Consider the following 144,179-nt stretch of genomic DNA (forward strand, 5'->3'; position numbering starts at 1 on the left):
CAAAAGAAACGGATGTTATCTTCAATATTCTTCGCTTCATACTTATAAAATAGGGTATACCTAAAATGTGTTATAACCTCATTTTTAAAACTTTTTTTCTTTTCTTTCTTTTTAAATTCACAGTCTCAATTTTTCCAGAAACACTACATGGGATCTGACAACACATTGTGATCAAATGGAATTGAATGACCGCCTGCCCTTTTGCCAACCCCTCCCATGGCCAGTAAATTCTACAGTATTTTGAGGCAAATATTTTGAGTTTTCCACGGTCTCAAATTTCCTGAAAGCAACACTTGGGACCTCAATAGTATATTGTGATCAAATTTAAACCGAAAAACTGAGAGCACGTTTATTTAGGCCACCCACATATGCAGGGGCCCCCGAGGAAAATTTTCAAGAGGGTGCCCATCTCCATGGTTGCTATATTATGCTGGAGGCCTACGTAGTTTGCTATATTACGTATACATTTTCGTGAGCCAGAGGGGGACCCGGGCCCCACCCTGCCCTCCCCTTCGGGCACCCATGCATAAATGGTAAATTTCATCGTAATCTTGATCAACTTCTTGAGATTTCCGCGGCTTCAAAATTTTTGAAAACGTTATTTGGGACTTCAGGAACACATTGTGGTCAAATTTGAACCAGAAACCTGAGAGATCTATCTACCTTGCCCATAACTGGTAAATCCCATTGTAACTTTGGTCAACTTCTTGAGGTTTCTGTGATGTAACACTTTCTGAAAGTACGATATGGGATCTCAGGAACATTGCGATGAAATTTACACCAAAAGCTGCGAACCCTTTTATCTACCCTGTCCATAGACGATAAATTCCATCGCAATTTTGAGCAACTTTTTAAGGATTCCACGGCCTGAAATTATCTGAAAACACTCTATGAAACCTCACGAACGCACTGTGATTAAATTTGATCTAAAATCCATGAGCCCTTTTATCTACCCTGCCTAAATATGTCAAATTTCATAGTAATTTTGGGCAACTTTTTGAGGTTTCCGCGGTCTGAAATTTTCTGAAAGCACTATTTGGGATCTCAGAAACACATTATGATCTAATTTGAACCGAAAAGGCACGAGTGCTTTTATTACATACCTATTCATTAAACTATTTTCATGTTAATATTTTTAATTTGTTTTTCGTTCTAGTCAGCTAATTTCTTTCATTTTTTTCCATATCCACATTTCGAATTCTTTTAGTGATTTTTATTGCTTCTTAAGGATACACATATTTCTGCTCTTTAGAGTACCCGAAATAATTAGTCTAATCAATGACTCACAAAATAGGCTTTCTTTTTGCTACAGTTTTCTATCACCATAGTTACCCTTGCTTTTTACTTCCCGTTCAGAGTTCAAATTTCAATAATAATAATAATAATAATAATAATAATAATAATAATAATAATAATAATAATAATAATAATAATAATAATAATAATAATAATAATAATAATAATAATAATACAGAGGTCCTGATTGATTGCTCAACGCATAGTGCACGACACACACAATTTGTGACCTAAGGTACCACTAAGAAAGCATTTTTTTTTCCTGAAATTCGACGTGGAAGGAAGGAAATGATGGTTGCAGTTATTATATGTCCATACCTCGGCATCAATTTAGTTTAGAGACAGAGGAATTAATAAGCAGTTTTAGATTTCTTTTACTTAGAAAGGAAGGAAAAGGGGATTGGAAATTTGATAAAGAAAGGGGAACTTAGAGTTTGCAATCAATACAGTCCATATCCATATCTCGAAATCCCTTGTTAAATCTCTTAATAAACTTGACAGAAACTTAAAATTACGGATAAGGAACATCTCAGGGATGCGTAAAGTAGAACGCAATTTCAGGCCTCTCGTAACAATTACGTAAACGCGAGATTTTTTAAAGTTACAGGTTCGCATCCAAGTGACATCTAAGAAACACAACACAATATTGTTGATTAAAAAAATATTTGGAGCTCAGGATGGAAGAGAAAGACTTGTTTTTGAAAAATCTCTACTTAGAAAAAAAAAAGCTTAAGACAGATGAGGATTGGTTAAACAAGGGATGGAAGACAGTAATTACAAAGTGCATACAACATTGACACCAAAACAAAGCTCCGACATAAGCTGGTAATCTTTCCTGCCCGAATCAAAGAAAGCACAAACTTAGCTCGCCATTTCACTGTATGCTTCACCACCATTCGACGGGGGACTAGAAGCCAAAACAAGATGTTAGAGATGATGTTAGACTTTTTGGTACAATATGTCCTCATATTCAATTTGAACCCCTCAAAAAGCTTTCGATCTCTGAAATAAATTCCTGCCTACGCCCCTGGAAAGCAGTGACGATGTTAGTGAGTGATCAAGGGGTAATGCCTCCCTGGAGCAACGACAATTTCTAGAAGTTATATCTCTGATAGTTTCCGATGTGATATTAGTATTTGTGCATTACCACTTTTAACTCTCATTGTATTGAAACTCACCCCAAAGGAACTGTTCTGAAATCTTCACTGGTTCTCCCCTCTGACACCCATGCCAATTGAGTCGACCTTGGGCATATACCATATCTGGAATATCACTATTTATGTCAGTGACTCCGAAAACTATAAATTCGACACAAATATAGAATGTTTAAGATTCTTTTTGCCTGTCACCCTCCGCTCTGGACCCCCATGGCAACCAAGGTTTAATTTGGACTTAAGCAGCATCGACTGTGTCACTATTCATCTTTGCGACCCTGGAAACTATGAATTCGACAAAAATATCGTTCGTATTTGACTACTTTTACACGTCATTTTCCCCTTCGTAGGGATGGTGTCAGTGTCTCGTCCCCACAACTATGGATGAATTGCAACCAACTTAGGTGTACCTACACCATCTGAAACGCAACCGTACGGGTGATCCTTTTTGGAGAAGAATTCGTTGACTATTTCAACATCAACATGGTGGCTTTCTTCACTTCCAGTGCTGAAGATTGTCAAAGAGCTCAACTTCATCTGCAACAGTGTGCCATAAATATAGGTTTTAATGGCTTTTAGTTCACTAAATGCTCGCTTAGGTGTTACTCTCGTCATAGGAAAAACCAAATACAGTTATAAAAGAGTAGGGTCTAAACAAGTACGGAACACTACTAGCAATGACAATTATCTAAGATTAAACATTTAGCTAATTCGTTAATACGTTGAAATTTCACTCAATCTTGTCCTTCGTTACTGTTACTGCTTATTCATACGCAGTCACTGAGTGACGCAACTCCGTAAACACAACTGCTTGTGAAGCATTCGGACCCGTCACCGGCCACTCTCACGCAACTGTCTCGAGCAACTCTCAGTGTCCGTCACTCGAGGAAAAGCATTGCTTTAAATTGTAGCTTACGCACGGAGACACTGCAGTGACCGTCACCGCACAAGGTTGCCAGTGTATGTTGATGTGAATGTATGTTAAAAAAATAAAAATAAAATTAAATTAAAAAAAAAAAAAATGATCAGACGAAACATGCACACTAGACCTTTCCGTCTTGCACTAGTCGCGGGTTTTCCACTCCTCCCCGATGAGAGAAATTTTTAACACAGAAAATAATAATAATGAAAACACTTATTTTATGCATACCTTTATTTCGTTTTTTCTATAAATTTTAATGAATTTTCGGTTTGCATATGGGTATGAAGAAAGACTTGAATTGCTGCAAATTCACGATCTGTTTTTGTTGTTTTAAATAAAGTTACAGAGAATGATGAGTTTGAGTTTTACAGTATGCATTGGTGCAATAATGAAAGAAATTCGATTTGAATTTTCGGCCGTAATAGTTTGGATATTCAAACACTAAGAACTTCATTAAAATAATTAAAATAATCGGTTTGTTGAAATTTATCTAGATTGTTATTGTGACAAAGTGTTGAGGAAAGAACATGCACAGGAGGGATGGAGGGGGGGAAATGACGTACACCATAATCACCGGTCTCTTCGTAACGTTAAAATTCCATTTAGCTTCGACGACCAATGATTGAAGCCGACATACTTGCTAAATCAATTACTATTTGAAAAGTGTTTAATTTGACTTCTATTATTATTATTATTATTATTATTATTATTATTATTATTATTATTATTATTATTATTATTATTATTATTATTATTATTATTATACTTTTGCATTTTTCTTTGTCTTGCTTATTAAATTTTCGTTCAAACTGCTTCCCTCAAAATGTTGCGCTCCTAGACCCGGGCCTAGTGGGCCTGGTGGTAATTCAACCCTGCCTAGTCGTCTGCTATGTTTTGTTCTTTGGGTATTAGCCATTTATATTAATCAAAAGATTTTCAGCCACCCCTAATGCCAAATGAATCATTTCTGGGTCTAGGTTTATTACTATTATTATTATTATCACGTAGCGGGACTAACAATATTGTACTGTTAGTACGTCCGTCCGTTACTCCCACGATAACTCTTGGATAAATGCTAAATTTTTATATTCTGTTTTTGCAATAGATATGTGGAGCGATTATGGTATCTCGTCCGAATTCGTCGTTCTTACCTTAAAGTTACAGCTAGCTTCTCTTCTGACGTAATACTTGTTCTCATCACCAGGGCCCGGATCTTGTTGACAAGTCAACTTTTTTCTGTTACGCATAGGACAAGGCAACTTCAAATAAAAACGTTATCCTTCAACTCAAGGTTCTAAAAGTATATTGTTTTAGGGTCAACTTTTGGTCACTTTTTGCCGTTTTGAAGTTTCAGGTCATGTTTTAATATTTTAAGGTAACTTTCAGGTCACTTTTGGTCATTTTTCTCTTTTCCTTCTACATAAGGAAGTCTTAAATTGACCACTGTTTACGGATTTGAAAAATACTAAGTCACCTCTTTTCCTGCTTCCTGACTATTGGGGTGGAAAAACAGCATTCCTAAAAAGTTAATGAGCTAAGTTAAGCTTTAGCTGGTTGAGTAGAGGTAGGAGTTTGTAGGTGGCCAAACAGATGGTTTTGGATTATTGACCACAGAGAATGTGATCACGTGAGTAACTAAAAATGGATTAGAACACGTACAAAGATTTTAAACGGGATTTTTGTCTATTATTCTCATGTATACAGTCTACACTTGCGAACACCTATTCTTTAAGTGTGCTTCCTAGTTTCAACTCGGGAGTGAATTGACGCTTTCAGTACGTAAAATGCCGTACAATGAACTGATCAATAGACTGCAACTAACTGAAACAAAACTTTTGAGAAAGAGAAATGGCAATTAAAATCTAATAGATATTCAAAAAATGACAATGTTTAACGAAATAAACCTTTTAAAAAACGGAAGTTTTAAGGTCAATTTTTGTGAATTTTAGGGTCATTTTTGAGGAATTTTAGTGTCATTTTATAGGTCATATTTTAGAAAATTTTAGGTCAACAAAATCCGGGCCCTGCTCATCACTGTGTCAATCCCTATAATATATGTCCGTATTAACTCCAGAAGTTCATCAAATGAAGGTTTCAACATACGGAAGTAGTTGAAGAACTTCATTTTGTCTGCACACAGACCACGATATAAAGTATGATACAGGCCAGTTTGCAATCTCGTTGATAGTATAGGATGCACATACATCCCCCCCCCCCTACGTTTCTTCTCTTTGAGCAGCAAATGAAGACGAAGCGCTTGCTTACTATTAACAGCCATTTCTCAAACTGGAATAATTTGAGACGGTAGAAATGATTCTACGAACCATATGAACTGGACAGACACTGCAATCTCGAACCATGAATGGCTATTGCTACCTTCTCACGTGGTCACTGAGTGACGTGACTTAGTTGCGTCCCTGCTTATATATATATATATATATATATATATATATATATATATATATATATATATATATATATATAACCCGGCAGCAGATACCGAGGCCTCTTGTCCTTTTCTGTTTTTCCCTCCCTTTTATTGTCCAAATTATGTATGGTGTTGGCAGGACACGTAGAAATACCGGAACACGTAGAAACACACATATAGCCATTCATGGTTCGAGATTGCAGTGTTCATTAGGCGACTGTCCAGTTCATATGGTTCGTAGAATCATTTCTACCGTCTCAAGTTATTCCAGTTTGAGAAAAGGAGCGGTCGACCAAAAATAGCAACTTCACCTGAAGTCGTGGAAATTGTTCAAAAATTGGTAATGTCCGATCGATGAAAAAAGACGAGAGAAATAGCGGAGGGAGTAAGGATTGATATTCATAGTGTTTGAGATATTCTACACTAACATCATCTGCTCACAAAGGTCTGTTCCAGATGGGTTCCTCACAATTTGAACGTTTTTCAGAAGCAAACTCGGGTGCAAATGTATCAGGAAATTTGGATTTTATGGAAGAAGATAACTACTTCTACCAACATGTAGTGACAGGAGATGAAACATAGGCTCATTGGTATGACTCAGAATCTAAACAAGAGTCCACACAGCGGAAGCATCAGGAGTCACCAACTCCAAAAAAATTCAAGGCAAAGAAATCGGCTGACAAGGTTATGTAACTGTTTTCTGGGACAGGGAAGGAATTCTTTTGCTTGAAGCTATACCAAATGGATATACCATCACAGGGACTACTAACAAACTTACAAAAAACATTTGAAGATTTACGCCGAGCAGTTCAAAATGAACGACGCGGAGGTGCAAATCGTCGAATTTTGCTTCTTCATGCAATGCGTCTGCATACACATTCAATCTTGAACATGCTGCTATCACAGAACAGGGAATGATTCAACTTTTCCACCCATCCCACAGTTCTAACCTAGCCCCAAGTGATTATTATCTGTTTCGTCATTTGAAAAAATACCTTAGGCGCCAGCGATAAGCAGGTAATGGATGCTGTGATTCAGTTCTTTGACTCCCAGGAGAAATCTTTTTATGTTGAAGGCATTAAGTCACTTGGAACAAAATGGAGACGATGTGTGGAACTGGAAAGTGATTACATTGAAAAATCGTAACTTTTTTTTTATCAGTTCATTTTTTGTTAGCCCGCCATAGACATTACTTTTCCAATACCCTTCGTAGTTATAGACACCTGTTCTTGAAAATCAAATATTTAAATGCCACCAGTAGAGTATAGGAAACTAATCCACTTAATGAGTGCTATTCTGCTTTTTTCAGTAGTTTGTGATTACTACTTAGAAGAATAGTTGCATTAAATTATCGAACGAAAGAGAATTTTAAAGCATAGAATTATGATTTCATACACATTATAGAGAGAAGAAGTTCTTTCAATGTTCTGTTCGACAACCTGACTGTGGAAAGATGTAAAAGTGGTTTCTTTTTGTAAACAGGACTCACTATGCGTCGTTGGATGGGGGAACATATTTGTTCACAATCATTTGTAAATAGTTTGGTAAACTCTTATCAGTGGCATTTAAAGTTTAAATTTTACACATTTAACTTTCAAGTTCAGAAAGCATCTACACGAGATACTACAAAAATTAAATGCTTCTCTGGTGATCTGTTGTAATATTTCAAGGAAGTCCTTTTCGAGCACGAATAAGTAAAGGAAGAAAAGCAGCAGGAATAACGTTATCACGGAATTCCCAGACAGCCGAAGTAATATAAGAAGAAACCACAGCATTGTTGGATACAAGGTTATGTATGTTATTTAATTAAGAGAAGAAACTTACCTAATGTTCTGATTCTTGTATAAAGATATAATTGGCTATAGGTCCAATACTTGTATTGAAATGAAATCTTTCAGTTTTACATTCCACAGATATGCCCTCTAGGCTAAAAGAGGCGATGATGATAAGCATGAATGAAAAGGTGGAATGAAGAAAGCGGGAGAGCCCCGAGGAAACCCATACACATTGTGTTTGTCCAACACAAAGCCCGCTTGGCGCTAGCTGGGACCGAACCATGAACCTTCCCAGCAAAGATGAACATTCTACCACTGAACAATTGCGGCTCTAATTTGTAATCTTGTTGGTAAGTTTTCTTTCATTAGTTTGAAGCAACAAGAGTTCTAACTTTTATCGATGGAGCTTCCCTCAAAAGCTGCCACTGCACTTATATATATGAGGAGTGTTCAACAATTGAGGAGTTTGATGTAATAAGGGCGTAAGCGAGGTTACACCCTTTTTATATCAAACGCATAAGTGGCTTTTACCATGCTTGTTTAGCCTCCTGTCAGAATTTCAACTCAATATCGGAATAAAATGCTGCATATTACATTATTTTATATATAAAACTACGTAAATTTTTAACATCGTTTTTCTCCAAATGGTGGTGTATTTCAGACTTACGCCTTTATTGCATCAAACTCCTCAATTAGTGTCCCTGACATAGGAGGAGTTGTAAAATAATGTGTTTGTAATATGTTGTATACTCTAAAGTTTTATAAGTACGTGTGTCAAAGTACAGGACAATGTTATTGATACTGGTAGTGTTCTCTATGTTTTGTAGATGGCGAATGTGTGCGGATTGTGAAAATGAGGAAATCTGAAGTGCGTGCCGTGATGAAATACTTCCAGATGAAAGGCTTAACACCGATGGAAAAGGATGCTATTATGGCTACTATGTTGGGTGATAGTGCACAGTGATACAAAGATATATATATATAAAACAAATTGGTTATGGGAAGAAATTTGAAATTGATGCGGTTGTTATACACGCTGTGAAACAATGGCTTCCTGACCAACTGCCATCTTTTTCTTTCCAAGGTGTAACAGCTCCAGAGCACAGGTGGACGAAGTGCATTTCTGAAATGGGTGACTGTGGAAAAATAAAATTTCCTATGTCAGTATTTCCTCTATTGTTAAAAAATCCCTCTTATAAATGTAAGCAAGAATTTAGAAAGACGTCCACCAAAATGTAAATAAGTGATTCCGATTTAAATGTAAGTTAAATAGCATATTTTTAGAAGCAGATTCGTTCAATTCAAAACTAGCAGTAGATAGCAACAGAATAGAGTTTTTTTAACAGGTCTGTACCAGCAATTACTTATATTACAGTAATGTTTCTTGTATATATTGAGAGATATATGTAACTTTCTTAGGGATTTTGTACTTCACATTTTGACCAACAGTGCCAACAATATACAGTAAGTACCTTCAGGAACATATTGTGTATCATGTAATTTTGGCGAGGCATTTGAAAAGCATCAAACATATACTGAAAGTATTTCTATCTATTTTTGTCCACATAAAGTTACATTTCAAATATTGTATTCAGCATCTGTAAATAAGGTTGCCAGATTTAACTGAAGATAAACATGGAGATCAGCGCATTTCTGTAATTTGATAGGCTGAAGAGCGTCTTACTGTATTACCACCGTTATTTCTTCTAACACTTATAACCACTATTACTAACTACTAGCATTGCCATTACTACTTACACTCTACCGAACTAAATGCAAACAAGAATTTTACGAATGATCAAAAAAGTGCATCAAAAGATTGCGATCTTGACCAAGAATTAGTTTTTGAATCAGGGGCCACAAAAGTTTGGAACGGCTTCTAATTCGAGTTTTCGTATTTTTTACGGAATATGCACATCATACTAACCTGACTGACAGTTTTAGTTTGGTTACACTATATGTAGTTCTCCACATATCAGTCGTACAAGAAAATGTTTGATTCAATGAAATATATTGAATTTTTTGGATCAGGGGCCACAAAATTTTTGAACCGTCCCTAAATCGAGTTTTTTTTTCTTTTTTTTTTTTTTTACACAGAATAGGCACATCATACTGAGTAAATTGTTTAGTTTTGGTTTGGCTACACTATATGTAGTTCTCCACATATAAGGCGTACAACAAAATGTTTGATTCAATGAAATATATTGAATTTTTTGGATCAGGGGCCACAAAATTTTTGAACAGCCTCTAAATCAAGTTTTCGTATTTTTTTTTTTTTTTACAGAATAAGTACATCATATTGAGTAAATTGTTAGTTTTGATTTGGCTACACTATATGTAGTTCTCCACATATAACGCACACAAGAAAAATTTTTGCCTGAAATATATTGGATCTTTTGATCCAATAAATTACTAATTATAGGCGCCTATCTTATTGTTCATATGTTTAGAGCTCCACCGAGCAAGAGGAATCCTATATTACAGACCATTTTATGGAAATCTTGACACGTTTTTCAACATAAACTGCGACCATTCTATCCCTATCATATGATCATAAAGCTTTCATTACACTAAACATGTTCGATATGCGCATCACTGACTGGAATAGCGAGAATATATTGCATTATTTTGTATAGGCTTGGTGCACTTGCCTTCTCGAAAACAGCATTCCATAATTTACGATTATTATGATAGTCTCTATGAAGTGTGGATACTAGAGACTTCACAACAGAAAACCTATTCTACAGTTCATTTCCATCGAAACTATAAGTTTTATCTCTACCTCTGTCAAAATAATACAGGCGCATCAATGAAAACAAAAATTTAAACCGTGTATTTGATTACAATAAAATATACTCGTAAACAGCTATCTACAACTGAGGTCTATATAGGCAAACAAACATCCTTATTTCATAAGACATAAATGTTATAGATCATTAATTATAGGTAATTTAATATTTAAGCCCATAGATTTAGTTCGTTAGCTCGTAGACTCGTATTTTGATCCCGGGGGCCAGAGATCTGGCAACCGTAAGCTGTAAGTAGTCCTGAACAGTGGGTTTTCGGTAACGCTGCTTGACGTATTTTAATATTTTTTTGAAATACGATTCAGAAAAATACTCAAAAGAGACAACAAATGAAATCGACGAATATCCTTAAGCTTACAGTGGCCAACGCAGTATTTACGTTTCACATTTTTTTCCTCGTGTGGTCTTAAAAGTGCCAGAAGCACTTTATTTCGTGCCACTCGTTGGACAATTAATTTGATTTAGCACTTAGTTTCCTTATTTTATTATTATTATTTTTACCTGATCATCTTCGCTCTCAACTCTGCTTGTGGCATTAAGGAATTGTTAGCTATTGACATGCGTATCTTAAGTTGGCTACTTGCAGATAATAATAATTGAATTTTTAGTCAAAGAATGAAAGGATATATCATTAAAAAACTGTAACACTATATAGAGAGAACGAATTATTTATTTCCACTGGAAAATGCTTAAAAATGTTCAGAAACAATAAAGATAAAAATTCCATTTCTTACAGTTACATACAAATTTAAATAATAAATGCAGCACCAAATTTATCGATAAAGAAAAAAAATATTAAAATGCATTCTAAAGTATTCTTTAACTTCCCATCTATCCATATGTATAAACAATATATATATATAACAAATAAAAATATTTTACTAAGGACGTCAAGAAAATGAAACAACCCTACGGACACTGGTGTTTCACATAAAAAATATATGAGATTCTAGGTGAAAATACTAAGAGATTCTACTATTATGAAACCTCTTTCCAACATATACATGAAAAACAAAAAAACAACGAATTATGTATATTGCTAACAGATCATTTGGTACTCGAGGAAAAACTTTTTAAGTTTCTTCTCTATGCATTGAAAACAGGAAAAATATGAGCTATAACAATATTAACAAACAGATACATGAATCATCCCTATATACCACATCACCTCAAGCACTACGCTTCCTGAAAATAACTTCACGACATACGACAAGGTATCGCTACAACAAACAGTTTGAGTGAATTATGTTTAAATAAATACAAACGGGAAGTTGCGATTATTTCATTAAGACGGCTAATTTGACATATATATACTAATTTTTATGGAATTACTCGTATTTTTGTCAGAACTGTCAAGAAAATAGACAGTGAGATGTGGATCATGCACATGTCTGGTTTATTCATAATGATCAATGTTTCTGGAACATAAAAACAAACAATCTGAGTTTAATTACAACAGTCGTAGATACTACCATGAGACCAAGAAGAGCTGCAGAGAAAGCTTTCTACAGAGAATGAGACAACTGCAAATTTTACTCAAACTTTTTATGCCAAAATGTTTGGGGACCATCTTCCAGACATCTCTATCCATGATTTGATGTTGTCTTCTACAAAAATAATTATTTAGTTTATTTTACACCTCAGATTACGTAACTGCGGAAATGTAATGTGTTTTGTTTCCAGAGTAATTTTAAGTAAAAGTCGCATGGAAAAAAAAAAGTTGTAAAACAAGATGCAGTATAAAAATTTGGAGAGCTTAAGTGCCCTACATCATAGAATGAAATAGAATAAAAAGGATTGGATACGTTCTTTTTTAACTGAGAGGCATGCGATCCTTTTTAGCACAAACTTTTTCATTCTGTTTCATCCTATGATCTAGGGCACTTTTATTTTTCAAACTTTTATACTGTCTCTTGTTTTAGTAATTTTGAAAACCGGAAAATATGCAAACTTGATTTTGAATGACTTAAATGACAATAATTATATTGCGTTATAGCAACTCTTTATTGCTCATCAAATCACTGGTGTGTGTGGGTTTACAATGAAAAGAGTCATGTCATGGTCTTTGGCCAGCAGCGTAGGCAAGACCAATGTTTAGAAGAGCCTGACATGAAAAATCTTTTTACATCTACCGAAATTTACTTCTACAACTTTACTTCTTAGACTTGGAAAGACAGTTACAGGGCCTGAACCTTTCGACTGCGCCACTGATTCTAGCTAACCAGCCTATTTATTAGCTTCTTGATGTATGAACAGCACAATTGCTATAAACTTTCTAAACAGAGTTTAGAACCTCATGGCTCAACACTGAATAGTTAAGTGTTCCACCGAAAATCGAATCCAGCAGCAAACGCATCAAAATGTGGCGTGGTTACAATTCACATACTTACCTTGGAAATAGTTAATGGTTCCACTTGGCTTTTTGAGAAGAATTTTTCACGTCATTTGCGAAAACTTTACCTAGCTTGCTTTTATAAGACAAGATTCGAATTTTTTTCCACTTTTGGGTGTTAAAGATACTATTTATGTGTCACCATTGCTAGCAACACTGCATAAACTGAAGAAGTGTAATTAGACTACTGCCCAGGGTGGTGTGCGACTAGAAGACACACTGAACATTATTAGGGTACATATAAAAATTAGTTTCCATTTCTCATTACGTATTTTATAAGCTCAATAAACAATTTGTAATAACTTTCATTACGATCCAGAGGAAGTGTGGGTTTACTTCACGAATTTCATTGCATAAGAAATCAGAAAGACTCATGCCTTCAGAAACAAAAACCTACTAACTGATCTTATCTTATTTTAAACCAATCCAGTCATGGATGTTATTGCACACCTTTCTACGATCCTGATTTATTCGAAATGTTCTCAAAACTCAGCCTCTGTGCGCCCTATCCGCTGATTTAATGGCTAGCACGTGCACCTGGTCCCGGGTTAGATTCCCGGTGAAAGAGCACACAACACAAAAATTAATTTCATAATCATCCGTCTCCTTTATCATAAAGGGCATAACCGTGGGACTTTAAACTAAAATAATTCAATTTGTTTTACAGCCTCCGTGCGAGTTACTACCCCTAGCTTCTTCTAGACAAGAATTAATACGGAATAGCAGCTGTATTTCCCGACGAAAATCATCTATCTTTTATTTCGTCGTTAATTTCACACACTTGTTACCACCACACTTAAGTATATATCATTATTATTATTTACTAAATCTCCGTTGCGCAAACGATATAATAAGGATTTGTTCACCACATTCTTCGTTTTATCTGCTTTTATCTCAGACCCACTTCTTCGCGAACTGGTGATTTCATGAACTAAGTATATTTCTAAATTTTCCTAATATATATCTAACGTAGGGTATTTGGTCCAATGTTGATACTGCGTCTGGTTAATGATCTCTTATTACTTCATTTACAAGGGGGTTAATTTAAACTCAATAAAAATAGTTTGTTTTCTATGATACCTTTTCGTATGATATTTGAAACAATTTAAAAAATTCATATTCATAAATTCTCTCTAACTAAAAGCACCACACTCACTCTGAGGTAGAAGGAACATCTTACACTTTCAGGTATTACAAGCGACAGACAAGAAGGAAAAATCAAGACTCCACCATATGTTCTCTTTCTAAAGATTACCACTATATCTTATTTACAGTACAATTTTATTCGTATTATAAAAATGTACCCTTATCTTATAACGAGATTATTAATAGCATTATGGCTGGGTACACTGAAACTTGTATATTATTTTTCCCTTATGAGGCAATTTGTACGTTAATAAACTTATAGGCATTACATGTACGATTTCCTTTCTTTGTATAAAATTAACTGGTCATGTCACATCGAGATCTTCGTATCAGTAAATTATAGCTAACACTTTGGACAACTACGTGTTAGTAAATGAAAGTCAATTTGAGATTCATTAGTTTCTATAATTTAGAATAGCACCAATTTTAATATAACAATGGCACTTTTCTTTAGGATAAGATTTTGGTATATCAAGATGAAAGGCACAGTGTGACAACATTAACACTAATCGACTTCTTATGATCTATTTATGAGGCATCGTATGGATGGCAGAAAAAACATTTACCTTAGCTCTACACTTTACCTTACGGAACGAGTACAAAACTATCTTTACTCATTTGAATCTTATATGCAGAAGCTTTTCAAATTATGCCTGTACATGCAATACTATTTCCATTCTTCTTTATATTGAGCTTTTGATTTATTTTCATTAGTATATACCAACAATATGGAGTAATAACCCAATTGGAACTTAATGTACGGAACCCAATTGGAATTTTTCAAACTCCTTAGTATTATTTCTAAGTCACCAAGTCTTTCGTACCGTACGAGGACTTCTTTTAATGTGTAGAGTAAGGATTAGAAATAAAGTTCTTTTTACAATTTATTTGTTTATTTTATTTTTTTAAAATTTAAGTATTTCCGAAACGACTACCGATAGAAACTGCTGAAGATTTGTAGTGAGATTCTTTTTTTTTTATCAAACAAGTATTTGCCTCATTGTGATATTTTATTTTTTAATCCTATTTTTATTGTGTATTTTAAATCCTATTTTTACTTCGACGTACTACATACAGTCCAAATTGCCTGGTAGCTTAAAAATAATACCATGGAATCTGAACGTGTATTTATTAAATATGATTTATAAACATACGTTTTTGTTTCTTAGAAATTCAACACTTAATGAAATTGGGTAACACACAACTCAAGTATAAACTGCTGGTAACTATCATGTTTACAAGTTTATTCACCGGCCTCAAATTAACTATATATTGTATTCACCTATTTTTCTCAATTATATAAAATTTCACCCCTAATTAAATATAGAAAGCTTCCAATTTTAAAATACTAGAACATAGGTCTCTTCTCCATACACAATACTTTATGTCCATAAAGCCGTGGGCATTACACCTTCCATAGTTCCTGCTGCAGGTGTCAGAATTTCGTTTCTTAAGAAATCAAGTGGCAATTCGACAAGGTGACCCTATAATAAATAAATAAAACAAAGCTTTCAATGACCACCTTCTTAGAGAATTTCAGCGTTATTATTCAAGCTTATCTAGTGTAAGAAATGCATATTAACAAAGGTAGATAATTATTGTGAGATGAACACATCAAAGAGAGAACATTTCTTCAATTAGTATATTATTATTCAACTAAAAGGAACATGACTTTTTCATTACTCTATTCTTATGTATGTTAATATCCAAACGGATTTTAAAACTGAGAAATAATTAACAATCACTATTCTTCTCTCCAAATGTCAGAAACTCCGCTGCTAACGATATCAAATAAATATATAATAAAGTGTTAAATGATTACATTCTCAGAGAATTAGAGTCAATAATCCGTTAACACTGCATTTTATTCATGGTCCATGTACATGCTGAAGTTTTAGCTGACTTTAGTCCTCAGCAGTCTCTATTTTCCTTTTCTTTGAATTCAAAAGAACTTTCCACTTTTCCAGTCCAGACCACACTAATACTCTCTGATCATTCTTATCATCTCGGAACAAATGAGTTGAGTTTTGAGTTTAACGTCCCTTTCAGCAGCGAGGCTATGAGACGCGACCTACTGATTAACGTGGAATTCGAACCACATGAGTTCCCGCCGGGAATCAAACCCGGGTCTCCCACGCCAAAGGCGCATACGCTAACCGCTTAGCCACGAAGGAGCTCTCGGCACAAATGAATATGCCACGCTGGGTTCATCACTTGGTACTCAGTATTAGATTGGAATAAGTGTACTCCACTATAACTATATCTGAGTGATGTGAAAAACAGCCACATTTTCTGGAAAGTTCAGAAACACTGTCTCTTTCTGTACTGGTAAAAGTGATTATTTCTTGTCCAATGAGTTTATATGTAGACCAGTTTTTAATACTACATTTCAAATGAAGTTTCTAACAGACAAGAACCATCCACCTTACATAAAATAAAGAATTTCGCTTTATTGTCACTTGTTCTAAGAGAAATACTTTTAATTAATTAATTAATTTTTTAATTAGTAGTCTCTCGTAGTGTTTACATAATAGAATCATAAATTAAGCTAACTTTTCTTAGCAGCAAACTGCTGGAAACGCATTACTGGTCACGCCCAGATAGTCAAAAAGTCTCATGCTGTTAACATTATGAAGAGTTACCCGCTGTTCATTGTCACCCGGAGGCACAAACAAAAGTGATCTGCTCTTCTCTTGCATTATGCTGTGCAGTTGTGTAGAGGCATAAAGGAAAGTGATCATGATCTTCGAGGAAAAAGTTTGTTTCTTTATTATGAAACTATTTTACGTTTTGTTTATGATTTTTCTCATATTTGATATTCCGCCAATCCTATTTACATCTTTTCTATTTATCACAATATTCTTTATAAGAAACAAGCACCGTCGGCGTAAACTAATCTTAACATCCTATGTATTGGCCTCACTTTATAAATAATAATAAAAGAAAAAAATCCACTACTGTTAGAATTCGCGCTAAAATATTTCCTAGTTGAACCTTTGGCATCCTTATTCAGCATATATGTATATTTTTATAATACTAGGAACTAAGCACCCTTTACCTTTCACAGTTTCAAACAATAAATAATCCCGTTTTACTAAGTATTTTACTTACCTGCAATTGTGATTCTTGAAAATACTTTGTTCTTCCTAGCTTTCGGCTCTCAACAGGAAGAAAAACAATAAAAACACCGGAAAAATAAAACGGAACGGACTCATCGGGGTAGAACAATGTGAAGAACACTTTGTCTTGGCTGCTAGTCACCCGTCGAAGCACACTGTGAAATGACTGGCTAAATTTGTACGTTCTTTTGTTTAGGTAGGGAAGATTGGAGGCTCATATCGTTGTTTTGTTTTGGTGTCAATGCTGTTTGTAATTTTTAGTTAGAGTCTTCCATTCTTTGCTTAACCAATTCTCATCTATGTTAAGCTTTGATTTTTTTTTAGAAAAAAATAAAGAAATTTTTACTTTTTAAAACCAAGTTCTTTATTTCATTCTTGGCTCCAAATAAAATTTCAGAATCAACAATATTGTGTTGTCTTTTCTTTTAAATGTTACGACAGACCTGAAATTACGTATTTTGCTTTACGCATCCCTGAGATGTTCCTTGAGCCATCATTTTGAATTTCTTTCTGTCAAGTCTACACAATCCTCAAGACAACAGCAATTTATCTTGTAAACTCCTCATTTATCATTGGGATTAAGTTAAGTGATATTCTTTTCCACGGTTTTATAGCGTGGTTTTTGCACAGCACTGAAACCTCCCAAAACGTTGGAAAAGACTATCACTTAATTTAAGAGCTACTACACAGATCCGAATAATAAATCAGAAGTCTACCAGATAAACTTGGTTGTCTTGAGGATTGTATAGGCACGACAAAAAGGAACTAAAAAGTAGAAGTCAAGGAATATCTCTGAGATGCTAAAGCAGAATACCCGGTTTTAGGCCGGTTTTAAAAACATTAAAAATAATAATACAATGTCGCTCACGAAAGAAGTCAAAAATGAAGCTGAAGAACTTGTTTTTTCAAAAGTTTCATTATTTTCTTAAAAATTCAAAGCTTAATATGGATAAGAATTGGTTAAACAAGGAATGGGAAACAGCAATTAAGAAGTACATACAACATTGGCACAAAAAAGCACTGACACGGGCTGGCAACCTTCCCTAACATGAAAAAAGAATGCACAAACTGAGTCCACCATTCCACAGTATGCTGCACAACCATTCGACAAGTGAGTAGCACTCAAGATAAGGTGTTCTTTGCAATGCTCTAGCCCGGTGACAATGTTTCTTTTTATTTTCCAGATGTTTTATTTTTCATCTTCCGAAAACTAGGAAGTAAAAAAGATTTTCAGGTATGTAAAAGATTCCACTAAGTATGTAAAATGATTGTGAAAATTCCTGAGTGTGTTACCATATTGTCAAATTTTTACTACTACCTATATCATGGCGCAAAATTTCTAAGTCAGTGTACTCGCCAATTCAAAAATGATGGTTGCCAGTATCTCACGTACAAATTATGACTCCCACCCACACGACCTTTGGTTTGACAAAGAATGAGATTACATCAGAGCATAAAATTTCAAAACCAGAATATTAAGATTAAGGGCAATCAATTTTGATACAATTCATACATATGTTCAAAAACATCTTACCTTAAGACTTCACATTTCGATTGAGGGTGGGAAAGGAAGGGCGAATTACAACTTTGTGAAAACTTCACTTTCCATGTCCGTTATGAGGACTTCATATTTTGTGTTTTCTCTCACTCAGAGATAATTATTTTCGTGCGAAACAGAAACTGCGGAGCCCGTGAGTTTAGGCAGAAACAATTTCTACTGAACCCTGCTCGCCAGCTCTAAACTTCTAGTCGCTAATGGCGACCTGGCGACCGGAAATTTTGCTCCCTGACCTATATTATATATTAATTTTCCCTAAGTATATTCTCTACCTGAACATTTTCAAGTTCAGCTTCAGCAGCAACAGGATTTGTACACGACAACGGTCTCTCCTCTTGGAATTTCTTTTTTAACTTGTAGAATGTTGTTACATCGTCTGCTGGAATGCACTGGAATACCTACAAAAAGAGAAAGACATCCCTTTTAGTAACGGTTGTCATCAGTAAGGTGATTGTAACCCTGATAATTCTGTAGGAAAGAATTCTACACCTCAGCAGGCAAAATTTAGCTCAGTTGGTATTATTTAAAATTACTATAATCACTTAAATGTACAATATATTCCTCGTAATTCATTCTCTTCACAGGAATGAAACTATGGAATGCATTACCTTCTCTTGTGTGTGAAATGATTTAAGAGCTCCATTCTTTTTTAAAGGAACGTAACGAAAAATCCTTTTTGTTCCTTTTGAGAAAAAGTTTTAACTATGTAAAAAAAACTCATTGCCAAAATTACATGAAAAACTATGTCAAAATTTTGTTATATGTCCAAGAACTAAAATATTATATCCAGTATTATGAGCATATTGTCTTTAAAACTATGTTGAGTTACCCAACTTCTTTGGATCAGTCGATAAGTCTCCAGCTTTGCAGTACTTTTTGTTGCATTATATATACATCATTACGACTTCATGTATATTGTGAAGTTCTATACCTTTACGTGTAACCAATTACCATAAACACAGGCTTCAAACACAAACACGTGTTATTGTATTCATACCATAATCATCAGCAAACGATGGAAAGAGAATACCAAGAAAGCACAAAGTTCGCATTGTGTGCTTTCGTGAGCTATACAAAATATGTTTAAAAAATAATCTTCAGATGTTTCAGATTTAACTTTGCCATGCATCTGTGATGAAGCAAAGAAGTCTTCAGGGAGGGAGGCCTATCTAAAACAACGTGAAGCTAACCACGTAACAGTAATACTATGGATGATCCTTTCCATAGCATGTACATAGCATGTGGAGAGGAAGATTTTAAGAACTAGTGAATAACAAAATTGGCATATGTTATAATTAATTTAAGACTTACGCACTCAATAACAAAATACAAACTAAACGACAGTCATAGCTGGATGAAACAGACGACAAGATTTTAGCAGTCCTAGTGTAATAAGTTAAAAGATAAGGTTTAGTTGATATTTATATTTTAGCATACATAGTGCATACTCTAAATTTTGTTGTAATATCATTTTTGACATTACGGATAATACTATCAATTCATTTGCAATAACGCTAGATGAAGAAACAGAGAGCAGGGAAAGGGGAGTCCGCAATCTGGCAATGCTGTGCTAAATATCGCGTACCACTTGCTAGTGCTCATGTCGTTTCTTATCTGCAAGGAGCTGTAGATGATTTTCATATGACAATGGCTTTTGAAAGGAATCACGAGAAATATGAAATATTTGTACACAAGAAACGAACTGAAAGCAGATTTCTATATCCACTTTTTAAAATTGGGATGTACGATGTACTGGATGAAATACTGATACTAAACTGACAAACATAACGTTATGTACTTCTTTTTTTTCTTTTCTTTCTTATTATTTAAAATAATAAACAAAATCAAAATAATAACTAAGAGAGGCGGATGATTAAGGCGTGTATGATGATTGAAGAATTGGTGGAATTAGGATTTAGATTTCTGGACTTTCGGCATCTAAGGCCATTTAGCCCGTCACGATTTGAGAGATGACGTCTCTCGGCGAGCACACAATCCGGGGAAAGGGAAAGAAGAAAGGATTGGGGAAGGAAGGAAGCGGCCTGGGACCTATACGTTAGGTACCACCCCGGTATTTGCCTGGTGTGAATGAGGAAAACCTCATTCAGAGTGGCTGACCTGAAAAAGCGTGTTACACTTTTTCGACTGAGTGACCCCATCGGGAATCGAACCCGGAGAATTGGTGGAAGGAAAAAATGAAAAATGAAATCTTTAAGTTTTACGCCCCACGGTTATGCCGGTTAGGCTAAAGGAGACGGTGATAAAGAGAGATGAGTGAAATGGTGGAATGAAGAAACTGGGAGGAAACGGGAGAACCCCGAGAAAACCGACGAGCACGATGTTTGCTCACCACAAAGTTCACTTGTCAGGGGCTGGGATCGAACCCGGGACCCCAAGCACCAGAGGTGAACGCTCTACCACTGAGCCACCGCGCCCCCCTTGGTGGAAGGAGAATGGAGGAAACGGGAGAACCCCGAGAAAACCCACGGACACAATGCTGTTCACTACAAACTTACTTGGCCGGGGATCGAACCAGGGACCGTAGAACTACGATTTCACTTAATTTCTTTTCTCTCTTAAGCAAGAAAAGAAGTATCCAGAATTTATCACTGGACAGTTTTGACGTCTTCTTATTGAATTGTACACACCTGTTCACAAAAAGCTGGAAACTCGTTCAGAAACTAAGTCCGTAAAAGTGAGCCTAGATCCGTCACAATTCCCGCAGATCTATACACAGGGAATTGCATTTTCCCTCCGTTCTTTATATAGACACTAGCTGCAAACCGTACTGTCATCCAAGCGATGTGAAAATGTAAAAACAAAATCAAACTACTTATTTCTGAGATTAATATTGATTGCACACTTCATGCACAGTTCCAATATGCAAAATCAACCATTATCTTAAGTAGAAATTGCTGAAAACGACAGAAAATGGATATTTAAACCTCCAAGTAGGAACCTGTACTTGGAGCGATTCTATTATCAATATTATAACACAATCTCTTGTAAGCTGCGTCTGTGGTCAAGCGGGTTTAGTACTTCTACTGACATTTCTGAAACGAAGGGCGACGGTTCGAGCCTCCGTGCGTAAAGTTAAAGTTTTTTTCTTTCTTTTTGTTTTTAAATATATGAGAACTTTTTTATAAATATAAATTTCTACTGTGAAGTGATTGGAAACACATTATCCTACGAACTGTCACTTTTCAAATCCCTGTCACATTTACTAGCCCGCCATGTCCATAATTCATATACGAAAACGCTAAAATGAGAAATGTGAACACAGTTGAATACCTAAAACCACACGTCCAACATGAAAATTATTCATATATATATTTCGGGGGCTTTGCTAACTTCATTCTTGGAAATGTGAACATTCTACAAGATATTCACTTTACAATATAAAATTTCGGGGGAGGGGGGGATCAAGCCCGGAAGTCACACCTATATATATATATATATATATATATATATATATATATATATATATATATCGTTGTTTTTTTTTTGTTTGTTTGTTTTTTGCATTACATATTCTTAAGTTACCTCATAATCTGGATTCTTATAAAGCAATTTGAGCACTTATTTAGAAAATATGTACTGCTTAAAATCGGATTAAATCGCAATGCCAGTAATCTGTAATATCTTACATTTGTATTTATTTACGTTGAATGTGTACTTGTTTTATACTGTAGAACATGAATATTAGCTGCTACATAAGAAACAATTATCTATAATTGAATTTAAGTAGGAAATCGATATAGTTATTATAAGAAGAAGCTTGTGAAAATGAAATGTATAATAATGGTTGTATCTGAAATGGATGTTGCATAATGGTGTAATTGGTTACCCCGCCAGCTTTGGAATACTGGGCTCTTCAAACTGATCATCTTTAGGGATGCGCAGAGTTGAGTCGAGACAAAATTTTCCTGACAAAATTCGAGTCAAGACACAGCTCTTCCAATAGAAAAATATACATTTGTCGAGTCGAGACGAGACTGCCTCAAATCTTGTCTCGTGCGCATCCCTATCCATCCTACCTAGATAAAATCAATTTTGGATGCGAATATTCAATTTCTTTTAACGATAATTGTAATCTACGATATAGATTGAAGTAAGATATTGGCTTGAACTGCTCTATTACCCACTTAACCTTCGTATACTGCAATTATATCTAATTGTGGCATAAATATTTATTATTATTAGAATGTAAACACTGAAGAATATATATTAACACACAATGAGGAAGAACTCAATGCTCGCAGTAATTAACAAATTGGTTGCAAGTTTATTTAAAATTAACTCTCTTGAAATCTAAATCATCATTATTAGAAAGAAAGCACGAGAACCGTTTTGTTAATTTGGACATATTACAAGAGATTGAGGAATGTGTATTTAATCGAACAGAATATATGAAACTAAATGGAATGGCATGTGGAACCGAACTTGAAAGAGGATAGGATGTGTAAATGAAAAATGAAAGAAAGCAATGGTTAACAGCAGTAGTCACTATTTACAGCAGATGAGTGAAATCTACCCCCCCCCCCCAAAAAAAAAAAGTTCAACAATTCTGAAACATAAGGGCGTCACATTTTCTTCGTTTCCTGACAAAACTGAAAAATGGATTTTGCATATTGTTCGTCTATATCCCTTCAATATAGTTAGCTAACAAAGCAAGTATGGTCGACTGACTAGACGTCAAGTGAGTGAAATTTATATAGGAAGTTCCGATACAGCGTTCACCGAAGTGACGCAGACGTGGTGTTGAAGCTTCTAGTAGGTCTTATTTCATAATGGACTTTAGGTCAGTGAGATTTCTTTATACGTATCAGAAAGCTCTTTAACTCCATACTAAAGGTGTGTCGTATGATTTATTCAAATCGTCAGGTATTCGGACATCCATGAGCCCAATTCGTTTTGCTTCACTGCTCACAAGTTTAACTTGAAATAAATTCTTACTTTTCCACGGAAACACAAACTGTTTTAATGCTCATTTTATTATAGATGAAATATATAATTCTGCAAGTAATAACAATTTACATGTCCATCTCCGAGATTCGATCCCTCGTCCTTTGGCTCAGCAGTTCGACACGTAGACAACTAGACTAATTATCGTTGTGTAACAGCTTGCAGGAAATCGGTTTGAACTGCACGAAGGAAATTGAGGGCATTGATTAAAGCTGGATTGAGGCAACTACCATGTGCTCCCATGTATACATAATTTCGAAATACTTTATCCTTAAGTATTACAATGATGAATTGTTTCTACAGTACAGTTTATAACGGATCAACATATCTTATTACACTTAAAAGAAGAAAATACAGATTTACAGAATGTTTTCGATTGTGAACGTTGGATTGTGGGTTCGAACCTATCATCTTTGGTTTACTGTTTCCCGAAGATACTCGAAGTTGAACTTAGGGAATGTTTGCCTCAAAAGACCAATATTACACAGTCCAAGTTCAAAAACTAGTTCTTATAGCAACTATAGTGATTTCCTAATTAAATTTAATTTAGAGTTACCCCGTGCCGTAAGCGTCGGTGGACCATCGATGGGTAACTAGCGACCTCTCGCCAAAAAATGATGGCCCCACTTCCGTTTTGAAAATTATACCACCAGTGGGCCACCGGTGGTAGAGACGCGACGAAATGCCAATGAATTACAAAATTACTCCACCAAAATATGTTAAATAGCCTATATGCATGATTCATTTACATTGAGATGAGTCTAAAAAGCACTTACAAAATATATATAAAGTTCTCCCGGAATGGCGCGAAACAGCAACCTTGTGATGTAGAAGCATGGGTTACTCTTGACCCCGGAGCTCACTTTAGGAACATCGTCAGGAAAAACAAATATATAATAATAAACGCATGCACATGACTGGCGATAAGTCGTTTCGGTCCCTTCGCCGATTCTCCCAGACGAATCGAAAGACGGACCGAAAAGAAGTCATCGCCGCTATGTGGTGGTAACTGCAACACCCCTACTCTAGATGTCCATTTCGACTCGACGAAACCCTGCCACTAGACACACACTAGCGGCAATCTTTTGATGCGTCGCTATATCGACGATCGACATTTACCGGCAAGTGGGCCACTAGATATTGGCGACGTTAACGACATGGGGTCAAGTTTCATCTCACAAATGTGAGATATTCTATTTTCGGCATAAAATTTTAACTCCTCTCCTCTATTAGGATACGCATCTTAATAAAAATGGCGTGACAAGCCAGTCCGCGCATGACACCCTAAAATGTTCTAGGAGGGGCTATCTTCATGGTTGCTATATATTATGTTTAGTATTTCCGTTTGTATACATTTCGTGAGTCAGAGGGCGGCCCATCCTGCCCCCTTCGGGTGCCCATGAGTCAGAGGTAGGTGAAAGTGTTAACTAATAAAAATAATTTCAAACGGTTAAGCCATTTTTTGTTCTGATAGACGACGTCTTTTTCATTTATATCCTATGTAGATAGATACAGATTAATAGCATTATTACTGTCTTATTATTTATTTCATTTTTACCATATACTTTTCTCAACGTTTAAGTCCATTAGGCTAACGAAGACGGGTGAACTAGAATTTATTGCTGCGACAAGGCATACGTCATGTTTTCGTAGTTCAGCATTTTTCACGAAAAAAGTGTTACAGAGTTGTGTGACATACAACACATACACACATACAGACATATATATATATATATATATATATATATATATATATATATATATATATATCAGGAACATGAATAATTTACATTTTTGACGTCTGTGTTAACGTTTTCATACATAAATTCTGGAAATGGCGGGCTGGTAAATGTAACAGAGATTTGAAAAGTGACAGTTCGTCTGATTGTTTTTCCAAGCACTTCAAAGTAGAAATTTATATTCATAACTATGTCCTCATATATTAAAAAAAAGGAAGAAATAAAAACGAACTCTCCGCACGGAGGCTCGAACCGTCGCTCTTCGCTTCAGAAATTTCAATCAGCATTACTAAACCCGCTTGGCTATGGAAGCACTTAGTAGGAAATGCGTTATAATAATGATAATTGTATCGCTCCATGCGAAGGTTGACACTTGAAGTTTTAAATAGTCATTTTCGGTCTTTTTCAGTAATTTCTACTTAAGATATTGATTGTTCTTGCATATTGGAACTGTGCATGAAGTGTGCAATCAATATTAATCTCAGAAATAAGTAGTTTGATTTTGTTTTTACATTTTCACATCGCTCGGATGACAGTACGGTTTGCAGCTAGTGTCTATATAAAGAACGGAGGGAAAATGCAATTCCCTGTGTATAGATCTGCGGGAATTGTGACGGATCTAGGCTCACTTTTACGGACTTAGTTTCTGAACGAGTTTCCAGCTTTTTGTAAACAGGTGTGTACCTAATTCATGCTCTGCACAGTAATGATGATAAGACTTTACCGACCATTCCGTACAAACGTTGCTTACTACTTTTTCTCCCTTAATTGGGCGTTGTTATGCAACAACCATTCAACCCACAACGAGTCAGTTTTGGGGAAATCGCAGTTATAGGTTTTTCAACCCAATAAGATATTACCGTGTGTGGGTTGACTTTTCTCTTCATAGATGTCAGACCGATCGCAGACGCGTTACCAGGATTTTTTAGTATGTTCCTTACATATGTTCGAACCCTCCAGCAGGGTGAACTCATTTTTTAAAATTTTGTGGGTTGACTGGTTGTTGCATAACACGGCCCAATTATAACCCAAAATTACTCATGATTTTGATCTGCTTTAACAACTTAAAAGTTATTCCTTACTTTCTCGAATATTTCGGTATTTGATCTGGCCACTTTTCTCCAAACATCGTTGTAAAAGGAATCAGCAACCGGGTCTTGAACATCAATCTCTGCTGTATTTGACTCTTCCAACAATCCTAGGTGCTCCTTGAACAACCTTTTTCTAAGGGAACCAGCAAATCTTCCGGCTTGATATTCTTCTTCATTCATTATAGAATCTTCGAATTCCTGATCCTGAAAAGGAAATCAAAGTGATGTCATTTATGTCCCGAATTTTGTTCTTTAATTATTAGGATATAAGTAAATAGGAGCAAAATTAAACTATTTCGTGAAATAAGACTATCAGATTTTTTTCTTAAATAAGCCGGGTGTATCAAAAGTCCGGAGCCATAGGCTATCTTTGTTATCAATACAAATACGAAAAATGGAAATAGAGAAAAGTTGTTTAAAATAGGTGGTTTTTAATCTAAAATGGTGGAATTTTTTCAATCGTACCAGGTATTTGGGCTTCACCTGGTAAGGCGCCTAATGTTAGATGAAAAAGTAACGTTTTCTGTTCAGTAGGTTGTTCGAACGGAACGTAAAGGTACGCAAAAACGACATGGGGAGCACATTATTGTGTGGGGAAATTTAGAACACCTCGAATCCGTTTCCCAACAACGTTCTACTGTAATGGTTAACCGCTAAAGCAGAAGGATAGAGCCTGATGAACTGGCAATGTTGCTTTTTCACTTATCATAAGACGCCTTACCAGTATGGAGCAAAACTTCTGGTACGATTAGAAAAATTCCACCATTTTAAATTGAAAACCACTTATTTCCAAAAATTTTCCTCTTTTTCTACTTTTTCGTATTTGTACTCATAAATGGATTAGCCTATGGCCCTGACTTTTCATACAGCCGGTATATTTAATTTAATCTTATGCCACACACACTAACACAACGTTATATATATACACTAGGGTTCTTCGCATGGGAAGAATAGGTTTATGGTAAATATTTGAATCCCCTTTCTCCTTTGAATATTTATTTCAATGAAAGCGTATTGATAAAAATACAGAAGATACTCTACTTTTGACATAAACATTGAAACACACGGCTTGAAGTGGGTGTTAACTATCTTTCAAATGTAATTTCAAACGGGTGAGACGTTTTCCCGACCTCAAAAACTATGAAGTCGACACAAATGTCAGTTATTTTTCACATTTTATTTTTCACTTCCCTCACCTTCTGTCGATGGGAATGAACCTGGACTTAAACGGCATTGAGAACGTCACTATTCGTTTCAGCGACTCCAAAAACTAGGGATTGCATACTAATTTTTAGTCGTTTGGCATTATTTTTACATGCCACTCATTCCAACTCCCATTGCTTGGGTGTCTTATCTCTACAGTATTCTTTCCCGATTGAAAGTCATATGTAAAATTGTTCCAGACGCTCCAGATTTACGCTGGAATATACATTCATACACATATGTCGAAATATATATAGATATGCGAGCAACGCTTTCGGCGTTGCCCCTATAAAATCCCAATTCATGCCTAAACTTGGGATTAAATGTCCGTGATTGTAACCTAATAGCTTGAGGAACTCAAACTATAGATTTGACACTAATCTCAGTTGTTTGAGATATTTTATTTTTCACTCGCTTCTTACCCTTCCATGTCGATGGAAGACGAACTTGGACTTTAACGCTACTGGGAGTGTAATTATTAATCACAGCACAGCAATGAAAACTATGGATTCGGCACTAATATCGATCGTTTTTGATTATTTTTACATGTCAACCCTTTCCCACAACCTAGGGATGATGATGGGGCTAAACGTAGACTTAAATGGTATATAGTGTCGCCAATCAACTTAAGGACCCAAAAAAACTATGGATTTCATGTCTGTTGTTTCTGATAATACTTTTCATTTCACTATTTCCCCTCTCTCCAGAGTACTAAACCGGAGCTGAAATGGACTCTACACTAATATCGATAGTTTTCAATAGTTTTTACATGTGAAAATTCCCTTCCCCTGGGTGCTAATGGGAGCTGAACTTGAAATTAAATGGCATCTGGAGTGTCACTCTTTATTTAAGCGACTCCGAAAATCACGAATTCGACAAATCATTCGTTTATTATCACTTTATGTATGTTCTCCCCCTTCCCTCCTAGAAGTGCTAAGGGTGTCTTGCTCTCACTGGGGGCTGAACTTGGACTTAAACGGCATCAGAATTGCTAACAATTAACTTAGCGACTCTGAAAACTAATGATTCGGCACTAATATCGGTCGTTTTCGATATTTTTTACATGCCATAATTTCACCTCTCCAGGTGTGCTAGGGGTTTTACCTTCTCTGAGGGGCAGAACTTAAGACTTAAAGGACACTGAAACTGTCACCAATCAGCTCATGGACCCCAAAAACTATAGGTTCGACACTAATATGGGTCATTTCCGAACATTTTTATGTCCCCCTACCACTCTCCCTAAGTATGCCAGGGGATTATTATCCAGACAGCAAGTAATATATGTACCAAGTTCGGTTAAAACTGCTCCAGGCGTTCTAGAGTTATGCTGGACAGCAGTTCAGAGTTAGTACTTTTTCAATCTCTGCTAATTCGGTTGCGTAAGTTACTATATAATGAACGATGTATAACTTTTACTTAAGAGTTCCCAGAGAGTTTCTTCTCATTACATATAGTTTCTGGGCTTTATGTTTCGAAACGCTCGTTCATGTGACTTTTGGACACTATATACAACAAATCATCTTTCTAATCGTTCGACGTGTTGAAAATGTTTATTTTGATTATCACACAATAAACAGAACGCCAAATTAAGTAAAGGAGAAAATTTGTGCTGCATTTTGATCATCAGCATTAGCATTATCTTAACTATTTTCTAGTCATTAGCTTAAGAAATTAGTCATTAGGCTAATTACGGAACTTAAGAAATTCCCATTTACAGCCACATAAATCTACATATGTAATATGTAAAATTGGAAGTGACTATATTTGTGACTTAATAACTCTTGAACCACCCGACCGGTCTCGATCAAATTTTCAACACAGATGAGGTCCGGGCCTGGAATGTTTTTTATCATTTCACTTTGACGGTGCAACTTAGGGGAGGGGGTGAAGGTATTTAAAAATTATCGAAAAATACCGATATTAGTGTTGAATCCATAGTTTTCGGGGTCGCTGAGATGAACAGTGACATTTCCGATGCCGTTTAAATCCAAATTCAGTTCCGCAATTTGGCACAGGGGAAAGGGGAAGATCAATAAAAATAATCAAAAATGACTGATATTAGTGTCGAATCCATAGTTTACTGGCTCGCTGAGATTAACAGTGACACTATCGATGCTGTTTAAATTCAAATTCGGCCCCGATTGCTCCTTATGTCTAAAATGAAACGTATTCTCCTCGTGCGAAGAACGGACAATCTGCTAGTAATAATAATAATAAAAAAATGCATTCATATATCTTTATAGAAGACAATATTCTCACAAATGTACGTAAATTAATGTAGTGCTTTAGTAGAAATAAGAAAAAGACACTCAACAAAAATTTATTTATATTTGATATATTTCACTTATAGTTACGAATACACGGCTTTTTGAAACAGATGTGGGTGGCTATAGAATTTTTTGAACATGACTGTACTATGCTACCCAGCTAACATCTTTAACAACATAGGAATTGACATAATCATTTACAACTATCATCAACCTTCTTCATTTTCTTTGTTTTGCAACCACACATTTCAGAAAACATTTCCTTCTCAAACTATATCTTAACCATTTTCTTTTCTACTTTTTAATTATCTGCAATATTGTTAACTTCCCCAGACTATTTAATCATTTCCTCACAATATTTCGATTCTATCAAGCTAGTGTTAGTGAACTACTTAAAATTCAACAGCCCTTACCTCTATTACAACTGCTATTTCTGAGTCTCTCTTTCCAATCATACTTCTATCGTTGATATTAGCTGAGCCACAGATGACAAGTTGATCATCAACAATCATCAGCTTAGAATGTACATAAATCAATTCTGTTACCTGCAATATTAGAAAGAATGGAAAAACAGCATTAATATAACGTTACGATATAATGATCTTTATTATGAACCAATTTTTAGAATATTCTTTTTATTTTATTCAATGGATTTCGAGAGGTGAAATGTATTTTCATTTCTGCATTTCATTTCATTTTACGTTACAATGAACTTTTTATTCACGTTTAAACCTCATCTGTGGAAACCGGAACAATAACATACTCTCATAGACTTTACTTATACGTCATGATAATGCTCCGGCCAATGAGAATGTATGTGCGGACGAAATTAATAAAAATTCGTATGAAATTAGGGTTTCGAGATTACTTTTTACGCCTGGGTTCTAGACCTGTGGGCGGTGCTTCGTGGGAGAATCGGGAAGAGCGACATGTTGTTGCAACAGATGGCCACTCGCTAGTAAAACCTACATAGAAGAAACTCAACTCAACTAGTTAGATTCTTTCCTTTTATTTGTTTTAACCTACACATATAAGAGGGTATGTAGAATATAATTCTCGAAGAATTAAATACAAGAAATTAGATCGCATGTGTATTTGATTCAGTATTTTCCCCAGTGATCGTTATGTGCATAATCCGACTATACTAGGTTTCATATTATATCAGTTATCGTGAAATCAAATTACTGAAATTACTCCTTTTAATATAACTCCTAATATTGCGATTTATTGCGGTTGTTTGTGGCGAGGCTGAAACAAAACTTTGTTTTGTTTGAATCACAATCACAACTTGCATTCAAACAGCATTTGTGTGCAGATAGCTTTGTATGCATTCAGGTTGCCATTAGTGAAGCTGTCAATGCATAGGTGCTGGATGGATTCCAAGTTTGATTCTCGGGCTTGGTTCTTTTGCCACCCGCAGTAATTACAATAACGATTGGAAAGGACTCCAATAATCTGCGTGCCCGTGTTCGCCAGAATTAAAGCCAAATGACCACATTTCCAGTTAATTTACATAAATATGTAAATGACTTAACAGAAGCGCAATCTGAAACACTTGTACAAAATCTGAGTCAAAACACATTACAAATAATATTAAAAATCGTGAATTCTAACCAATATTTATAAATTCGAAAATTCAAATTGTCAGAGAAATAACTATCTCAAATATTAGAATAATTTGCACAAACCTACATCGGATTAACTCACTCCAATACAGGTATATTGTCAATCAAAGAAGAATGCACTTTTCACCTGAAAGAGGAATTTTTATTACATTTTTAGAGGAGCGCCTTCATAAAACTATTTTCGGACTGAATGAAACAAACTTAACTACTAGCATATCAAAACTTCAGTATCTTCTTGCTGATCAATATATTCCGTTAGTTTTATATTCGTCCCCCTGGAAGTCCATCGCATGACTACATTCCAAGACAATATTTCGGACCTATTTTTCCGTTAATATTTTCTTCTCTTCCTAATTCTCCACTTCCTATCTTATATGTAATATATAAAGAAAATCTACAAACTGAACTACGATATCATCTTGAATATTGTGCCCCACAGATATTACCTATATTTTCTTGTGGCAAGAACTAAAGTAGTGTCTATAGAGAAGTAAAGGGAATGACCGATATTTTTGGTATCAAATAGTCTGTAGATACGGGCAACGACATTCATAAGAAATAACTACTGCCAAAAATTTACATATGAAATTTCACAGCCATTGATTATTAGATTTCATCACAATGTTCCATTTTTATATATATATGGTATAGTTTTTTGGTAAGTAAGGTACTTATTCAGTATTGCCTGTATAATTATAACAAATGTCGTAAACAAACTATATATACCGTTTGCTGGAACAATATGTAAATTCAAATAGAAAACAATCAAACGTATGTGAGTCGCTCCGAGCAGATGCGGAGTTTTATTATAAATTACACGATGAACTATACGACATAAAGACAAGAAATTTGGAATATGGTTACTGCTTGTCCAAGAGAATACGAATCTGTCATTTACTTTTATGAATGGAAATACAGATGATACAGGAGCAGGAACCGTACCATAGTCTGGGGTTTCATACTTGGATATTTGTTAGTATATGAGTATAAACGGAAAATATTGAAATGAAAAAAATGAAAATAATAATAATAATAATAATAATAAAGCGTATGTTAAGACGAACTCAAAAGAAGAAATGAGAATCATCAGGCCACTAACAATATTTCTCTAAGTAGAAAATCTCTTTGCAACACAGAGCTTCTTTACTTTCATCAAAAGCAGATCAATGTGTTCGTGTGTCATGTAAAATTATTTTCACATATTACTGATGTATGTAGAATTAAAAAGGGAGCAAAAGACTTAGAAATATTTGTTGTTGTTGAGAAATTGATGCCCAGGCTGTTGTTCATAAGAAAAATATCCCGCAGCTTGAAGGTTATTCCTTACTAGCTGTCACCAAGGAAAACTTAAGTAGCAATTAAATATTTTATGTAATAATATATATTGCAGACAAGCTGCAAGCCAGAGAAAGAATTTCAGAATTTATTCTTAAGAATGTTCATGGTAACGCACTCACAAAACTTGTACTTACATAAGCAGGAAGAAATTTGAATGAAATGCAACATCAAGATTACCCGTATATAGTTACATGTGGGAGTTGTTTAGTAAATCAGCAAATATTTCTAAAAGATCCACTTGATTACACTTGAAATGAATTTAAGTTAATAGCTAAAACATTAAAAAGACATCATCACAAAAAATATTAAATTTAAAAAACTAACCAGTTCTCCATTAAGAAAGGAATATTTTCGCAGACCGTAAAACGAAACATATTCAGTAGGGTCTGGTACTCCAGCTGCTTTTAGCCGCATCATAAGTGCATCTTTGCCTCTGTAAATAAAGAAATATAGATATATCAAAATAATAAATGAACAAAGGTTAGAACGACTAAAGTTAACGATGACGGATGACGACATATTTACGATTCTGACAGACAATATAAACACAAATTAATACTCTTGTACCTTTAATTTTCAAAATATTTTCCTTTTTTCTTGTTTCCATGGCATTATAATCCAAAAACTTTATTTAATTGTTTAAGTGCTTTCAGTGCATGCATTTCTCCAAGCAACCATAAAATTCCATTATCTGAATTTCTATAAGCAGGTTATGACAGAAATGTGTACAAACTTTGGTAATTTTTATAAGCTGAAAAATAATCCATAAGCGTTCACTCTCTCTGCTTACGAGGAAGGTCCATAAACCGTGAGAGTTGAATTTTGATGAAAATTAGTGACAAGATTCAGTTCGAGATACTAAGTAACATAGTAATAGTCACTTGATGCGCAAACGCTTTGTTGAGTTGCTACACCGACGCCATCTTGAAATCCAGTAGGTAATGTCCAAGAATACCCTTTTGGTACAAAAATGAAAAAGCTTTTAATAGATTTGATTTCAGTATTGTAAACGAAGGTAGATCATCTATATGTGGGAGTACTTCTAGTGCATGATCGCCAGTTTGAAAGGCGCCATATTGAATCGCCGTCAAATATGATAAATGGCAAGGGGGTCCTGTGGGGTATTAAATAGCACTGGAATTTTCTCCTGAATCCATTTCCGCAACCAAAGTTTACATATCTGTTTTCGCTTCAGAGTTAAGAGCTCTCTTACACACAGGAACATATAAAAACTGTGCGAGTTAGACTTGTGTTATGAAACACGGTCGTGCGAGCATTTGCAGGGGTTTAACTAATGCAGTAGTTAATGCAGTAAAATAGCCACTATACCAATCGGATCTTGATACTAGTAAGATAAATTGTTAATTAAATTGATATGCCTGTAGTGAAAAATGTAATAGCAGCATGCTACAAGTTATACCTATTTTAAAGTGCGATGGAATAGACTGCTTGTCGATGAAACACATGCGTAATAGTACTGACGAGTAGAGAATACCAAAGGGATTGTTCGGATATATATTAGAAAAATGATATAAACTGGTGCATATTAGTTGAACGACCAAAATGGTTCGGATTCCATGATAATCAGTAGGTCCACGTCTCCTTTAGCGTAGCAGACATAAGTGTGGGACGTTGAACTGTATCAAACCAAAAATCTATTTTAAGCAATTTTATATGGTCCATTATAGTGTGTTAAGTTTTCTTCCCCAATCTTGAAACCTAACGTAAAGACACTCATTGTTGCAAAATATTGCGTTTTTTTCCAATACTCATACTTGACTACCTATAATTTACCGTGTATATTACGAAATTAAAATACTTTAATGTATTTATTGTCAGTTTGTATAAATACAATCGATTTATTGCTGCCGCATTGAATAATGAAGGGTATTTAAATTATCAGTTCACAACCAATTTTTAGAAGAAGATACATCTGGAAACTTAGAATTCACTTTTCTTGTGACTGTTCTGCTATTAGTGATAATAGAATGCACACACACACCTGCTAAGAATAGATGGCAATAAAGATTATTACAAGATTCAATACCAAATTGCAATCCATAAAACAAGCCTCTCTGTTGTTTTTTCCTTCAATATTAAATAATTAAATATCTGCATCTTTCCACCTTTAACGATAAAACACTTGCTTATAATAAGGGCAAGACTAGTTTTCATATCAAAACTGTGATAAATAACTAATTGTAGCAGTGTTCACTTGTTCGGTGTACAAGTTATATGGCAAAATTTTCATAAAGAAAATGCATTCTGTTGTGTATCATCAATTTTGTGCGCCAGTCCCAAAGGACATGCTTGCATATACATGGCAGAAATGTGGGTATGTAACAGGAGCAATAATTGGTTCATTTACAAATGTTCTGGAGACTAGCAGAAAATAGTGTCTGTAGTCATGAAGATTGTGACGAAAGTGCATTTGTTAAGTATTTGCACTGCTCCATGATGCTGTGTGCTAATCACTTCGTTTTGGATCTCCATCATCACAGCCGAACAGCAAAAGGTTAGTAGGTTAATATTTGCTTATGTGCACAGTTTATATTATTTTTCTAATAATTTTTCTATTAATTTTCTAATAACTTCAAGACATATTCTTGTAAAGTCATATGTGCCATTGCACCTAACTTGTATTACAGCATTTAAATGCTATGCATAATCGCAACACACACAGACTCATATATATAGCGCACTTTGAAATAGGTATAATTTGTTACAGTGCTGCTATTCCATTTTTCACTACAGGCATTTCAATTTAATTAACGATTTCTCTCACTAGTCTCAAGATCTGATTGGTATAGTGGCTATTGCAATGCATTAACTACTGCATTAGTTAAAACCCTGCAAGTGTTCGCACGACCGCATTTCATAACACAAATTTTACTTGCTCAGTTTTTATATGTTCCTGTGAGCGAGAGAGCTCTTAACTCTGAAGCGAAAACAGATATGTAAACGTTGGTTACGGAAATGGATTCAGGAGTAAATTCCAGTGCTATTTAATACCCCACAGGACCCCCTTGCCATTTATCGTATTTGACGGCGATTCAATATGGCGCCTTTCAAACTGGCGATCATGCACTGAAAGTACTCCCACATATAGATGCTCTACCTTGGTTTACAATACTGAAGTCAGATCTATCAAAAGCTTTTTCATTTTTGTCCCACAAGGGTATTCTTGGACATTGCCTACTGGATTTCAAGATGGCGTCGGTGTAGCAGCTCAACGAAGCGTTTGCGCATCGAGTGACTATTACTACGTTACTTAGCAACTTGAACTGAATCTTGTCACAAATTTTCACCAAAATTCAATTCAACTCTCACGGTTTATGGACCTTCCTCGTTAGTTCGAAGAAATTCAATACTTCAAAGATACAAGCTGTCAAAAGTGTTCACTGAGAAATGCTGTGAACACAAGTTACACATATCAGATATACTTATATATGGTATGACATATATCAATATAGCTGTAACATGAATGCATGCATTCAGCAACTTGATCATTTCCGCAATACAGGTGCATCACAACAATTATACCTTCATGCACAATGACTTGTAACCCAATACTAGCCAACAAAAGACCAAATTCACACTTTGGGCAGCTTGTATTACCTAAACAAGTAAACTTACGGATACATGTTGTCTACCAAAAATTCAATTGGTAATAAACCCAGGTTGTTCGTAGCAAAAGCAAGCTTTCTATTATTGAGCCCTGTATTTATCTACTTATATGAAGCAATATTTCATCCCCATTTCTACTCTTTCATAAATTAAATTACTTGATTACCTACAAATGGAAGCATAATTCCAGTGAGTTATCGCATGCAGCGCAGCTCCCTTTGGAGTGCCAATTTCTCCTTCAAATCCAGGTAACAATGGCATTACTACGTAAACACGGAATTTTGTTTCCTCTCTGGAAAAATGAAAAACATTAATTATGTAACTACAATAAGCTTATGTTAGAATTAATAAAATTGGCAATATATACAGTTAGTCACAAAAGTCTCCGTACACCTGCAATTAATACATTCCTTAGAAGATAGTGTAGAAATCATGGCAAATAATGAACAACTAATGAACATGTTTTTTCTGTTGGACATCAGGTATCGTTATGCCAAACATAAAGAATATAGTACAGTTAAGTAATAAGTAACGAACTAAATACACTCAAATGAACACAACTGGAGGCAAAAAGTTTTCGTACACGTATAAAAAATGAATCACAGCAGGCCAGTTTGTGCACTCTAATGATCTGTGGGTCCGGTCCTCCGTTCGCCGGTAGTATTTCCCTCATTCAGTTTGGCATCGCAGTAACATATTTTGCTGTTATCGTAGGCTCTATCTTGCTTCACTCCCCTACTAGAGTGGCTTTCAGTTGTTCCTTACTTGCGATGCTGTATTTACGAACAGACCTATCCAAGTCAGTCCGCAGATGTTCAATCGGGTTGCAATCTAGCGATTGTGGAAGTAAGCAATTGCTTGGGCACATTATGTAACACCCTCTCCTGAAGTCTTCTGGCTTTGTACTTCGGGTCATTATCCTGTTGGAAAACAAACGAGGGTCTAAGCTATAATTTCTCTGCATTGACGTGAAGATTTGCTTTTAAAATGTTCATGTTGGTTCATCGTACCCTCGATGAACTGCAACTTCCCCACTCCAGCTGCACTCATCCACGCCCAGACAAGCACACTGTCATCGCCATGCTTCACCGTTGGACATAAGTTCTTAGGGCCCATGTGAGTATGAGTTTCCTCCACATTCTAACTCATCGCTCCGATTCAAAAACATGAATTTACTTTCATTGCTGAAGAACACCAAGTTCCAGACGGCTATTGGCTTGTCTACATGTATTCTTGCATACTCCCTACATTTCTCTCTGTTTATTCGTCTCAAAAAGGGATTTTTCCTAGCTGAACGACCATTATATACCGCTTTTCTGATAATCCTGCGAACACTTTTACACTATAGCCTGTTTCCAGCATGCTAGCAAGTTTAGGGGCACTCGTTTGTGGTTTACTCCTGCTCGTTCGTAGAATGGCACGTTGATAATGCACTTCCAATTTCGTTGGGCGGCCACTTCGATTTTCATAACATTTTGTCTTCTTATACCTCTTTATTACATCCTGCACCGTAGTGTGTGTTTTCTTAAAGTTTTTCACTATTTGTCGAAGAGAATGTTATTCTTTATGTAATTTTATTATCAGTTCGCGAATTGACCTCGGTACTTTCATTTTCTTATGCACAACTGCTTACCTGGTTGTCTTTGTTTTGCTTGTTCTGACTGACAACACTGCTACTGCCACACAGGATTGAATCCCCATGAAGCTATTCGTTCATACAGTAACACCGAAAGCACAAGGTTTGCTACTATTCCTGCTGTGTACGGAAACTTTTTTGACCTTCACTTCACTGTTTGTATTCTTTTGTGCTTAAACAGTCAAATACATCAGCACAGTATTGTGTACACTTTCCAACGAGGTGACTTCGACTACAAATAATTCCACTTCGCATTATTACCATCCACACTTTTCACATCCCATAGCTTTACTTTGGCTGCTACATGCAGTACGGAGACTTTTGTGACTAACTGTATATATTTAATTTAATTGTTTGAAAAAGCTGTATCCGAGATCAGGAATGGAAAAGAGACGAAGATAGATAACAATCGAATTCATTAAGAATACGGTAGACAAGAGCAAGAAAGAATGGTTCCGACTCTGCAATGAAGTACATGAGACAGGAGAATGGCTGAAAGATTTCCTGAAGATGATCATAATACTTGGCTAAGAAATCGAACCAAAAGAAATGTGAGGATTACGGAACTATTAGTATCATATCACATGCAGACAAATTATGCTTTTACGCTTTGGATACTGAACAGAAGATTGTATGGAAGAACAAACGAAGAAGTTGAGGAGAAACAGTTCGAGTTTACGAGACGTAAGGGAACAAAGAGACGCGAAAAGCTTATTAAGAGTAATCGGTTAAAAGTTTATAGAAAAGAGGTGTATGTTATATTTATTGATCTAGAAAAGGCTTCTGACCAGGTGAACTGGAAATTGTTGATGGGAGTTCTAAAGAAGGTTGAGTTGGAATGGAAAGATCGAAGACTCGTAAGGAACTTGAATACGAACCAACAAGTGATTGTTAGGTTACGGGAAGAAATGACAGAGGAGAGTGCAACTTGAAGAGAAGTTCGAAAGAAATGTTGGTGATGTAATTTAATATATATTTAGACGAGCCTACATAATGATGATGGTATTTTGGAGGAGGTAGAATGGTTAGGAATGCATGGTTAGGTTTGCAGATGATATGGCATTCCCTGCGGAATCTGAAAAAAAATTAGAAAGATGTTAGAAGACTTGAGAAAGGGCAGTGAAGAATACGGGATGAAAATAAACGTCATAGTGACTGGAACGACGCAGTTGGTGTCAAATATAGAAGTAGAAAAGAAAAATAGAACAGGTGACTAGTTTTTGATACCTGGGTAGACACATGAAGTGCGAACGCGAAATAAATGCAAGGATAGGAATAGGGAAAGAAGTATTCAGGAGGAAGAAAACTCTATTATGTGGGTCTTTGAACGAAGAGTTAGGAAAAAGACATATTAAATTTTTCCTGTGGAGTATTAAGTTTCATTGAAATTCGACTACTAAGTAGGGAGATTAAAAATATTTTAAAGAATATTTTGAAAAATAAAATAGTACATAAATAAATAAAACTAAAAACAAAAATTGCTTAGGAAGCTCCTATTTATATGATAATTATCTTTGGTCATGGTTTGTATGTCATTGTCTCTAGACTGAAGCAGGCTTTCGAATACCATACGCATGTGTCACGATCCATGAATGTGGAAAATTTTCCCAAAGTTTTCCTGAAAAAGGTTCTTCTTTTTCTTCTAAGGGTTCAGGTACTTGCACGAAAGGTATTTCAAAAAATACATATCTTAGGCTTTATTAAGTTTAATTGAAGTACCGTTAGTAGCTATGAAGATATAACAACTTTTCGAACCAAGGACAGCCATTTTTTACCTAGTATATATATATGTATACACAAGTGAGTGAGTGAGTTAGTTTCCACACATAAGTTGCAACACGGTCTTTTCTGAACAAAATTATGTGTAAAAACCTCCACGCAATGTAATTTAGTACCTTAAAAGACCAGATAAATGACAAAAATTGTCCACAACTTAAATGCTGATTAGAAGATGACGTAAACAAATTATACCTGAAGGCTCTAAGTATTCGCTTAAATAAAGCTTCTCCAATCTGATTCCTTACTTCTCCTTGATCCATAGACAAAGTGATGAAAAACTGATTTTCGATGTAGACATAGTGCTTAGCTTGCGTTATTGCATCAAGGTATGCAAGATGGATGCTTTCTTCACTAGTATCAGGATCACTAAATCCAATACTCCAATGACTTCCACTCCTCAGTACCTAAAAAAAAAATTACAAAACATAATTATTTCATTTACATAGATTGTTTTCAGTTCATATTCTTAACCATTTTATAGAAATCTCAATAACAGGAACGTAATGAAACCATACGAGTATAAATTATAGTGCAAGCATTCACCTTAATAATATCTAATTCGAAGACTGATTTCTGATATCGGTAATTTATACTGCTCTCCAAGTTTTCGACGGGCCAGTGACATCTTAACAAATAACAAAGGCTTGTTTCTTCAGCTTCTCATGAGAAATCAATTAGTTTAACACGTTACACTTACAGTAACAAACCCACGAATACAATTAAACACAAATAAAAGAAAGCGATGTTATAAATATCTTACAACTCATACCGTAAAGATAAAACTTTCAAGTTCAACGCGTTTTTCCAAAGTAATACACAGACATTCAGATATAACAGAAAATCAACAATTCTGGAGTCATTGTATGATGCGAAATTCCTATTATATATTATTAGTTTGTTAGATTCTAATTTACTTTAATGTTGCAAACAAAATATGGTCAGACATTACATTACGTAACACGTTACACCCTAACAACCTTATTTTTCCTAACAGAACTTTTCGCATACGGATAACAGACTTCCCATATTTTACAGGCTGTACGAGTCCTGCATACATAAACTACATTTAAGATTACTTTGATCTGCATTAAATAATTGTTATGATAAAATGATGACTAGGTATTTTACAACAATCTGATATCGACAAAATTTAGTATAATGTGAGTACTGTGAAAATATGGACACAAATTTTAATTACTAGTATTACTGAAATAGTTAAAAAAAAAAAAAAAAAAAAAAAAAAAAAAAAAAGCTACTATTGTTTGGAACTATAATTGTGCGTTTACAGATGAGCAGACACTACTACGGCAAGTATTGAATTAATTCGTTATAATCCTATATACATTAATCTATACTATCTGTACTTAATTCTCATTAGCCAATTAGCTACTCACAAACTACTCAGTTATATTACTGTATTGTACGGGTGCTATAATTCTGAAGTTTGGTCAGAAATACTGATAGTATCATGTAACAGAACGTATCTCCCCTTTTCTAATAATCTTTTTCGTTCCTTCTCTCCGCCACGAACCGTTCAAGGCTTAAAAGTTAAGTGTCTGTATTTAATTTGAATCAGCACCAAATAATTGTGACCTGTTCCTAAATAGAATTTCTAAAATTGCACCAAAATTATGCGAATAATCTTGTCATATTTTCTCAGAGAAGACAATTAATCATTAAGATATTCTTCTTTAAAGAATGATTACCTATTAAACAGAAAAAAAAAAGTTAAGGATAATACTATATAGTATTAAAGTTGTGGATTAGGAACAAACTGCTGACTTTTCCCTTAGAGGAAATAAGACTTAATACTTTTTTCCTAACAATTTTTAACGATATATATATCTCGCTTTTCAAAATTCTTGTATTAAAACTATGCTACAAATATTGTATTACTTATGAAAGTAGTTAAACAAACGTTAGAAGTGTACTTCTTCACATCACAAGAATATCTACATCTTACATCATGACTGATTTTTAGAAAAACAACGATTAATGTTTTTTAATGGAAATAAACATGTAAAAAAAAAAGTTTTTGTTTTGCACGTAACTGCAGCGAAATTCAGTTTAAACATATTTATTTCATAATTTAGAATTCGTTAGTTACGCGTGATTTCCGAGAACCATTGTAACGTATGATTACGTTTCAACCAAAAAAAGTGACTGAATTAAAGATATAGCCATTTTCGCAGTTCTTTTCAGAATTCAAAGAAAATTAATCAGCTCAGGGCAATATCTGTACTTCTTATGAACAAGTCATACCAACAAAACAAACTGCATGTTACGACAGGAACTGCATATATATATCCTTTTCAAAGGTTCATTTGGTTTTGAATATCTTAACTATCTTTTATAAGCCAGTGCAAACTAAGGTCTTACCGGAAATCGTATCTAAGATCATCAACGTAAAGATAATGTGATAACGCTACACACAACCACGAATGAAAATCTTCGTACATAGTTTTAGTCCATTAACACGATGGGGTACCCTGGGATCAAACTTGAGATCCCAGGTTACAGATAATTGTTGTTCTGCACTGAATCCAAATTCCCTTTACAGTTTCTTTTTCTTATTGTTGCTGTTTTACTAGACAATACGTACAGTACTTTAAAATAAATAAATAAATGAAAATGATCTACACTTTTTTTTTTATTATTTTAGATATCTACTGTGGAAATGCATAAGAATAATCTACATACAGTACTGATAAATTATTGTAAATATAAAATATGGGTAAGAATATAATAAGTCTCCTTTAGTTTTTTTTTTAAGTTAGTCCCTGCATCTTTGAGGACGAAATGAAATTATTTACGTATTTATAATTTAAAATACAATTTCTTATTTAAGATCAAGCCTATTTTAAAGTAAGTAAAATATGGTTATTACATTCTTACCTTCTACAAATATTTAAAAAAGTTACTAATCATATTAGGATGCCGTTAAATAATAATAATAAAAAAGCATAATAATACTTTACTCAAACGAGCTGCATTTGTAGATATGACAGCACAGATGTATTAGGCGACGACTGGTGCAGAAGGTGAAATTCGAAGTGATTGTACATGCACAAAATTTTTGTAAGAATAAAATACTTACTGTATAATGTATTGGACAGATATATATATTCCACAGGCAGCAACACAATACAAAATAAAAGGTACATTTTAAAACCTTTGAATGCCATTATTCTGATACTCAATTTTTGTGAAGCTTTTCAAAATGCAAGGCTTTCACTACATGCTTCAAGCATATTATTTCATTATCAATTTCACTCATTAGAAATAATATCGCTAATGGAAAAACTATGGAATAATGTACGTATAATTCATTCCCGGGTTCCAACTGATCTTTTCCCCCTACGTCAGAGTACACACATGTCAAGATCTACCTACCTATACATATACACTAAGATCATTGTAGCTGGTCAGCATTGGTTCCATACAAAACTATCCAACTGACTATTTTATTTTATTTATTTTATTTTTTCGCACAGTAATCATAAGTTAAGAAGGTCGGCAACGTGGCCCACTCAGAAATATGACAGTAAGTAGAGAAAAAGATTCGAAAGACATCCAGAGCTCCCTTGTGGCTATATGGTTATCGTACGCGACTTCAGTGCGGCGGACTCGGATTTGATTTCCGGTGTGAGCTCATGTGGTCCGTTCCCACATTAATCTATAGATCCACGTCTCATATGGGATTGGTACTGACAAGTGAGAGTGATACTAAAATCCAAATCAATCAAAAGAGAGCACGGTCTAAGCCCCTATGAGTACATCAAAGATCACAATAAAACAAATACTGTTGAGTATGAGCTTCCGGAGTGCACGCATAATTAAAGTGTCAATGTGAACCAACGATACCTTCACTTCGTATGCGACTACGGTAATTAAGCAATAAAGTTCTTTTTCTTTGATTCTTTTACTTCATAAATCGGACTAGTAACAATTTTAAGAAGATATCATGTGAGAGACAACACTCAGATATGCATGTTGGTCAAATACAAAAATTCGGTGGCAGTGTTATTGTTCCAGGCCTGTTTCCAAGTTATTGACATAAGAAACTGCATAGACGGGTACCCATTACTGCTAGTGAGTTTATCAATGGCAACATTTTGATCGTTACAGATTAAATGCATCCGCACATTATATTCTTCCAAACCGGTATTGTATTCTACCAACACACCAACGTTTCTTGCAATGTCCCTGGAAAGTTTAGTGGAGAGATTCAGCAACGAAAGAGCCTATTTCAACTATCACTTTGGCCAACAAAATCAGCCCACCTGATCTTAAACCCATCGAACATCTACGAAATCTGTTTGGATATACATACATGGTTAGAATGCTAACCACAATCACAATCTAGATGACTTGCGTGCTTTGTTATGATACGAATATATGTATGTTTCCAGCTAGTTTTTATGTCTCATAGAGTCCATGCCACGCTGTTCAGTTATTGTCGTCCGCGCTAGTGTGTTAACTCTCGTTAGTAAAAAGTGACCACTGTATTTATATCAACATAAGACAAATCATCTTATTTTTACAGTTCAGCAACGTTTATAGAAAATTACGAAACAGATATGGACAACATTACAAATACATATGGGATGGAGTATTTATTTTCATTTTAGTTTTTGAGAGGTCTTATTAACGTTTCTTTCTCCATTAACATAATAAATATAATAAATATCAACAGTCAGAGAACATCTATTTTTAATTTTTTTCTACAATAAACGTTATTTCTAGTTTATCCAAGCCCTTTATGTAACTATTCATACAAACAGTCAATTCAATAAGTTAGGAACAAAAGAAACAAGAATCATAATAATTTGACTATTGTATATTATCAGTTTTAATAACAGTGAGTCCTTTCAGACGATATACTAATGAACACTACAATAAAATTATCAACTGTGTCAATCATTTTCCTTTCCATAGTTGTTAGCATCAATACTACATATTTTGGAACAGATCGTACTCCTTAATATACACGCACGACCTCAGATACACAACTCTTGCTATTTAAACATATACGAAATCAAATGCAACTAGATCTAAAAATTTCCTACTAACCTTTCAATAAGATAGAAGTACACGAAGCATAGTTCTTTTTATACTGTAATTTACGAGTAATTCTGGTTATTTGAATTTAATAGTTTTTTTTTATTTATATTATTGGATGTTTAAACAATCTTACACAATGAATGTACAGTCCGCAGCAAAAAAACCTGCAACATGAGCATGTAAGTTTATTGTGAAACAACGAAGTCTTTTACTCCAAAATAAGTGTGCAGGGCGGATGCCGAGGTTTTTCTTGGCGTGACTTGTGCCACTTAGACATTATGTTGATTTTCTGGGCTGTTAGCCGTAGTTTCACAATAAACTTACATGCTCATGTTGCAGGTTTTTGCTGCGGACTGTACAAGTAGATGAAGAGAAATGAAATCATATAACAGTATGCTCTGTAAAATAACAAGACGATAGTAAATGTCAGCGACATAATCAATTGAATAATAAAGTGAATTCTGCGTTCTTTCAGGTAGAGGTCAGGCATTATGACGTTTTGTGTAATATTTCGTGTTTTACTTTCTACAAAACATACTTGACAATTTCTTCTTATATCAATAACATACAGTCGTGTTTTTTTAAAGCCACACAACTCTTTTTAGAGGGCTATTATCACAATTAAAAATGTACGACAACTTAATACTAGAATTTTCGATTGAAATAAAGATGTTCACCAGTCAAAGCAGATCCATACTTATTTGCTTCAAATTTTGATCTCTATACAATCTTTAGACTTTCAAGTTTTTTGCTTTCCGACAGAACTTTGTTCCAAAGGATAAAAGACAGGAATGAAACATAAAGGAATCACCGGGAAAAGGAAGTGCAGAAACACCTTGTCATGTGTCACAGCAACACATTGTTCTTTCCCGATGAGTTCGTTCGTTCTTATGTCCTTAATATTTTAATTCTTTTATACTTGTTTTTAAATCTTTCGTGAACAAGGTCAAACACTATTGGAGAGCATAAAGCTTGAAAGTTCAAGGATTACTTAGAAATCAAAATTTGAAGTAGGTGCATTAGAAATTAAGACTGGTCTTTACTCTGTCCCACTTCTTTCGATTTATTTTTGCTTACGGATCATAATACTGGGCTTTTTAAAGAGAGCTTGGTGGCAAAGATTTTTGTAATAAGACTCTACCTAGGTACAATCTTGCGAAAAACAAACCTGACGATCTTATTTTGCTTGAGAAATCTTCTTCATACGCATACATACATAAGTTGATTTGATAAATAGTTTCGTTATAAAGACTTCGTTACATTTATGTAATCTTACACAATTAATACACAAACTTCGAAAGAACATCGGGTAATCGCCTCTTTCCTTCATATAATTGACCTCTAGCCTTTTGAATTAAATATTCTATTATTTATTTAATTTTATAACATCGATGAGTTCTCTTGTCAAGATCTTCTATGCTCAAAATATTGACAGATTTTAGTAATTCCTACAAAAATTTGTTCATTTCTAATTTTTGGCCCTAAATTTTATTTGCAGACGAGGTATGAAGTTAATAAAAGTATTATAATTTACCACCATAATAACTGTATGCTAATAAGAGCAGTGCATAATAGAATATTTGTCCATTTACTTTCGCTCTTCAAAATTGTTCATTAAGTTACCACTGAAATGAAATGAAATTTCTAGTATTACGTTCCACGATTATGTCCTTTAGGTTAAAGGAGACGACTGATTAATGAAAGTGAATGATTATGAAATTAATGGTGGAATGAGAAAGTGTGAAGAAACGGAATAACATCGAGAAAATGCACGGACACGATGTTGTCCATCACAAACTTGCTTAGCAGGGGATCAAACACTGACCCCTCGCACCAAAGATGCACACTCGAACACTGAGCTATCGTTCCCCCTTCATTCTGTATTAACCGAAAGAACAAACGCTACTTGGTTTGCTATGCTTTTGTTAGTCACTATGAGATTATCACGAATTTTCAATTATTTTTGTTAACAGCTATAATACTATATCGAACTTTTCATGAGAAATCCAAACCGGAAATTAACAAACGGCTGTGCTGCAACTGTAATGTGACGCGAAATTTGCAATCCCGGATAGTTTCTATATACAATTTAACTGGAAAAACAATAAACTAAAAGTATTTAATAAAGAGAACACTCTGCTATCAATCTTCATTCACCAAAGCAAAACTTGATCTACTTATTTCACACATTCTATTCTATTATCCATTAATAAAATGCATCTAAAGAAAACAGGCAGCCCTCATCGCATCAATAGCTATCTATATGCAAAGTACACTACTTCGCATTGCACTCATAAAATACATACTGGTTATTGAGCATGTCACTTACCTGACAATTGACGCAAAACGGTATTTCGGCTAGATTACCTTGCAGCAATTCGAGACTATCGTAGGATTTAGGTAACAAAAATGGATACGCAGCATTCATTTTTGCTTTCTCCAACTGCCAACATAAAGAAACAAAATAATTTTATTGGAGAAACGTGTATCATAAATCCAAAATACTTTTAACTGAAAATACTCCAATAACATTACAGAGAATTACGATAATGAGAATTTTCAAAATATAAATCAGGTACTGCAAGAGCACGAATAAAAGGAAAGTATCTGTTTAAGATAAAGATCTGAAGATAGCAAAAATATTTGCAATGACAGAAAAGAAGTACCTCAAATGTATTATCTTGATAGATTTTATTACATTATACAAGGATCCCATGTTGACGGAACTAATTTCACTTTTTAATTTACGTGAACATGAAGAATCTTTTCTAATTATATTTTAGAGTATTTGAAAGTCAATGTGTGGAATTTTATTTTGATGTTATTTGTTGTAGGTGAGTAGTCCTTCATGACGTCATGGACTTCAAGTGAAATTGCATATGTTCTAGAGGCATATTTCGCTAGTTAAGGGTGATCAGCATTAGCAAGATTCAGAGAACATTTCAGGGAACATGATCATCACTACGCAAAGTGATTCTTTGTGCAGTTCGGAACTTCCGTGAGACAGGAAATGTCAACAAAAGAACATCCTCTGGACGACTTGGACAGTCTCTTTGCAGACAATCCAATGTATTGCAAACGCCATGGAACTACGTTCCCTCAAGTCCACCCATCGACTGTCGAATATATATTGAAGAATATACGAATGTTACTCGTAGAACTCTCCACAGGATTCTGAGACAAGATCTGCAATTGTTTCCAAATAAGACACAAGTAGCGCGGCAATTGCTCCCAGCAAATAGGCTAAGTTGCAGGGTTGGCAAAAACCATGGTTTTTATTGAAAAACAAAAAAAAACAAAAAAAGTTTTTTTTGTTTAAACCTGTTTTTTTTTTTGGGGGGGGTTAAACCAGTTTTTTTGGTTTAAATAATTTGCTCTATGTATTTATGTTACATATGGACAGAAATAAGCTTGCTACACCTTGCTGTTATTATGCAACAACAGGGTTATGCTGGAAGGGGTCTTATAAGCTTAAAGTGGGATCCAAACAGCTTCCCGGCTTATATCCGAGAGAAACTGTTCTCCATTTGGACTCGAAACCGGAACTAATTGGCCACAAATGCAATGAGTCTACCGACTCACTCACGGACTCCTGATAAAAATACGTTGTACTGATCTTTACATACTTTTTACTATAATTGTCAAGAGTCATTTCAGGACAAAAAGATAAATAGTTGCACAAGTGAAACCATTATACAGAATTACATATAAATCGGTTAGCCATTGGGAAAATCCTATTATTACTTTAAATACAAAGCAAATCCTGTTATCGCTTTGCATGTAAAATCTAAGGTCAACGTATCATAATCAGTACGCTAAAACTGAGGTATTAAATTCCAAATTCAGTACGTAGATATCATACAATAAAATTACAACAAAGTCCAATCCAAGCTAATGTTGGAAGCTACGTAGGCAGTCGATAAATTTTGCCAATGTCTATCAATATATTTAGGCAACCTTTACTTCTTTATAAAACAACAAGCATTCAGGCAAGCAAAAATATACAATTTGGCTTCGTTTCGTATGTTTAGGCTTAACATCTTTATGTAATACCGAGGTTATCAAGAAGACTTTTGCTTTAAAGTGACTTCCAAACCGCTACTTGGATTACACATGAAAGAAGGGTTGTGGTTCGACCGAGAATTGAATGGGACACCTTGATTAAAAGGTGAAAAGGAGATAAAACTAATGCAGATGGTTTGATATGTGTACAGAGGCTGTTCAGTCTACATTTGGTCAATTTCGATTTACCTAAAAATTTAGAAGAATCCATGGCGCCAGGTCCGTAAGTGCTCGATGTGTTTCTCTTGGTTCCTAGCAATAGCCCGACAGCGTAATTTCCACTGTAATAGGCTTCTCTGAAGGACTGGGAGGGGAATCTTGTCCCATTCCCTTTGCACAACTTTCCAAAGTCCCTCCACAGTTGTCACACGCCGTTTTCCCAAAGTCCACTTCAGCAATCCAAATCCACAATAGTCCATAGGACTTGCATCCGGAGATTTAACAGGTACCTCATTGAAAGGTATCACCTGTATACCACTTTTCCCTCCACCTCCCTGTAGAATGCGGGGGACGATCGTGAGGTATATGATGAGGCCTTGTCCATGTAAATGCGCACCAGATTGACGTCATTTCCGTACATTGTTGGAATCTCATACTCGTAGATCGGCCGCACGATCTACTCCTGAAAATACTGCGAATTTATTTTGCAGTTCTTCGCCACCCTACGAATCTTCAGTTTACCTCGGTAACAGTAGCCAGTAACGACCATGAACCCTTTTGGGAAGGATTCTTTACAGACACGGACCCACCTTCTGAAGTTCTTGGCGCCTTTCCCTCGGTACATGATGGCTCTCGATTTGCCGCAGTTGGAAAGGTAAATCCATGCTTCATCGAGCGTTACGACGTACATCCACCTTTGTTTTGCCAGATGCCGTTCGTACAGCTTCCGGGCGTTACACTTTCGTTCCTTTTGGTGGGAATCCGTGAGAAGATGGCCGCGAGCTTTCATGACTTTTTCCAGCTTGAGTTGATGGTGTAATGTCCGGCTCACAGTCCCCAAAGACACGTCAAGACGATTAGCCATACACCTTTGTGTTGGCGGATTTTCTTGCATTGCCATTTTGCGAAATTTCCTCTGCATGGTGGAGGTGGCCTTGGTGCATTCCCGCTTCCTAGACAACTTCGTTGGTGATCCAAATGATGGAGCTTCGTTGCTCTTGTACTTTTTAATAACATTTTTTATTCCACTTAAACTGATATTGCAACCATTCTTCTTGCACTGTTTTCTAATGACAGAAACATTAAAGTGGGCGTCATAAAGAGCCGCAACATAGCCTTCCCAAAACCAGCTTAGTTTGGGCGGCATTTTGGTTACAGAGCGGAAACCCACACACTTGGAAACAAATTTAACACAACACTCACAACAGTCCTGTTTTGTGCGTTATTGTCGTCCGCGCGGAAAAACAACTCCATTCCCAGGAAGCCACTGCAGAACGCCACAAGCCAAGTCGGGTGAGTCCATTCTGCCCGGGAAGGAGAAGGAACGAAATCGGCCAAACGTACGCTGAACAACCTCTGTAAACGTCACCATGAAGTTCACACGATTTAAAGCATTTTTCGTTCTTTTTTCTTTTTCTTTTTGGTTTAAACCAGTTGGTTTTTTTGAAAAAAAAAAAAAGCTGGTTTAAACCAGCCAACGCTGCTAAGTTGACAGGCTAATATGTTAGTAATATGTTCCGGGATAAGTACAACGAAGACGAGATTTCTTCTGCATCTGACCACGTCAGATGGGGCTAATTATCACTTGTTTTTTGGATATGTTAACAAGCAAAATTATACGTTTGGGATAGACAAAACACCTGTAATATGCATGTAAACCCATTGCACAGTGTCGAAGTGACTAATGGTTGGAGTGAATCATGTGTGTGTGATGATATTTTTTAACTTTATAAAGATAGAACATGATTTTGCCGTTAGTTATTGCCGAGCGGTTTAACTACATACTTAACACGTTTTTCATTCGAGATGAAACGCCCTGGTCTGTTACGTATGTGAATGCAACAGGACGGCGCCACTTGTCACATATCATGACAGTTCATGGCAACCATTCGCGAACAATTCCAAAGACGTCTAATTTAGAGATTCAATGACACCTACTGGCCATCAATATCACCGGATATAACACAAGCAGAGAACATTCTTTGGGGTTAGAAGGAGAGTATACACTACTCAAAAAAATCCCGAACAGCTGATGAACTGAAAGGAAGCAATTGGTGAAAGGAAAGTGCACCCAGTCCAGCTGATATACTGCATCGCATTATGTGAGGGCGAGAGAAACAGAGTTCAGGAATATTCTCGTCGTAGAGGTTTCCATCTCAAGGACGTGATATTCAAACTTAATATGGTATGTAAAACTCCTGTATCCCAGCTATGTATTAACAAAGTTTATAGTAAATTGGATTATTACAACCAAAAATATGTGTATTTAAGATGTATTCCATCAATATGGGACACTTTGTATATAGTATCATTATATATGAAATATATCTTTTTTTTTTTTTTGTATCGCTGTTTTTTATTTTTACTTATTTTTTTACATTGATAAAATATGCAGGTGAGGAAGATGAAAATATTTTAGTTTCAATATCGAGTACCATTAATATCCGAATGCATACACTACTTATTACACTTTACTCAGAATTTACCATAAAAAATGCTATGGAATACCTTAACAGCATTCCATCTTTGGATAAAATGTCTCGCAACATCTCGAGCTGCTGTTCCTGTAACCAACACACCAATATCGTGCCAAGGCATACGTGGAGTTGTTGTTCTGTCTACCAGATCTGAAAATTACAAAATTAGTTATTGATAACTTGAAAAATTACAAACAGCTGATATAGATGACATCATTTTCTTTTAATGTACAGTAAAGATTCTAATAGTTAGAAACGCTAGCATACAAGGAAGAAAGAAAGTTGGTTATACATGTACATTTAACTGCATCTCTCTTTTCGTAAGGTGGAAATTAAAACAAGAAAAAACGAGTACATAAGTTAATGGAAGTAAATTAATCTTTTGTTTATGCTGTAACTTTAAATTTCTGCTGATAACAGTTGGTAACATTTAATTTGGTTTCACGATTTACCAACAACGAAAAATTAAAACGTCGTATTGTAAAGAAAATGGATAACTTTTGGTAGTGCTAATAATTATTTAACACAAAATCTGTTGGTGTTTATTTATTTAGAAAATGTACGGGCCTAGACGTATAGTAGATGTATATTTGGGAAGTATAACCAAAATTTGGTAGAAATGTTTCTTTTCTTTTCTTTTGATCAATCTAAAATTTCTTAACCCATCTAAATTGTATGCTCTTGCGAAGGCTGCAGCATATGTATTCGAAATAATCAGCAGAAACTTACAACTCAACACAAAAAGGATAGTTCATTTTCATTAATAAATAATATGCGTTCCTTGCAAACAATTACCAAGTGGTACGTAATTTTCATATAGAGGAAAGGGTACGAAAAAAAAGGAATCTTTAATATAACGTCCCACAGTTATGCTCTTTAGGTTAAAAGAAACTGATGATTAAATGAAACTTAATAATTGAGAGAATTAATGGAATGAGAATGTGGGACGAAACGGAAGAACCTTGAGGAAACCCACAGACACCATGTTGTCCGCAACAAGGAGAACACGAGAACCCAAGAATAAGTATAAATCTACTTATGAGATATTCGTGGTTTAGTTTAAAACATCTCAATCAATTATTTACATAGCCTTACTTCCAAAAACAACCTGAAATACGATTAGTCCTCGCGAGAACAGTTTAACTTTGTTGTGATAGCTGGTATCTCTACTATGGTTGAAAGTAATAATATTTTTTGCAATAAATTCATTATCGACTATTATGCGTTCCAGTGACACGTCGCCAATAAAATGCGATTTACTTCACAATATTGATTTTATTTACCCTGATCAGACATTCTTATGTCAAATGTTACTTTCCATAACTTCACGTTGGATTATAACGAAAATAAAACTTTGAACATCTTGCATTATAATATACCACCCCTTCTTGTTTCTACAAATAAATTATTTCTACTTTTTATAGTATTTTAACCTTATTCAGCAATTCTATCTTCGTATACATTGAGGAACTGAATATTCATTCAAATAAAACATTTTATGTATGTAAAAAAAAAAAAAAAAAAAAAAAATCTATGGTATTTAAATTTGATGTTTGTTCAGCAACTAAGCTTTGAATTAGTGAAATAGCTTTAGTTTCGACCCAACATAGTTATTCTACCACACAGTTTCAAATATAAAGAGGAAGTAAATATTCTCTCTCTTTACAAATTGATAATTGGTAATTTTAATATTTCCTACACAGGCTATATGAGCCTAGAAACTGATTTTTCTTTAAATATAACGAATATAAAATGAGTAATTTTAATATTAAATTATAACCTTTCTAACTGTATTCAAACCAACTTCTGCGTTTAAAGAAGTTCCCTAGATTTATATTTATTCATAGTATAAGGTAGAAAGTCGGATTCTAAAGGTATCAAAGCCGACATTTACTACGTCTGAAATACCGTCTTTGTATTTCTTAGAATACCACAAGAGCCATGACAATTCCACAGGGATACTTTTAAAATGCTGACAAATATTAAATGCACTTGATATTAATGAAAAGTATCAGCGATAATGCATTTTCGTAGAAAGTCTTTCCTGATGTGTATTTTGATTTATCAAAAACACTCTCCTCTCTCTCTCTCTCTCTCTCTCTTTAAGTCCTGCCTAATCAAATGTTTGTTTCATACATTTATTTCTAAGTGTATGCACTAGTTATTATTCTACTACACGAGTCTTACTAACTTAAAATTGTATCACTACTTTTGTTAAACACGAATATAAACAATTCTCAGGTAATCAATGAGTTTGTGATCTGGTTGCGAAAGAAAGAAAAAGTGAGTTTTGAGACAAGAAAAATTATAACAGCCCAACAAGGAAACAACACCCAATCACACTTAAACATGTGGATATTTGAAAAATACTGAAATTCTAGTTACCTCGGTATGGGTCATCCAAATTAGCAAAATCTTTCACAATGAAGTTGCAGTAATCTTTTCCTATCCAAAGTTTTGCTGATCCTGTTAGTTCGCCCACTGAAGGGTCCTCATCCTTCGCAAGATCTTCATCTTCAGCATCTGCTGCAGGAATATTTTCTAGCGGTGTTTCCTTTTCTTCTATGCTAAACAGAGAAGGACATATTTTAATATACATTTCAGTTATATCTCATCTCTTCATATTCTAGAAATAAACAAACAGACGAGTGTGTTCGTGTGTATATACAATAGTGTAATCGTTACTTACCACACTTAGGAGAGTAAAAACGGAATATTTCTTTCTTTTTCTTTTTTTTTCTTTCCTTTTTTTAAAAAAATCTTTAAAGAACTTTCAATATTGACAGATTATTTTCCTCTTTTTAAACTTAACTCTCTAGTGCTGAAAGGCCATATGCCTTTTGGTTCCGTGACGTATGGTCAGCACATTGATCCAAAAGTCGTTATTTCTGGCATTCTAAACCGGAGCTCGCCATCTCTTAATTACTATCAGAAACCAGACTTATTCATAAATAAAAAATAAAAATAACAAAGAACTTTTAGTTCAGATAGAGCTCATTATCTGCCCACGATGCTAAAACAACGCCAAAAGTTATGTACAATCACAGTGAATCAAATCAGACCATATACATCAACGCACTCGAATTAACCATCCAATATAGGGAACAGTTATATCTACATATACGAAAACTGTGTTTTATAGCCATCTCTTCTACATGTACTTCCCTATAGCTCTATAAAGGTAGTAGTGTCATGTGTACAACACGTGAAGAAGTTTGGTTTGCATGTATAATATTTTGTCAATATTGAAAACGGAAGTGGGAGCAGATTTCTATCACTTTCGTATTTAGTGGAGATGGTATGTTCTTGGGACACTTAATCGATTGCAGAAGACCACTTCTTGCCATCAATTACCGTTTTTACTCTATAGCGATGTTAAACCGGAAATGGTTCATTTCTGCCACTTCCGGTTAAAGAAAATCAAATCGAATGCTTCTCGCTATCTATTACCGTTTCTACTCTATAGCCGTCAACGTTAAAACCAGAAATGATTGATTTTTGCCTCTTTCAGTGTGATATAGGATTAAGAAACATGATATCTATTCTTAGAATGTTTAATCGATTCCAAGAAACCGCTTCTCGCTCTTTCTTATCGTTTTGAACTATTAAGATCAACATTGAAATCAAAAGTTGTAGTGGATTATTGTCGCTTCCACTACTTTTTAGTAGAGAGGAAGAATGGAGATAAAATTTATTTTTGGAACACTTAATCGATTGCAGAAAACCGCTTCTAGCTATCTATTAGTTTTTGGTCTATGATGATCAACGTTGAGACCGTAGATACTTCCATCAACGAACTTTTTTTTGACCTCTACATCCTGGCCAAAATTCATTCTGATTCATCAAGCAGTTCTCGAGATTTTTCGACTCCCGGATTGACAGACACAAGGTAAAGTAAATATAAAAAGGAATATATAAGGAAGTAATATATATTGAAGTAAAACTAAAAACTTCTTTATAAAAAAAAGCACCAATCTTTTCAATGGATCATGGTACAGAAAAGATGTTACATACAAATAATGATGTGAGGTGGAAAATTTTCCATTTCGGAACATTTTCCGCTATATTTTTCCAGAAAATTTTCCGTTCTTAACAAATATCAGTAATCAAGTAACAATTCCTCAGCAATCATAAAATTGGTTGAATTCATGTATAGAAATGTTAAAAAGTGAAAGATCGTTTAAAGAATCTGAAAATTTTCATGGCTCAGACAATTTTCAGTACTATGTAGGAACAAATGAAACAATTTTTCATGAATCGAAGTATTTTCTCTTATATGGAAAAATTAAACTTTTTATGAGTCGGAAAATTTTCATCATTTTGAAGCAAAAAGTAAAGCAACTTTTTGTGAATCGGAAAGTTTTATTGTTCTGTAGAAACAAGTGAAAAAAATTTTCACGAATCGGAAAATTTTCACCACGATGTAGAAACAAGTGGAAAAAAACTTTTTATAAGCCGGAGAATTTTGGATATTGATGTTAGGATTTTGTATAGTGATGTTAGGTAGAAAATTTTCCACTATATTTAACTGCACATAGAGCTACAAAATTGAATTTTTGTAGAGGAAAGTTAGTCAGCAACAAATTATAATTTTCCAATTAGCTTTCGAAAACCGGAAAATTTTCTGGTATTTCAAGTGGGGAATTAAAATTTTACAGTGTTTCTCTCTTTCTCTGCGAGCTCCTTCGTTACTAAGCGGTTAGCATACGCGCTTTTGGCATGGAAGACCTGGCTTCGATTTCCAGCGGGAGCTCATGTAGTTCGGATTCCACGTTAATCAGTTGGTCCCGTCTTATATAGTCTCGCTGCTGAAAGGGACGTTAAACTCAAAATCAACTCAATTCAACTCCTCTCTCTCTCTCTGCAAAGTATAGAGAACATACATTGGAATAGATATAAGGGAAAAGCTTGTATACCAATACACACTTTTCTCTCATACCTATTCTGTTTATCAATATAAAAATTGGTACACCCATTTCTTATTCCCCATAGTATTTTTAGATACACATTTGGATTACGTGCTTTTACCCGGGGCCACTCCAGAGGGGTCCAAAGTTGATAGGAGGGATTTCTGGAGGGAATTTTCCAGACATTCTCCCAATTGTCCTTGTTCAAGTACGTTATGGGCCCCAATACACAGCACCTCTGGCAAGCTTGTTTCATGCTGAAGAGAATAAACCATAAACCATGACCTTCCAGTGAAGTGTTGATGCAATAGCTATTTCACTCCGAGTCTACGATCTTCTTTATACTAACAGGCTTAATGGGCTCCAGGGACTTACTCCGTTGCTTTGTCCATAGCACCTAATTTTTTTGTGCATGAACATATATTTGTTATGTTTATCGAATGAACTAGGTTTGATTCGGATGTCCGGACGATACGTTCATGTCCGTTCCTTGTTAGTATGAAAATAGAGCAACACTATAGCAACAAAATTCACCGAAGAGTATTGCAAAATGTCGCTGTTATCATGCATGAAAAGATTTACTAAAATATGCTTTGCTTCCTTTTATTCCTTTATTTATGGTACATAGAATTTAAATTCCCAGACAGTATTTCGAAGCAAGGAAGTGAACTGTGACGTTATCTAAATGTCAGGCTTTAATACACATCCAGTTAAGTGTTTCTGATAATATTGCAATATGTTTGGGTTTTGCATCTACGAGTTCTAAAGAATGGTTAATAGTGGCTGCTCATTTGGTTATAGTTCATTCAAGATCACGAGGATAAAATATACCTATGTTTTACATATGAAACATATTATAATGCTTATTGACACAGAAATGTGAATACAATATACTTGACAATAATATTTGACACAGAAACAGAGAATGAAGAAAGCTGCCTAATATCAATAACACTTCTAAAATTTAGAATGCAGGTTATGGATTGTCGACATTGTTGCTGACAAGCCTTAACCTGCATTCTTCTCTGGTGCTGAACTTTTACATCTACAATGTACAAAAAATAGAAAACTACACTTTCACTGAACTGTCAACTTTCTCATATTACACGGGAGGTCATGTATTTGGCACAATTTTTCTCCCGATTTGATTTACCACGGAAGCTCACATCTCCTGCATTATAAAAGAATAACTGTCAAAACCTCATCAAAAAAGAAAGCAAAGTACTTGTGAATTTACCAGAAAGAAGTGGGAAGAAAGTTGTAAGGTGATTAATCCAGTTAAAAATAAACAGTATAAAGCATATTGTTACCTTCATATGCGCGAGTTTAGCATATCGCATGGCGATAATGCAGATTGTGTGCAAATTCTACTGCAGGACACAAAGACAAAATTAAAATGACAGACCAGTCCTCTAAGATTTGTAGCAGTTTTTAATCATTCATAATAGCTGTAAAGTCGTAACAAAGCCCTTTATTCCGTCTCCGCCTCTAAAAATTCAGCGACTCTTAACTTTTCCTTTAATAACTTTCACTTTAATAACTTTCCATTTAATAACAATCACGTCAATAGGATTTTCATAGTCTAAAAGCTGATAATTCTCGGCTTAATTTGCTTTTTATTTCCTGGTAATCTTCGTTCTTGTTAGTTATAATTATCTAAGTACTTAAAATAATTCACCTCTTCTAAATTGTTATTGGCTACAATATTTCCAATAACTGTTCGTACGATTGTCATTTGCTACCATATGATTGAGCTTACTTACAACATTTGCTTCTAGACTAATTTCTTAGGAAGCTGTTCTAAACTCCTTGCATTGCTCTATTATCTATACAGGGTGTTAATGAACTAGATCGAAAAACCGTAAGACGTGATTCCTCATGTCAAAATAAGTAAAGAAGTTCCTTTGAATCTGTGGGAAGAAGTTTCGGAGCTAGACCCGTCCAAAAACGTGAAAAAATACATCGCAATACATATTATTTCGAACGCGAAGAACAATGAAGTTCACGGTCCATGAGGGCATAAAGGAGGCTACATATACGCTATCCAAAGATGAATGTCTCTGCAATATGCAATGAGTGCGCAAGTAAGGCATAAGGGATTCTCAGACATGCTTGGACGCAAAGATACGTTCTAAATTAAGATCTGACGCCAGAGAACAAGGATTCATCGGCGGTCAAGTCCGAAGTGTTATAAATCGACAGCTCAATTGTTTTCGTGTTCGGAACAACCGTGCTGGGATGTACTCTTTTAAGCGTTTGGACAGTCCTAATTTTGAAACTATGCATTTTTTCCCAAAGATCCATAGGGATTTTTTTCTTTCTTATTTTGGTGAGACGAATACTCTCTTACAGTTTCTCGGTCTAGTTTATTAAAACCTTGTATTATCTACGAAATCAACATATACTAGCAACTGATTAAAACTAGTCAAGTTCAGCTTTCTATTATTATTATTTTTAATTTTCTCTAAATTTAAGTTAAAAAGTAAGGCCCATAAAAAGTTTTCTTTTTTCAAGGTTGTGAATTGTCAATGAATGATGATGTTTTCTATCTGCACCTTACTTTTTGTATTAGTAAGTTATGCTTTCAGCAATTTAAACCCAGTCTCCCATTTGTTTTTGACCTACAGTTCAATGTTGCAGTAATTGTGTGTCCTGTAAACATTAGAACAAAGTTTGTTCTTTAATCAGCAAAAGAATAACAGAAAAAAAAAAAATAAGAATTCAGAAGTAATATATATGTACTGTATAATTAACTTACATTTCTTCTTCCGTTTTCTTGGCAACTGCGCCATCTGCTTCCGTTTCGTTTTCTACATCACTTTCTTCGTCAGCCCTTTCATAAGAACTCGAGAACCACTCTTTCCCTGGCAATCGCACACTCATTACACGGTCGAGAATGGAACGACGGGGGACTTCTGGCGTGTCGGCCTTCATGCTCTCTAACGTTGGATATAATTCTACTGCATCTTCGGATATGGGTTCAGGAATTATTTCCTCCTCGTCTGCAGTTTCTACTATAACTTCAGCTGGGCTACAAACAGATCATACAGAATAAGATTGCAATTAAAACTATAAATGAAATGTATAAATAGCAAACAGGTGTGACAAATACATTTAATTTAAAAGTAAGTTAATCCAATATAATCATATAAATTACATGCATGCAAATAATGAATATACTCAAACGTCTTGCATCCTGTTCCATAAGCTAAGGAATCATGAAAAATACGAAACCAGTAGTGGCACAAAGCTTTGGATAGAGCCCCCGAGTAGCAGTTCTTCGGATCTAATCTTAAGCAATAGATATAGCTTTATATAATTCGGTACTAAAAACGGGTGCTAAGTCTTTAAACATGCAATCAATTAATGAATGAGAAATACGAATGAATGATAGTAAGATAGTCAGTGAAAGAATGAATTAGAAGGAAACTGAAATAAACCAACGAAACCTATACTACACTAAGAATATTGCTCAATCAATGATACCTGAACATACCATGGGGACGCACAACTTTTGAATAAGCGATTCGAATCTATATAGCGGTCCGAAAGCTGGACGCAATTACTACCAATAATAATAACAACGACCTTATTGCTACTTCACAAGTAGTTAGTACATTGATGTGTTGATGGCGTGAGTGTACTATAATTTGTAGAGCAGTTACTGCAAGATACGACCTATGTTATTCACCTTTAGAATTACGAACAAATAATGTAGTTATATGTTACCAGAAACATTATACTTTTAGTACGCATCCAATATACATCTTACATGCTGAAAAGGTTAGTTCAATAAAAATGACCACAGTTTTTCTATTTACTACTATATGTGAAACAGATATTGAATATTCTCGAGCTATATGGTTAGCGTACACATTTTGGTTTGGGAGGTCCGGATTCGATTCCTCGTGAGACCTCATGCGGTTCGGATTCCATGTTAAATTGTACATCTACGTCTCATATAGCGTCGCTGCTGAAAGAGACCCTAAACTTCAATCCAAACAACTAACAAATGAAACTAGTATTATTATTATCTCACACACATTATTACGTTAAAATAATGTCAATCTCACCTGACAGCTTCTTCCTCTACTTCGTTCTGTAAAACAGTCTGCACGACGCCCACAGTAACGGTGTTGCTAGCCTGAGCCAGTTGCAAGAGGGTTTTTGGCGTTGGCTCACCTCCAGGTCTACTCGATGTCTTCAATTTTTGGACGGGTAGATAAGCCTGTGACCTCTTTGTAACACTTCCCAAATCTACTAGTCTGAAAAAGGAAACAACTGGAGATAATCTAATATTCCATTAATTGAGAAGTTATATTATGTCATTGTTTTGTAACAAATTTCAATTCATTTTAGATAACTATGAATTTTAATTTACTTAATTTGATCCAGTAAATGTCCCAAAAGCATTCTTATTATGTTACTCAGCAATTCAGGCATATACAAGACAGGTAAAACAACTATTTCTACTAGAGACATTGATAGATGAGTATATGAACGTTAAAAAGAAACAATATAATGGTACTGAACATTATATTAAGCTCTGCCTCTACGGATAAAATTAAACCATCAAAAAATAAAATAAACATTAACCATACATATTTACAGAAACCTTACAGCAAACCGATCCTCTGATACATTAACACAATCACTTTTGTTAAGAAGTTTTTAAGAATACACAATCATTGTGAATGGAACTTCTTACTTTTCTTATTTAAATGTAATGTCCACCAAATATTAAAAAAAAAAAAAAAAAAAAAAAAAAAAAAAAAAAAAAAAAAAAAAAAAAAAAAAAACTTACCTTTAAAATCTCACGATTATGCCTTCTACAGTATCGATAGATGCAAATGAATCATTAAATAATCAATGGTATACTAAGAAACGGGAGTGTCCCTGAGAAAGCCTATGGTTTCTTTTTAATTTTTTTTATAAGTCTAATATGGATTAAGGATAAGCACTCTACTACTAAACTATGATAAAACCACCAGTTCACAGTAGCAGATACACATAATATAATACCTGTGCTTATGATCATCCCAACGGCCATAGCAAAGATCAATACCACCCACAAATGCGTACAATTGGTCCACAACAACTATTTTTTCGTGATGAGCCCAGAAAAATACACCTGCTTTGACATGATCTGGATGCCGTAAAACCTAAAATAATGAACACATATTTATTAAGCTTGTATATTTTAAAAGGTATTCACCTTGCTCTTTTCTATAGTATTACAGATTTATGGACCAATCCATAACATAGTGGATTGACTACGAAAACTTCGAAATGGACACTCTGGATAGAAATTGAAACAACACAACACTGCTGACACTTTCTTTATTGTCAACAACCACGAAAGAAGCTCATAGGCAAAATATTTTTTCACTGCGGAGATATCTACACTAGAGTCACCAAGATACTTATGTTTATTTATAAGTTATCGTGTAGTATATTAGTGTATAAATGACATTCGAAGACTGGAAATTGCGACAGTGTAGAGAACAGAACCTGGGTAACCTTAGCTTACACGCCTGTACACCAATCACCACTTACCTAGTTCGACTGCAAGCAAACCACCCATACGCTTTGTCGTTCAGTTCGTTGTCGGAAGCTGTAGTGAAAGCATCTCATGTTCACTGCTAACTTATAGTGCTCGCCGTGGATGCAAAAATTTATTTTTTCAAGTATTATTATTATTATTTGTTAATACTACTATTTACCTTACAATCCAGTGTAAAAATCATTTTGAGAATTCGAGTTCATGAGATCCAGGAATGATTTAATCCAATTTCTATTATTCTAGAGGGATAATATTGTCTTAGAAAATGAACAATTTGGAACTAAAACAGGTTTCTGGAACAGATGAAGGTCGTATTCTAAGGTATGTATTAGATTCGTATCACTGTATACATGTATATGATAATCTAACAGTTATTACCTGTGTAATTAATTGCTATTCATCCTCTCACAACCATTTTATTTTGTTACCGTTGTCTTAACGAAACTACCAGTGGAGGATGTAGGATGAGAAAATTCGACGACTGATGGTGTTAAGTAAATGCGTAAAACAAGAAAAAATAGCATGAGTACTTTTCGAGTTTACTTATGATTATCTCACCGAGTGGCATACTGAATATGTATATTTTCAATGAAATAACGCGAGTAAAATGCTAATTAGTACGTTATTTCTAGTACGTTATTACGAGTACATTATTTCTAATTATTATCACCGCTTGCAATACAGTGATAATTTTCAATGAAATTTTATCTAGCAAAGCTATACGTATTCACATCTATGTTGCATAGCTAAAAAAATAAAATTATGTATAAACAATGTTTGTTTATCGTTGAAACAATTATCTTTTCAATCAAAATCCCATCCAACAAAGATAGATAGATACTCTACAAATATTATTAGTAAAACGAAAGAACAAAAAAAAAAAAAAAAAAAAAAAAAAAAAAGTCCAAGGATAGATATTATGTAATATTCTTAATGTTTAACGAAAAAAAAAAAAAAAAAAAGCCGAAGATGAGACCTGCACCAATCGACCACAATGAGCTGAACAAAATTACCTAGTATATGGGTGAGTGCAAAAGCTCATGCGCAGTTTGAAAAATAGAGAAAAACGTTTTAATTTCTTCCTTGTAATCCTTGAAGGAAGATCAATTTGGATTCCGGAAAGGAAAAGGCATCAGAGATGCTATTGGATTAATGACAATTATATCAGAACGAATTCCTGACGTAAAATAAGAGTTGTGTTTGTGCCTCATCGAATGGCAAAAAAACTTTCGACCGAGCCAATTGAATACTTAACGAAATATTAAAAATACTTAAGGAAATCGCGGGAAATTGGAGAGTTCGACGACTCATTCGCAACCTGTTTATAATGCATGTTTAATGAAGGAAGCATTAATGGGAATTAGAGATTTCAAGATTGGAGGGGAGATCATTATCAATGTCAGGCATGCAGATTATACGGTCATTATAGCTAGAACGAAGAAGAACTACACGAGATTATGGACAAAATAGTTGACACTAGGAAATAATATGAAATGGAAATCAATGTCGAAAAATCGAAAGTCATGAGAATATCTCGTGGGAACGCGTCATTGCAGGTCAGAGTAGAACAGAAGAGGTAGACCATTGCAAACATCTGGGAAGTATTTTGACGAGAGACTATTACTGCACCAAAGAGATAAGGTCAAGAATTGCCGTAGCAAAAGAGACATTCCACAAGACCACTCTTAATTAGCGGCTTAATATTGGACAAACGAAGGAACTGGTGAAGTGCTATATATGGAGTACTGGACTATATCGTTCAGACATGGACATTACGGAAGTTAGAGAAGAAATATTTAGAAAACTGCGAAATGTGATATTGGAGAAAGATGGAGAAGATAAAATGGACGGAAAGAGTACCAAACAAAGACGTTTTAATTAAAACAGGTAAGAGATAAGAGGACGATTTTAAGTAGCATCTCTTGGAGGAAGGCCAACTGGATTGGACATTCTTGCGAAGAAATTGTCTTCTTCATGCCGACAAAGAGGGAAAGATGGAAGGAAAGTGAGGAATAGGAAGAACACAACTGATCGATGATTTGAAAAATACAAGAAAATATTGGGAGTTTAAAGAGGAAGCTATCATTCTATATACTTTTTTACATTTAGAGCTTAACAATATTCTTGTATAAATTCATAAATGAAGGGGAAGCTGGATGAAAACTTCCTAGCCTAATCAGAAAGGAGACATAAAGAGCAGTAAAACAAATTTATCGCAATAATATTTTATAACTGGACTCGAAAACGTTTAAACATTTTTTTTTGCTTCGCAGATGAATGAATTGATGGTGTAGATATACTCAGCGAAACGAAAGTAAAAATAATTAAACTAAGCTGTGGTCCGTCACTCGCATTAAAACAGAATGACACTAAAGGAGGTCCGTGGGCACACATGCTCCGTCTTATATTGCAATTCGAAAATAGGTAACCAAGTTCAAACACGGAAAATATATGCTGGAGAATGAATCGGTTCTGAACGACTACGTACTGCAACAACAAATAGAACTGTAGAGGAAATGCACGACATGGTAATACACTATAACGGTTGAATAGAGGAATTGCAGTTGATGCTATCACGATATGATGCTCTGATAAACGTTAATCACATCTTTAATAAAATTCTTGGTGTGTATAAAGTATCTTCACGCTGACTCCTAAGATTATTGGCTGTTGATCTGCAGTAAAGAGAAAGGCAACTGAAAAAACAAAATTTAACATTGTTTAAATATGGTCCTGACATTTCTTGGCGGGAACGGGGAAGGGGTAATAATCAACTATGGATGGAGGTATCGGTTCACTATTTTTACTATCGACAATCCATGCAGTTAAGTCACCCTCCTTTCTCTCCTACAGAAGCTAAAGGTCATTCTATCCGCTGGTTGATCATGGTGCCAATTTTTTGGGATGTGAAACGTGCTTTTGTTAGCTAAATTACTTCGAAAGAGTGAAGCCGCAACAGTCGAGTACTATGCTTATCTTTCAAACAATTTGATTTTTTTAAAAAATGCTTGAAATGTTAACTGATTTTGCTAGCTCACAAATTCAGTATGGTCAGACCAGCTATATACGACTGTGACTTCTAACTCTTCTCGCTTGTTTACCAAATCTGATGCAACTAGATTATATACGCAAGTAAGCATAACATGAATTTAGAGAGAAAGAAAGAAAGAAAGAGAGAGAGAGAGGAAAACCTTGTTGAAACCCGATGACGTCATCAATACTTGGAAACATATTTGGATATGGGGATATGCAGCTTGGATAGGTTCTACTCAGCAGGAAAAAAGTGGAGAGAAGAATTCGTAGAACTGCACGAGGTCTATGCTGCTAAAAAGAACAACTTGCTATCACAACGTTTCCCCTATTTCTAAGTGACACTACATACTTCTTAGCCAACCCTCGTAAAAAGTTAAAAACAGTTCTAAACACATAATTTTAGAAGTTTGAAACATAAAATTACTTACTTTTATATTTTCGTGTTTCTCCACGAGTTTCTGTTTGCTATAGTAGCTGTTAATTCCCAAAGCCATTTCCACTTCTTTGTACAATAAGACACATACCTTCACCCCTTCTTTCTGGAAGAAAGAAAAATTTTTCAAATTCAGCAATTATAAAATAGCACTGCAAATGATTCTTTAAACACTATACTCGTTAGTCACAATTTATCATTTATGCATCGTGTTAAAATTGTCTTATACCTTTCGTTTGATCAATATGTGTATGTTTTGAAGGATGAAGTAGTGAATTTGAAAGAAAGAAATATCAAATATTCTTACACATGTACCTGACAATACAAGCATTGCTTTATTTGAAAAGCTATCATCCAAACAGCCAAGCCATACAGAGAGGAAATTGAAAATAATGAGAAAACATATATATATATATATATATATATATATATATATATATATATTACTTGTGGTAGCAAGCTTTTTTTGACAGACGTATGAATTTGTGGAACAGAAAGACAAGAACATTGTCGTCAAATGTAAATTGTATTGCAATATTCAAATCAGCACTGTAAAAGAAAAAAGTTGTCCAAATCAAGACAGATACATTGGGTAAGGAGTTCAACATACACATAAATAAGGTTTTAATCTTTCCCAAATGTATATCGACTTGATTATCCTTGGAGGAAGGGAAGAGGAAACTTCCATTATTAGGTAGTACTTCCAGGTCTCTCTATTAATTGATCCGATAGGTACCGTAGATACCTTTCTGTTCTATGGCTTACAGGCCGCTCGATCAACTTGATCTGTCGTTGATAGAATTCAATTTCAGGAGAGATTACGATATTTTGATGATCAGGTTCTGAGGTGTGCGATCGATAGACTAATGAAAATTGGAAACTTTTTTTTTCTTTCTTTCTTTTTTATTAGATGAGAAGAGACTAGACGGGATAAAGTTAGTCGGACGGGATACCAGAGAATTTCATCACTGGTAAGGAAGACAGACCTTTCGATGCACGCAGTATAGGTTTAAGTGGATTAATTGGTCACCGAAAATTACGGATGTGGGAATCATTTTCCCCCCTCATTGTACTTTTTCCCTTCAGAAGAATTCTATTGACTGATATTATTATACATCGAGCTTGAGATATTTAATTACCGCAACATTTTCAATCGTAGCTTCCATCATATTCAGCGACGTTCTTCAAAACAGTTTCTCTTAATTATTTTTCTTGGTGTTAGCCAGATTCGTTATAACGCTCTTCAAAATCTTTAACACGTTCAGCCTGACGTGCGCCACCGGTTGTACACGATCTTTATTCGTGGCTATATGTTACCTTTGGTTTTTAGTTAGAAAAGTAGAACAGTGTTACGGACTTTCTATGTTATTGCACTGTGTTAAGTATGTAGATTGAATACGATATTTTGAATATGATGAAGGAAGAATGGCATGCGCCACCAGTGTCTCACATCGGGATTTTCCAAAAGCATAGCTTCTTCATTACTGTCAGATGTCGGACTGAACGTGTTACGAACTAACTGCTTAGTTTAAATATTTACCGGTTCCACAGAACTGAATACCTGTTGTTTAACGGAAAATGTTAAATGAAAATTAATACCAATGACTATTGAAACTTTATACGTAGGAGTTTTCACGCCTCTCATGCGTTTAACATCCTTTGTAAAACGTAATAACATTTTATCGGATACTTCTTACAAGAACTATTAAATTGACTTTATTGAGTAGTCCTAAATGTTTAGATATTTGGAAGACGTTTTATTTGTTACAAATTATTCCATTGATTCATTTGCACTTCTATTTAATTATGAGGGATAATTGAAAAAAAAGTTACACAGCCTGTGAAACATAACTGGAAAATTAACAATATGATGGAAGAGCGCACTTAACACTAGTCTTCGATGTAATCATCTTTTTTTTATTCAAGCACTTGTTACAACAGTAGAGATTTACCATACCGGTTGCACAGAAATCTAAGTCAAGTTCTCGTAGCCACTGTAAGGCATTAAATGTCAGCCAAGTTCTGATTAGAGCAGAGAAAAGGTGAAAGTCATTGGGGGGCTAGGTCAGGGCTGTAGGGGGATACTCTACTCCTTCCCAGCGTAAATGCTGAATACTTTATTTTATTTTATTTTATTTTATTTATTATTATTATTATTTTTTGGTACTGAATTGGATCTCCCATCATCATCCAGAAGAACCACACCACGGCAGAGACGACCAGGGTGTTTTCATCTGATGGCATCCCACAACTTCAGAAGTGTCCTGCAATACTTTCAGCACTCAAGGTTTCTCCGTTTTAAGTAATTGATCAGTAGCATACCTAATAACTAACTCTCTCTATGGCCTATGGAACCCGGAGGTTCAATGCCGCGTTCACAAAAGCTCTCCACTGACTTCTATCCTTAGCTAACTGCATCCAGTTTCTACTTTGTATTCCAATCTCTGCGAGATCCATCTTAATATTGTCCTCCCATCTGCGCCTAGGTCTTCCTAATGGTCGTTTTCCGATTGGTCTTCCAGTTAAGACTTTGAAAGCGATCCTACTTTCTTCCATTCTAGTTACATGACCCGCCCACCTAAGCCTCCTAGACTTGACGACCCTAACAATGTTGGGTGGACCATATAAATTATGTAGTTCCTCGTTATGAAGTTTCCGCCATTCCCCATTCCCGGTCCGAATATTCGTCTCAGGATCTTGTTCTCAAATACTTTCAGCCTATGTTCTTCCCTCAGAGTAAGTGACCATGTTTTGCAGCCATACAGAACAACAGGCATAATTATCGTTTTGTATATTTTAAGCTTCAAATTCCTCGACAGAATTCGCGACGACAAGAGATTTTGAACCGAATAGTAACACGAATTCCCTGCTTTTAGTCGACATTTAATTTCTTCGTGAATATGATTTTCCTCTGTTAATATTGATCCTAGATATTTGAAACTATCCACTTTATCAAAAGTATTATTTAATATTTTAACGCATCCATAATTTGCTGTATTCCGGTCCCGACGCACTTCCATGTATTTAGTTTTCTCTGCATTTACTTCTAAACCCATGTCCTTGCAAGCGTTTAATAGAATCTCTGCATTTCTTTCTATTGTTCTCCTATCATCCCCTATTAAATTTACATCATCAGCATACCTAATACGACCAAGAATACACTGCACGTAACGTTCCTGGACGATGTAACTACTTCGAATTTCTTCCGTGGAGAAGATGCATGTTTTCACTCCATGGATGTCTGCTTTCTTGATGAAGGGAACAGATGCGATATTGTTTCGTCAACAATCACTATTCACTGAAGAAAATTGTTCCCCTCCGTTGCGTAGCGATGCAGGATATTCAGCGATGTCGCTATTCTGGCTATCTTATTGTTCTCGGATAGTACCCGTGGCACCCATTATTTTTTCTTTCTTACTTACTTACTTATTTACTTACTTACTCACTTACTCACTCTCTCTCTCTCTCACTCTCTCTCTCTCTCTCACTCACACACACACTCTCTCTCTCTCTCTCACTCACTCACTTTCTCTCTCTCTCTCTCCTATACTTAAGGGCATTGAAAACGATGTTCTGCCCAACACCATATGGTAGTCAAAGCTCAACTGATCAATTCAAGCTCAGCTGATATTGAGCATAATGTTCTTCTGTCCACACGAGCACAGTTCACGTCAGTGGTTAAGGAACTGGGTCTACTGCTGTGTCCAGGGTTGACATTAAAACACTGATTTGGTCTTCTTTGATAGCAAGACACTACTTCGCTGAAATTAAGCTCTTCCTATACACTTCCACATCTGCCTATGAATGTCACAGCAGGTGTAGCGTTTTTGGCCCACAGGAACCTCCCCACTGACCTCACTTCTACTCTTGACCAATTAAACACACGAGTCACTATTTGAAATGTTAGCTTTTCGGGTATATAGAGTCAGAATCCGAAATCCTCATAATTGCAACAAGACAAGCATGTTACTAATCTACAAATAAATTTTCGTTAAAGGAGCAGTTCGACTTAGAAATGCATTTTTTACAATTTATTTCCATTTGTAGAGTTGAAAATTCTAAAAGGAATGGTGTTTGTTTGATCGCGATACGTTCAGTCCTTAGCAAGTAACAGAGGAAGAAAGATTTTGTGATGACGTCATAGGTGGGCAAAGAGCGAGAGCAGGCTTACAATACATACTACACAGTGCCAAGCATTTCGTTTGTGAGAGGTGCGGTGGCACGTTCTAAGTGCGGTTTTCTTTTCCAGAACTGGCTGCAAAGATTTACAAATATCATCTGCATGTAGAAAATGATATCTGATGGTGGGCTGTACAAACATTTTTATAATATTATAAAACGTATCCTATAAAGCATGAGTTCAGCGTTCAAAAAAAAAAAAAAAAAAAAAAAAAAAAAAAAAAAAAAAAAAAAAAAAAAACACGAAACCAATATGTAAATAGATGGCGGACGAGATTGCTGCAACACGTAAGTACCTTTTCTTTAATCATTCTTCTGATTCCCAGACATAAGTATGTTCATTTTCGTTTTGTTGCAATTTTTAACGCTGACCCTATAATTTTGTGCTTCAAGGTATGTACAGGAGCGCAACATATGAGGCAAAAATGAAATAAGATCTGTAAAGTTTGCCAAAATACGAAAAAACACTTCACCGGTTAAACTTCTTTTATTCTCATAGCTGTCCGCGGAACAACTCTCATCACCCGTTTCATCATCATTGTCACATGATACAGATAAATTAAACGATGAATCAATGTCTTGAGGAACAGTTATCATCACTGATTCCTTCTACAAGCCGGTATATTTCACTCCCTAATTCACATTGTATAGCTTATTTCTAAAGCAGTATCTTCAGAATCATGAGTGACATCGTCTCTATTACCCTCTAATGCCTCGTCTTGACTACAACCGTCAATTGCGTCTTGTACGATATTTGTACGTTGGTAACTGGACATAGATCGGTGCTTGTTCAATGGCTCGGATTTTAAACCTTTCAATAATATACTTGGAACAGCATTCTTTCTCAGCTTGCGTGTAAATAATTCTCCTGACTTTAGCCAGAAAGTGGATCTAGACGGTAAAAACTCAGGGGAGGGGGGGAGTCAGAACCCAGACTATGATATGTATATTATGTTTCCTAAAAACTTTCAAAAATATCTAAATAATAGCTTAAATCAATTTTGTCACTCAAAAACTGGGGGGCCTAGACCCCCGGTCCCAGTCTAGATCCGCCACTGGCATTAACTTTTCTTTTAGTAAACTTGACTTCTCGAAGGTAGGCTCTTCAAGATGTTTGGAACACGAGTGATTTTATTTGGTACATTTTTTCCCATTGATTTTCTTGAGCCATAATTTATATCGATATGGTGATTTCTCACGACTTAGAAACGTAAGAAAAGATACTTTACGTCCTCAGCTTCAATTGCACAAGAATTACAACCGAAAACACAGCAGGTGTTAGGCATTTCTATTTCACTTCACAGACACAGCACAAGCTGTACTAACACGTGTTTTCTACTTCACACTAGTGTTCTTTTCAGAAAAAAATCCGGGGGGGGGGGGAGAAAGGGACACTTAGTATTCGGAGAGGCACATTATTTTTACACAGTACTATTATGTTTATTACATTATAGACGTATTATTTTGGTCTCCTCCGGGGAAATCTCTCAGAGCTCCGGGAGACAGTGCCACCATAAAAACATGTCTGGAAGAAACACTGTTTCGCACAACAAACGTAATTACCGCTATCTCTCTACTCTTTTTTTTTTATACTAATGCTACAGGAAAAATAACTTACAAAAACTTCCCTCAAGAATTCAACACAGAGCCACTAACAAATCCAAAACACAATCTATTAAATCCAATGCACTATTAAAGGTTTATCAGCTGTGTACAAGGGAGTGGTTGCTGACTCACATTGAGTTTCTTGCGTATCCCACCAATGACGTCAGCATTTACGATTCATCAAAAACAAATGTCTGTAGAAGCTGAACGAGACGGCCTATCAAGATATAAAAAAATACGGGTCTCTTATTTTTTGTTACTCTTTCTATTGCACCAAACTTGTTTTTAACTCGAACTGCTCTTTTAAGTTACAGTGAATAACTCAGAAGTTGTACACTCCGTAACTTTTTTTTTTTTCGATCATCCCTTGTAAGAAGGTTACTGTTTAGTACATCGGAATCATACCAGTAAAATTTTTACGAATCATGATTCAGTCATCTCGTGATTAAGAGAAGCAGTTAATATTTTGAAGAATGCCACTCAAGATGATGGAAACTGCCATCGAAAACATTCCTGTACTTAAATATCTCGACGTGGAAGAAGATGAATCATAGCTCAACATATTCATTAACATTATCCTCTGAATCACGCTTATTTCTTTTAAAAATTGTTATAGGATTTTAATCAACATCAAAACAACTAATAAGTATCAATTTCTGTTTTTATTATTTTTTTTAAAATAAAATAACACATTACTGCATACTTACAGCTTTCCTTTCAAGGATTTTATCTAATCTCCATTTACTTCCTTCAACGGTAGGTCTCTTCATAAATATCTCTGGACTGAGCCACCAATCAGCGATGAAAATTTCTTCCTTTGCGCTTTCTAGAGCATCTGCCACAGCTTCCATATACGAGGCTCCATCGACAAACCAATGAGCCTGAACATTGGTTCTCACCGGTGCAAACGAGTCGTGGCGATTCTTCTGTATAAATTCTCTACCTAAAAAAGAAGAAAAGAACACCTCCTTCAGAACACGAAATGTTATTTAATAGGCGCAACGCATATATACTTTAAAAAACTAAATTTCTCTCTTATTGTACTGTACAGAGTATATAATTAAAACAAAATAAATCAAAACGAGAATCTGTTTGCTGAAGTTTATAGTTTTTTTTTCAGTATCAAGGCTATATAAAACATGGACCTACAGTTTAAGGTGAAATCAAAATCACCGTAACGCGTTTAATTTTAATGCTCTCTCATAGGGGATCGAAGTTGAAACACGTGCGCCAAGGCGTGAACTCGAGCCACGAGACCACTGTGGGGCGAAACGAGAATATGGAAGAACACGAACTACATTATGTGTCTACATATATTTTTTTAAGAATATACCTATCTAAGCAGCAGCAGCAATAATAATAATAATAATAATAATAATAATAATAATAATAATAATAATAATAATAATAATAATAATAATAATAATAATAATAATAATAATAATAAATGAAACATTTCAACCATGATAAATTGTCCAGAAGAAAAAAATGGAAGAATATAGTTAGCGTCAAGCTATCAGATAGTTCTAAGTAGTCACATCATCAAATATAGTGACCTTAATTTTGATTGACGTTCCAACTTGACTGCATTCTCTCTTTTCTATCTCTGAGGACAACATATAGATTGTGTTTCTCATATGCTCACTCTGAGATTCACTTGTTCAACCATATTAACTATCAATACTTACTTGCCTACATGATTATAAAAATATTGGCACATACTTATTCTATCAGGCCTTGTTTCCATACTGTCAAACTAAACACAACATACTGAGCAAGGCTATGTGATAAACATATATAAGAACACAAAATAACGATAAAGGAGCACAAGGATAACGTAAGATTGTAAACGGGTAACAACACAATATATAAGTATCAGACTGAGACAAACCATAGGATATGGGAAGAAGCAGAGAACAGGACATTGAAAGAAAATAGGAAGGAGACAGGGAAATTATGTAGGCAAGAAACAAGGTGATGAATTGAAACGGAGGATAAATAAACAATGGGAGAGGATTTTACTTAAAGAAGGAGAAAGAAAGGGAACAAATCAACAAGGGTGCATAAACAAGAATAATTAAATAACAAGAATGTATCCAGCAAAACGGTATATTTTTAATTGGGTAAGTGTGCAGCTGAACAAGTGAAAGTGGAAAAATGCAAGTGTTACGTTTTAATGAAGGGGTACTTAATTAAAAGTTGATCTTCGGAAGGTATATAAGAGGTGACCAACTCCCAAATATCCAGGAATGGAAGTCCGATGAAGACACAGTTATTGTGTTAGAACTGTTACGTGATTGTGTTTATATATATATTTATCATATAGCCTTAGTCAGTGTGTTGTTGTGTATCGTCGCATGTATTGTGAGAGCGTAAGAAACGAGAGTTCTTTTCTATATAAGACGATTTCTGTTTTCTGTATTCAGTTTCGAAGAAAAAATATTTTACTGCACATTACAGCGGAAAAAATATTCTTACTACATATTAGGAAGTTTTATTTTTTAAAAACAAAGTGATATTTTTAGCTAAATGTAAAATTGCACAAGCGTCTGGGAATGTCTATAGCACATGTGTGTGTCTAGAAAGAAAACATACATATTATGCAAAGGTTAATAAAGCGATTGTATTCAAACTACATTTACTGAAATGAAATGAAATCTTTGAGTTTTACATCCCACGGTTATGCCGGTTAGGCTAAAGGAGACGGTGATGATGAGTAATGAATGAAATGGTGGAATGAAGAAAGTGGGAGGAAACGGGAGAACCCCGAGAAAACCCACGCACACGGTGTTTGTCCACCACAAAGTTCACTTGGCGGGGGCTGGGATCGAACCCGGGACCCCAAGCACCAGAGGTGAACGCTCTACCACTGAGCCACCGCGGCCCCTTACATTTACTGAGTCATTGAACTGTATGTAGCTAGAATTCTATTGTACATCCTAGAGAAACAAGGAAAAACATCAAACAATACAGAACCGGGGATACTATTGAAATTGAAGTAAAATCTCTGCATCAGCGTATAACGGTCTAATACTCTAACAGGAGAGCAAAATAAAGATATTTTATATCACAATAACAATAGTTTTGAAAATATTAAAACAGACACAGCAACAATAACAACACATTATAAAGACAGAAAATGCCACTTCTTTGAGTAATAGATAAATATGAAAGAAATCTAAAGGTGGAATCTAATTGGCACTTTACGCCCTTTTCTTACTAAGTGACGATAAATCGTAACATATCCAAATTAGAAACATGACAAATAATCTTGAAGATATGCCAGATATTTCGAGTTAACACATAATAAAATGTATTTTCTACCAACGAAGTCAACAAGATTTCAATAAAATATACAGCAAACCTGAATCTGGTTCTTCAGGATCCCTTTCTTTTCCAGAACTGCTTGAGAAAAGTTCATACGCACTTGCTAAAAGACGCTCCATTTGCAAATAACTAGGTCAATGCAAATATGGTGTGTTAGTTATGCACATAGTTTTCATTCACCATAAAAGTACTATACTGTGCATCTATAGTATATACACACACTAATGTAGATTTCAACAATCACTCTTGCATTGTAAACAATCAAAATTTAACAAGAATGCATAAGAAGTAAATAGTAAACTAGATTTGGGTGTCTATCAAGTTCTCAACTAATTCTCTTAAATAAGAGAGATATAAAAAGTATTCATTAAAAACAATCAATTGACTTTTGCGAATATCTTTCAACACAAGCCCAGAAGATAAAAGCACAATCTTTAGCTTTGTGGTTGCTACTGCGGCAGTCGAAACAGCATGGAATGTTTAAGTCCTATTTTTGGGACAGCTCGTAAGGTCTCAATGCAATGCTGCACTTGACTATCGCTTGTTACTTCTTTCTTTTACTAACATTATCTAAATTAACCTGTACAAGGGCGTTTTCCTTTCGAATATTTTCCGCCTGTAAAGTTCTATTTTGTACTACTAATATTTTTAAGTACTACCGATGAAAGGAATAATCACAATAAATCTTGCATACAATCATCTGCATTTTTATTTATTTTTCATAATTTATTAAAAACATCGAACAGTTATAGGTTAAATTTTAAACTATATTCGATCGTAAACATTGATTGAGAGGAATAATGTTTGAGTTAAGTTGATCTTGAGCTTAACGTCCCTTTCAGCAGCGAGGCTATATGAGACGGAACCTATTACTTAACATGGAATCCGAACCATATGAGTTGCCGCCAGGAATCGAACCCGGGTCTCCCACGCCAAAAGTGCGTACGCTACCTGCTTAGCCACGAATGAGCTCCAGGAATAATGTTTGAGAAGACGGAAGTTTATTCCTCTAATAGTTCCTATTCGGCCTATGGAAGATCCTTCCTTTCTTCCTCTTAAAACATCTCAGCTCAATAAAATAAAAGAATGTAGTTATAAAACCAACTTCACAAACATTTCCTCATTCGTTACTGATTTTTTACTTTCGCTGTAAATCCATTTGCCAATGACCTACCTCGAAATTTTGATCACTTGCCAGAGTGTTTATTGTGAATTCCAAGCACAGGAATTGAAAATTTGCCAATCTGGCAACGGTGAAACAACTAGCGTAAATATTGTGTAACATTTATTTCAGTGACTATCAGAAACAAAAATAGATATTAGTTATATTTTTTTCTACTCAACTTTTTGTCACGCTATTTGGATTTCAATATCATAAACATTATACATAAATACAATTACTACTTGTTGAACTTTTTCTTTTTAAGTCTAATATTAAAGCGAAGATTATATTTAGAAACACATTTACCTTGATTCGCCGCAACTTCTTTCAGACAAGCTATCCATTCTTTGCTTTTTCGTTTCGTCCAACACTTGATTACGATTTGCCTATAAGGAAAACAAACTTGATTATCTGGAAAGAAAACATTCCATATTCTTGCACTTTTTTTTTTTAATTTAAAAGATTTACAACTCTTACATTTATATATGTAAACCCAAAGGGAAAACAAACCTCTGGGAGAGCGACAGGGAAAGGTGTAAGGTGTTAAGGTACCATCTGATCATTTGCTTAGTGCGATTAACGTAAAATACTAAAAAAACACCTTTACCCAAATGAGATTTGAACTCACTCGAATTTCAACTGCCAGATTTGCGTTATGCGCTATCGTCAATAAATACTTCTCTAAGTATGGGTGATTAACTGAAATATTTAAGCTAAATGAATTCTACAGTCTATTACAGAAAGTCCAAGTTTTGATTCATTAATTTAGGAAGATCTATTTCTCTACAGTTCTCCGTTAATCTCTTTGTAAGAAAAATGAAATCTTTCAGATTAATATCCTACAATTATGCCCTTTAGGCTACGGAAGACGGATGATTAAGGCAAATGAATGATGATGCAACTGGTGAAATACGAATGAGGAGAAAACGGGAATACCAAGAGAAAACCCTCGAACATGATGTTGTCCACCACAAACTTGTTTGGCCGGGGATCGAACTAGGGACCCCACGAAGTAAGCGCTCTACCGCTGAGCCACTCTGTTCGTAAGAACTACTCTCTTTGTTATCGTAGTTATCGTTCACTTGGTATGCTCCCCAAGTTTTAAGGAATGTTATTTGATACCACATATTAATTACAATAATCTTCTTTCCATCCCCAGGGTGGCCCAACAGTAGGCATACATCCCTGCATTGATCAAGAATGACATTCTAGTTTTTGGGTTTATTTGCTTCGGCTCTTTCGAGCTTAAAATATAAGTAAAAACACATTAAGAACAAATAATAAAGAAACAAAGTCTACTTAAAGGATAACAATAAGAAATGATATAAAATGCAATGAGCTGATCAGTACGGTACTGTATACCTACTTTTGAGCCACCCTATATTACCTTTTATCATATTTTAAATAAGAGCAATTTCTTTTCAAAGCCCTCCCTGCTGTTCCAGTGGTTAGCGCATCTTTACTGCATAGGGTTTCAGGTTCGATTCCCGGTGAGAAAGCACTGAAAGTATTACGGTGTTTTGAATTTCACCTGAAACTGTAGATCCACATATCATATAGCCTCGATGTTGGAAAGGAAAGATAAACTTCAACTAAATAAATAAATAAATAAACAACTTATTTTCAAGTACTGTTTTCAGAGACGTAACAATTCTTCCAGTTCGTGGCAATATTATTGACTGGTTACGATGGAAATATATGTTAGTTCCTTGTGTGGTTAGAATGGCTTTACCGCTTAAAACAGTGCAATGCAGAAAACAACTGGATACTAAAATACAAGCTTGTTTTCCCTAGTTTACTACCGCAATTCCTTCGATGTGTTGTTCACCTTACTGGTATTTGAATAATTCTGCAACTTTGTAGTGAATTTGAATATGAATAGGAAAACTATTTTAATATTTAATGGCTTAATAGAAGATCAAAAACTTACGATTTAGTCGGGATTGTACTTGGTTAAATGAAAGCATTAATAATGTTGGCTTAATACAAAACTGTTAGGTTAGGTAAGTCTCAATGGTCTTAGGTCTCGTTTATATAAATTCATTACCACAAAGGCACGTATTTATGTACTGAAAGTATAAATCTAGCAACATTACATAAATGCTATAACCAATATTATAGAGTAGGTAAAAGCTCAATAATTAACAACGAGCTTAAGTGCATTGCATACAATAACTCAGCATTAATTTTAACGATAAAAACCCTATCACTATTACTTTTTTAAAACTAGCATTTGAAGGAAAATATCACAAACCACTCACCTAAATTGAATATTCAACCAAAAAGTAAACCAAGGAAATACATATTCAAATCGATCTTTAGTTACCAAAGCTTTTATCTAGTCATAAATCTAAGTTAAAAATAAAATAAAGATTTCGTATTTGCTGTATGCCAATTGTCTTTCCCCTGAAAGCTTTACCGTAAAACTGAGGTTAATAGATAATGCAAAGTTTCACATTACCTGGATAAGTTGGAGATTTGTACACTATTAGGAAGTCCTACTGCATACACTCCTGATGATACTTCAAACCCAGAATCCATAAGCATGACACATTTAATTCTTCCGTCTTTCGGTCTCACGTAGCCAACAAACGTGTCCTTGACGAAGAACCATCTTTGGCGCCATGTACCAAAAATATCGGTGCAGAGACGATTGCATCTACATAAAAGACATACAAATTTATGGAACTGACTATACACATAATGCATTTTACCATATTTTAACAATTGAGATAATTGTGAATTCCATTATTAAACTGCTGCTGTTTGTAAAAATGTACCACAAAGAAATGTATACATGCAAGCCCAAAGAAACGTATACTGAATATTCCTTAAATTACTATACAGCACTGGTTGCAACTTCAGGCCTGCACAATGCCTTTAACTTCGGTAGATCAGTATGGCGTGAAACCTTCACATGCTAAGATCAGATATACATCGTGGCATCAAATCAAACAGGCGCTGGCGCGGGAGACTCATTTCCGGAGGGAGATCTTGTGGTTTGGACACATTAAGGTGTACGTCCACGTCTCGTACAGCCTCGGTGCTAAAATAAAAGGAAACTCTATATTAACTAAGCAAATAGGCGCTGAATGTATTCCTGAGGAAGCCCCATGTTGCTTGTATGTAACTCCACAAAACACTGACAGCGTCTACTGGAGGGGCGCGACGAACAAAATGCCGATCAACCATATTCCACATATGTTCGATGGGCGACAGTTAAGACCAGAGAATGAGTGGTAGCCATCTTTCTATGAAGGCTTTCACATTCCGGGTGACATATGACCATGCTGTCTTCCTGAAATATGACCTTCAAGGTTGTCTTAAGGACAGGTTGTCACGATCTAGAACTCTGATGCAGCGGTCACTTGTACGGTTGCACTAAATAGGAAGCAGCCGAAATCACATATTGTGTTGTGTACTCCAACGGTGCCTCACATCATCACAACTATAGTTCGGCCACTATGACGATGAACAATGCACGCTGGCAAATTACGCTCACTACAATAGTGTCTAACGGGTATGCGGCTCGCCCTGTATGACAATTTGAAGCGGAACTCATCGAAACCACAAGTTTCTACCATTCAGCACACCGGTGACTGTGTTCACGCACCCATTGTGGCTTGGGGCATTAACTCTGGATCAATGGCGGTCAATGCAAAGGCATGCGTGGCGCCAATTCAACATGCAGCCGACTGAGTTGAACCGTCGATGCAGACAATCCCACACAGATACTATTACCCAACATCGAGCTAACACTGTAGCTGACGATGTATGGTTCGTCATGGCCTTGCGAACAAGATATATGTCTCCTCATGATGTAGATACATAGCACGGCCCAATGTCCGATCGTCGCTGCATATTGTTTTCTTCTACTCGCTGCTTCTACAATAGGTATCGTGGTGCCTTGATTGTACAAGAACAATTTCTTGATACGAGAAACTGCGTTCTCGTAGGTCGATCGTGCGGGTGCCCGTTCGAACGCAGTTGTTTATTCAGGGTGACATCCAGAAGTCCTAAAGTGCAGAAGTCCTAAAATGCAGAAGTCCTAAAAATATGGGCACTAGACCTAAATTTTAGGACTTCTGCACTTTAGGACTTCTGCACTTTAGGACTTCTGCACTTTAGGACTTCTGCACTTTAGGACTTCTGCATTTTAGGACTTCTGCACTTTAGTACTTCTGCCGTTTAGGACTTCTGCCATTTAGGACTTGTGCCTTTATCATTCACTTGCTTTAGTTCTGAAATTCGCCACCACCACACGAAATTGGGACTATGCAGCAACTAGTTGGCAATAATGTTACGAACGTATCTAATTCCAACAGTAACAGCTATATTTGTACTACTAAGATCGTTATTATCACTATCTGTTCTGCACTTATACACGAATTACATAATACAACTTATTTCATTCTAAGAATTAATTACATAATTTGTTAAGAAATTCGTTTCTTTCGAATGGAGATACGAGAATCCCAAGACAAATTACTAAAACAAGAATAAATAAATAAATAAATAAATAATAAAAAAATGTTTAAAAAGAATATTTTACCAGACTTCTGAAACCAAGCAAACATTCAGAATTGCAATATATACTGTGCGGAGCGTATTTTATTAAGAGTAGGACAAAAATCCACCAAAGTTTACTTAATTAGGACAAAAGCACACTAGACATTTCACGATTGAACATTAAATACCAACTGTATACATAAAGAACGCAGTAAATTTAAAATTGAGCAAAGAACATTTATTATGCAATACAGTGGGTGACATTAATAAGTCTTAAATGGCACAAGTCCTAAAATATAGGCATTAGACCTAAATTTTAGGTCCTGTGCCATTTTTGCAGAAATTACTACATAGTCATTTAGGGGTGTAGCCTGCAAATTTTTCTAGGGGAGCATGATTTTTATATATTAAAAGCAAATCAAAAGTTTATTTCCAGATTACGAAAGCTTCAATAAGACAATAAATTTATACATATTACACATGTACACAAATACATAATATTATTATATTTCCAGTTAGTTCCTTTTTGAAACCTGGACCTTGACAGAGCGTAAATTTAAAATCACAGCTTGTGGGAAATGTACGAATCAGGTAGTTATAAGAAATCGGAAACTGTTCATGGAAATCCATTTGTTTGACTGTATTTATCTTCTGTACTCTTATACAAAAGAGTAAAGATGAGTGATTTTTTGGGCATACTACTACAAGTAGAGTCGTTAAATTTTAATTATAAAATATAATTTTCTTATGAAAGCAGGACATAAGAAAGAATTTTTGGAAATAAGTATCGTAAAACGGGTGGGCAAGATTTTTTTAAAGGGTAGTGTATCTCGCAAGTTTCTGAAGCTAGTAAAATGAAACTTGGCATATAATCTTTCCTGTTAAAAAAAACTGAAAATTGAACACATAAAAAGGAAAGAGCAAAGGGAGCACTTTTTTAATGTTCGAATTCCCCATTACTTACTCAGAAAATATGTAAATAAATTAAGGAAGGATTTGTTTAAGCTAGATGCGTGAAACTCGGTATTTGAACTTTTAACTAAAAGTAATAAAATACTATATGTTTCAGTATCTTGAAAATTACACTTCTAAGGGGAAGGAGGGTCAATTTCTATAATATTAAAATATCCCACTGCTTATAAGATTTGGGCAGAAAACTCTTTTCCTTTAGGCCTCGGTTATTCCAGTTAAGCAAATGAGAGTACAAAGTGGCTAATTAATTAGGTTCTTTTAATTATTTTAACATGTTGACGTAGTTTAATTCTTTTAAAACTGTATTCTTTCACATTCTATTATAAACATCCTTCATTTGCTGTAATTATTAAACATGTTTAAGAACAAAAGAGTAACTCATAATAGAAACAATTTCTGCAGGAACAACTGGTAGGATTCAGCCTCTTGTTGTGTTCTTTAGGCCGTTAAAAATTTTCTTGAGACATTTTTCTGACACTGTCCTTCTCTACAACTATAACATGAATTTACATCTCCGTAATAATATAATTAAGATCTCATCACTGATTCATAATCAGTTTTCTTTTCCTAGATTTGCTAATCTTATTGGGTATGCATGATATAAAAGCGGTTATTGGAAGAAAAACCATCTGTGTTTGAAAATTTTCTTTCAAAGATTGTGCAGCCTTTTGCGATTTGTGCACAGTTATTGCCGTAATAAGGTGTGTGTGGTGTACACAATGTTTATGCATCACACACTTTTTTACTATATATCATTACCGTAAAACGTTTTCCCAATCAATTAATAATTATAACATTTGAGGATATAAGAAGTTCTGACATAGAGTGAAGCGAGGGGACTCACTATAAATAAGTAACCCTTGCCAATTACAGAAACATTTAATTTTTATTTTATTTATTAATTTATATATTCTACTTCGTGAATTTATTTCTCCCTAACGAATAATTTTCATTTTGAAGAGTGGACGTTTCGGTGTAAACATTAGAACTTTTACACCGAACCAGCCTGACCTTAACCGGCGAACGTCCTTACACCGAGCAATCCGTACACCGAAACGCCCTGCACCAAAACGTCCTACACCGAAACAGCCGTATCCCAGGAGTAGTTAATTACGAATATGACAATTATTTGCTACAGAAAGACTTCTGTACAAGAAATATATGTGTAAAAATAATTTACTTCAAAACAACACAAGGAAAGCAAAATTTATGACGTACATAACTAAAACACAATATTATGTTACTAATATGAAGTCAATGGTGTGGAAATAGAGAAAAACAGACATTATGAAAGATCTGGGAATCACATTTGGTAGAAAGTTAAAATTTTGTCAACATAGAAATATATCATGGAAAGAGTAAGAAAGGACAATAGGCTTCATTTATTTATTTATTTATTTATTTATTTATTTATTATTTCAGAACGATAGAATATGTATTTATACAAATAACTTGTAAGAACTAAGGCTCTGTAATATGAAACAGTATATCTAAAACTTGACTAACAGATTGACAGTATTCTTCTTACGGACGCGATGGTAGCGCCACAAGAGATTTTTAGGACTTCTGCACTTTAGGACTTCTGCCTCGGTATGATTTTTAGGACTTCTGCCTTTTAGGACTTCTGCATTTTAGGACTTCTGCATTTTAGGACTTCTGCATTTTAGGACTTCTGCCATTTAGGACTTCTGCCATTTAGGACTTGTGCCGCGAAATAATTTTTAGGACTTGTGCATTTTATGTCTAATGCCGTTTAGGACTTCTGCATTTTAGGACTTCTGCCATTTAGGACTTCTGCCGCGTCCCCGTTTATTCATACTGCATCCTTTAATATCAACGAGGCATAGCGACGATTGTTTTCTGTTTGATTATGTAGCTACACCAATTGAGTACGACATGAACTGCCCTCTCTCTGTACTACTGTTGAGACCGAACCGAAAGTGGGGCCGAGGCCGTGCATACGGCATCTTACTGAAATTGTAATCGTTCTACGTATAATGTATATATATATATATATATATATATATATATATAGCTATTATCTCCATCAAATTCACTAATGGAGTCAATCTGTTAATATCTTCACGGGTAACGTTAGTTATCCATACATTTTTTGCTATTGAAAAAAAAAAAAAAAAAAAAAAAAAACAGGTAATTGAAGTTACTCATCGTATCTTTAGATGGCAGCATTCTTCAGCGGATGACATTTACCGGACGAAATTGAAACTTATACTGCGTGAGCCTTTTCTACTGCATTCCATTTAAGGTTTTGTCAGTGCCTTCTAACCTAAGTTCTCGTCCCCTCTCCAAGCTTATTTACAAATAATTCAATTATACAAAAAGCCCCAGAAAAAACAAACACAGAAATCCCCGTAAAATCATTTATTCCTAAATTCTTCATCGAATACCATTCTCTAAAGAAATTCGTGAATCTTGTTCACTTCATACCGCCTCATCTGAAACTGAAATGGACTTCATTCTCCACTCCAACGCTTCGTTCAAGAGCCATTGTGTGAAACAAAGGCATACTAACATTACAATATTGTAAGTCTCACTTGTGCGATCCTTATAATGTTGAGTAGAGACGAATTTCTCGGATGACCAGGGTGTTGTGTACGGAACGTTTGATCTAATGAGGGGGGAAAATGGAAATCAAATTTTTCAGTTTAACGTCCCATAATTATGCCATTTAGGCTAAGGAAGATGCATGATTAATGCAAGTGAATGATGAAAGAATTGGTGCAATGAAAATTGTGGGAGGAAACGCGAGTACTCCCTGAAAACCTACGGACACGATGTTGTCGGCGTTGTTGGCCACAAACTTACTTGGCCGGGGATCGAAGCAGAGATCCCACGCACCAGAGCTAAGCGCTCTACCACTGAGCCACCGTGTTCCCCTCTAATGAGGGTGGGAGTATATGCGGTCGATATTTCAACTTTAAACTATTTTTACTTACATGTCGGGAAAGATAATGATGTTTCTCATAAAGGATCAATTTGAATTTTATAAATTGGATGTCATCTTCGGTCTCTGATTATGCTTCGAAGACCTCGATACGCTATGAGTATACAATTCACACATTCATGTTACAGTAAATTTGGGCATAAATTATAATGTACTTGATCTTGAAGGTAATACTGTAACAGAGTATCGTATTTCTGTCGATGGAACTTAAAAAAAGTAATCAAAGTAGGAAATTTCATTATTTTTATCAGATTTCGTTGTTGTACATCTCTTAGCTCGCTATTTTGTACCGTGTAGTCACACCGGATTTACACAGTACTATGACGAAATGACTGCGGATCCAGTTCCGCCCGTTGTCGTAAGGGGCATTTTTAGCTGTTTCACCTTGTTTTGTAATATTTTTCGGACATAGTTTATAGCATACATTTTCTACACCTAAGTTTGCTTTTTATTAGGACATCATGAATCTCAAATCCTACCGTTGCAACTAATGCCTTGTTTGATTTCCCGCACACTCTTGTACACTTGACATCTGATATAGTATGAACATTATATTAAATTTTGGTACATCTCGTAATTGAGTAGAGTATTTTAGAAATAAAGAGGAATATGTCTCAGGAAAGGAGGATCTGAGAGATCAGTAATATCAAAGACACTCATTGAGTTGTACTCTGAGTCAGAAAGATAAGTACTGGGAGCCTGAATGACCGCATAAAGGTTGTAGTTACCTGCTTTCACATTCATTTTAAAAGATATGTCCCGGCGAATCAAAATAAGCAACTTTTTAAAAAAATTTTTTTTCTTCGCGAGAATTTAGGAGTTAAGAATATCTATCATTGCATATTTCATCTCTTTGGTCAAAGATTTTGGAAGATACAGTGGTTAATCAGTTAATCAGTGGTATTTTACTTTCATACATACATATCGATATATAAAATAATGTTGTTTTGACTCTATTTTGATGAAACTAGAGTCTGATATTACTCTTCTTATTTAAAAAAAAAATCATGAAGTCAAGATATACCAACCTCATGCAGCATTCGGTGTCAAGTAGGCCGAAAAAGTTGCAGCCCCTTTTTCCAGGATGAATGCTTCCTGTTCTCTTCTGTACGAGACCCTCTTTTCCTTTTGCACCCAGATCAACGACAAATGAGAGATGACTCACTTCCATAAAATCGAGCTGGAAAGTAAAAAATACCATATATACGCAAAAAAAGCAACATAATACTTCTAGTTCTATAGCATTCAGAAGAAACTTACCAATAATTTCAGTCCCTAAAAGCAGCTGCTATCTTCAGTATCCTCTTTATTTTGTATTGGCCTTCTATGATTAGGTATTTATATTTCCATTGCATTATTATCTTTATATTCCATTCAAAACTTATCTCGCTGAATATACTTCCCTTGTCTTTCAATCACTGAAGACAGACGCTGCCTTTATGTGTTCAAACTACTGAGAAAATCTCTTCTTTATTCTACAAAACCGTGTTACATTTTTTTCTTACAATACGAAATTCAGAATATGTTCAGTGACATTTTATGTAGTTTGAAATATGTTACGAAACCTTGGAGTTTAAGATGTTAGACAATATCTGTGACAGTTACTGCGAAGTGATGAGAGAAATTTACAAGACATACACATAACATTGTTATTTGAGCCGTTTTGAACTAGTAACGGAATTAGTGTAAAATATCCTATTTTAAACATCTCGCATTTTTGCTTATACTTCAGAACTTCCCTCTGCTGCCCATATGGAATGGAAGGGCAAAGCAAATGCCTAAGTACTAACTATGATGTAATACGAAAATATCTAATACAAAGGAGGTCAAAATCAGGTGGAGATGATGATACTCAAATATTTTTGTGATGAGTCAATTTTATTAGACAACAAATACTGTTCTATTACAAAAACTGGAAATACGTCTTTTATAAGTATTCATTTCGCTTCCAAATACAGAATACACACGTTTCCAAAAAATACTTCAGATATAAATCTACTTTTGGATAAGAGTTCACAATTTAAAAAAAAACCCTCAATTGACACATCTATTCTATATTCCTGAAGGTTTGACAGAATGCAATGTTCTTTTATGCGTATATTTTTAGAGGAATATTTTTTAAATGAATAAACGGAGAGCTTATACTTTACTGATGTAAAATTTTCATTACGAGAAAAGCTTTTACTGATTTATACCATCTGGTGTATACTCTTTCGTCAAGATTTTTGCAAGTAGAAAGAATGCTCTGAATATCCATTGTATTAAGTACAATAATAATAATAATAATAATAATAATAATAATAATAATAATAATAATAATGAATATTTACAACAGTTCTCAAAGTGGATGGGGAGTTTCAGTTTTTTAAATTTTTATTATTGTTTATTTATTTTTTGTAACTAAATTTTACGTTAGTTGCACTGTTAGTATCAATGGGAATGGAATGATTACGTAAGGTAATATAAAAGAAATACATGGATACACAATAAACAAGGAAAATATTAAAATACTGAAACAATTTTCAATTATCCATGAGTTAGAGGTAGTTCTATCTTTAATACTACATCAATTGTTTATTATTTTTTAAAAAAAAATCTTCTTTCTCTAAATATGAATGCATAATTAATATCATTTTGAATATGTCATATTAAATCTTCATTTAGGTATTAAATCAATAGTTGACCTAAAACGAAAATTACATGACGCTTCAGTTTTACTGCCACTACGAAAGTACGAACGATTCATTAGTGTAATGATTCAGCCTTCTAGATTATGCCTTCATGTGAAACAGTACACGGACTACGCTGGGTACGTTATAGTACAGTTATCAATATTTGAAATTGCAGCTGCTCCTTTTAATCCTCTTCTCCTTTGCCTCCTTCATTATCATAATAATAATAATAATAATAATAATAATAATAATAATAATAATAATAATAATAATAGCAGAAGCAAGGGCATACACTTTACTATGCTATATACACACACACCACACAAATGTATCAAATCCCCTTATAATTAATCTTTAATATTGAAATATTAACTTACAGTTTCATAGTGATCTCTATATAATCGTATCTTCAACAAATTTTGCAAGTATTCTTCAAGTTGATGTATTCGATGGTCAATCTGCTCGACCGGAACAAGCGCATCCGGTTTCCTTGGAAACCTGAAATTATATACATTTTTAGCGACACATAAAACAAAATTTCTAGCAAGTGAGAAAATTTAACATGAATTTGAGAGGGGATTTTAATTACTATTGTTTTATTCTATTCAACAAAGAAATAAGATTTAGTTATAACTGTAACCGTGAACTGAGAATTTAGCAACTAACATACATAGATTTCAACGTACACAGCCTTTGAACATCGAGTGTATACCATTTTCTAAGTGTCGTCGTTTATTTCTCACTATCTACATCACGTAAATATAATCAATGGTACTGAATAATATGATATTCAATGGTAATTTATATACTTAGTAGATAATGAATTTAAAACATGTTGTATTATATAACAAAACGTACAGGTGAACGGCAAATGCTTCTGCTTCACAGTCAGAAGATCTCGAATTCCAATTCCGCAGCCATTCATCTTAGAACATTTTTCCACGATATTCTTCTTGGTTCCATCAAGCGAATGCTTTTATGGTTCTTTAAATATACGCTCTTTCCGATTTCGTTGCGAAATTTTTTCATTCGTTTCATTGTTAATCGTCTCTAATGTAAAATGACGTGACAGTTCTCATCTAAAACTTCTATTAATAAATAAATAGTTATTATTAGCTTACTAGTTTTTATATTACATGTAGTATATTATCACATCAATCGCGATATGAATTTTGATTTCTATCACTACATGCATTGAATATAAATTTAATCATACAAGTGTATCAACTGAAGTTTATCTTACCTGGGTAAAGCACCGCCTGACTTTCCCTCCTCAGTTCGTGCCATCTCATGTTTGAAGCTCGTTCGACGTTCTCTGTGCTCCTTGGTCGGAAAAGGAATATTCAGGCCGGTTCTGAAATAAGGTTTGAAGTAAAATGTTTTATTTTCCTTGATCATAACTGATTCTACTACGATGTTAAACGGCCATAATGATGAAATTTCAAGAACATTTCCGGAAGTTCATTAACATCTTCATGGATTTTTTCACATAAGATAAACGAATCCTACAGCTAATGTATCCGCACAATTTATATAGGTACCAAGTAATATAAGTGCGCCCATAGCTTACACATATCATTTTCCATCTTCTGTATTAAAAGAATTCTGTTTATTGACAAAAGTAATATTAAGCAACAGTTTAGAAATATGATCTGCATTTCGAGTTTTTTCTAATAAAATGTCCATCTTTCTTCTCAATCTACAACATTTCCGTATTTCAGATACTAAGAGACATCCTTTGGACATTATAAATAAAATGTACATAAATCTTGATTTTTGTGTAAAATAAGTGAGTATTTCCCATAACAAACCATAGACCTACATCAACATTTTAAATTAATAATGTCAAATAATCTGCTGTTGTTAAGGAAGATTCCTAACTTTAACGGTGAATTCAAATAATCTACCTAACTACAGTCATTATGCAATCAAATTGCATAAAAACTTACCTCATTAATTTTCCGGATTTCATTTCAGCTCACAAATTTTTGATCAATTTTGATCATACACCAATAAATATCGAAAGGAAAAATTTAGAGTAAGACGAACAAAGAATACGAAATAGAAACAATACGATCTGCATTTGGGAGAATTGATTTAAAGCTACTTATGCTTCAAATTATAACGCATGTTGTCTTGGTTTCGATCTCTGGTGGGGTACTTGTTTCGGATACAAATCAGGTGATGGTTTGGATTTCACTTTAAGTCTCCTCTCATATGGATATTAAACTCCAAATAATCAATCATTTCAAATTAATCCTCTTCCAAGCTGTGTTAAATAAATAAATAAAAAATAAATATAAAATAAACAGACACATGGCTTAATTTCATTGTTCAAGAAGCTCCTGCTTTTCAACAATTTCAAATGCAGGTAGTAGGCTTGTTTCTATTTCGAATTCCTTGTAAACCTTTATCTGTTTACACATTTTAGTTTTAAATGTAAGTACACTGATCGAAATCGAGACAAAAATTTAAAAGCAGAAATCAAAGTTGGAAAGCTGAGATGGGTGATACAAGGTTGATATTCTCAACTCAGAAAATTAATTAAATTTAAAAACTAACAAAACTTTCTGTTGGCAAGGTAACTTCTTGTATAAACTTATGTGTGTGTGACAGATGCAGCTTAACTTGAAACAAGCAATTTCATATGAGTATCACAAAGTATTTTGAAAGAAACACACATAATCATATCAATATGCGTTAATGACAAGAAAGTACCAACCTATATAATTTGAGCTGCTGATGGAGATTCTGAAAATGCTTGTATCTTCTTTTGACGCACCATGTAAAATCTCCATGTTGGAATTGAATAGTGTACCTGGAACAAATTGGCAAAATTTACAAAAGAACATTCGAACATAAACTGAAATGAAGGGCGTTAGGTAACAGTTTGCTTACACCTATATTGCGCGTACATGCTTATAGTGTTGCAACAATATCAAAAGCTTGAAAAAAGTTTCTCATTAATCTGAGGGATGACTATAGCTGGGCTTATGATTATTCAATATTTGCTGGTTTCACTAAAATTATACGTAACGATTGATTTCTTTATTCATATTTTATGTACTATTAGTTTACGTCAAACAAAATTAATCGTCAATCAAAATTAATAACTTTATTTGCTTTTATTACATGTAGTTATTCCTTTATTTTTCGCAATTTCTATATTTTATCATTTTCTTTCTCTATACATAAATTCACGTTAAAGACTGGCAAAAATATGCATCAAAACTAAAATAAGAAAGTAACTCAACTTGTTTTGAAGGGAACGACCTCCATTAGCTTTATTTATTTAACAGAAAACAATGAAAATTCTGATGATATAGAATGAAATTACCCATTTTTCTAAATTTCAAAGTTCCTTTATCAATTTTGTTCTAGCTTTTGAGAAATTAAACACTTTATATCGAATAAGCAGGGTATCTAATAGTTACCATGAAGATACCCGTGGTAAAGCTTGCGAAAAAGTCACTGAGATATTGTATTGAAAATTCAATTAAATATGATATTAAAACGCATGAAACATATACACTATATATATATATATATATATATATATATATATATATATATATATAAACTGAATATTAAAAAACTAAAGATCATAGAATTTTAGTTTATTTTACGTTAATAATATGAATATTTTTTTAAAGGTAAATGCATCATTATATATATATTACAGATGTTATCAGGACCATTTATATTTACCTGTGCTAATGGTTTAATGTATGGACGATCCCAGTTAAAATTCATTTTCAACTTTTGTTATTTAAAAAAAATGTCTTTACAATTCACTAAAGGAACTCCAATAATAGATACTTTGAGAATGTATGTCGACGATAGCATTCAACCTGATATTTTAACATCGACTTGCACTATTTTCAAAGGGTAACAATAAACTTAAAAGAATACCTATACCAAGTACTATATAAATAAATAAAATAAAGTAAATCTATTGCAGGATTTGATTTAGTAATAGCTATCAAAATTAGCCTTGTAATGAATATCGCTCCTCTCATTTTAGGATTTAGATTTCTGGGCTTTCGGCATCTGTGGCCATTTAGCCCGTCACGTTTGAGGGATGACGTTCCTCGGCGATCACACTATCCGAGGAAAGGGAAGGAAGAAAGGACTGGTGAAGGAAGAAAGCGGCCTGGGATCTATAAGTTAAGTAGCACCACGGCATTTGCCTGGTGTGAATAAGGAAAACCCAGGAAAACCTCATCCAGGGTGGCTGGCCTGAAAAAGCGTTGCTACAGTTTTTCGACCGAGTGCCCCCACCGGGAACCGAACCCGGGACCGCTCGCACCGGAAGGCAAGAGTGTTAGCGACTATGCCACGCGGGGCCACTCTCTCTCTCTCTCTCAATTTTAGGATACGTCGAATTGTAACCGAGTATATCATTAAACTGCGAAAAAAAAAAGTATGAGTCAGCGTACCAACTTTCTAGTATTGGAATGAAAGTCCTAAACAAGACTCATCGATTGAAATCTCGAGTAGCAAATTCTGGTTTACAAAGTCAAAATAACACCGATGGGAGGAGCCGATATGTTGGCTACACATAAGCTGTCTGCTCGACCACAGACCATATTGGGCTGTAAAGCCATGAAGTTTAATTTATTGTATGTGTAGTTTTAAATGATTAACTTACAAATTAGGATTAAGAAGGTGAGTGGTCACATTCCGTTCATAAGCAGTTATCTTCACTTTTATTTCTTCACCAGGAATAAAAACTTTACGGTGTGGAGACTTAAATTTCAAAGGGGCTTTGTGAATGGTTTGGAATGGAATACCAGGGGCACCTGAAAACACAAAAATTCACACATCAAAAATTCATTCATTTCAATATATAAAATGGATATGCTTATCTTAAAAAAGCAAACAATATCTAAATTAAGAAAATGATAACAGAAATGTGTCTGATAATCCAAACAATTGATTCAAGACAATGGAAAGATACATAATAATAACGATACTAATAATAAGTAAAATAAAAACATGCACGGACGCAAGCACAGATATAGCGTGCAGATAACTTGGTGTAACACGGAATTATTTACTATAATGACAGCAAGTAATAAACAATTTTCGTTTATTGAAAACAAGCATTTGTTCTTTAATGTAGTTAACATTCCTCATAAATACGAAAAGAAATGATGCTAATTTATGAAGCACTTTTATAACGAAAACTGTCTATTCTCATCATAATAACCACAAAATAACAAACGTCAACTTGAGCATCACTACATGAAGTCTTTTATTCAGTTGGTAACAAATTTCCTAAGCTATTCAAAAGTTCAACTACCGAATCATTTCACGTCAAATTAACTACAACATGCTATTAATAATTATAGGGGTCACAGGGTTATGAATGTCTTTATAAGTCCTCCTTATCTCAGTTGCCTGCCAAATTTTAACCACTTCCGAAACTTAAAAACTGCATTTACAAACAAAAAATTCTTCCCTCGTCTGAAAACTCTGTTCCAAATAGCATCTGATATATGACATGACTCCAACATTGTCAGTAAAAACATAAGAAATCGATCAGTGAACCATCTGAGAACACCTGCACTTCTCACAAGTAAACCTTACGTTTGGGTGAATCGAGTTGCTGACTGAGACACATATGAGAAAGTAGTACTAAATGTGGTCGGTATTTCAGTGAAGTTGTAGGTGCGAAGCTCCAGGGGTTTAGGAGATACAGCTACCAGAACATCACATGGAAGTACAGAATAGTCTTCATACAGTTGGAGGTAAAAGCTCTGTAAGACCTCTTGTAACGACAAAAGGTGAATAACAAATATATGGGTACATATTAGGACTAGGGGGAAGTCATATAGTAAGGGTATACCTGACGGCGGCCATCTTGAAATCCGCCATTTTGAATTAAGATTAAGTTTGTAAAATAGGAATAGGGTCATGTGATACATGATTTAAGGCGCAAATTTAATCAGAAGAACAATGGTGACGTTAATTTTGATTTACGCGCAATTGGTAAAAAGTTACAGGGAAATTTAATATTGTAGCAGCATATGTATCAGTCCTTTACCCCACCTTGTAAATTTTGTGTTTATGATAATAATTAAATAAAAAGCAGGTGGGTAAGTATTAGGTCTATGGTAAGAGTTGCCTTGATGGCGACCATGTTCAAATCGATTGCCTTTGTCAGGTGTGCTCACTGTGAGCAGAGCATTTGTGCAAGTCATGCACTCTTTTCTGAACTACATATTGATTGTACTAATTGAGGACTTTTCTGGAAGAAAGACCAAAGTTCAATTATGACTCAATTCCACTTTGGTCATTTTTCCTTAAATTAGCAACTTGTTTATGCGATAAGAAATGTTGGTTAATGATAAAGCAAAAATGGTTATACCGTTGGATTTATGGTAAAATTTGCTATTAACAAGGTATCACTTTTATGTGTTTTGTTTAAAACTTTTGTCTGATTCAAAATGTCGGATTTGAACATGGCCGCCATCAAGGCAACTCTTACCATAGACCTAATATTTATCCACCTGCTTTTTATTTAATTATTATCATTAACACAAAATTTACAAGGTGGGGTAAAGGACTAATACATATGCTACAACAATATTTAATTTCCCTGTAACTTTTTTACCAATTGCGTTTAAATCAAAATTAACGTCACCATTGTTCTTCTGATTAAATTTGCGCCTTAAATCATGTATCACATGACCCTATTCCTATTTTACAAACTTAACCTTAATTCAAAATGGCGGATTTCAAGACGGCCGCCGTCAGGTATACCCTTACTATATGACTTCCCTCTAGTCCTAATGTGTACCCATATATTTGTTATTCACCTTTTGTCGTTACAAGAGCTCTTACAGGGCTTTTACCTCCAACTATATAAAGACTATTATATACTTCCATGTGATGATCTGGTAGTTGTATCTCCTAAACCCCTGGAGCTTCGCACCTACAACTTCACTGAAATACTGACCACATTTAGTACTACTTTCTCATATGTGTCTCAGTCAGCAACTCGATTCACCCAAACGTAAGGTTTACTTGTCAGTAAGCAGACTGGAAACCATCTCTCTACTGTAAAACATTACGTTTCTCTAATGATAGGACAGCTAATACGAAGGAATAATTACCAACATGTGTGGGAAGAACGATGATATTTTTGCTAAATACTTTTAATTCTTTTCTCTCTTACTGAGTTAGGCATATGATTGACAACCCTATTTCATAAAATTGTAAAGAAAAAAAGAGAAAGAAAATTTTCTTAAAAATAGATCCTTATGTTTTTAATATTCTGGAGCTAAAATAGTCCATAATGGTACATTTTGCACAAAAACTACATGAGATCTCAAGAACAAAATTAACAAAACAATTAGGTACATGAAATTTAAAAAAGAAAAAAAGTAAAAGTAGAGAGTTTTACACGCAGAGTTAAAAAAAGAAGTAAAGTACCAGTGATACGAGAGATTAGGTGGACCGGAAATTATAGCCTCGTGACAGAACAATTAAGAACTTTTTTCAAACCAAAGATCTTAGCTCAGAAACAGGGTTTTTCGTCAAAAACAACATTTTACTGACGCTTCGTAACGTCGAATGTATAAATAGCATATAACACATCAAACTGAAGGACTGAATGGAGTAGCAGCGAACCCATAGGCACAGTAAGTCAGGAACACGGATGCAATTCTCGGTCCAGTCGGGCATTTTTCCCCTCTTTGTATATCACTGAATTCGCAGCTATAGAGAAACTGGTATGATACATAAAACCGATTATTTCCTCTATTTAACTATCGAACGAGTAATAGTTTAATATCTGTCATAAACATGAACGCACCTACGAAACCTAAGATTACATTAAGGATTGCTTTTACAAAGAATTGGAATTATTTTCGTTCCAAAGTATAACATGACGTTAATTATAGGACGATTTTATTGAAAAGATATGAAGAAAGGAATGTTCCGTCAGTCAATCGGTAAAGAAACCTTACACAAGTAAAGACAACGAAGCATAACTCGCTATGTTCTTACGACGCAAAATTCTTAAAGAATCATTCTATATAAATTTTTTAAGTTTCCTGTTGCCATATCTCTGATATTTTTAAGACTTAAGACATGATATTCTAGTAATACGCAGATGGTTATTTGGTATATTTTGAGACTCATGCCATAAAATGTGTGGCTAAAGCAAATGAAAGAAATATTTCAGCCTGTAAAATACAGGATTCAGCCTGTAAAATATGTTGAAAAACCTAACTCTTCTTCGATATTCTAATAATAATAATAATAATAATAATAATAATAATAATAATAATAATAATAATAATAATAAGAAGAAGAAGAAGAAGAATGAAAAAAGAATGCACATACACTATTGGCGTAAAATCGAAGAAAGAAGAAAACAGTATAATAAGTGTTTTCTGGGTGTTATTTCTCTCAGAATGCGTAGTAATTTGCGCACACATTTTTTAAAATTATTATTTGTCTCCATTTATAACCAGGCCCGTATCCAGTGGGGTCTTGGGGGACTGGGCACCCCCTAAATTTTTGCAGACCCGCCCCTAAAATTTTCCCGGTAGGCTTGTAAATGAACTATAATATGGTTGGATCTCCCCCCCCCCCCTACATTTTTGGGCTGGCTACCGGCCTACTTATACCTCAGAACCAATTCTTTCCTCATTTGGTTCACCATATTACATATATCTACTTCTTTCCTTTTCCTTGCTTAAAAAAAAAAAAAAACCGTATTACATTTGGTACGGAAGCACAGTTAAGTATGAGACCAACTGAATCGTTGAGTTCGAAAACCGGTCGTCTCCATAGAAGCTAATTTGAGAAGAGTGACCAACAAAACTAAATTACTCAACATGCATCTGACAGAAAGGGTTGTTTTCATTTTCGGACTGTAGAACTGACATTTGTCTATTTTCCAAAAATGGAAATAACCCTATATGTCAGATACATATTGATTAATTTAGTTTTGTTTGTCACTCCTCTCAAATTAGCTTCGATGGAGATGATCGGTTTTCGAACTCAACGATTCAATTAATTACAAATATCAAAGCGTAACACACATTTAGATGTGCTACTGTCTTCACACTTCACTAATATTAAATGGATACAAACTGGATATAAAATAAGTTAAAAGATTAAATTTTACGAACATTTTTACTACAAATATTATCCATTTTCTTTCTTGAACTAGGTAGTTTTTCAATGGTTGGCTAGTTAGTCCTATCATCACTTACACCCAGATGATGTAGTTACCATTTTGAAGGGTCTTAAAGGGAATTTTTACATTTTTCCAGTATTATGCAACAATTTCCAGTACATTTTTAGTATTTCTACTAGTATCGATACAAATTTTCGGTATTTCAAGTTCCAGTAGATTCTCTGTGTTCGCAATAAAAGACGCAATCTGATTTTGTAGTCTGCCCCAATTTTTGTATTCTGGTTTTGTATTTGCATATTCCACCACATTAATGATACTAACTCATAATTGAATGATTCATGTTCATTTTGAAATCATCGTAATTCATAATCAGTTTTAAATCTTTTAAGTTGAACTCCTCTCCATGCTTCGTAAAAATTCGTGTCTCTTCTTCCTTGTATTGATGTTATTAATCCTTCTTGTTCCATTTCATTCACAGCGATTTTTTTTTCAATAATCCCTGTCATTCTTACACATTTCCTTTCTAAGCCAATATTGGGCATAGTTTTCTCTTCTTCCATCTTTTGTTTATTTAATAGTTTATCCTAGAGATAGGTGTGGCATATAAACACAGTTGATCGTTCTGTTGATAAACAGTGTGGCATATATAATCACAACATCTAGACGGAGATGATGGGTGTGGTTTACAAGCTTCACTTCCGTTTATTCTGCAAATAAATCACTCAATACCCAATCATAGGCTAGAACAACTTTTAGGGTATTTATTGTTCTTCATCTCTGAAGAAAAACTGATAGGCGTCCCTAAAAGATTTTAAAGAGGCAATATTTCCGTGTTTTCATTTCGTAATTTTAAAATAATGAATATACGAAGTAAGACTAAAGCAAACGTTATAAGCTATAGGTTACTTGATTCCTTAATAATGATAAACATCAATACCGATGATTTGAAGGTAACTTCAGAGCTCCGCCCAAGAAGTTTTTGGTATTCCGGAAATTTCATATATCTCAGACTCACTTTTATTGACTTCTAAAATTGGTCAACAGAGACCTAATCTAGTAGTGACCGTTGTTTGATCCTACATTCATATCTGATTTACAAAAAAAATAAAAATGGCAAGAATATTTTCTCGCTTTCGTGCATGATAGCCTAAAGAAGACAGATGACTGTCAATAATGATTGGGGAAAGAGTTCATAGAATGAAGATAAATGTTGGAAACAGGACACCCGAAAATATTTACGAACAAGATGTCGACCACAAACGCTCATAACCTGAGATCGAATTAGTGATTCTTCACACCACAATCGCTCTACCGCTAGTACATCGAGTCCTCCTCCTCAATTCCATTTTGAAAACTTGTACATTTACTATATTATGGTTTTGTCTCTCTCTCTCTTTAAGCTAAGATTTTCGGGCTAAGATACATTGATGGATTTCACATATCTACTTTTGTTTACATTCTCATACAATCATGCACTCAGTGAGAATTTTATTCAAGTGAAATAAGCTTAGGTGAAGATTTCTAAAACTGGGACAAGTTATAAAAAATAGTAGCTACCTCTGCGAATGATTACCTGTACAAGCTCAAACAAAACCCGATAAAACAACGGGTGTCAGAACCTTTTGGTTGACTTGCAATGGAATAAATACCGAAAAGTTCCAAACAAATTTTCCCAAACTTTTACAAAGTTGCCAAAAACATATAACAATCGTGATTTTTCTCCGATAAGGTTTTCCTTTTTTAACACCAAAGTCAGGATAGCTTCTTACATTAAAACTAGAATTGTACAATCGGATACTCTAATATCTTTTAAATTACTCAACTCTTGAGGTTTACTGGAAAAATTTCCACACGAACCTATTACGTGGTTCCTGAAATGAATGATCCACACATGATTTTTATTATATTATTCCTTTTATTTTGAGATTTCAATTCACTACATATCAACGATATTTATTTCCATATGTATCTAACTTCACTTTTTGTAGAATAACTAGAGAGGATAATGAAAGCTTTCAAAGACAATAAACAGTAATGTCTAATTAATTATAATAATTGCTTTATATAATGAATTTTGACAACCAAATGATAACATCTGTTCATTGTTCTCTAACAAAAGGAAGGGAATCGAAAAATACGCTATACTCAGAAATATGTAAAACAAAGCATGCAAAAAGTAACACGGCAATGTACGTGGTTACTTACACAAATTTAACACACGTACGAACTAGTCTTACCACAATATGCAGGTCTTTCAAAGTTGATCCTCGAATGCTCAGCTGTTAATGAAATTCAAAAACATACTTGTAACGTTTCTCGACTGCAAGAAAACGAACTACACGTACACACTATAACACTAATATGCTGGTAGCTTAGCGGAAATGTTGTTATTACATTTAAGTAATTTTGTTTCACACAAAATTATTTGCAAAGTAAGGTATTTAAGGAAAGTGGCTTGCTTATATAATCAATACATTTTTAAATAATGATGCATTTTATATAAATATGCTAGCATCAGATAAAACAAAAGTTTATTTTAATGAAATCACTTTTACCATCTAAAAGACTGGCACTTCCTTCATATACTGATCGGCAATAAGCTAGTTCATTACCAACTATTTTGATGCTAAAATAATTTATAACAACTTGAAAAATTACGTAGACCAGTTTTCAATGTTATCATTCTTAAAAGTGCCTTTGAATCATGAAAACTGCATAACACACAAACTTTCAAACTTGGTTTGTAAAGATGATTTTCAATTACAAGCGGAGAGCTTAGCTATCGCTAATATATCATACCTAATGGAGATTAAAAATGAATGAAGGAATCTATTTATTAAAAGAAAAAAAAAAAAAAACGAAAAAGAATTATACTACCTGTGACGTTTATGAACAAAAATAATAAATCTCAAAAACGAATGTCGGATATTAAGGCAAAAATAAAAGACCATTAAGAAGTATGGGCAAATAGTAATGGATACAAAACTCTACAAGCTTACTTTTAAGATAGTTATTATTGAACCTGACCAATTACTGAAAATAACTAACGTGACGTAACCACCTATTATCAAGAGTGACAGCGTCCATACTCAATTTCATTCTTTGTTTTATCAGTAGCTCCAACGTTACTTTGCAATGTTAGTAGTCCTTCAAATATGCATTAACTACACTTTATACAATGATGTAATTGATCATTTGCTGGCGCTCAACAATATCCCCATTTAAAAAAAAAAAAAAAAAAATGGCATTGAAAAACTATAAAAACTTTACAAAATACTGAACTTACAGCACATTTCTGAACAAAGTATAATAAGATCATCTTATATTTTAATAAAGTATTAATACACTAGAGATGATGCAACACCTTAAAATTGTTGTACAGATACAATACAAGTAAAGCAGTACATCATCAGCATTCCTTTCAACTGAATATAAAAAAATACTTTCATATACTGTGTTATACACAATTTCCAATGAAAATTTCACCGAAAATCGAAGTGCGAAGGATGCCACGAATTCAGGTGAATTATTGCTGAAATGGAAGATGCACTGTCTTGCATTTCGTTCTCCTGATTTTTTTTTTCAGAAACAATATATTGTACCAATAATAATAATAATAATAATAATAATAATAATAATAATAATAATAATAATAATAATAATAATAATAATAATAATAAGAAGAAGAAGAAGAAGAAGAAGAAGAAGAAACGCAAAAATGAAATGAAATCTTTAAGTTTTACATCCCACGCTTATGCCAGCTAGGTTAAGGGAGACGGTGATTATCAGAATTGAATGAAATGGTGGAATGAAGAAAGTGGGAGAAAACGAAAGAACCTCGAGAAAACGTACGCACACGGTGTTTGTCCACCAGAAAGTTTACTTGGCAGGAGCTGGGTTCGAACCCGGGACCCCACGTACCAGAGGTGTTGGAATCGTTCAGCTCCACTGGAGTAACGTTTGAGAGAATAAGCTGAAATAAAGGAATTTCAATAATTCTTAATGATACTTACAGGTCTGTCCTCCAGTAGGCATTGAAGATGGGCCATCCACGTTACAATCATCGTCAGGAAAGGCAAGGTTGTCATAGTCATAGTCGGAGCATGGAGTTCCGGGTTCATCATTCTCCTTCAGAGCTTCTTCACCTTCCGCGTTCTCCATAATTAGATTCCTTAACTGCAAAGGATATTGACAGATTTAACTCAAAAATAATCTTGAATTTTAGACAGGATAAAAGAAACTACTGTTTACACAACTGTTTCACAATTTAGATCACATAGTTCTGCATCAGTTTGTCCACTTTATTTAATGTGACTATAAAAGCTAAGAGACAGCAAATACCAGGATGAATCATACGCTCATTCACTTTTTTGATGTGGAACACTGATACTGTAAGCGCACAGATTTATCTTATTCTATAAAGTTCACTGTACTTGCTGGTTCTTAGCTATAACGTAATATGGCTAAAATACATTCCTATCAATTTGCGAGGTGGTACGGTGTAATATAGACATATTCTGAAGAATATGTATTTATATTCCTTTTTGTTATGCCAATACACGATTCACATAACAATTCATAAACGCCGTTTATTTTGATGACAAACCTTCACCTAAAATACTATTAATGTTGACATGTCTAAAAAAAGTAGAACACATTTTCATTGACAATGTTAGATAATAGGAACTCTTGTATTAATTCATAATTTTCAAGAAAAACTCTACACTAACTCTCATTCACCTATTTCGGTGCAATATTAGAATGTTTTCTTTTTATTTTTTAATTGAATATTAAGTACGCATTGTATAGTTTCCGTGAGTAAATAATACAGGTAAGATGTCTGCGAGTTTTAAACAGGGTGGAATTTTTTTTTTTTTTTAAATTTAAATCAAATCTTTCTTCTCGCGTAATACAAGTCACGAACTGAAGATAAAACATTAGGAATTAATATTAAATGTTAATTATGCCATTTAAGTGAAAGTATTGGGCTTGAATTTTGAATTGATTGCCAGTCGTTAACTTATTTCAATCCCAAATAGAGATGCAAGGGTTCGGAAAGAAACCGTCTTCTTTTTTAGGGGGGTGGGGGACTCGGTTTTTTCTGCTTCGCTCTTTGGGAAATTTTGGGCTTTTTCCAAATTCTCCTTTAAATTGATAAAGCAGATTTTGTTTCGCTTCTTTACAATACAAAACTCATTTAAGTAGTAGTGGATGCAGATAATACAAAACCTCGAAAATAAACATGAATTTCGAAAACATATTTCAAACAATTTTAATACTTAACACATTTTTATTATGAATTCCCAAAAAATTAATCCATGTATATAATAAGTTGCAGTTAACTTTTAACTTTCATATGCATTATAAGCAATATTTTTTAGTGTGAATTAAAAATACAAAAACAAGGAAAAACTGTTACATGACATACAGAATTTATTGTATTATGTGTGTGAGTTCAAACAAATAACACATCGGAAGATAATAATATATTTTTTGAACACACGCACAAAACAAATCTAAGTTCGGCGCTGTAGCCTTCTCAAAAGTAACATGTTCTTCTCTTTGTTCATTACGTTATCAAGTGGCTCAAGTGGTACAACGTTGGCTTCGCATTCAGGAGGTCATGGGTTCGATTCCCGCTGCCGAACATCCTGACTGGGATTTTCCAGTATTTCCCTCAGTCCTACCAGGCAAATGCCGGGATGGTACCTACTAAAACAGGCCCTGGCCGATACCTTCCCAAATCCTTTCCATGTTGTTGTTAGATATCCAGTATAAAATAGCCTCTGAGCTGCATCTGGTGATTGTTAAATAAATAAATAAAAATCATTCCCTCATCAATCTGTTGTAGCCTATAAGTTTATTATGTCTGACTTCCGAGACTTCATTAAACATTCGTATTAGAGTAATAATGAAAAATAATCATTGTTTTATTACAATTCAATGTATTACTTGAAAAGACTGAAAAAATGCAATCTTTGTATGGGACGCTCAAAAATCACCTAATTTGTTAATGCACCTCTTGCTTCCGCTTTTGCTACCTCTACAGAAACTTCTTTGAAATGGAACAGAATTGCTGAAAATGCATTTTCTATTCATTTAGTACATACGGAATAATCTCTTACCACCTATCAGATGCTTCGGACCTGCAAAATCGGTAAGGTCCCAAATTCTGTAATGCACTGACTGTTCCTTAAGGTTGTTTAGAGTCAGGAAAATACTGAATTTTCTGTTCATGGATCATATGTGTAATAATGTTCATCTGAGCGTTTGGTTTCCAAGGCTCTGGAATATATAACCACCATCATGGTTTACCCAGTCCTGAAGGTTTCTGAATTTTTCTCAAGAATTCAACATGTCATTACGAAACTTTCCCTAATATATATATATATATATAAACTACGAAATACATTTAAGTCAAGCACATTGGGAAATCCGGGATCAGTCCCGCATTCGACCATTCCGACAAAAGTTCTTAATTCCATCTGTGAATGTAGAGAGAGTGCTGTATTGTGATTCCTGGCTGATTTCATTTCTTGTGTTTTAAATTGCTGTTATTACTAATTACCAGCAATGCGGATTTGCGAACGGGGGTTAGGGTGGGGATGTCTTTCGGATTGAAGCCTGTTCTCTGAAATTACGGAATTTCTAAAACAAACGAAATTTTAGTTATGTCTTTACTCATAAACTTCAAGCTTTCCTCAAATGAAAATCAGCATTAAAAAAAACTATTCATTAATAAGAAAAAAGCCTCCCAAAACACTTTTCGAAATCTGTACTGATTATTTGTATAAAATGGTATTCAAGATTGCATTCGGAAGATTATTGCTACATCATTACACAGCTACAGTATAACAGAAATGTGGAAGTATGCTCTGATGGATATATTGAAAAACATACCGTAAGCTTAACTATGTGCTAGAAAACTAGGTACAAAGCTCTAAGAAATGAAACACGAATAACTAAAAATAAAATGATCTAAAGAAGAAAGAAAAAAAAAATGTCGATAACTCGGAAGTTAAAATAAAGTTATATAGCCTCTAAAATTGCTTTCAAATACTACGTACTTGTTGTTTAATTCATAAAACATGTGCTCCATCTAACATGATGGTGAATTCTAGAGGGAAATATGGCATTTAGGTCATGAAATCTTGTTTAACTATAGAGTATACTCCAAGAAAGCTATTTAGATAGAAAAGTCATGAAAATGAAAAAAGCCAAAATTTCAGTTTTTTCCCTAAAAAGCCGGCTATTTTGCATCTCTAATCCCAAACAATGTTTCTTAAGCACTAAGGAAAAAGTACCAGTTACTCATATTTGGCAGGGGCATACCTTAAAAAAACAAAACAAACTAGCTTGCGGCACGAAATACATATAAAATACGCAAATTTCGCCTAAAGTTATAAAATCTAAAAAATATTTTTAATTTTCGGAGAGGGAATCGGACCCCTTTATAAATACGCCCCTATTATCTGGGAACAAACAAACAGACGCGCATACAAAAGAATTTTCGTCTCAAATGCTCATGGTGATTTTTTTTAAATAGTTAACGATTTAAAAACCTTATGTTACGAAGATAAGAAAGCAGAATTCCTCCGTTACCCGTTGAAAACAGGATTTTCCCTAATCATCCTCTGCATGAAGCACTCGTTTTCATAGTGTGCTGTACATACATTTGCATCTTATTGTATTATGATTATCTTCCATAATTGAAATGACACAACAGAGGCTGGATTTTACTTATTTTCACTTTAAATTAATTTATTTCGGAATTTGACTTAAATCAATATTTTTATTTTAAAAAAATCAAGTGATTTAAATCTCGATTTAAATCAATTCACTCTGGTTTTAAACAAATATAAACTAGTTAACTTCGTTATCTTTTAATTTTATTTTATTTTATTTTATTTTTTTAGATTATGATAAACTGACCGACGTAAGGTAATCCACATGTTTTGACCACCTTCTAAAACTTAAGCCTACTTTTCAAGTTAATCTATGGCGTTAAATGTTATCATAGCTACTAGCAACGGAGAATCTGATTCTTTTTAATCCATTTCACACAATGATTCGTTCCTTAGGACTGAATCCTTTGATTGCACATCACTGAATAACTCCGATTCCCTATGTGGTTCTAAAATTTTATTTCTCAAAATAAGGATTCGTTCTTCTGGACCGAATCCTTTGATTATGGTTAGTTGAATAATTCAGAGTTCCTCCACAAGTGTGTAACCTGATTCTTTTCTTCACACAAAGCAATCATATTAGTTATACAAACAAACAAACAAACAAAAAAGTTAATTTTCCTACCGTATCCTGAAAGTCCGCCTGTTTTGAAACATTGTTTTTGTCCAAATCAATCCAGAGCTGAATCAAGTGCTTACTGTTTGATACCATCAACTGAATGGATCCGTCAATTTCACTGAGTGAAGAAAATTAGCTTTTTAATTCTCCAGAAGTTAATCCTGTTCGAAGATCCGACCTTTTCATTCTACTGAGGGATTCGTTCTTGTGGAATGAATCGTTCCGGAGCTACCCATCACTAGTATCTATCCTTGTGTTAATGCATATTGAATGTCATCAAATATAATATTCCACAATTCTACAAAACTAGTTCTACATTACCTATGTCGTTACAAAAAAGATTACGGGTTTGCAGTAAATAGTACATCGCTCAAAAGAAGAGTTGTTGGAGTACGAGAGGTTTACATTTATTTGATCGTTTTTCAATTAGGAACACGAAATAAGTCCAAATGGACATTTTGAGAAATTAAAATACTTTCCCCCAATTTTTTACAAGCTATTGTCGAATGCGACACAATGCAGAAACAGTTTGGTAAAATAAAAGTACACTTGATCGCAATATGTGAGATATTATTTCTTTTTTAAACAATATGCGTTACTTATATTAAGAGTATAATGTAGTAATATTATTCACGAGAATATTAATCGGGAATGGTTTATTTAAATTTATGTTTGGTGAAAGTTATCAGCATCTGAGGTTGGAGTCATTCCGCTGTAGGAAATACTACTGCTGTGGTTTCGTGTCCACAACGTCAAAATCACGCACCAATCTATGTCGAGTGGTCACAACAATCTAGTATTGCATTAGTCCGGGTCAGTACAGGGCAAAACTGGAGGACAGTTCAGGCGTGTTAGGAACGGTGGGTAGGGGAATACAGGAAATTTTTATAATCGTTTTCTAATATCATGGTTTAAAGTAGTGCAATTTCTTGTGTCTGCGTAAGAAAATAACTCCCTTTCCCTCAGTTTCCCTATAACAATCTCTACACTTATAAATAGGGACATCAAGTTAGTTTTGATCTTTCAGTTCGATGGTTTTGATGTGAATCACTGGACAATCGTCTTTGAATCTTAAAAAAGAATTGGTAAATTTTCCCTTTTATTTTATCTCAATTCTTCTGAAAATTAATTAGTCCTATGATTATACTTTTGCTTAGTGTTACATCAGTAACTGCAATAGAGGAAACGAGGGGTCGCGATAACAGCAGTACTTTCTACGTGAGAAAAGTCATATTAAGCAAACTAAAATAAAATGAAATCTAAGTTTTACGTCCCAAGAGTATGCCGGCTGGGCTACAGGAAATAAACTAAATTTAATATATCTAATATTAATATTCTGTATAATTCTCCGGAATTGACTTCTGAATAACAGTCTTCGTCTAAACTAGAAGAAACTTAGGTATGGTATTTCTTGTAATTGTTCCTGACATAACCCTATATCCTGGCGCACCACATTTTGGAAGATTTACTGGGAAAATTCAATACTTTGCATGAAAAGACATGTTTATAATTAATAAACTTCTGCAGGCGACATAATTAAATACACAATGATACAGCATACTATACAATCTGTACTTCTTTTAGGTTTACACGTCCAGCCATACTAGTGCAAAATCAGTACAAGTGCTTTACGAAGGATAAAATGAGTGCGTGCATATGAAAGACGGTTCTAATAGATGCTATTTTCCATCGGCTGAACATTTCTGCACAGTGTACAGAAAATATATTTTACATTTACACGTGCAGCGTTACTAGTATGAAAGCATAACAAGTGCTACTGAAAATTGTATCATTGCTAAAATTCACTTCTTTCCAGTATCCTCGCTTGTGCGCAAACTCACCACCACTGACGCGCCACCGCTTCGCCTTACCCTGGCTCGGTTATATAGCATTCGTCCTCTTAGTGGCCACCTAGCATAAATTTTTGTTTTTTGTACTGCAGTTTTTATGCTACACACCCGAAACTGTATTTATACGCAAATCGTAAAAGAATTGTATTTTTTCAACAATTAGTTCTGATGGCCTCCTTGAATATTATCTATGCCAAATGAGATATTTTCCTGTCGCCTAGTGGAAGCCTTTTTTGGAAACATTAAGAAGTAATTAGTAAGAGAAGTGTAACTTTTCAACAATTCCTTCTAGTGGTGCGCCAACAGTAAACCTGTATGCAGCCAGTATTTTCAACATGAGAAAAGTAACATTAATCAAACTAAAATGAAATGAAATCTAAGTTTTACGTCCCACGATTGCCGGCTAGGCTAAAGGAAACGTTCATTAATGAAGCTAAACTCAATATCTAATATTCCTCTGAATAAATCTATTGAATTGACTTCTGAATGAGTCTTCGTACAAATTAAGGTGAAACTTTGCTATTTCTTGTAACTGTTCCTGATTAATCCTATAAAAATAATCTACATTTTCCATTTTAAAAATATCATTATAAAGGTTGTGTGTTGCAGTGTCACATTGATTCGATCTACATGTATATTTCTTTAAAACCTACTTCACTTCATTTGAACTTAGCTCATTCACACAGTATATAGATCGTAACCTACTTATGTGAATTAATCACTATTTCATTTCATTCACTGTGATAAAAAAAAAATGAAACAGAATAATTACCTCTCAATTTTATGCTAACTTTTCTGCAATATCAATATAAGAACTGAAAATAAATATCAAGAAAACAAAATGAAAAACATTGAATGAATTCTCCATTGACTTGGCATTATGCCAGCTTGACACTCCCTATCTTACATCACTTTCGGAATTTCTTTTTCTTTCTCTTCTTTATGCGCTCACCGATGAGGTCATCTGTGACTTGATGGTACTAATGCTATATACTTACGTCTTCTTCTCAGGCTATTGCGAAAACAAGCTTTTTTTTTTTTTTTTTGTAATGAACCTTTGATTTGATTTTTAATTTAGCGTCCCTTTCAGCAGCGAGACTATATGAGACGTGGATCTACAGCTTAACGTAGGATCCGAACCACATGAGCCAGTGGCGTAGGGAAGGGAGGGGTCCAGAGGGGCCGCCCCCCCAAAGAGGTCCGACAATGTACTTTGGTACTTTGATGTTTCTAATTTTTTATATATTTTTATGTTTATATATTTTTTATTTGTAATTTTTCTATATGTATCTATAACAGCACTTGGGCCCCCCTATACACACACCCTGGCTACGCTACTGACATGAGCTCCCGCCGGAAATCAAACCAGGTCTATTAAAGGCGCGTACGCTAAATAGTAGCGTAACTAAGGACGCATAGTCCCCCGCAAAAATATCAAAAGGACCCCTTCTTTCCAAGTTCATGAAGGCACGTAAAATTTATACAGTAATAAAGAACATATTTTTGACTTAGTCAGTCATTACTTCCTCATATTATACCAAAAAAAAAAAAAAAAAATCCACATACTTTCATGAAACTAAAAGAAGTTCCTTAACACAAACAGTTTCTTCCAAAATAAATTAACCTTACACATAAAATGTTTATCATATATGAAAACACACCAAAGTATTTTATCCTGTTCACAACTTTCGAAGTTGGTGAATCTTTTACAAAGAGGAATTTTTTGACATGGAGACTTTCTTGGCTTTCAATGTTCAGAATTGAGCATGAGGTCAATCAACTGCGACTTTGTGCTACAAGTATGATATATGGACTGATCAGAAACACCATTATGACTACCTATCTAATATTTGATTTGTCCACCTTTGTCTAGAAGGACAGCAGCAATGCGGTTTGGCATGGATTCAGTGAGACCTTTCTTTATAGATGACTGAAAGCGTGGTGTACCACATCTGCACACATAAATAATTTAGTACCTGCAAATTCCGAGGGAGAGGTCGATAAGCTCGGATAAGATATTCAGTGACACCTAAAAGGTGTTCAATTGAGTTAAGATCAGTTGACCTTGAGGACCATTGTAGCAACTTAAATCCACCACTGTGCTCCTCAAACGATGGCTTTGTGACATGGAGCGTTGTCCTGCTGATAGAATCAATTTCCAGCTGGAAATATGGCCGACATGAATGAATGTACGTGATTAATAATGACTTGGTGATAGCTAGGAGGCATCATGATGCCCTTACACTCGCCTACTGAGCCCATAGATGGTAATGTAAAAGTATCCCAAATCATAGCGGAACCTCCATCGACCTCTCACCCTTCTACTGTGCACGTCTTGAGCAGCCGCTCTTCTGGAAGACAACTATTCTGACCCAGTATCAATGTGATGAATGCTGTACCGGGAGTCATCAAGCATGTAGCATTTGTATCATTGCTCTGCTGTCCCATGACGATGGTCACATATTCATTCCAGTTGTTATCGATGATGCCATGTGATTAACACTGGTACACATGTGGTACGCTGGATGTGTGGAGGCTCGTTTCTAATAGAGTACGGTGAACTGTGCGCTAAGACACACTGGTGCTTCATCTACTGTTAAAGCCTGCTGTTAATTGTACCACCATTTGCGTCCTACCCTGTTGTACAAAACTCGACGGTCTTCGTCGTCCGACATTTTTAATGAGGTAATGTCGCCCCACATCTTGTGGTTTATTGCTGGCTTCACAATCCTTTTTCTATCTACGGAAGACAATATCCACGACAGGTAGCGAGTATCCAAGAAGTCGTGCTGTTTCTGAGGTACTTATTTCCAGCTGTCTGGCCATCATAATCTGGCCTCTGTAAGACCCTGCTATATCACCGGTGTTCCACATTCTACGCACAAACATCCCATTGACTGATCAAGTGAGATTTTTGTCACCGTTGGCGAATGGTTCTGCTGTGTCTTACCGTAAGCTCTTACGCCAGCTTAACGACTTCACTAAGAAAAGTACGGAGTGGTCATAATATTTACCGGTAGCTGGTCAGTGTATGTTTTGTTGGATTTAGATTACTGAATAAGTGCTCAGGTGTTGCTGTCGTCACATGCGAAAGGTTATGTATAGTTGTGACATCACTTTAAAAAAAACAACAACATAATTTTAACATCCTACATCATAAAGTTAATCTTCGAAACTTAAATGGGCCCCCTTTGGCTCTAGCCCCCTTTGCATTGAGAGCCCATTAGCTACGCCACTGCTGTTAACCGCTTAACCACGAGGGAGCTCTTGAATGAATGTACCAACGCTCCCGATGGAAGCAGAACAAAGTATGGCGATGTCTCCTTGAATTTGTCTGAAGATAGAACTCTTCCTCTTTTATGGTCAAATTGTTATTTATGTAGCGTATGAGTTGACAGTGCTACATGCACAACAGATTGTCAATAAGAAAAAGAAAATGATACAAATATATATATATTTAACAATTTAAATATATTATATTATCACCACACCAGCTAGGAGTCTGCGTGCCCTACGGAGCTGAAACTGCAGTCCATGCTGCACGAATGTATTATTCCTCTCAACATCCTCAACCTAAAGCTCTACTTAAAATAGATTTCAAAAACGCTTTCAATGAAATTAACCGAGATTCAATGCTGTCTTCAATTAAAAGCCACTTCCCTTCTTTCTTTCCATATATATACCAGAGCTACTCACAACCTAGCTACCTTTTTATAGGAGATAATATTATCCTTTCACAACGTGGAGTTCAACAGGGAGATCCACTAGGTCCTGCTCTATTCGCATTAACTCTTCACCCTATAATTAGAGATATTAATACTGAGCTCCACATTTGGTATTTAGATGATGGCACTATAGCCGGAAACACTGAGTCAGTATTACATACTTTAGATCATATACGCACACAAGCAACATCGATCGGATTGTCTCTCAATTACTCGAAATGCGAAATTGGCTTTCTAGGAGTAACAAATGCTGAAACTCAAAATCTATATGACAGATTCAACGAGGCGGCGCCTGGAATTAAATTATTATCTTCTAACGCCGAACTGCTAGGAGCGGCTCTTACACCAGGCACAAGGAGCAATATATTAGTGGAAAAGACTTCATCTTTAGATCATCTACTTTCACGCCTTTCCAAACTTTCTGCACATTCAGCATTTTATCTCCTCAGAGCATCTTTCTCGATCCCAAGATTGTTGTATTTTCTACGTTGTTCCCCCTCCTGGAGGGACGATAATCTACTTGAGAAATTCGACTATGCTCTTGAAACAGGATTGGAGAATATTCTTAATTATACCCTCAGTGATGAAGCATGGCTACAAGCATCACTACCAGTCAGAAATGGAGGTCTTGGAATACGTCGCGCCACGGATCTGGCTATCCCGTCTTTTCTGGCCTCTTCCTATAGTTCAAGACAACTGATTGGAACCCTCCTTCAGAGAGAAGATGAAGTCACTAACCCGGATGTGCAGGACTGCATAGCCAGATGGTCAAATTTAGTTGGGTCAGACCCCCCGGCTCCCGAAAGTCGAAATAATCAGTCGGTCTGGGACGAGCCTATCCTGAATTACCGTTTGGATTCATTATTGCAGACTTCTAATAACATCGAAGATAAGGCCAGATTACTTGCTGTCATGTCCCCTGAAAACGGAGCATGGCTTCAAGCGCTACCTTCACCTTCTCTCGGCCTACACCTAGACAACGAAAGCTTCCGTGTGTCCGTCGCCCTTCGACTAGGAGCAAATATATGCGAACAACACCACTGCCCAAGCTGCAACGCTCTCGTAGATAAAAGAGGTTTACACGGTCTGTCATGCAAAAGCAGTGCCGGCAGACATTCACGCCATTCGAATGTGAATGACATCATTTTGAGAGCCTTAACATCCGCAGGGGTGCCAGCAGTGAGAGAACCAATTGGGTGCAGCCGTTCAGACGGAAAAAGGCCGGATGGTATGACTTTAGTGCCCTGGAAGCAAGGAAAGTCGTTGATTTGGGATTTCACTTGCTCAGACACTTATGCGCCCTCCAATCTGCAATTTTCATCGACCAAAGCAGGACTTATCGCTGCACGAAGAGCAAAAGAAAAAGAAATAAATACGTTAATCTCCTAGATAAGTATTGGTTTATTGCAATAGCAATTGAATCTAGTGGATCCTGGGATCAAGAGGGCGCAAAATTTATTAACGAAATTGGCAAGCGTATATCCATTAAATCGGGAGACACTCAAGCGAGGTCTTTTCTGATTCAGCGCATAAGCATTGCCGTTCAGCGAGGGAACGTGGCAGCTATTATGGTCACGTTACCCACTGGTAAAGAATTAGAAGAGATTTTTCTTTTATAATTTCTGACGGCGCTTAGTACACTAGGAGCATTGAAATTTGGAAATAAAGTAGGAGGGATCTAGAATGCATTTGAGTCCCGAGTCTTCTGGGAGTTAAAGCGTCGGTCAATGCATTATACAGAGCTATGTTAACCAGAAGAAAACTAATTCTGGTTTTCCCTTTCTCAGCAGAGAGCACAGTAGGTCAAATGCATCAACCTCCGTTTGAATCAATATTATTATTTTAAATATTTGTAAACAATCATATATTCAGCCGAGGTTTTCATCTAAGAATGTCGGAAAATTAATTGTTGTAAAAACGTTATATTCAAATTTCTATTTGTTTCTGTAATTTTAATTTTTTAAATAATTATTGATTTTATTAGTATGTAAAAAAATAATAAAAAAATAAAATTGTTTCAGTAAAAAAATATCCGTTCAAAACTGCACCTCATATGCGTTCCCATGGAGGTGTACGGAAAGCAAAAGGCAATTTTAAACAGATTCAAAAGCTTCGCTCGGATATTTGTCAGCTGTAGTAGATTTGTATATTAATATAACAGGACCATATCTCTAAAAGTATTATAATTTACTGAATCAGTGTCCAGAGACGTACACAGAGAGACTTTGTCATATTTTCTGACATCTTAGTATAGGTCAGTACTTTATGAATGTTTGTAATTTACTGTACTATATATTTTAAAAATTTATTGCAGATATAGGCAGTCCAAGAATAGAAATACTGTACAGATTTTAAGATGAATTTTATGTCGTCTAGAAAACAAATATACACTGCACATACATACAATTTTAAAATAAACAAAACACTGTTGTAAAGCGTAAGGCCAATTTTAAATGATTTAAACTTATTTTACTGTTCATTGATAAATGATTACACAAAGAGTAACAATTTACACTTTTTAATTTTTTCAACAGGTTCATGATAGAGGTCTGCTTTTCCTTGACGAAGTTATAATTTTACAAGTCGAGTTCATTTTTTAATAAAATAATTCTGTGGCTTGGATGTAAAAGGGCCAATGTCACTTCTTTTTGTCAAAAATGAGATGTTCGTCAATTTTAACGTCTATAAATGGATATTTTCTTGTGCAAGAAAGGAAAATGTTAATATGAGTGGTATGCATTCCAAACTATTTCGTATTGACATTTGCTTTTCTTGCAGAAGAAAACATCATTTGTAGACGTTAAAATTGAAGGATATCTCATTTTTGCCAAAAAGTGACATTGACACTTTTAGATCCAGGCCACAGAAGCATTTTATTACGAAGTTTTTCTTTCTATTTTCAGAAATAGGCTGGATAATTACTACCCAGATATAATTATGTAAACTTGGGTTTAAATGTACACTCATGTCCAAAATGATTGTCGCATATCTATAGCTGTTTTCTTGTAAGAATATAATTTGATAATGAACTTGCAGGGTACTTTTAATACTGATACTATGTGTATAATCGGGAAATGTATATTTGTGGTAAATTTCATAAGGAAAAAATTATAAATACGAAAATTAGAATTAATAAAACAAAATGTTGCTAAATGAATAAGAAAGTTTTATTTTCATTTTATTGTTCTTATTTACTGCTCTTTTGACATGAAATTTGCCACATAAGTTACATGTCTTTGCCGATTGTACACATACTAACTCGATAAGAAATACCGGGCGAATTCGTTATCAAATTATATTCCTACAACAACATATTTATAGACATGCGACAATAATTTTGGACATGAGTGTACATAACGAGGAGTAGCACGTTTGGCTTTGCCATCCGTATTCGTTCCCAGACCAGCTAACTTGCACGGAAAGAAAAAAGCTTATGCAGTTTGAAAATAAAGACATGAGTGAAATAAATGAGAAAGAACAACGCCTTTGGCGATGCCCATGTCAATTCTCGGGCCAGCTGATATGCCTTTTTCTACCTGAACTTCGGCTTAAATGTAAATAACGAAAAGCAATGCCAAAGGCGTTGCCGCCCCTGTTGATTCCCACGCCAACTGACATGCACGTAGTGATGAGCATATGCAAGACCAAGACCAAGACCCGGGTGGTCTTGGTCTTGGTCTCGGTCTTGTACACCCAGTCTTGGTTTTGGTCTTGTATGCAAGAGTCTTGCAAGTCTTGCTTTAAGAAATCTTATGCTTTTCATTGGTAAATTTTACTCTGGACATAAAGGATAATAAATTCTACAATGCATCACGGAAATACAATGTATGTTTCTAAATGTAACATAGTGTTCCTTCGTGTATATATGATGATAGTGTACAACATAGGCGATGACCTTTGTTGTTGTTGTTGTTGTTTTCAATGTGTACCCACGCTTCACTACTTGTAAGATAAATCACAACGTTTCGTAATCTTTTTATATTTTTTTAACAGATTCAATACTCCACTTGTTCCCAAACTGAAAAGGCTACCCCTGAGACGCATGAAAGAAAATCAAGACGAGATCGTAGATTACTAAAATACCATAAATTGCAAAAAATATTTTTACATTCTAAAGGTGTCAGATTTTTTCAACCTAATCTTTGTATTGAACAAACTTTCAATTAAATATTGAGATTTTGTTTTACTGATTCCAATAGGTACTCTATAGGGCAGAAACAAGGACATTACGAAAAAGCGATTTTAAAAATGGAGGTGGGCACGGGGAAAAAATGAGAGAATTAGTTGGGTTGAACGGAAAACGAATGAGGTGTTAGAAATAGTAGCAATACGGGAGGGGAAAAATAATTTTTAGATATAATTAAGAGGAGGAAGGGGAACTGGTTGGGATATTGTCTGAGGAGGAACTGTATTATTGGGACGTGCTAGAGGGTATGGTGAAAGGAAAGACAGGGAGAGGCGAAGAAGACTGTAGTTGAAGGAAGGTATTAAAACAGAAAATTGCTATGTCAAGACGAAGAAACTAGCTGAGGACCACTGTACATCGAAGCTTGTCAGATGCAGCAAGTAACCTGCTAACAATAGCAGAATAGCTATGATTATGATGATGATGATGATGATGATACGTTTAGCAATATTGGCCAAAAAAGGAGAGAAAAATTAAAATAATATTGATTATAATCAAACCAGGTTTAAAGAAATCTGTAATATTTAAAGTATGCTGCTGCTTTAATAGAAATAGTTCCTGCGCTTCGTTCTTATGCACTGATAAAAGATTTTTTTTTCAGTCCTGAAGTGTTTCTGTTTTTCATTTTTATTGCCACTTTATTCTTTGATTTTTGCATAGTTTGATAACCCATAGGGATACTCCCAGGGCAGGCACGAGGGAGGTCGAGCCGTGCCACCGCTCAGAATGGCAAAATTTGAAAAAGAAAAGAATATTATCAAAATATAATCCTTCGTAATAGGCCCACAAATTCGAAAATAAAATTGTCTTCACTTGAAAATGTAATTGAACTGACTTCACTCATATTCAGGAAAGTACCCACGAAATTCAGAGCATATCTCCTCATTTTCAACAATCAAATTATTAGCCACAGGTATCTCGTTCAATATTTTGCTTGCAGTGGTGTAGATAAGATTTTCAGCTAGGGTGGATAAGATTATCAAGGTGTTATATATTTTTTCTATTCAATAATGTTCTAACGCTTCACTTCAAGTATGTAAAAGGTACACTCCCAATTAAGACATACCGTTCTATCCTACAGCATCTAGCAGCGAGTTTTTAACCAATTTACAAATTGTTCATTCCGAATATTGGAAATCGTACGGTACAGCATATTTTTTTTCTTGAGGTGTTCAGAAGATAATTTTAGAAATAAATTCCCGGGCTTTCTATGTTCCTTACAGTAGTCATTCATTAAACCTTTTCGTTAACGATGCAGCCACAGCATCTCAGTACACCGTTTCATTTTTTGTATAGTTAAAAAAAAAAGTTTACGACATTTTTCTACGTCAGTTCAACTTTGGGCCATACTAAAGCAACATATTAGCAGTCTCATTTTAAAACCATTAAGCATCACAAGGTGGGAGAGCCGAATTGATGTTCTGACTCCACTTAGATATTAAATATGGGAATTTTGTGACGCATAAGACATCAGAGCATCGTGGGCGACAATAGAATAAATAGAATAGTCGCCCACGATGTCCTGTACATAGCAAACCAGCTGCGTGACTTTACTTTCCTTTGCTCATTCGTTATCTGGTATGACGTTTTACTACACATAAACATAATAAGCAAAAGTCTCCAAAGTATTGATTCTCATGTGTTGGATGCAGTCGGGTTTCTTGAAAATGTATCTGAGTACTTTGAGAGGAGCAGAAATGAGGCGAAGTTTCAATCTTACTTAGTTGATGCAATTGAGTTGGCATCGGCATTAGATATGGATGATCCACGGATAGGTACGGATAGGCAGTGCAAGATCGGAGTGGAAAGAAGAAGAGACAGTTTCAGTACGAGACTTGAGCATGAAGCTATTAAAGATGCACTCCGATTTTTATTACAAAGTTCTAGACGTGATTGTGTTAGCTTTAAGAAAGGTTTGAGCAACTTAAACATCACGAGTATTTCGATTTTCTGTACGATTTAAAGGTATGCCGCCTGAACGTTTGTCTGAAAAGTGTACTAAGCTTGCCAGCATTTCAACACACGAAGAATGGAAAGATATTAACTCCAGTGATTTCAAAGATGAACTGAAAGTGATATCCGCTATAATTAAGCTTGAAAGTTCACCAAAAGATACTTTAAAATTAATTAAGGAACATGACTTTGCTCCCAATGTCAGTGTTGCACTTAGGATGTTGTTAACCTTACCGGTAAAAATGGCAAGTAGAGAAAGAAGTTTTTCGAAACTTAAGCTAATTAATAAGTATCTACGTTCTTCCATGTCTGAAACACGCTTAAGTGGTCTAGAGATGGTATCAATAGAACACGAATTTGTTGAAACATTGGACTACGCTAATGTGATAAAGGAATTTGCTCATATCAAAGCAAGAAAATTTTCTTTCAAATCTATATTGTGCTTTAGGACATTATAAGGCTTTAGACTAATCACTTAGTTTTGCCGTAACATCTTATTCACTACCGTAAGACGGTGTTGCTTTGCACAAAATATGAAAAGAGAAGCACAGTCATCTGTCGGCAAAACCATGAACTGTAAAGAGGAAATTTCAACTGCTACAGTAAGATAGAACATCAAACTGTATTTTGGATATAATGTTGGCTGTTATTACTGTTGGCTGGTAGTAACATCAGTTCTAATTATCGGGAGGGTTCGTTGTTGTAGAGGTATGGAAAGCAGATACTTTAAAGGCAGCCAAATTTGAAAGATATCACCGACAAGAATTTCCGTCAAAGTTAAGTCAGTTTCATAGAATACTACTGTCTATAATGTGACTTTGATGCAATAGTTAAAATCGAAATGTGAAATGTTCTAAAGTCATAAATAAACTAAAACTGGGAGAAGGCGGTTTCAGCCTCTACTCGGGGTTACTTTGCACCAGTCCGAAATACCCCTTGGATAGGAAATTATTACTACCTGAACCTCCTGCATTTTCATTTTAGGTAAATTTCCTATTTAGGTAGATGCTGGAATGAATTTCTTGTTGGAAAATAAATTATGAATAGTGGCATAACCAGAAAAGTAGTTTGAGAGGGGCTTCATTCACACAGGCTTCGTATTTTTTTAAAAAAGAAATCAGTAGACTTTTGGAGGGGCTTGCAGCTTATACGCATAGGAATAACTAACATTAGATTAAAAAAAAAAATCATGCAATTTGGGTGGGCTTCAGCCTGGAAGTCCCAAACCCTGTAAATCTTCCATTGATTACGGTTGGGATGCTATTTTTGGATATAAGGAATAACCAATGCGAATCAGTTCAAGGGAATTTCTTTTCTGTTCCTCAGTTGGCATTTTTGTGGGACATATGCTGAACTATTAGAATGTGGTTCCTGTGCAGGGAACCAGAAAAGACATAATTTTCTTTACAAATATCGATAATTCAAACTAAGTACTGATACCAGCAGGGCCGGCCTTAGGTGGTGCGGGGCCCGATTGGGAACATTTTGCGGGGCCCCAGGTTTACAACTAACTCGATATATATCCATTTTCCTTTATAACGTTTCTCCATCTGCAAAATGTTCTGGTGAAAACGTTAACCCTGTTCATTGCTTATAGCAGCTAATTTTTCAGAGAAATAACTCAAATGGAAATGAAGACAGTGAATAAATTTTAAAATACATATTTCACACTCGCAATTTTTCAAGAAGGTTTTGTACCAGTATTTCATAGTTTCCTTCTATAACAAATAAATCTATCGATGTTTCCTGATCAAACTTGGCAGAGAAGTGTGGAATTTCAAGAAACGAGCGTAAATAAAATTTAAAGTGTTTCTGTCCATAAAGACGGCAGCAGTACCCGAAAACGTGATTGATCAGAATAAGCAATAATGTGTTTCAAGTTTGAAAATTTCATTTTATTTGTAAAACGTGTAAAGGAATGAAAAACAAAAACATATTAACCAACACTGGGAGGAAGAAAACATCTATTTGAGGGTATGCTCATCATCGCCGCCATCTTGAAGTCGGCCATCTTCTATCTCGCTTGACTTTTTTAAATAGGAAGGAGATCAAGTAATATCAAATTGGGCTAGAATTTTACGAGAAGTACAAAGGTGAAGTCTATGTTTCCATAATTTTATATTTGTAAGACATAATGAAATGCACGTTGATATGAATTCGTTGGTTCAAATATTTCTTAACAGCTGTATCTTTTTGAAAAGAATTTAAGTCAGGAAAACTTAATGTACGCTAGTGAGAACATCCTAGGGAGCTACTTATGAATGGTATAATCAGCCTGAAATCGTTATCGACTGCAGACAAAATGAAATGGTGATGAGACAATCACAAACCTTAAGGAATTGATGGAAGATGGATTATGTACTCTCCATTGGATTATTCGAGTTAGAAGGCAAACCTTCATAAGTAGCCACCTATTCAATACGCACTAGTATACATTCGGTTTTCCTGTCTTGATTTAAAAAAAAAAAAAAAAAAAAAAAATACATCCACGAGATTTTTCGCAGTAGAGGGCAAAGTTTGTCCTCTGGTTTTGTATTTTTAATATAGCTATAATAATAGAAAGGATATGCAAAGAAGTCGCACTGAGGCTGATTTATTTGATACCGTCTCGGCATTAATGGTAGTATCACATGACATAATTAGTAAAAGTGCCAGCAACTTTTAGCCTACTTAGTGTTCAAAATAAAAGAGCGTGTGCACCCAGAATAATGATATACATTTTTACACAAACTCAAAGAAAACAGTATTTTTACGCCCAGAGGTGTATGTAAGGAAATTTTGGCGAGTGTTAGGAATGTGCAGAATACTCCCTTGACATAATACTTATTTTTACAAAGAAAAGTTGTTAAAAAAAAAAAAAAAAAAACTACTGCAGCATTAAATTCAGAAAATATTTGCTTATACTCAGAAAGTTAATACAAATCATTTCTTTATATCCCTACTTGTTAGGGAGAAGTAATACTCTCCCTTGTGAAGTCTATGGATGTATCTGTATTGCAATATGTTGTTATATGTACTTGACAACCGTGAGTATAGTAGAGCCATCTTAACGGTACCATAGCCACTTAGCGGGGGGGGGGGGCCTCGAGCAGAATGGCATGTGTTAATTACATGTATTAAGACCGAAATTTAGTCATAAGAACCACAACACACTTTGTTTCTCTGACAAGGAACCCTAGGTATCTATCAGAGCCCGATTTTCATGAAACTTTGTATATAGAGAGAGTACCTCGGGAAACTCGCACAGCCAAAATTGTAGCTGCAGAGTCCAAGACGTTGGGACACTAGGGCCCGAGAAAGATCAAAAGTGGAACGTCAGTACATTAAGGACATGGTGAGAAAATGCACGTTTTTCTTTAAAACTAATCATTGTAGCGACACGAAATGAGCATACATGGATACGAGATGGTCGATATGATCTGTTAAAAGTTATAAAAAGAATATCCGCCATCTTGAAAGAGGCCATGTTGAAACTGGTGTGATTGGTGTAAATGAGAAGAGGGTCATCCGATGCATTAATTTGAACGTAAATAGCCACAAAAACCTGTTGGTGATGTCTGTTGTTGGATTACATTATTTCTGTGCTTCTGGTCTGTTGGTGAAGTCTTTTGTGGTATTACATTATTCCTGTGCATTAGGTACAAGATGAGCAAAGTGTATCTTATAACACTCAAGCAGATGCAGATTATGGAGCGCAATGAGTGGGATCAGTGCAAATAGAAAACCGAGCGAAATATAATTTTAGCACTACATCATTTGTATCACAGTCACCATGTAATTGGTGTGGATGTACTGATATGACGGGTTCAATCTTCATAATAATGTCATGGTTGATATTAACTAGTAACTTTTTATTAGACTTGACTTAATTCGAACAGAAATCAGAACGTCATATAAGTCCACCTATAGCGCTCCATACCCTGCTCGAGTGTCATGACATACACTTTGCTTATCTTGTACCTAAACCACTCTACCAGAAGCACAGGAATAATATAATCCCACAATAGACTTCACCAATAGGTTTTTGTGGCTATTTACGTTCAAATTAATGCATCGGACGACCCTCTTCTCATTTACACCAATCACACCAGTTTCAACATGGCCTCTTTCAAGATGGCGGATATTCTTTTTATAACTTTTAACAGATCATATCGACCATCTCGTATCCATGTATGCTCATTTCGTGTCGCTACAATGATTAGTTTTAAAGAAAAACGTGCATTTTCTCACCATGTCCTTAATGTACTGACGTTCCACTTTTGATCTTTCTCGGGCCCTAGTGCCCCAACGTCTTGGACTCTGCAGCTACAATTTTGGCTGTGCGAGTTTCCCGAGATACTCTCTCTATATACAAAGTTTCATGAAAATCGGGCTCTGATAGATACCTAGGGTTCCTTGTGAGACCTAATATGCTGTTACAACGGCACCGGAGAGTAGATTAGACTGGACAGTAGAGTAGACGGCACTAGCGCGGGGCCCGATTGGGAGCAATCGGTCCAATCGGCTTAAGGCCGGCCCTGGATACCAGTACCATCATTTTCATACCAATATTTGTAGACTGCATGCTGTTTTGTGTAGAAAGTAAAATGTATAAATACTGAAGTGAAAATATTGCACAGAAACGTTATGTTCGTATGTTGGACAAACTTTTTTGTATGCTGTGCAAAGTAACCCCACATATGGGGTTGCTTTGCACCAAAGTTTATATTTCAATAACTATGGTCATACTGAATGTTTACTAATGAACTTGCACTAATGTTTTCCTTATATATCTAGCTATTATATGTTTAAAATACAGTTTTCTAAATCATTACGTTTGTAAGTTACATGCGATTTTTTTAAAAATCTTGTGCAAACTAACCTCGTCTTACGGTATATTATGTTCATGCTCCATACTCTGTTGGAAACAAGGGGCCGCGGTGGCTCATTGGTAGAGCGTTCACCTCTGGTACATGGGGTCACGGGTTCATGGACCCTGCTCCCGCCAAGTGAACTTTGTGGTAGACAAACACCATGTGCGTGGGTTTCCGCGGGGTTCTCCCGTTTCCTTCTTCATTCTACCATTTCCTTCATTTCTCATCATTACCGTCTCCTTTAGCCTAGCCGGCATAACCGTGGGACATAAAACTCAAAAATTGCATTTCCTTTTCTCTATTGGAAACACCTTTTGGTATAAAATAAGCTTAAAAATTAAAATTCTTAGTCGTGACCAAAGCATATTTATTATTTTATTTTCTATATACGCTGCTGTATATTACAGATATACAGTGAAATAAAGCATATTGAATATTGTGTCATGTATGGAGTCGTTTAAATATTGCGTAAGCATTCGAGAAGGTACTTCAATTTTTTGTTTACTTTTTCATTTCATAGGTATTTTTAAATGGAGCATCTTACTTTTTCATGACACTTGAATGTCTTCTGTTAAAATAAGGTTTGCGGATTAAAAGGCCGGCATGTAAAGTACCGCCCAGGATAGCAAAACTACTAGCGCCTGCCCTGAATACTCCTCAACGTAACAACTTCGAAGTACGCATGAAATTTAGTCTTTGCGCTCACCACTTGCGTTTTTTTTTTTTTTATTATTATTATTTTGCAGTGGCGTTTCGTCACTAGGCTGCCTGAGGCAAAGCAACTGAAGGGTGAAAAACACATCTTTCTTTTGCTATATTTATCCGAGGACGAGCCGACAAACTTTACCATTTCGAAGGTCGGAGGTTTAAGTTTACTCCAGATAACACACCTGTAGAATAGTATCTGATTTCCCGGTAAGTATTCCTCATTGTTTAAAAACGCAGAATGCATCGTAATCCAGCACCAATGACACATTTCTTAGTGTGTAACAAGTTTTCATTAGAATGACACCTGTGTGACTTGAAAACGACTAATAACTAGAGAAAACGGGAACAACCGATTCAGAAAACGACATACTGTAGCTATATGCTACAGGGGCAGATCGACTCACATGGATAGCACAGCTACTGGGAACACATTCACTCCAGCGACATTTTTACTGAAGCCAAAAAATTCAAGTGAAAGATGTAATGATCTTTTCCCTTTCTCTTTACATTCTATAAAAACATTCAAGTAGTAACGGTATTTGTGCAAGAGTCTTGGTCTTGGTCTTGGTCTTGCAGATATGGTCTTGGTCTTGCACCCCTTGGTCTTGGTCTTGGTCTTACATCGGGATTCCTGGTCTTGGTCTTGGTCTTGCATGCAAGACTCTTGCACAAACTGCAAGACCAAGACTCTTGCGCTCATCATTACACTAATCAGCTTAGCGATCCTGAAAACTATGATTTTGACTTATTACTGGTCGTTTTCGATCATTTTTACATGATATCCCTTCTTACCTCCAAGGCTACTAATTGGGGTTGGATTTAGACTTAAACAACATCAGGAGTGCCACTCTTCATCTCCGAAAACTATGGGTTCGACACTAATATCGGTCATAGATTCATATTTGATTATTTTTACTTGCTGCTTCCTCTCCTTATCCTCCAGAGTTATGTACGAATCAGTAGCGTACGCAGGAATTTATTTCGGGGAGTCCAAACTCAATATGAGGGTATTAAAATTCCTAAAATTACCCCTAAAATTAGGCTAAATTTACACAAAGGTCGAAATTTCGGGGGGCCGGGACCCCAGGACCCACCCCCTGCGTACGTCCCTGGTTGGATCATATATACCTCAACCTATATACCCATATATATGACGCCACTGATCCACTACCTCAGTGAAATTAACTCTTTAGAGGCAGCTCGGCATTAAACACACAGCCGATCATGCCGTTGAGGAAAGGTGCAGTGTATAAAAACAATATCTGGACGGAGTGGATGGATACGGTTTGAAAGCCTCAATTGTGTTTAGTTTGCCAAATGATCCATTCAATACCCAGTCATAGGTTTGGGTGACGTTTTAGGTTTCCATATTTTTGAGTCTCTGAAGGAAGACACATAACCATCCCCAAAGTGTTAATAACCTTTACTACTACTATTATAATTATGATTATTATTATTTCTGCTTTATAATCAATAATTTGATTTAATAAACTAAATTTTATATTCCTCTTTCGAATATAACATTTTTTTTTTAAATGCATGATTGACGATAGTTCTGTAAACTTTGAAATGTGTGAACAACGAAAACGAGCACAGATTGGGTGTTATCAGGGCCGGGCATGGGCCGGGGGAAGTACTACTAATTTCCCCAGGTCATATATCCATTCATGCTTAACGTGGGTTACAAGTATTTTCGTAATACTGGTTTCACGATTCATTCCCGTTCTGCCTAATTTCCGTTCTGCCTAAAGGCCCTCCAGCACTTTGTAGAAAATGTTTTGAATGATCTTATCTTTAGGCAGAACGGTAATTCCTGTTCTGCCTACTTCCCGTTCTGCCTAATCTTTGGAGACAGGGAATTTTATGCGGGAGGGGTCTCTTAGGGAAATGCAGCACCAAAATCTTGACTCCTAGCTCTTTTTATACAGATTGGAACTCACGTATAACGAAGGCGGAGACAAAATCCAAGCGGTCAAAATCCAAGGAAAATTCCGACGAGATGGAAAAAAAAAATACAAGGAGCATAATTATAGGAGTATATATTGGATGTACCAGTGCACCCTCTGTATGATTATTTTTCCTTCAACTGTCATATATTCTAAAATGTTATCTGTAATTTTTCAATTTACTGAAATAACTTTTTTTTAAATAATGAAAACCCAATAAAACCAATATAATAAAAGGGGAGATTCGCTTTAATTACTTTCACACACAACCACATGAAAAGTTCTGGGTACTTCTACTTATTATATATATATTACATTTGAAATGCGTTCAACATATTACTGTACGACCAGTCATTTTCATTACGAAAAGTAACTGTGATGTTATTTGATTTTTTTGAAGACTTTCATCCTTACGCTAGGTAGCATATAGAGTTTTTTTTGAGTGTTGTATAAATATTTACTTATTTTAATTCTGAAATATTGATTAACATTTTTTTAGTAAAGATCAAAATGTGAAATATATAGGTACTTACTAAAACAGTGTTACGTGTTTTATTGGGTTTTCAGTATTTTAAAAAAAAATGTTATTTCACTAAAATGAAGAATTACACAACATTTTACATGCATGAAAGTTGCGGGAAAAAATCATCATCCTTTTATTAGGTTGCGTCTATGATTCTGCCCCTTGAATGTTGTCCGTTTTGTCCTCTTAGATGTTTTCCTGCGTACGTAATAATCTGTTCAGGAATTCTAACAGATTCTGTAAGAAGAATAGCTATATCTTCTAATTTCATCACAAATTTAGATATTATTCTACTTATTCTTATCGAAAAAATGACTAAGATACAATTCTGTTATTAGCAGTGTTATTTGCATCTACTTTACAAAAGATGAGTGTGATTTTTTAAATACCTGCAAGGAAATGGAAAATTGACTCTTTGCAAGAAAACGATTTGACCGTAACTGAAACGAACACAACAATAACTTACCTTGGTCTAATGTCAAGTCATTTCACACCAAAAACTTATTCGGATTTCCACTAACTTAATTCCAGCATGCTAAGGCTCGCAGTATTTAAAATATGCTACAGTTTATATGCTCAAGATATGTTTGGTCATATTTAAGTAAACAATGCAAGAGGATCCATAAGGCGGTCCTTAAGAAAGTCTTAGTCCCCTACATCACAACTCCTTTTTCGGCATCACCTTATCAGCTGATTTGTATTCTGTATATAGCAGCAATACAAAATATCAATATCACATATTGAAATACTTGTACGTTTTTGTAGACTTTCAATCAAATTAAAAGGTCAGATAATCGGGAAGGGAAAGGAATTAGTAAGATTTTGTTTCAGTTTGCAATTTTTGAAGGTGATTGCCTACTGGGTTCACCAGTAGCAAATCACCGTTCAGAACATGAAGTTTCTATGTTAATTTTGGAGTTAGGAAAGAAGTCGAAAGAACCGAAGCTTAAATACAGGCGAATTGAACAGAAAATCAAATCATCACGTGTAATAGGCTTGGTGGCTTACATAGATGTTTACTGTTTACATTTAGGACAGCGATGATGAGATCTTTATTTAAATTGAATTGGCTATATTAACGATATGTGGTATTTAGTATTGTTAGTATTTACATTGACAGTATAAATGAAATGAAATGAAATCTTTAAGTTTTAGTCCCACGATAATACCGGCTAGGCTAAAGGAGACAGTGATGATGAGAAATGAATGAAATAGTGGACAGTGGGAGAAAACGGTAGAACACCGAGAAAACCCACGCACATGGTGTTTGTCCACCACAAAGCTCACCTGGCTCGAGCTGGGATCGAACCATGGACCCCATGCACCAGAGGTGAATGCTCTACCGTTGAGCCCCATTTTTTTGACAATATAAGTACGACATATTGCGTGTAGTACAGAATCATGTATAGAGGACAAAGCACCTGATCATGTATAGAGGTGATGCCGGAAAAAGAGCTGAGATGTAGAAGACAAAGGCTCTTTTCAGAAAAAGAAAACAGACCGAATTATGCATCCTTTTGCATTGTTTGTTTAATATATGGTCAAACATATCTTCAGGGTGTAAACTATAGCACCTTTTACGTACTGCGAGCCTTAGGATGGTGGAGATGAACTATTGGAAAACTGAATAAAATTTTGTTGTGAAATGACTTGATATTAGATCTAAATAAGTTTATTTTATGTTCGTTCCAGTTACAATGTCAAACGACTTTCTTGTAACTGAGTCAATTAATTTTCCATTTCTCTGTAAGTACTAAAAAATCACATCTTTACTAAAGCAGACGTGAATAACGCTGCTAATAACAGAACTGTAACTAGTATTTTTTCCGAGAAGAACAAGTAGAATAACATCTAAAATATATGATGAAACTTGAAGAAATAGTTATTCTTCTTACAGAATCTATTAGAATTACTAAAGAAAAAATCCCTAGAAAAGATCCCTCACCGCACAGAATTCCCCGTCTCGATAGATTTCTAAAGGTAAAATCATTCAAAATATTTTCTACAAAGTGCTGGAGGGCCTTTAGGCAGAACGGGAATTAGGCAGAACGGACAACTAGTTTCAGCCTCTGTTTCTTTAACTTTCCCCTCCCCGGGATAAAGATTTTATAATCATCACTAGGTGTTATACTTCGGAGAATGAGTTTTACAGAGTTATCGTCAATCATACATTTAAAAACAAATTAGTTGTGCTTCAACAAGTCTTGATTTCAAAGAAGGAAAAGGAGTTGGATAAAAACAATAATTGTCTTTTCTGATTGGACAGTGAAGTGACCCATTTCGTATGAGAACCTTTAACGAGAATGTTTTATTGGTTTTAATTGGAATCAGAAAAGGAACAATCGTACATAATATATTTATTGAATTTATTAAGCATATGAGAGGAAAATGGAATAAAGAAGTGTTCCTACTTTATATGAGAATGGAGTGTAACTAAGTTTCATTGCATATGATGACTTCATTGGCTAAAAAATCTACCATAAGATGTGAAAACCACAAAATCGAAGACTGCTTCAAGAAAATGTTCTAAATAGTGAGCAGAATATTATATTACAGAACAATTAAGGAGTTGAAGATATCAAGAGATATAATTATTTAATGAAAAACTTATTGAGGAGACAGTGTAACATTAATAGAAAAAATATACGAATATTGGTATGGCGTTTATTGATCGAGAGAAGGTTCTTGATCGATTGTACTTGAAACTTTTGATGGAAATCTTTGGAATAAAGCAGATGAATCAGAGTTTCATGAGAAACTCATGTGAATCTACAAATCAAATATCGGAGTAAAAAGTCAGAAATTAAAATTGAAAGTGGAGCTCGACAACGAAATTGCCTTTCACCATATACGTATCTCTCTATTTATCTACTCAGTAGAAATCGTGAAGAAGGATCTACATAATGAAGATTAACAGAAGAAGATATAATTATTTATTAGGTATAAACAATTTGTAGATAATACGGCTTTTGTAATGGAATATGAGCAGAAAATTACGTGATATAGAGAAAATAGTCCAGAAGTAAGCAATGGTAACATTCGCTACAATATAACATGTATAAAGCTTTTTTCCTTTCTTTTTATTATGAAATAGAATGTCCTCTTCCAGGTTCCGAGTGTGTTAACTATACATCCTTTGTCAATTTTCAGTATAACGTTATGTATGACGTTACTGTTTCACCTGTATTAAAGGTCGATGGATAAATTAAAATCTTTATAACTCAGGAACTATACACAATAACTAACTAACTAACTCTATGGCCTATGGAACCCGGAGGTTCAGTGCCGCGTTCACAAAAGCTCTCCACTGACTTCTATCCTTAGCTAATTGGATCCAGTTTCTACTTTGTATTCCTATCTCTGCGAGATCCATCTTAATATTATCTTCCCATCTGCGCCTAGGTCTTCCTAATGGTCGTTTTCCTATGGGTCTACCAGTCAAGACTTTGAAAGCGTTTCTACCTTCTTCCATTCTAGCTACATGACCTGCCCACCTAAGCCTCCTAGACTTGACGACCCTAACAATGTTGGGTAAACCGTATAAACTATGTAGTTCCTCGTTATGAAGCTTCCCCCATTCTCGTTCCTCTTGGGTCCGAATATTCTTCTCAGGATCCTGTTCTCAAATACTTTCAGTCTATGTTCTTCCCTCAGAGTAAGCGACCATGTTTCGCAACCATACAGAACAACAGGCATAATTATCGTACTATACACAATAGGAAGATAATTTTTCTCAAGTTACATGTAATCGAGCCTTTCCAAAATTTGCAATAATTTGGTGGCCATTACTGGACTGGTGACGATTCAGTGACGTCACAATTTTGAAAATAAAAAATAAAATTCCCTTCAATAATTCGTTATGAACAAAATAATCAAATTGCACCAAACTGAAAGGCAAATACATAATAACGAGCCTTATGAAAACGAAAAAGCAGCGTTCCTGATTTAAGAGGCTGTTTCTTTGGACTTTCACCATAAGAACGATGGAAGGGAAAGGGATCCGAGGTGCTTTAAGTTTTCTAAGGAGCACGTCTCTGTATCATTTTTAAGTGCCCTTACTTTTTGTTCGATCAGTTTACTGAACTGGAAACGTTGTTTCTTCATTTAAAATTGATCGCATCTCACGCACCAGAGGTGAACGCTCTATCACTGAGCCACCGCGGCCCCTTACTTATAACGGAGTTCGCTTATGTTCCCAGATTATTGATCTACTTGGTATATATAATCGGATGTTCTAAGGATGGCTCCCACGAACAACAGAGCGCTATTCTTCAGGTCAAAATAGAGCGAAAATGCTATATAATGGTATATCCTCCCTCCGGAAACTCCTTCAGGCTTCAGCGGATATGGGGAATCAACAATTTCATTCTGTGACAATGTCGTAGATTAACTTGGAATCATTTGCAATGATCTATAAATCCATCAAGCAATTACATTGATTGTTAAGCTAATAAACAGTGCTAGTGTCAACGTCTACCAGCACCAGCACAGTCCGCCGCGACTTACACGACATGAACATACGGAGTCGAGTTTCACGGATGGAACCGCTGATCAGGGACGATTACGTTTTGTCATGATGCCAATGGTGCCGTGAAGATGACTGGAAACGTATGATATGGTCGGATAACTCATCGTTCACCTCATTTTAAACCACGTGAAGTGTTTGTTCTAAATAAATCAAAATTATGTAAATTTCAAATAAAAGAAAACGATTGGGTGAACATCCTAATAAGAATTTTATTCTTAAAAAATAAAAAAAATACAATTTAGAAGCCATTTTTAAAGCACTGTAGTAAACAACTCACGGTTTGGGGCTAGATGTCTCCAAATGAATAAGTTGGTGCTTATTAAGAGGGAAATGCATAGTGCGATGAAACCAAGAAACTACACACAATAACAGGAAAAATGTCCAAGAATGAATTTTGTGCTGAAAAAGTGGAGAGTCTTCATCCAGCGGTGAGTTGATAACGGTCTGTTATTTTGAGGGCTACGTATCCTGAAGATATGGCTTTTCAAATATTTCAACTGAAATTTAGTGTTAGATATTATTATTCGAACGCACTGTACATGTGAATCACACTTGGTATAAATAATTTTGTTGGGGGTATATTGACTCAGTGCTAGAACGTCACCTTTGATGTAAGAGGTTCTTGGTTCGATCCCAGCAGTGCCGTGCCATGGGAGAGGTGATCGGGACGACGGCCCCGGGCGCTGAAGTAAGGGGGCACAAAATTCGGAAAGAAAAAGAAAAGAAAAGAAGGGAAGAAAAAAGAGCGAGGAAAAATTACTTGGAATATTTTAGATCAGCAGCAGTATTTTTCAATCTAATATTTTTGCATGTGCACATATATAAAATGGAAAAGTGATAAAAAGTGCTCAAAGTCAGAGAAAAGCAGGATTTATTTTTGAATTTCCTTACGCTTCGCGCCAACCATGGTGGCGCTTCGTGGCTGGTCTGTCGACCTCACTTGGGGGCGCCGTTGTATACTCTCGCCCCTGGCGCTGATTTTCCACTGCACGGCACTAGACCCCAGGTCATGCGAGTTTGTGATGGACTACATAGTGTCCATGAGTTTTCCCGAGGATTCTCCAGTTTCCTCCCACATTACCAATCTACCAATTATTTTATAAACATTAACTTTCATTATTCATCAATCTCCTTTAGCCTAAAGGGCGTAACTATTGAACGTAAACTAGAAACTTCTTTTCTTTTTCAGAGTTTAGAAATTTATCTCTAGTTCTCGTCAGCAATTTTCAGTACGCCAATTATCATTCTGTCAATTCAATTATCGTGCTTTTCTCCAGTACAGCTCACAAATGACGAGAAGAACCCTAGCAGAAGTAGTGTGACGTAGGTATGGGCTCGCCCTCTTTTCGCACGGGGGTTTCAAATGATACCAAGGAATAGCACACATATAACTTTACCTGGAGTAGCAGACGACATCTAAGTATAGACCACACCTCAAAAATCGAAAATGGACTTGACCGTGTCGTTGACCTTTCCCCGCTTACCCTCTTTTAGGGTTCTTCTCGTCATCTGCAAGCTGTACCTTCGATTATAAAGCCGGAATTATGGTATTATTAATACAATGGAAATCTTCAGTTCATTTCTGCCTAAATGTTGTCTTGCCTTTGGGATGAGAGTACATGCAGTTCAGCCCCATCTCAACTTATAATTCCATACTTAAAATTCATTTAAAATAAAAGTTACGGGCCACCATACTAATCTTTCTCGCTTCAATTTCTTAAACTAATTCAGGTTATGCTGCAGGTATTACTGAAACATTTATTTTCTCAAATACGAATAAAATTATGAAGCATTTTCGGAAAATTTCGTCCGAAGAAAACACTGAAAAGTGTACTATCCTTTGTGGATTCATCTCAGGACAATTGAATTATGCTGTATTGTCAGATTACTAATGAAATAATTATTTGTGACATACCAAGAGTAAACTAACTCTTATAGATTTTTTAGGGTTATCAGGTAACTAACCAAACATTTATTTATGAAATATGAACAAATCGCCTTAGTCGTTTTTGAGAAAATCATCCAAAAATACCCACCCCAAGAATAAACTATCTCTTGTGAATCTTTTCAGGACAAATAAGTTATGCTGTAGGTTGTTAATAAAACATTGATTTACGAAATACGTTGTATAAACCAAACCGCCTGAATCATTCTGAAGAAAATCGTGCAAAAATATCTTACCTCCAATAGTTAACTACCCCTTGTATGTTTTTTTTCTTTATTCAGGTGAAAGGAGTTATGCAATATTGTCAGGTTATTAATGGAAATATATTTATGAAGTTTTAACAAAATTGCCTGAGTCATTTTTGAGGAAATCGTCCGAAAAAAAATCACCAACAAAGTACATTACACCTTCTGGATTTTCCCTTGGAAAATGACCTACACCGTACTACATCATCATCATCATCATCATGGGTATTCTGCCACTATTGGCAGGCCATTTCCCGCAACTGAGAAGTTGCCATGCTCCACGGTCTTCCGCTAACCTCTTTGTCTTCACGTAAGATCTTTCTGTTTTTATATCGTCCATTAATTGTAACCTCCTTCGCCCTCTCCCTCTCTTTCCTGCCACCATAGCCTCTATCATGTCCCTCATGATACAATCTCTTCTCAGGCAATGCCCCAACCAGTTTCTCTTCTTCTTCTCAATAATACCTAAAAGTGTTCTTTTCTCACCCACGATTTCTAACACCCTCTCATTCGTCTTCCGCTCGACCCAACTAACTCTTTCCATTCTTCTCCACACTCACATTTTGAAGGCTTCCAGTCGTTTTTCATCACTTTTACGTGACGTAATCTCATTGTTTCCGCCCCATACAATAAAACACTCCACACGAAGCATTTTATGTCTTTTTCTCAACTCTTTATTTAAGGTCCCACAGAACAAACTTTTCTTTCTCCTAAAGGCTTCTTTCGCCATTCTTATTCTTGCTTTTATTTCACTTTCGCACTTCATATCTTTACTAAGAATACTACCCAGGTATCGAAAGCTATTAACTTGTCCTATTTTCTCCCCTCCCACTTCTATATTTGACACATACCGCTTCGTTCCAATCATCATGGCTTTTGTCTTTCTCACATTTATTTTCATCCCATATTTTCAAAGGTACTTCCTCAAGTTTTCTAACACCCTATTGATTTCCTTTTCAGATTCTGCAACAAGCGCCATGTCGTCTGCAAATCTTATACAGCTTATTAATAAAACATTGCTCTATGGAATATGAACAAAATCAATAGAGCAGTTTTCGAGAAAATATTTTTGATTTTGATTCTTCAGTAAACTGCACTTATTTTTGAGGGCAGGAAGAAAATTCGCAACACTCCTTTAAGAAATCGTATAAAAACTTTAAGTTTAACATTTGATTTTAATACAGCTACAATATAGCCACCAGGTGAGTGAACATATTATATCAGGACGAACGGTGGGACAAACAAACGGACATAAATCCAAAAATCCGTTTTTCGGCATATAGGGAGCCATGAAACGTGTAAATACATTGAAATCTCGAATCCGATTTTTTCACGATCACTATACTTTATTCTCTTGTATCGTCGCTTGAAGTTTTAAAGAATAATAATAGTAAAACAATACACCTTTGTTATGTAAACATCATTTAGTAGTTACGAATAAGGGACTGAAAATATTTGTAGCGCACAAATAATTCGACAAAACGCAATACTGCGATACTTTAAACCAGCGTTTCCCAACCTTTTTCATGTTGCGGCACACTACAGGTGTAACTTGAATTCTCGCGGCACACCCATATATATATATATATATATATATATATATATATATATATATATATATATACTATTATTATTTGTAAATATAAAATACTGTGGTATTTTTATGCGATTACTGATCTTCTTCTTACAGAGAAAAAAGCTGGTACACTGATTTTCCCCCGTGGTAAATCATTATGCTTATTTTTCATTCTAATTTTAAAATAGAAAACAATTGGAATGAAATATAGGACTCCCGTTTTTAAAAATCCACTTTCTCTTTCGAAAACTGTATCTAACCTTTCACTAAAAGGGAAGATCACTAAATAACAAACAAATATACAAATCTCCTGTACTTTTAAAACACAATTGTAGGTAATTTGTATGCATGTTTGCTTTGTTGAATTTATTGAAGGATATGTTAAAATTTCAAGTTACGAAATAGTCTGCAACAATAAAGAAGCAATAGTGGTCATGACAATGATAAACACGTTTTTCAACATTAAAAATGTACAGAAAAGTAACACAGTATGAAACTTAAAATTGTAGATTTATAGTAGAGTAGAAGTTCGTAGTAATGTGAAATACAAATATACATTTTCCCCTATGTCTTACAATTTGGTTCTTATAGAATTAATAATTTGTTTCGATTTCCTTGCGGCACACCAGTGTGCCGCGGCACACCGGTTGGGAAACTCTGCTTTAAACATTGCACACACCTGACGTAATTCCACAAGTGTACAAAGCTAGGAGAAAGCATTCTATTGTACTGTTTGTTCTCTCCCACCTACTCTAAAGTCACCTCTTTGCAGGTAATAGTGTATCTTATGCACTAGTATTGAAATATTTATCAACTTACCTTCCATAACCTCATTGTTAGATCTCCGCTAATAATGGAATAAGAAAGATAACCTTCAAGTTTATCGTACTTCCAAAGCTTCGACAAACGTTCTTGTCAAGAAAGAAAGAAAGAAAAAAACTCACGTAGTCTATAGTAGAACTTAAAATATGCTGACAATTTGCTTCTGATGATTCGTTTTTCTCCACCATTAATTCTTGAACATTCAACCGCTTATCACACGAATCCTTTCTTCTTTTCATTTCATAAAAACCTATACAAGCTTTTGTTTTTGTTCAGCTTAGATTCCGTCATATCCGTTACACCTTTAGCTACAAGTCTGAGAAAGCATTTGATACACATATTCATAATGAATTCCTCTCTACGATTATCGACTCTCGACAGCTTCAGAGGAGTATTACAATTGTATTTTCTGGATGAATTGCACTACTATGGATTTTACAGGTAGTTCCGCGAGTTGTGAAATATTCCCTTTGACTTTAATGTATTAACGAAGTCACGTCAAACATTTTCTTACTTCGTAAGGTTAACGTTATGTAAAGTATTCAAATGGAATGCCTACTAATATATAAATTTTAAAATATTATCGTTTATAATATAGATTGATTTAGAATTAATATCTTGATTCGTTATCTTAATACCATATTTAATTATTTAAAAATCAATAATAATAAATTTTACTATAAAAATTCAGGAGTCGTAAACTAATTTGGATGACATTTGTAATCTTTAACTGTTGTGACATTTGGTTTAAGATTTTGAAACAAATAAAAGGTATGGTCCGCACAACTAAACTTTCTCGTTCCTATTTCTTAATTACTAAATCATGTTATACAGCAGTAATTACGAAAACATTTATCAATACAATGTGAACAAATTATAGCAGGCGTTTTCAGAAAACTGTTCAAAGAAAACTCGCCCCCAAGAGCAAACTACCTCTTGTGGATTTTCTCATGATAAATAACTCGTGCCAGATTGTAGATTGTTAGAGGAAATATGAACAAAGTCAACTGAATAGTCAACTCGTATAATAATAATAATAATAATAATAATAATAATAATAATAATAATAATAATAATAATAATAATAATAATAATAATAATAATAATAATAACCTCATTCTCCAGAATAAACTATTTCTTGTCAATTTTAAAATAAGAAATGACCTACGCCACGTTGTAGAGTTATTAATGTACGATTTATGAAATACAGGTATGTTCAAAAATCACTTGCATCATATTTTTACCACCGAGAATAAACCACTCCTTCTTGATTTTTTCATAATTTATTTACGCCATATTATTGGCCTTGTCGTAAGGTATATATTTAAGAAATATGAACAAAATCACCTCAGTCGTTTTTAGAGAAAATCGACCGACGGAAATTCATCTCGAAAAGCAAACTCCCTTTGTGAATTCTTTCAGAAGAAGTGATTATACTACATATTATGTGATTCTGTATTGATGAAATATTTATTTATGAATTATTAACAAAATCCTCTCTGTTGTTTCTGACAAACTCTCCCAGAGAAACTAAAATTCCAAGAGTAAACTATCGCTTCTGTTTTTTTTTTTTTTTCGTAGCAAAACGATTTATACCATTTTATAAGGTTGTTAATTGGATGTTGATTTATGAGATGTAAACAAAATCGTTTTCGAGAAAATAAAAAAAAAAAATGATTTTCACCCTTCAATAAACAATCCTTATTTTGGGGGATAGGAGGATTTTTTTTTTAAATAAAGAATCTTAAATGAATGTTAGTTCAGTCTTAATATGTTGAACAGTGTGGCCTCTTAGAGAAGTGTACATATTTACATCGAAACAAACGGACGAAGAAATGAACAGATATCCAAATATCATTTTTTTGTTATGTAGGGTTCATGAAGCATGTAAATCAGTGGAAACCTAGAATTCGATATTTCTTGTGATCTCTATACTTTCTTTACTCCTATCATTCTTGAAAGTTAATATATATATATATATATATATATATATATATATATATATATATATATATATATATATATATATATATATATATATATATATATATATAATGTGTTACAACTAGCATATAAATGTATGTATCTGAATTTCTAGTACTATTATTCATTGATTATATAAAATGCAATTAATAATTTAACATACAAACTGAAAAGAAAATATTCGTTTAACCTAAACTGCCGATAGTCCAAAGCCCTGCACAAAATGAGTGCTTACTACGCGGAATTCAAACCTCTATGGCCAATGCGTCACTACTTGGCTATCCAGCCAAGTCTTTATGAATAAAGAGTTGAATACTGTAGAGTCTGACCGCTAAAATCGGACAACAAGTATAAGAAAGTCTATGCAATAATTTGTTTACTCCGTGAAGCTCATTAACAGTGTGAATATCAGAATTATCTTTATTTTTAGCCCATTCATTTACAAGAAAAATTATTCTGCTGTTTTCTGTGAAATCAGTAGCATCTTTTCAGGTTTTTCTTTGAAAGAAAGGCAAGATTCTCCGATATAAATAATAAATATTATTATCTTATCATGCATACATATATGAAACTCGAGGGAGCAAATAACGCCACTTGGAGTGAACTGGAATTTTAGTAGTTTTGATTTTGCAGTTTTATTCTTGAAATCTCTCTCTCTCTCTGTATATATATATATATATATATATATATATATATATATATATATATATATATATATATATATATATATATATATATATATATATATATATATATACTACCTAATTTTATTGTTTTGTTATTATAAATTGTGAAATTTAAATTTTGTTATTAAATATTCAATTAAATGAATATTTTAGTTTTATCTATACATATCTATATGTCCTACGGTTATACCGTTTAGGCTAAGAGAGATGGATATTTAATGAGAATGAATGATTCTGAAATTAATTTTTTAATTTTTCAGGACAGCATGCACGAAAAATGCACGCGCTAGCCACTGGACAAGCGAGAAGACTTGTAATATTATTAATGGTCAAATTTAATTTAATAATTATTGAATTTCTATTATAGTGGAAATTCATTTTTGAGATTCAGTGGTAGAGCGCTCGACTCCGCTAAGTGAGATCCTTGGTTCGATCCTAGGATACACATCAAGTAAACTTTGTGGTGGACAAACACCGTTCTATCCAGGTTCTCCAGCTTCACCTATTGTCTTCATTTCACCATTATCATACATCTTACCATCGTCTCTTTTAGCCTCTGTGAATAATTGTGGGACGTTAAAGAAAAGAAAAAAAAATGAAATGAAATCTTTGAGTTTTACGTCCCACGGTTATGCCGGTTAGGCTAAAGGAGACGGAAGAAAAGAAAACAAAACAAAAAAAAAAATGCAAATTCATTTTGAGAAAGCAAAGGGGTATCTAACTAGACGTGAATCAGAAATCAGTAATTCCACATCCATTAAGATTCTAGTTCATTTCAAAGAAAACGGAGAAAGGAATTTCCCATGGAAATCAATGGACTAAAAAATAGTTAAGGGTGGCGCATGTACTTAATATAGTTAATGGGTTGATTAATTTTTAAATACGTAACATCCATTAAAATGGAACAATTAAAGCTTATAATTATCACTCCAGCAATAACGAAGTTTCTTTCTCCATAGTATCTCAATTAGTGTTTTGTTTCTTTTACACTGAGAAAAATTCGTTTTCCGGATAGCAGTATATTGTATATACAAATATACGGAATCCTCTTGCTTACTACAGAAATCAGTACGAAGCACACGTTATCTGTATGCTATATAGGCACTGCTTTTGGATGTTTCGAGTACATCATGCCGTTGCACAATGTTTGATCTCTTTAACAGTTTTCCTTATATTGCATACATATATGTATGTTACCTTCGTCAGCTGTATCTGTATGTGAGATCCTGACCACCTATATTGTTTCATACGGAAAGTACGTACAGATGGAACACACAAATGTAACATATGATTTTAAGTACGCCACATACATTTTTTTCTCAGTGTACATCATTCTCAATGGGGATATCCTACCCGACTATCTTTCAAGTAAAATTCTTAAAGTGAACTTGGAAATTTGTTCGCTTTACATTTCTATGATGGGGATTCGAACAGATCTGTTTTGACGAATGAATATTTGTCAGGTAAGTCTTGTTCAATTAGTGATTATGTAGCTATAAAAGACTACACGCTATGGAAAGCAACGTTTCCAACATAATGATTTATTTGTAGATTTTCCAAGGATTTTGGAATTGGGGCGCACAAAGATACAGGGTCAGTCCTTAAAGTAGTAGGACTGATTTTTTCTTTTCTTTTTACAGACTGACGGTGGTTACTCCACCTGTTGTTGGTTGAGATGGGTCTAAGGAAAGACAGGAAGCAGCGCCAGTCGGCTGCCATCCATAGCAGGGTAAAGATCGCTCGTCATCGTAACCTCTGCGAGTGACCCTCGTCACGTTGCGTCATGGCCAATCTTTTGGAACAGCGTTACGCAATCAAATTTTGCGTGAAGCTCGGTAAAACTGGGAAAGAGACTCATGAAATGATCAAGACGGCGTACGGTGATAACGCCATTGGAAGATCGAGTGTGTTTGAGTGGCACAAGCTGTTTAGGGAGGGGAGAGAAGAAGTTGAAGACGCTGCACGGTCAGGACGACCTTCGAGCTGCAAAACGGTGGAAAATGTTCCAAGAGTGAAGAATTTGCAGGACAGTGACCGAAGATTAACTGTTCGCATGATTGCCGATGAACTTGGCATTGCTAAAACCCAAGTTCACGAAATTGTACACGAACAATTGCAAATGAGGAAAATTTGTGCAAAGTTGGTGCCGCGAGTGCTGACAGGCGAGCAAAAGGACGTTCGCAAAGGGATCTGCCAGGACCTTCTCGAAGAAGTGAGTGAATATCCAAACTTGTTAGACAATGTGGTGACTGGCGAGAGACGTGGACGTTTAAGTATCACCCTGCGACCAAACGTCAAAGCGTGGAATGGCACACCCGAAATTCCCCACGCCCCAAAAAGGCGCGCATGACGAAATCAAAAGTGAAAAGCATGTTCATTTGCTTTATCGATTTACAAGGAGTGATCCACAGGAAATTTGTTCCACACGGACAGACTGTCAATGCAGTTATTTGTCTCCAGGTGCTGGAACGGCTGAGGAAACGCATCGTCCGCGTCCGCCCAGCCATCGCCAACTCCTGGCGGCTGCATCATGACAATGCACCGAGCCACACATCCTTCCCAGTGGTGGCGTATCTGGCCCAACATAACATTGCAACCTTGCCTCAGCCACCCTACAGTCCCGACCTTGCCCCACCAGACATTTTCCTCTTCCCCCGACTCAAAACCACCCTGAAAGGGCATCATCACGGCTCGGTGGAAGCATTACAACAGGCCGTGACGAGGCAGCTGAACAGCATTCCAGTCTCCGCCTTCCAATGAAAACTGGAAATCCCGCTGGCAGCGGTGTGTGGATGTAGGAGGATCATATTTCGAAGAATATTAAGCGTAAGTGTTATTTCTATCAGTATCTTATTTTTAATTGACTCAGTCCTACTACTTTAAAGACTGACCCTGTACTTGTCATTGAAACGGATAGAAATATTGAAATAAAAGCAAGTAGTAGCAGTGTCTCGTATACACTACATGAAAGAGTTTGGTTTGTATGGCGCGATATTTCTCAATTAATATTGCAACCGGTAGTGGTAATAAATTTCTATCACTTCTAGTTTTAGTAAGAGGTTAGAGTGGAGATGGAATATTCTTGGACACTTAACTGATTTCAGAAAGCAGCTTCCCGTTGTCTATTATCATTATTGCTTTACATGATCAACGTTAAAACCAGAAGTGGTTTAATTTTTTCATCTTCTGATTTCAATGGAAGGTTAAGAGGGAACATGGTACCTATTCTCAGAACACTAAATCGATCCCCCCGAAAAATCTACTCATGCTATCTTTCATCATTTTTGCTCTATTTTAATCAACATTAACACTGGAAGTTGCACTGAATTTGTATCACTTCTGGTCTCAGGAGACAGTTAAAGATGGAAATTAAAATGAATTCCTGGGACGATAAATCGATAGCAGAAATCACTTCTCGCTATCTATTACCGTTTTGGATCTGTAGTGAAAACCGGAAGTGATTGATTTCTACTACTTCCGGAGATGGATCACCTCTATCAACGAACTTGATTCATAACTTTTGATCCTCTGTATCAGTGGCTTCGAACTTTGTTTACTTGGCGCTGGTACCTTCTTCGTAAGCTCTGTATATTTTTCGCTCTCTTTGGTAAACTCTCTATATTTCACGCTCCCCTTCATAAACCCTGGATATTTCACGATCCCTCTTTACCGCTGATCAGTGTTGCTTACGGGACGAGAAGTTCATTTTCAAATGTAAGACGAGACGAGAAACATGACAATTCTCATTTAGATTCTAGAATTTATTTTGGGGAGTCCAAAGCTTCACGGGGGGTACAAATTCTCTATAAGGATAAACTATAATAACATTTGTAAAATTTCCCCTAAAATTATACTATTTCTGTCATTTGATTGGCAAACTTATTGTTGTCCATTGAATTATTCACAGGAAATTGATGAGCGTAGGTAGTGGTGGGAGGAGATTGTGACCACTACACATGTTGGACGGCAGGTTGATAACTGTTTTTGTGGAACGCGCTGTGATGGTGTTGCGGAAGATAGATTTTGCGTATGCAGAGAATATTAGTAATTTGGTAGGTTTTAGGAATTTTGCCAATTTTGAGGGTTATGACCTTATGATAGACAGGGTTTGCTTGCTGATCGTTCATTGGTAAAGAGAAGTTAGCAACAGCAAGATGATATCATTAATTTATAATTAGATGTATAGGTAGCTCAGGACTGACCGTAAAAGATATAAATCACTTGCGATAATTCAACACAGTCGTTTATTTCATGAGATCGTGGGCGGCTTCCAATGAGTGGAGGTGATCACGGACTGGAAAGTTTCTAATACGATCTTCTGTAAAATGTTTTTTTTTTTTTTTTAAGACCTAAAGATAGATAATGGATTTTTCGTTCATCCGTCACTTGTGACATTACCTGTCTAATTGTCCTTAATTTCCGTAAAAAGTAAGCGTGGTCAACTTGGGATGACTTAGTGTTATTAATTGGCTCTTTAACCGCTCATAAGTAAGACTGCCAAATTGAGTTTGATTTTTAATTGAAGAATTAAGTCCAATGCAACGTTCTGTAAGTACATAGGGAGTAATGCCTTTTTTATGCGGTTCACTACTGAAGTAGTGCCAAATGATCGAACAACATAAGAAACGATCGGAATTTTCGGTTATTCGTCTGGAGTATTTCGTTAAATGTGGGAGTAGTTGTGGACCCTGTTCAGCCATATTTTCTGTGTTAGTTTTATCTTCTTGCCGGATCAGTTTGCGGCACAAAGTCCTGCTAGACAATTTAATTTATACTCTTAAGAGGAAAAAGAAACATAGTCTATAGCACGTACGTGACAAGTCTTAAATTCACTTTTGTTCAATTAAAAAAGAATCCGGTAGGGGAGTGTTTAATTCAATCGGTACGGATTGATTCGAATGCTACTACTGAATTAACTACTCTGCTAAGGCAGGAAATTGAGCAAATACCGGCAGTACGAGATATTAGACTTTTTTCTACAATCTTTTTTATTATCGAAATTCTGTTATATACAAATATGATACAAATCTACATTGCAATATAACTGCCCTCCGGAGACCAAAATAATGTTCCCTATGGGTTTTGCTGGTAAATATAGTGTCCCCAGGCCCAGACAAGCCAAGGGAAAATTAAACTTCAGAGCTACTGACAAGATAAGGAGTTGCGGTTAAGAGCTCCCAGTACTCCAACCAAGCAGACAGAGTGTGGTTGAGAACCTAAAGAGCTCCAGTCAAGCTACGTGATCGAGTAACCTCAGAGCTACAGGCAAGCTAATACGTTTGGACAAGTTAAGTCCTTCACAGCTCCAGTCAAGCTAAGAGAGAAGTACAGGTAGGACCAGTTAAAACGGATAACTTCTGCAATGAAAAATCGCTTAGAAGTACCTATTCGTGTCCTATGTAGTGATGATGATATCCGTTGTCTGCTTCTTTGTAGTGTTGAAGAAGCACGTTGACAAATATGAGGCGCATGTAGGATATAACAGTAATTATATATTAAAACACAACTTCAGTAGTGAATTAAATAAATGCCAGATGCAAATATCTCATTTTAACGATTATAATGTTATCTTTAAGAACGTAAATCTGATGCTGTAATGAAAATATTGATAAGTAACTTTCGTGTGACAAATAGTTGCACACTAATACACAACACACACTTATGTATTGCAATTACAAGTTTTACTTAATTTTATTTAACATTCACATATACCTACTTTCTGTTAATACTTCTCATATCTCGGATGCTATGTTTTAAACCTAATAATTACTCATGTCTTGAAATGACTGCATGAATATATGTAAGAGATTTATTTTAATGTAATCATTTTATTTAATTATTCATGCATTGAAAAATACGTCGTCACGTACTAGTTTGTCCCAAACGAGAATCGAACTTACGACCTTACAATTGGCAGTTCCACGCTGTACAATTGTCTTAACATGAACAAACCTACTGAGCTTCTTAATAAATATAACCGAATTTCCAAGACAATGACATTTATATCCATTGCAAATGCTGTTGTTTTTGTCCTTTGTCTTCTACTATGGATGCGAGAAATGTGTTCGCTATTTTTCTTTTCATTGAAAATGTTCTTTTACGTATGGCAACGTAGGTAACTAAAGCCTGATGTGCTCACATATATAAATAGTTTCGAAATACTGAGTATTTTGTACTCGTTGTACTATGATGTTTGTTTGTTGAAATATTGTTTGATTGTTGTTTATTTTCGTCACTCAACTTTTTATTTAAAAAATACTTCAGAAATTCTCCAAAATCTTCGTTTTACGTCCCACGATTATGCCGGTGAGGCTAAAGGAGATGGTGGGGATGAGAAGTGAATAAACTGGTGCAATGAAGAAAGTGGGAGGAAACGGGAGAACCTCGAGAAAACCTACGCAGATGGTGTTTGTCCACCACAAAGCTTGGCGCGATTTCTCCAGTTTCTTTGGGGGTACTACTACCAATTGTGCAAGAATGGAATCTACTACTAAAAATAATGGATATTCCGTTTTACCCTGATTTCGATCCGACATTTTGTTTTCGAGTTATGACTGTTTTTGTATTCTTCCGACAAATTTTCGACTGGTAATAGCGCCGGAAGGAGGCATTTCTACACCCTGGATGGTCTTTTTTTCTTAACTCGGCGTGAGGATTCACCACCAAAACGTTCTCGGTAATATTTTGAAATACCCTGTATAAAATAATTTTTTTAAAGTTGTACACCTAATAGTTTCGGGGATCTGGCGACCGGAAAAATCATTCAAGCTCGGTTATCTTGTCTTAATGGCCGTGTTTCACAAAAGCGCACCTCATCTACAGGTAAATCCCAAGGGGATCATTTGTGCAAAATTTCAAGTTTTTACTCCTAATAGTTTCGAAGATCTAGTGAACTATTAAAATCAGTCAAGACCCTTCATCTTCTCCCTGAGGTTTCACATTTCAAAAATTTCCATTTATCCACAGGTTAAATTACAAGAAGAATATTTATACAAAATTTCAATATCATACATATAGTAATTTTGAAAATTTGACATACGGCAAAATAATAATAATAATAATAATAATAATAATAATAATAATAATAATAATAATAATAATAATAATAATAATAATAATAATAATAATAATAATATATTATTATTATTATTATTATTATTATTATTATTATTATTATTATTATTATTATTATTATTATTATTATTATTATTATTATTATTATTATTATTATTATTTAAGCCTCGTTACTCCCCTTTAGGGGCTGCATTTCAAAAGAATCCTGTCTTATCGACAGCTTAGAATACAAGAACATTTGTACGAAATTTCAAGATTTGATGCTTTCAGTTTCGAAGATCAGACAAATGGGCTGCACTTCTCAAAATATTCTCTGATCTTTAGTCTAGGGCCTAAGGAAAACGTTTGTGCCAAATAATAAGTTTCTGCACCTAATAGCTTCGCAGATCTGGCGAAGGCAAAAAATCCTTTAACCCTTTCGTGTACGAATAAAATAAAGTTTTCTAAACTGGTTCACAAAAATGTATGTCTTTTTCGACGAGAAGGCTGAGCGAGTCATTTGCTAGTGTTCCTAGCACGAAGAGTAGACCTTCAATAAAATCACTGTACATGAACGTTTACTCGGGATATTGCATTGAGATTTTTACAATAAATTTTAGTTACCTATAACTATCGCCTCATATGTGGTTGCTGTACACGAAAGGGTTTTAAGCTCCTTTATCTCCTCTTACGGGTCTCGTTTCACAAAATATTGTCTTATACTAGTATGCAGTCGATTTCTCTGTAAATTTGGGGGGCTATTCAGATGCAGAAGGTATATATATATATATATATATGAGGATTTTAAGACAAATTGCATTCAAATTATTGAAAATATTGTATATTCATAAATACAATAGGGGGCCCACATGAGTTTTGGAGTGCCCGCCCCCTGGCTCTTCCAAGATCGACGCCCTTGTCTGCAGCTTAGGATTCTAGTAGAACATTTGTACAAAATTTCAAGGTCATATCCTTAACAGTTTCGGAGATCTGTTGATGACTGAACCAAAGAGTAATTCGGTGAATTTATTCTTTTTTATATATACACATAGGTAGGCCTATATATGTAGATTACATGTTGGTGTCTGTTGATGGTTGTCTTTGCAGTCAGCTGTTGAGTGAGATATGCGAGTTTTAAAATTTTGCTTATACCATGGGGAAAAGAAAGAAAACATGCTCT

The 144,179-nt window shown here is 35.0% G+C and overlaps 1 protein-coding gene and 1 pseudogene across 2 annotated transcripts; one reads left to right on the forward strand and one right to left on the reverse strand.

Annotated features, from left to right (window-relative positions):
• Positions 1 to 11,034: 11,034 nt before the first annotated feature.
• On the reverse strand, positions 11,035 to 107,201 carry Pld (Phospholipase D). 2 transcript variants are annotated; one of them, XM_081751687.1, is made up of 25 exons: positions 107,040 to 107,201; positions 100,127 to 100,289; positions 98,351 to 98,392; positions 91,608 to 91,758; positions 89,679 to 89,774; positions 88,200 to 88,310; positions 87,334 to 87,454; positions 85,313 to 85,464; positions 78,300 to 78,497; positions 76,145 to 76,224; positions 72,057 to 72,292; positions 65,561 to 65,671; positions 61,559 to 61,698; positions 60,610 to 60,801; positions 59,295 to 59,567; positions 54,015 to 54,196; positions 51,661 to 51,779; positions 47,261 to 47,374; positions 40,060 to 40,271; positions 36,619 to 36,744; positions 33,150 to 33,258; positions 30,276 to 30,407; positions 26,384 to 26,596; positions 18,870 to 18,995; positions 11,035 to 15,404 (listed from the first exon to the last, which is right to left on the reverse strand). In XM_081751687.1, exons 2-25 carry the CDS (start codon positions 100,272 to 100,274, stop codon positions 15,303 to 15,305), a joined length of 3,486 nt encoding a protein of 1,161 aa, XP_081607813.1. In that variant the 5' UTR covers positions 100,275 to 100,289; positions 107,040 to 107,201; the 3' UTR covers positions 11,035 to 15,302. The 2 variants fall into 2 exon arrangements, with proteins under 2 accessions (XP_081607813.1, XP_081607814.1); XM_081751688.1 differs by lacking the exon at positions 98,351 to 98,392 and having other exon boundaries at positions 107,040 to 107,200.
• A 30,528-nt stretch (positions 107,202 to 137,729) lies between these two features.
• LOC145681949 (protein GVQW3 pseudogene) lies at positions 137,730 to 138,296 on the forward strand (annotated as a pseudogene).
• Positions 138,297 to 144,179: the final 5,883 nt, after the last annotated feature.

The sequence above is a fragment of the Thermobia domestica genome, chromosome 3 (assembly GCF_964235325.1).
Source record: "Thermobia domestica chromosome 3, izTheDome1.hap1.1, whole genome shotgun sequence".
In the NCBI taxonomy this organism is placed as follows: Eukaryota; Metazoa; Arthropoda; class Insecta; order Zygentoma; family Lepismatidae; genus Thermobia; species Thermobia domestica.

Bases quoted from the DNA above. Each gene is read 5' to 3' on its own strand.
- Pld (XM_081751687.1), bottom strand. From the start codon at position 100,274: ATGGAGAACGCGGAAGGTGAAGAAGCTCTGAAGGAGAATGATGAACCC. The intron at 91,759-98,350 runs GTAAGACTAGTT...TTGTGTTTTCAG, and splicing joins TGAAAGACCTGCATATTGTG to GTGCCCCTGGTATTCCATTC. The intron at 72,293-76,144 runs GTAAATGTGTTT...CTTCTTTTTTAG, and splicing joins AGAAGTTGCGGCGAATCAAG to GTAGAGAATTTATACAGAAG.